This window comes from Molossus molossus, unplaced genomic scaffold, assembly GCF_014108415.1.
Source record: "Molossus molossus isolate mMolMol1 unplaced genomic scaffold, mMolMol1.p scaffold_m16_p_12, whole genome shotgun sequence".
Lineage (NCBI taxonomy): Eukaryota > Metazoa > Chordata > Mammalia > Chiroptera > Molossidae > Molossus > Molossus molossus.
Window position 1 is genome coordinate 97,149,764 of NW_023425347.1, and position 138,545 is coordinate 97,288,308.

Consider the following 138,545-nt stretch of genomic DNA (forward strand, 5'->3'; position numbering starts at 1 on the left):
TAAAACAAAAAGAAACTCAAGATCAACAAGATGTGTCTTATTCTTGGAACTTGCGCATAATTTGGAAAGTAGTTTGAGATGAAAAGCAGCTGCCCCTACAAAGCCTTCAGTGTCCTGGGTGTGTGGGTGCCACCGAGTGTGATGTGCCCTCTGTATGCACTGGTCCCCACAGTTCCTACGCCACCCTGCAGGGCAGACACTGACCTTACACCATCTCACAGTTGAGTCCCGGGTAGGGACCTTTATCTCTCCTGGCCTCTGTCTTCCCAGAGTCTATTCAGCGCTTAACCCTTGACATTTGCTCTGCCCAATGGAGTGGAACCCTGTCCCCAGCCGAAGGTGACTCTGCAGGGCAGCATCCCATCTTCCAGGAGCTGAGTGTCTGCGGAAAAGCCAGCTCCGCCCTGACTCGATGCCAGGCAGAGGGGTGCCAAGAGCAAAGCAGCAACTCAGCCAGTTGACTACAAAACTTTCAGATGGCCGCGTGCTAAAGGGGCCCCCCAGGGACAAGGGCCAACCATCCGTGGCACAAGTTCATCTAACAAGTATCTGATGGTGAAAACGTCAGGCCCTGATGTGGAAGCTCTCCGGGGAAAATCCCATTGACCTTCTGGAAAGGTCGGGACGGAGGCTCCAAGTCCCATCATCCAAGAATCCGGGGCGGAGAAGTAAGAGGAACGTCAAGATTTCCAAGAGCGCAGTACCTGCCAGGCGCTGTTCCAAACACTTTCATTTGACAGCTGGGAAAACAGCAGCACAGAGAGGTTCAGTGACTTGCTCCAGGAGGCACAGCTAGGAGCTCTTGGCACCACCAAGAGAGGGTTGGTGCTGAGAACCTTGCCCCTTCCTGGCCCTCCAGCCACCTGCTTGCCTGCTCGGGTGGAGGCTGGGGTGGGCAGTATTGAGGGCACAGGGCATGAGCTTGCACAGAGCTGGGAGCTCAGTGACGGAGGTGGGGCTGGGACCCGATGTTTGGCTGAGAGCCTGGCTCTTTCGTCTGATATGAAAGGAGGACCTGGGGTGGGGGTGGGGGGCTGCAGAGCAATGATGTGGTGGGGTGGGGGTGTGCATGCAGACCAGGGTGGCTCCAGCTGTGGTTGTCCCCAGGTTGGGGGTCGGCGCCACCAGGTGCAACACTTTCTACCAAGGGCCACGCTGCAGCTGCAGGGGGATGGTTAGATGGCAGGGCCCTCGAAGGTGGCAGGGGATTGGCACCGAATCAGTCTCCACGGTCATGGGGGATGGGGGCTGCCATTGTATCTGTTTTTCTTCCTACACTGTGTGCTCCTCAAAGGTGGAGTTTGCCTGGTCCTGCCTGAGTTTTCCCCTTCAGCAGAAGGCTTAGTTTTTGTGTGTGGTTATTTTTGTGATGGCTGTTGTCATTTTTTCATTTGACAATCTAAGGGAAAAGAGATCAGTGTTCCTAACTACTCAGGTATTGCATTTTTTTAAAAAAATGTTTTTATTGATTTTTTAGAGAGAGAGGGAGATGGAGAGAAACATTAGCTGCCTCCTGCACGCCCCCTACTGGGGATCAAGCCAGAAACCCGGGCATGTGCCCTGACGGGGAATCCAACTGGGACTCTCAGCCCACGGTACAAGGCTCAATCCACTGACCACGCCAGCCCGGGGTATTTCATGTTTTAAACGTTCTTGCCACACCCTAGTTGAAATCACTGCTGCGCCCTCACTCTGACTTAAACAGCGCTGAGCTGAAATCGTCATTGAGAGATGATGTGGGTAGGAGCCTATCATTACTATTATACGGTTATCATTTCAGAGTCCCATTCACTGTATCTTTACAGACTGACCCCACATGGGATGGGCTGCCCACTGCTCCATGCGGGTGGTTGTCACCATTCCGAGCTGCGGCCGTCCTCCCCGGGTCCTGGGCTTCCAAAGGCAGGGCCTCCACCCAAGGCCCACGGGTGCCCTCGCACACGGGCGGAGGGGCAGAGAGCTTTGTTTCTTTTTTGCCTTTTTTCTTTTTTAAAGAGAGAGAGGCAGGGAGAGAGAGAAACATCAATGTGAGAGAGAAACTGATTGTCTTCCTCCTGCACACCCCCAGTCACACCCCCTACTGGGGATCGAGCCCGCAACCCGGGCTTGTGCCCTGACCAGGAATTGAACCTGGATCTCAAAGTCCACAGGGCGGTGCTCAATCCGCTGAGCCACACTGGCTGGGCCCAGAAAGCTGAGTTTCATCGGCACAGTTCCATCTCATCCTCCCAGCGACCCTGTGAGGTGGACATGAAGAAACCGAGGAGAGATGAAGCCACCCGAGGTCAGAAGCAGCAGAGGTCGAGCTGGTGTCGTGTCCAGAGTCAGGACTGCAGACCGCTGGACGGAAGGCCCTGCAGTGCGTACTCCGTCTGTGTCGCCTCTAAAGTCTCCTCGCTCGTCCGTCTGCTGGGGAAGGTCTGTCATAGCGTCTAGCTCTTTGCTGTTCCCCCTGGGGTGACTGTTCTCCTGGAGGCGAAGACAAAGTCACACGCGTTCTGAACTCCGGCTCTGTCCCACTGCCTCGGGCTTCTGCTGCCATCGTTTTCTTTCTCCTCGTGCCTGCAAGGAGGGGCCATCTTACAGAGGAGCTCAGTGAGGCACAGGCCAGACGCGGTCAGCTCTCGACGGGTGCTGGTGAAGTTCTCTGTCTTGCTCTCAATCCTCCACCTCGTGACACCCAGCACGAGGGGCTCTGCGTCCTCGGCGGCCCCCAAGCCCGACTCAGATCGCACTTGGCTGGGTCTTCTTGTGTTGTGGCACAGCAGTCAAAGAAAGCCCACTGGAGAACTGAAGTCCAAATAAGAGCCGTTTATTAGCCGGCCGGCGTCTGATTCCGAACACCCCTGTGACAGAGTCTTTGGCGATCAGCCCCGACCGCCTTACACATACGCCTTTTAAAGCTTAAAACCACATTCCCGTATGCGCTGGGGCATAGCAAGCAAGCACGTACAGAAGCGAAAATACGCAGTTAGGTTGTTGGCTAACCTGGCTAACCTGGGAACCTGACATTTCTTGGTCCCCTGCTTGGGGACCTGACATTTCTTGGTCCAGTGCCTGGGGATCTGACATTTCTTGGTCCAGTGTCTGGGAACCTGACATTTCTTGGTCCAGTGTCTGGGAACATGACATTTCTTGGACAGGGAGTATTCCAATTTACTAAGGTTATTGTGATCTCTATCCTGTGAATTAAATTCCTTACAAAACAGGTTCAGCTAGAGAGCACACAGTGATTTTACCAATCATCAATTATGGGGTTATAAACACATCAGCACATTCCCCACCGGTTTTTTATTTATTTTTATTTATTTTTTATTTTATTTTATTTTTTTTTATCCTCACCTGAGGACATTTTTTCCATTTTTTACTCAGATAGAGCGGGAAGGAGAGAGAGAGAGAGAGAAACATCGATGTAAAAGGGACACATCGAGTGGCCACCACCCGCACGACCAACCAGGGCCGGGGACACACTGCAACCAAGGTACATGCCCTTAGCGGGAACCGAGCCCGGGTCTCTCCGGACCGCAGGCAGACGCTCTAACCGCTGAGCCAAACCGGCCAGGGCCCCCACCGGTTTTTAGAAGGAATCAAATCATTGTTTCCTCGTCATTTCCAGTACAGATGTGTTGATAATGGGTCCGTAAGGCCGTAAGTTTCACAGCCTGGATTCTCTTTCTAAGCAATTTATGATGCAGGGTCTGAAAAACAGCCCCAGGACGGTTAGTATTAGGGGACCTGGGGCAGCAGATACGAGAGTAGTTAACCATGGGGACCAGTTACATAGTCCCTCAAACCAGTTGTCACGGTTTTCTCCTTGTTCCTCCCTCTCCCGGCCTTTGTCTCACAGAGAGGCTGTCTGTGATAATGCAGAGTGGTTGGCACAGAAACTGCAGTTTCCCCAGAGCCAGGCATAGCGCCCCTTGTTTTAGAAAGAGGAGGGCGAGTCCTGGCCGGTCCTGGAGGACCACCTCTGCCAAGGAGTTTAACGCATTTTCTAAATGGAAGACTGACTTGTCCAGATCTGGTAGATCTAGATCTATTCGGGGACAGAGCTTTGAAGTGTTTGTCTCCAGTTATAAGGGCAGCAGTTCCCACCGCAGTGGAGCCTGCCAACCCCATGCCCACTAGGAGGGGCACGAGGAGAGGGGCCCTTATGGCCTGCTGCATCCGTAATCCAAAATGTGCCCGCCCCCCTTCTTCGGAGTAGAAATAAACCTGTGGAAGAACATGGGTTAGTATACAGAGGCCCACTTCTTTAGTCATAACGCAAGCGTTGATGTAGGGGTGAGACCGCTAGTACAAGCAAACCAAGTGCCTTCGGGGGCTGCTAGGAAAAGGGGCCCTCGTCGGAGTCGGGGTCCTCGGGTTCTTCAATAGGTATTATTCCTAGACAAGAGTCTCAATACGCTGAGTTATGCACCTGGTAGCTCTTGGATATGAGACAAAGTCCCCGTCCTTGTAAGTCTCCCAAAGTTAGTTTTGGTTCCTGTCCCCAGCGACAGATATTCGTGTCCCGCGTGATATTTTTGATGGGAATATTTCTGATCTGATCCATGAGGAGCCTACGGATCCATTGGCCCCAATCCCCACATAATGTGGAGGGGATGGATTCAGACAGAACCAGCAGCCTGAGGGGGCATTGGGGTCGGTCTGGGTTACGAAGCTGTAGACCGCTTCAGGGGTGTCTGGGAGAGGCCTCTTGGGAGGTACCGGCTGAGCACTGTGGGGCTCTGGAGTAGAATGGGGGAGTGTCTCTGAGGTCGAGGGTAGGAGATTAGGTCAAGGAGCATCAGGTCCCTTGTCCAAAATAGGGTTAAGAACCAAGTTAAGACCTATTGGCTTGGTAACCTGCCTGATGGGAGTCTTTTGAAAATAAAAGTAGTGCCGGGATCTCTACCTGTTACATGCAGGCACAGGCCACAAGTCTTTCCTGTCAGCCAAATGGGGTGGTCCCAAGTTTTTACAGTTATTATGACAGGGTTGCAAGCTCCTAGTATTGTACATCTTTCTGGTGGGGGCTGGATTTGACGTAGGAACTGAATATCTGGGTCCCGGGAGGTCCAGGGAGCCAAGGTTTCACAACCCCAAGAAGCGCAGTGATATTCATCTGGCCCCTGGCAGTCTGGGCCCCTCAGCAGGGCAAACACAGTGCTGAGAGTGTCACAGCCCTTTCTCTAAGGAGACGGTACACAGCCGTAGGCTGGAACCCCTACGTGTCACCACGTCTAGGTGGGGGCATATTCCATTTTAGTCCAAAGAGGTTACACATATCGAATCAGGATCGGGGAGCCCCAAAGCAGGGTAGGTAGAGATGTTTTGTCCATCAGTGGTTCGGGTGAGGGTCCAAATATGTTGGGTTGGCTGATGAGGATCTCCTTGAATTACAGTGGTCCTGATAAAGATAATCAGGATCGAGAGAGTTTCACCATTAAGGGATCCCCCGTAGGATGAATGGGCCATTGTTTCGGTATCTGGTCAGGTGTGCCTTCTTTACCTGAGTATGGTGAATCCAAAATCGGCGGCCTGCCACCGTAAGGGCCGTTGGGGTGGCGAGGATCACAGGCAATGGTCCAGTCCATCGGGGTTTGAGAGAAGCAGGTTGAGTTTTCTTGACCTAGACCCAATCTCCTGGTTGGATGTTGTGGGGGTCTGATTTATCTGGAAGAGAATGCTTTATTATCTGATGATTTCTATGTTGGACAAATTGTAGAGCCCGTAAGGACTTAAGAGAATGATTATTCAACTCAGCTAATGTCTCCTCCCCTGTCTTGGGGAGGAGAAGTGGAGGTCTCCCATACGTAATTTCATAGGGAGACAGACCTGAATATAAGGAGAACATCTCGTCCTTAGTAAGGCAAAGGGAAGGAGACTCACCTGGTCTTCGCCTGTCTCTAGTTTTAATTTAGTGAGGGTTTCTTTTAGTGTTCGATTCATCTTTCCTACTTGTCCTGAGCTCCGGGGTCTGTATATACAGTGGAGTTTTCAAGTTACGTTTAAGGTTTTAGCTACTGTTTGGGTAATTTGGGCAATAAATGCCGGGCCATTGTCGAACCCCATTTTTCAGGGAAGGCTGAATCGGGGAACTATTTTCGAAACTAATTTTCTAGCAACTGTCTGAGCTGTCTCTGATTTGGTGGGGAAGGCTTCAGTCCATCCTGAAAAGGTGTCTATGAAAACTAGAAAGTACTTGAATCTGAATTTTCCTGAGATCACCTTGGTGAAGTCGACTTCCCATTGTCCCCCAGGCCCTTGTCCTCTGGTCCGTGTCCCGGGTGTCAGTTTTTCCTCCTGGGCTTGGCTCACTGGTGCACAGGTAGGGCATCGGGCTGCAATCCGTTTGGCATAGCTGTGGAGCTTAGGTATATAGTCCCTCCGGAGAAGTTCAGTTAGTTTAGTTCCCCTAGGTGGGTACTCTGTTGTGTCTGGTGGATGAGGTCCCATTCCAGGGCCTCCGGCAGCAATATTCTGTGGTCGGGGAGTATGTACCATCCGGTGGTGTCCAGTGTCCTGCCTAAAACACTATTTAATTTTATTTATCTTCAGAGTAGTTGGGGGCATTCGCGAGATGCCTCAGGGGTAATACAGGTAAAATCTGAAGAGGCCCCACTGGTTTTAGGGCCACTTCTTCGGCATTCTGGTCTGCAGATGCGTTACCCTGGGCTACGTGATCATCCGTAGTCTGATGCCCCTTACGATGTATAATAGCTACTCTCTGGGTAGCCAGATAGCCTCCAATAGGGCTAAGATCTCAGGTTTGTTTTTAATGTCATTTCCTCCTGATGTCAAAAGGCCCCTCTCCTGGTATAGTGCCCCGTGGACATGGGCAGTGGTGAGGGCATACCTGCTCCCAGTGTAGATGTTGATAGCTTTGTTCTTCCCCCACCATAAGGCTTGGGTGAAGGCTATTAGTTCAGCCCTCTGGGCAGAGGTGCCATGGCCTAAGGCATGGGCCCAAAGTACCTCATCGTGGGTGACCACTGCAGCTCCGGCGTACCGCGTTCCACCTGCCGTGAAGCTACTCCCGTCGGCTGCTATAGTTCAGCATCCATATCAGGCCATGGTGTGTCCCTGAGGTCAGTTCTGAGATTGGTCAAAGAGCTGAGGACCTCCAGGCAGTCATGGGTGGGTTCTTCTGGGTCGTCATCAGGGAGTAGTGTGGCAGGATTTAACGCAGCAATTTTCAGGAACCGAATCCTCAAAGGGTGCACGAGCAGTACCTGGTACTGGGCGATCCTGGCATGGGACAGCCAGCGCTCTGGCGGGCTCCGAAGGAGAGCCTCTACTGCACGAGGGGCTACAGTTTGCAAGTCCTGCCCCAAGGTTAGCTTGGACGCTTCTTTAGTTAGTTTAGCCATAGCTGCCTCCACTCTCAAGCAATTTGGCCATCCTGCCGCCACGGGGTCTAGCTGTTTAGAGAGGCAGGCGACAGGGCATTGCCAAGGGCCCAAGGCCTGGGTGACAACTCCCTTGGCAACGCCTTGGCCCTCAGAGACATAGTTGGAAGGGTTGGAGACGTCAGGCAGAGCGAGTGCAGGTGCACTGGCGAGGGCTTGCTTCAGCCCTCTGCTCTATTTCTGTCCAATGTAGGCCGCCCCCCCCCCCCCCCCGGCTGGTATAGAGGGACTTCGCAACCTCAGCAAACCTAGGGATCCAAAGCCGGCAATACCCGACGGCCCCGAGAAATTCGTGGACCTGCGTTTTGTTTTGGGGCCTGGGGATCTTTAAAATAGCTTCTACCCGGCTGGTAGAGAGGGATCGTTTTCCCCCTCAGTTCATACCCTAGGTAGGTCACTTTCTCAGTACATAGTTGGGCCTTTTCCCCCTGGTGTTGTTATTCTGACCCTTTTTCTGGTTCCAATTTCTGGCATTTCTCTCTGGCTTGTTCCCTTCATTCATAGCTGCCACCAAAATCTCTGCCACCTTCTTAGTTTGGGTCACATCTGGGTCGGCGCGGTTGTTGACTACTCGTTGAGCGATTTCGACCAGTTTGCTTGAAACCTTCCCCTCAAATTCCTCTAATCTTTGTAGTTTCTTTCTAATGTCCGGGGCCGACTGAGTGACAAAGGCAATATTAATCACTCTCCTATGCTCAGAGGCCTCCGGGTCTCTGGGGCTACACGACCAGTAAGCTTCCCTGAGACACTCAGGAAGGCGGCAGGTGACTCACGTGGGCGCTGAGCAGTCTCGCTCACCTTAGATAAACAGTCGGCCGCTCTCCAGATGCCCCGTAATAGAGCCAGGGGGTATTGTCCAGATGCCCCGTAATAGAGCCAGGAGGTATTGTCCAGATGCCCCGTAATAGAGCCAGGGGGTATTGTCCAGATGCCCCGTAATAGAGCCAGGGGGTATTGTCCAGATGCCCCGTAATAGAGCCAGGGGGTATTGTCCAGATGCCCCGTAATAGAGCCAGGGGGTATTGTCCAGATGCCCCGTAATAGAGCCAGGGGATATTGTCCAGATGCCCCGTAATAGAGCCAGGGGGTATTGTCCAGATGCCCCGTAATAGAGCCAGGAGGTATTGTCCGAGAGCCTCCCTACCTCGATCGTCATTGGGTTCCAGTCAGGGTCGGAGGTGGGATGCCCGCTGGTCCCGGGGACAGTTTAGGCAGCCTCCTGTAGTCTGTCTCTCTCCTGGAGGTGAGGAGGACCGGGAGGAGCTGCTGGCTATCACCCAGGTGGGCCGCTGGGTGTGGGAAACAGCTTCTAACAGAGAGATCAGACCTGGGGTTTGTCAGAGGAAGAAGGGTTCTGTTGTTTCCACTTGGAGAGATCACTCGTAGAAAAAGGAACATATACCATAAGAGGTCTTTGGGGGTCCCCGCCAGGCAGAGGAGCAACCTGTCGGAGGGCAGAATAGTGGCCGATGGAGAGTCAGGGGTTTCTCCGTGGGTGTGCGGGGGACCGAGAGGCTGAGCTTCCCTGGGGGAATCGGCCGGGCATGGCGGCCTGGGTGCCCCCATATGGGGGAGGCTCAGTGAGCAGAGGGTCCTCAGCTGGAGCTAAAGGACAGGGTGGAGACTCCTCCTGGGTGCAGAGGAACCATCATCCTCCAGGGAAGGCTGGGGGCTTGTCAAGAGAACAGTCCTTTTGGACTTCACAGGACACTGGCATCCTTAAGATGTTTAGGTTTATCATTAGCGATATCAATCCAGGCATCTATGAAGGGGGCCTGATCTGGGTGGCCAGGATCGCCGTATAAGCCAATTGCAAATCGCAGCTGCCTTCGGGCGGCCAATCACCCCCGAAGGTGGGCCAGTCGAGTGGACAGAATTTCTGTAAGTCAAAGGGCGTTACCATGGCCCCGTACCCAGTGGCCCGTTTCTTAAAATCTTCGAAGTTATTAGGTACACATTGCAAAGGAGTTAGAGGCGTTGATGAAGACTGACCCATAACGACAAGTGGAACAATGGACAGACACCAGCAGAGACCAACGAGGACTAAGACACAAACAGTAAAACACAGATACCGGTATGAGCAGAACCCAGGCCTGACTGATTCAATCCGGGTCCAGGGTAACGTGTCGTCCTAGGACCAGGCTGGGGAAGTAATGCTGCGTCCAGCCTTCCTCCAGCCACCGAATGGAGCCAAACAGAACAAATCAAAGGTTTGTACTCACCGGTGAGATTCAATCCAGATGGCTTACAAATCGGTTCGTAGACAAATTTGTGAAGACTGTCTGGGAAGTCAAGGAGCCGTCCGAGTGCGCGGGGCTGAGGACCGTCTCTCAGAGGCCTTCCCCTGGGCGGGACGGATCCCGCCTCCCCGGCCAGTCTAGTGGTCTAGAGATTCCCCAAGAAAGGGGAATCTCGCTGGAGCCTCTAAATGTTGTGGCATGACAGAGTCAACGAAAGACCACTGGAGAACTGAAGACCCAGTAAGAGCGGTTTATGCCCTGGCCAGTTTGGCTCAGCAGTTAGAGTATCAGCCCGTGGACCAGAGAGTCCTGGGTTTGGTTCCTGCTAAGGGCATGTACCTCAGTTGCAGTTTGTCCCCGGCCCCTGTTGGGGTCGTGTGGGTGGCAGCCACTTGGTGTGGGTGGCAGCCACTCGATGTGCCTCTCTCACATTGATGTTATTTCCTCCCCCCCCCCCCCCCTCAGCTCTATCTGAAGATAAATGCAAAAATGTCCTCGGGTGAGGATAAAAAAAAAAGAGCCGTTTATTAGCCGCCCGGCGTCTGATTCCGAACACCCCTGTGACAGAGTCTTTGGAGATCAGCCCTGACCGCCTTACACACACACCTTTTAAAGCTTAAAACCACATTCCCGTATGCGCTGGGGCATAGCAAGCAAGCACGTACAGAAGCGAAAATATGCAGTTAGGCAGTTGGCTAACCTGGCTAACCTGGGAACCTGACATTTCTTGGTCCAGCGTCTGGGAACCTGACATTTCTTGGACAGGGAGTATTCCAATTTACTAAGGTTATTGTGATCTCTATCCCGTTAATTAAGTTCCTTACAAAACAGGTTCAGCTAGAGGGCACACAGTGATTTCACCCATCATCAATTATGGAGCTATAAACATGTCGGTACACTTGTTTCTCTCCCCACCACTCAGTCTTGGCATGCTCTCTCTGTGGTGTGTATGTGGGTGTAAATGAACTCTGAGCCTCGTTTCCTCAACCGAAAAGTGAGAAACAGTAGCAGTATTTTTCTGACTCCACATCTGGCAGATGCCTTTTTTTTTTTAAAGGCAAGATCTGCTTAGAAGTCAAAGCTTCTGTCCACTGATGCCCCTCTCTCCACTTCTGTCATAATCCATCTCCCTTCCTGGGCAGCCCTGCCCCTCATCCTGCTGCTTGCTAACAGCTATCTGGATGGGTGGTGACACTGGTCATGCACACTTCCAGGGGGATTGGATCTGCTTTCTCTTCTCAGGGCCGTTTTTCTTTGGAACCTCACTCGTAATCACAGATGAGAGGTCCAGACCAGCTGCTAGTGGGAATTCGATCGTGGATGAATGGACGAAGGAGGCATTAGGGAGGGCATTCCTCACACCTCCAGTATCCCACCAAATGGACAACCATCTCCCAGTTACCCCTGCCTTTTCCGTTATATGTTGGCTTGGTGACAGAGAGGAGGTGTTGGCACCTGCAGGAGATTCGATAGAAGGCATTTCGGGATGACTTCATCTCTTGGTCTTGCCTCTCAAAATTCCAGCCAAATCAGCTCTACCCTTGAAGGGTTAGAAGCAGGGTCAACATTCCAGAAGCTCCTTGTCATCCCCAGCCTTTTAATCAGGTGCCATTGGAGAATTAGCATCCTAGCAACCCCCCTAGCAGGGGGTTGTGGAAGGGTCAGAAGGGGTCTGGCCCCTGACCCACACTTGTCTTTCTGGCTAGACCTACTCGCGTTGATTTTGTTCAGGGAGATCAGAACCACGGACAGCGACCGTGGCGCTTAGGAGACAGAAGGGCAGGTGCGCGGTGAGCGAACAGGTGCCCAGAGGGAAGAGGCCCCGCAGTGGCGGGGCGTTGTCTGGGGCTGTTCTCGCTCTGAGTCACCCGGTGCGCGCGCACTTGCGCACTTGCACTTGCCGAGGGTCTCCATTTGCTGGAATTCTCCCTTCCCTATCTAGGGATGGTTGGGGGTGGGGAGGAAAGGGGAAAGCGTCAAGCTAAGGCCCTGGGATTTTTGCAGGAAAGGAGGAGCTGGGAGGTGAGGGACCTGTCGGTGTCCCCCTTCTCCCCCCACCCTCCCGTCCTCAGTTCAGGCCCATTTATACACAAAGCTTGTTCTCCCCAGCCTCCAGCCCTGGCAAGTACTGGTCTCAGGCGCTGTGGGGTGCATTCCCCTGCCCTGAGCTCAGCGGGTGGAAATGTGGCTGATAAATCAGAGATAACCCTGGAGGGCAGGGTTGGCGGGCACCCACGCTCAGGATAAAAGGCTGTGGATACCTGCGGATCCAGGAGAGCACCTGCAGGCCACAGACCGGGAGGAGGTGCGACCGGAACCCGGACACAGCAGCCGCAGCAGCGACCCCTGCCTGCCTTCCCAGCAGCATGGACCCTCAGATGGGGCTGCCCTGGGCGCTCTTGCTGCTTCTGTTCGTGGGCCTGTTGCCACTGGGTGGCTCTAGCCCAGACCCCGCCTTGGAACTCTCTGGAGCACAGGTGAGCAGTGCAGGACTGGATGCTGGGTAGCAGCAATGAACAGGTTTCCACCTACTGTCACCAGAAGTCGCCTTGAGAATCAGAAAGGGGTGAGACTGGGAGCCAGACCCTACACCCAAGGTGGCCGCTTCACTTGGGTGCCACTGAGGGTGGTTGGGCGCAGGTGACGATTCCTGAGGCTCTGGCTATTCCCACCCATTGCAGGACCTTCTTCCTGGCGAGACTCTGGAGCTGAAGAAGGATCAGATGGCCCTGGAGTCCCTCCAGAAACGCGATCATTTCACAAAAGCCTGGGAGGCCAGACGGGCAGCTTCTGCTGCTGGCCTTGGGTCCCCGAACCCTAAGGGACCAAAACCCCCGAAAAAGAAACCTCCCTCGAGATGCTTTGGGGGGAAGATAGATCCGATCGGCCGCCCCAGTGGCCGGGGCTGCAATGGTGAGCTCCCGCCCTGCCATCCTGCCCACCCCCACTTCACCCCCATACTCATGGGTCCCACCCTAGAGTCACTCTGAGTTTGTTGTCTCTTGGGACCACACTCTGAGAAAGGGACACCTAGATGTTACTCTTGCTGACAGTCCTCAGGGCCAACGTGTGCCTTTCTGGGAATATTCCCTGTGGACACCCTTCATGACCAAGCCCATGAGACCCACCCACCTTCCATCCACCACCTGCATCTGTTGTCAAAAGCACCGAGTTTCTTTGGGGTGGAGTTCAGTCATGTCTGGCAGGCTTTCCTTGGAACAGAAAGAGCCCTAAATACTTTCCTCCAGGTTTCCCCCCAACTGTCTCTAGCTGCAAAGACCAATGGGATCACTGGGGAGGCCGCAGTCCCGTTCACGGAGGAGGCAACTGAGGCTCAGAGAGATGGACTATTCCAAAGCCTCCAATATCCAGACCAGCGAGGATGGGGGTGGCGGGGCAGGGATGGCCACAGGGAGGGGAAGGAAGCTCCATCCTGCCTCGGTCTGCACCCTGACTCCATCATCACCCTCTTTCTTCCCCCACAGTGCTGAAGAAGAAGAAGAAGAAAGGGAAGCCCTGATGGCAGGGATCTACACCTGACTCACCATCAACCCCCCGACCCCCTTGAAGCAAACTCCTGTTTACTTGATTCTTTCATATAATACAGTTCTTGCCTTTGAGCACACATGTCCCGTGATGAGATCAAGTCACCATTAAAGCTTTTCCTTTGGAAACAGATTTGTCTCGGTACATGCAAAATAATTTATCATTAAAAACAAAACAAAAACACCAAACAGCAACAACAAAATGCCCAAACTCTGTTCCCTGGGAGGTCCCAAAGGTGTCTTAATGGTGGGGTTGGGACCCAGCCTCAAGGGCTAGTCAAGCAAGGGTGGGGGAGGAGCTTTCTTTTCTTGAAGGGTTTTCATGCTCTGAAATGTCTAGAAATACCTTATGCACTTGAGACACATCCCAGATACCGCTTTTCAAAGCCCCGCTGTCACCCCCTCCCCCCCGCGAGCGGAATGGGCCCCGTGTTCCTGAGCAGCGTGAGGGTGTGTGTCCAAGTCTGTGCCCTCCTGTCTTTCCTCTGCAATTCCGTTAGAGGCCTCCCCCGGTGTGTGTGGTCCCCACAGGTCCAAGCTAAACTCTCCGATGCTGGAGGCAGAGTGTGCGTGTGTGTGTGCGTGCACACAATTAGCAGGACACGCCAGTTCATTTGCACTCCCAAAGGGGGGTAAGCCCTCCATCCCGCCCCAGACCTTAGCTTCAAGCCTTCAGTTCCTGATGTCATCTGAAAAGAGCTTCAAAGCCCCAGTTTTGGTTTTTTAAATATGTACACAGTTAAAAAATTTTTTTTCCATTTATTGATTTTACAGAGAGAGGAAATGAGAGGGAGAGAGAGACAGAAACATCGATGAGAGAGAACATCGATTGGCCGCCTCCTGCATGCCCCCCACTGGGGATCAGCCCCACAACCTGGGCATGTGCCCTGACCAGGAATCAAACTGGCGACCTCTTGGTGCAGGGGTTGACGCTCAACCACTGAGCCACACTGGCTGGACCAAAGCCCAGTTTTAAAGTTTTCCCATTTCCCAAGCCTAGAAGTGTCAGACAAGAGGCCCAGCATTTCAGGGTGCCCCTTCCCTGGGCCCAGCACCATCACTTCCTCTCTGCCCTAGAGAGAGAAGCCCCTCATTTTAAGTCAGAAAAGGAGACCCTTACTGTGCTGCTCTAGTCAGCAGGGAGTCTTGGTGGGGCGGCAGCCCTGTCTCCCTTGGGCCCCCCTGCATTCCAAGCATCTCAGGCCACACAGCACAACCTGCCCCTGCTTTTCAGGTTCTGGTACCATGCCTTTTACGATCCCACTCAGCACAGGAGACAGCATTATTATGATCCCCACTTTACGGATGCGAAAACCGAGACCCAGAAAAAGGAAGCGTCCTACCGTCAGCATGCAGACTCTCAGTGCCGGTGCTGGGGTCTGAGAGCAGGTCCCAGGGCCTCGGGAGCCTGTGCCTGTCCTGGCCTCGGACTCCCAGACCTCTGCTGTCTCACTGTGAGAGGGAGAGGGGACCAGGAACAGTGGGTCTTTGTGCGGTTTCTCATTTTAACCCAAATCAGAGATCTACTGAGATTTTCCTTTAAATACTTTTTCCTTTTATCGATTTTAGGGAGAGAGAGATGGAAACATCGATGAGAGAGAACATCCATTGGCCGCCTCCTGCATGCCCCCTCGTGGGGCTTTGGCCCACAACCTGGGCCTGTGTCCTGACCGGGAATGGAACCTACGACCTCTTGGTGCCTGGGTCGATGCTCAACCACTGAGCCACACGGACCGGACTCTACTGAGATTTTTAAAATGAAGTTTTAGGAGCAACTTATTTTCCCATAAAACTGTGAGTTATCTTTGCCTCATGTTCCTGACAACAACTCTATGAAGTAAGAAATTCTTACAATCTCTCATTTTACAGATGGGGAAACCGAGCCCCAGAAAGGTGGTGTGGCTTACTCAGAGTCACAGAGTTCTGAGGGGCAGAGACAGGATTCCAGTCCACCCAGCCTCGCCCCGACACCCAGGCCCCTAATCCCTGCGCCACCTGGCCTCTCCCAAGTCCGTGACTCAGGCTGCTGGTGGGATGCAAGTTGCTCCTCCTAAGGGCATCGCTCGGTGGGACAGTTGGTGCCACTGCAACCTTTCCTCTCTGCTCAGGTGATGACGATAAACCCCGCCCAGAACACCCACGCCCCACCCAGCCAGGCCGTGGTTCTTCCAGGTGACTCTGCTCTCCATAAATAGGGCTCAGGTGGTGGCGTCTGTCTGCACAATAAAGATGCACCCTTGCCTGGCCGGTGTGGCTCAGTGGTTGAGCGTCGACCCCTGCACCAAGAGGTCACCGGTTCCATTCCCAGTCAGGGCACATGCCCAGGTTGTGGGCCCGATCCCCAGTGGGGGGCATGCGGGAGGCGGCCAATCGATGTTCTCGCTCATCGATGTTTCTATCTCTCTCCCTCTCTCTAAAATCAATAAAGGAAAAAAAAGGAAAAAAAGATGTATCCTGCCAGTGGGCTTTTCTAGGAAGGAGGACCCTGAAGCTACTGTGAAGGAGCCAGTGACTGCTGGAGGAGGTGGAGTGGGTGGCCTGAGGTGCCCAGGGCACGGACATCTCGGCGGGCTGCCTCTGTTTGGTGCCTGTGGGCAGCACACACATTGCCCGTGGATGCCCCTTAACACCAGCCTCCTTAACCTGTGACCCGGCCCCTTCCAACATGCCCCCTTATAGCTATAGCCAGGGCCCTAGCCCCCACACTTCCCTGGTACCAACCTCGTCCCGCGAAGAAGCTGCCAGATTACGTAGCTCCATGGATGTTTGTCGCTTTAATCGTCCCAGAAAGATGTGTTGGTGGAAACAGACCCAACGAGGCCTAGCCTGCTTCCTTCAGAGCCGGAAGGAGGTTCACTGGAGGGCACACAGGCTTTGCAGGGTCTCCAATGTTAGGGTGACAGAGGTCAGGTCAGCGCCGGGCCTGAGAGCTTCATCTGGGGGAGCGTCACCTGCGACACTCTCAAGGCACAGCTGAGCCTCTTGCCTCCCCTCCGGCAGCTTTGCCCCCCCTGAGAATGATTGGAGGCAAGAAAAAGCAACGCATTTCTCTTCCTGCAGAGCCGGGTCTAAACGCAGCCATGGACTTGGCCGTTTGTCTTTGTCCGGGGTGCGGTTCTAGCCTTCTGTCCTCGTTTGGAGGCTTTTCCATGCACCGACTTAGCCTTCGTGAGCAGCCCGAGTCCACAGTGACCCGTTTCCCCCACGGGCTCGGGGGACAGCCCGGTGTCGCTGGCTGGACGTCCTGACGCACTGCCGAACCCTGGGCATGGGCTCCCAGCCTCGTGCCCAGAGCTCTCCTGGCCCCGTACGCAGTTCCAGCCCTTACTGCCACTTCAGGGCCCCCAGCAGTAATTCCACCCAGCAGTTCCCACTCTCCTCTGGCAGCGGAGCCCTCTGGCTCCCTGGGGTGGGCAGGACGTGCTGGGAGCGCACAACCGGAGCGGCACTCAACCAACCCAGCAGGAGTCCGCGGTTAAAGAGCCCAGCGCCCTGGATTCACAGGTGGGACCCCTCTGACACTGGTTCCCAGAGTTCCCTGCAGGGAGGGCGGGTTAAGCCCCAATTGCCCACGGCAGTCACTGACTTCCTTCTTAACCTGGTCATTTCCCAACCCTCCTGGGCTCCCAGTAGTTCCTGGGCTCCTCTCCAAAATAAACAACTTTTGCTTGAATCCCTGTCTCAGGTTCAGGAGAACCCAACCTAAGACACCCCTGAATGATTGAACCGTCTTCCAGGGTGCCCCCCTCGATGGTTAGAGCCCTGGGGATCTTCCTGGGCTCCCTTCTCCGGCTGGACCACCCAGGCAGGCACCCCGTTCACCCCACCTGCCTTTGCAGCATCTCTTGCACACGGTCCTTCGCTGCCATCACTGGTTTAGACCCTGACCACTCGTGTGGACATCGGCGGACCAGCCTCCTAACTGGCCTCTCCACCCAGGCTCCCCGATCGGTTCTCCCTGCATTGGGGAGAGAGCAGAACCTTCATGCTTCAGCCAGAGGCGACTCCCCCTCCCTGTGAGGGTCCCAGGGAGCGCAAGGGGCAGCCTTGGGCACTCAGGTACCCACTCGTGGGCGGGGCCTGGAGGAGAGGCAGTGAAGGCGAACTCATTGATCCGACCATTCTGACAATATTTTCTAAAGCATCAGTGTGCACCAGCTCTGCGCTGGGAGCTGGGAGCCAGTGGGGTCCTGCAGCGGATCCATGCACCACCTCTTACCTGCTCAGCCTCTGGCTTCCTGGCAAAAGCAGCCTGAGCCATGACTGACCCGGTCCTCATGCCCCATCCAACCTCCTCCCCACCCCCATACACCGCCCCCTCTTCCTCTAAGCAGAATCACCCTGCAAGGAGAGATCGCCAAGCCAGTTCACGAGTGGACTGCGCCAGGGGGTGTTTTCCTGGGAGAGCTAGGGAACAGCCCAGACGTGCAGGAGCTGATGGCCGGGGTGTGGTGGGCCGGGCCTCTTTGACCAGGGACAGACAGGAGGCGAAAAGGAGCCCACAGATAAAGTGCTTGTTACGGGTTGAATGATATCCCCACAAAAGATATGCTGAGGTCCTAAACCCCAGAACAGGACCTGACTTGGAAACAGGATCATTGGGGATGTAATGAGTTAAGACGGGGTCATGCTGAAGTAGCATGCGCTCCTAATTCAATGTGATGGAAGTCCTCATGTAGAGAGAGACGCAGACGGAAAGCCAGCCATGTGGCGATGGGGGCAGAGAGTGGGGGATGCATCTCAAGTCAGGGAGCGCTGAGGAGTCCTGCAGGCCCCAGAGCTGGGCCAGGCAAGGAAGGGTCCTCCCCGCAGGCTGCAGAGGGAGCGGCGCCCTACTGCCTCCTTGACCTCAGAGTCTGGCTTCCGGCTGGGACTGTCCGTTTCTGTTGGTGTAAGTCACCCAGCGTGTGGTGCTCTGCTACATCACCCGAGGGTCCCCTGCAGCCCTCCCCCCCCTTCTCTCCTCACAGACTGTTTCAAGAAGCTCTCTGGAGATGCTCAGCATGACCAAACAGCCACTAAGGTGTGTCTACCAAAACTGTGGCCAGGTTGGTAACATACCCCCTTATATTTGTCCTCGCAGCCTCTGAGACGCCCCCCCGGGGATGCTCACCTCCTGGTACCCACGCCCTTGGCAATCCCCTGCCCGGTGCAGTGTGGGCTGGACCGTGACTCACTTCTAACGAACAAAAATGATGGGATGTCCCTTCTAAGACTAGGCTACAAAGAGACTGTGGTTTACATACTGTCTTTACCTAAAGAAGGTCAGTTGCATCTCTATAAAGAGATCCATATGCCAAGGAACTGGCACCTCCAGGCAACAGCCAGCAAGGACCAGAGGGCTGCCAGGAGACAGGCATGAGTCTGGAAGCAGATCCAGTAGCCACGCCTCGAGATGACCAGTCCCTGCCAACATCTTAATGGCACCCCGAGTGAGGAGTACCCGGCCCAGCAGGGCCACATTCCTGATCCACAGAAACTATCGGCTGATAGATGTGTGCTGGTTTTTTAAATATGTTTTTATTGATTTTAGAGAGGGAGGAAGGGAGAGGGGGAGAGAGAGAGAAACATTGATTGGCTGCTTCCTGAATGCCCCCTACTGGGGATTGAGCCCACAACCCTGGGAATGTGCTCTGATGGGAAATCGAACCTTTTGGAGCAGGAATGACACCCCAACCAACCGAGCCACGCCAGCCAGGTATGCTGCTTTAAGTTGCTAGGGTTTGGGGTAATTTGTTACGCAGCAATAGTTAACTAATACACGACCTCACTTCCCTTCCCCTCGCTCTTGCTTCCCTTGCACCGGAACCCCCATACACCTTTAGTAAATGAATGTTTCCTTTGTTTTCTAGGGAGCCTGCTCCCCCTTCCCATCCCAGTGACCTCTGTGTTGTACCAAAGAAACAGAACATTTTTTCAGAGTCAGAAACACCCATCCTAAATATTCAGCAGCGTTCCACCCACTCACACTCCAGTTTCACTCCGGGAGAGGAAAATGGACTTTAGTAAAAGGAGGTGGGTGAATCCTGAAATTCTCTTTCTGGAGGCTTGGACGGGACTTCCTCTTCCCCTTGGGCCACCTGCAGACTTCGGAAGTGGCTCGGGACGAAGAGGCCACCCGCGTCAGCCCTTCCAGAAGGCGAGTGTTAAAGGGCATCTGTGTGACGCACGCAGCGGAGCCCCCGTTCCTCCCAGCATGGCTGCTCACTGAATCCTCCTGGCTAATAATAACCCGCCAACCAAGCAATTAAGCTCTGAGCGCATTCCAGGGACTCATCAGGAGGCCGTGGTTCTTTGCCCCCAGAGCTCCTACTTAGAACTGCACCCATTTCGATTTGAAGTCGAGTTTGGCTGACCCGAGTCAGTTAGTGCAGAGGGCTCCTTTCTCCTTCTGTCTCAGAGTAAAGTCACCTGGGACCCCCCCCACCCCACCCCCCGTCATGCCTGGCCACGTACCGCCCCCTTGGAATGGAACAGCCTCACTACTTATTAGCCAAGGGGGGGGTCTGGGGAGGGGTCTGGCCGGGATGGAGCTGGTCATCAACACGCATTTCCTGAGCTTTCGTGGAGACACATGGTAAGTGTGTCAACAGGTCATGGAGGTTGGATGTGGTGATTTCCTTGAGACAGTCCACACACTCAGACGTGCCAAGCGCACACAGCTACAGCCCCGGGCAGGGGGAGGGTGAGATACTGCTCGAGGCCACCTGAGGGACTGGGAAGAGGGGCGTATTTCACCAGGGACTGTACCTAAAGGGCTTGCAAGGAACCATCTTGCTGGTAAGCAGCAGTGTCCATGAAATGGCTTGAGAACATGGGCATTGGCGTCAGACCTGGGTCCAAGTCCTAGTTCTGCTGCTGATGACCTTGGCAAGTGACATACGTCCCTAACCTCAGTTCTGTTCCCCTGTAAATGGGAGAAGTACTGCCCACCTCCTGGGGACATTGCCAGCTTCGAACTCAAAGAATCCGAGCTTCTCTACCCAGTGAGACGAGAGCAGGCAATTCTCGGTGCCCGTGTCCCTCCACACCTCCGACGGCCCTGGGGGAGGGGGAGGAGCTCTGCAGAGGAATGACTGTGCTCCCAAAGTTTCCTTGCTGTTCATATTTGGGAGCCAAATTCTTGGGACATTCATCACATTTGGTGCCCGGCTCCTCACCTGACCGCTGAGAGCAGCTGCCAAAAGCGAGGGCCGCCCCGTCGGAGGAGAGGGTCTGCCCTCCGCGGACCAGGGAGGTGTGAGGCCCGCGAGCCTCTGGACTAATTTGTCCCTAGCATCCGGCCCCTGCCATCTCCTCCTCTCCCGCCCTTATTTGGAGCCCCTGACAGCCGAGCTGCACACCAACCAGGCGACTTCCCGGCATGGGCCCCGTTGCCCAGGGGGAAGGAGCCCGAGGCATCACTGGGAGATAACCAAGGACTCTTTTTTGCTCTTCTCACACCTTTGAAGTGGGAACCTCTTGAGGCAAATCAACAAGAATGTGGCTCTCAGCAGCCTAGGTTCCCCGGGTGGGGGTGTCGTTGGGGCTGCTCAAGGTGGAGGGGCTGTGAAGGGCTCTGCTGGACTGATAACTTTAAAAGGGCATCTTCTGCTGGCTCCTCACTCAGCTGCTTTATCGCTGCAAGTGACAGAATGGGGAGGGTTCTGCCCCTCTTGCGCTCTTGGAGAGCCAGGGGGGCTATAAAAAGAGGAGGCGCAGAGCAGCTGGGAGACAGAGACGAACGAAGGTCGGTGGAGGGAAACCAGGAGAAACAGCAGCCAGCAGCAGCCCACCCCTTGACTGACCCCAGCATGGGCTCCTTCTCCACCATCACCGCGAGCTTCCTCCTCTTTCTGGCCGTTCAGCTCCCCGGGCAGACCAGAGCTAACCCCGTGTACAGCTCTGTGTCCAAGACCGATCTGATGGATTTCAAGGTAGGGGCACGGTCCGGGGTCAGGGGGCTTTGTGATACTCTGCCGGTCAGTGAGACCTCTTTCTTTCCCCGTGTTCTCCTTCTGTAAAGAATCTGCTGGACCGTTTGGAGGACAAGATGCCTTTAGAAGATGAGGTCCTGTCCCCACAAGTACTAAGTGAGCAGAATGAAGAAGCTGGAGCAGCTCTCAGCTCCCTCCCTGAGGTGCCTCCCTGGACAGGGGAGGTCAGCCCAGCCCAGAGAGATGGGGGTGCCCTTGGGCAGGGCCCCTGGGACTCCTCCGATAGATCTGCCCTCCTGAAAAACAAGCTGAAGGCGCTGCTTGCTGCCCCCCGGAGCCTGCGGAGGTCTAGCTGCTTCGGGGGAAGGATGGACAGGATTGGATCCCAGAGCGGACTGGGCTGTAACAGCTTCCGGGTAAGAGGGACTGGGCATGGGAAGGGGACCGGGAAGAAGTGGTGGTCTCATGGAGTCTCACACCTCATCCTAGAACACCACCGGGGTGCCTTCAGCAGGAAAGGGACCAGCATAGAAGCTACTCCCTTGGAAATCTCTGCCCCAACTTGGCGGGTGTCCCATGAATCTAGGGACAATGGCCTCATCCTTAGCTACAGCTTGCTGAGAAAATGCTGAGGATAAAAATTACTGCCATGACCACTGGGTCCTTAAATGTTCATGGGGCCAAGTCACCTTCATACTGCTGATTGGCAGGTCACGTTCCTCCCCAGAACTGTCAGGGCCCAAAGGTCAACTGAAATTGATCAGGACTGACCTTATAAGCTTCTAATGAGCAACATGTTTATCAGTTCAGGCAACTCAGAGGGTTGTCAGGCTGACGTGGGGGCTGGTGGGACGTGAGCACAGTCCTATGAGGCTGACTTTTGCAGCTGAGCCAGGTCACCAAGCCAACATGACTTGTGTATTTTTTTTTTTTTGTAGTACCGAAGATAATGGCCAGACCCAGCAGGCTTCAACAGACCCTCATCCCCTGGGGTCTTTCACTCAACTTTGTCCCATCTCATTGCCATCAAGTTGAGTTGTGACGAGTACCCTATACAAGCTGCCTGTCAACATTTCTCACATTTTATGCTCAATGTAGATAAAGTGGCTTAACTGTGGCTTCCCCGCCTCTCCCACCCCGTGCATTAAATTTTAGGGTAAACCCTCACCTGTTACTGAAAGAGATTTGAAAACGAATAAACTTCAGCACCACGGACAGAAGCCCAAAGCAAAGGTGTCGGTGTGTTTTCTTTCTGTTTCGCTGGGAAAAAGAATTCAGCCTGCTATTTCTTATCGTTTTACCTTCTGTCAGAAAGAAGAGTGCTCAGGGGCTTTCTTCCTCCTTTTAAAAATAATTAACAAACTTTGCTTCTGGAGCAATTTTAGGTTCACAGCAAAATTGAGCAGAAAGTGACAGATTTCCCATAGACCCCCTGCTCGCTCACAAGCTCAGCCTCCCCCATTATCAACCTCCCTCACCAGATGGTACATTTGTTAGTTGATGGACCTGCATTGACATGTGATTATCAGCCAAACTCCATAGTTTACACGGAGTTTATTCCTGGTGGTGTACATTCTGTGCATTTGGACAAATTCCTCCTTCTTCCTCCCCTCCCTCTTTATTATTATTTTTGGTGGGGGTTGGGGTTCAATCTGCAGTTCTCAACCTGCTCTCTCACTCCAGCCTCATCACAGACCCCGAAAAAGCCCCAGGAGGTGGAAAGGGCACTTACGTTTTAGATTTGCTCCTATTCAGGGCCCTTGTTTATTTACAAAGAAAACTAAGCTTGTCTTTGGCTGGTTACCCCTAATGCGGCCTGTGTGCAATAGACAACTTTTGCACACCTTGTCCCTTTTGGTTGCAGCTCTTTCCAAAGGCACCTTTATAAAACGAGGGCCCCCGTTTCCTCGCACACATCTGAGGCAGTAGCTGCTGCCGCTGAGTGAGTTCCACGCCTCGTTTTAAGAAGCGTAGACAAGGTTTTGGGTTTAAAAGCTGAGCAAAATGAAGACGTGTTTGCTATGCGGACAAACTGCACGTTCCTGCGCCGTCTGTGTACTGACACGCGTCTGAAAATTAGCCACCATCTTTCCCCGATTCAGGTCCCAGGTGCCCGCACTTGTGGGCTTGACTGAGGGGGGAGCCCCTGGAGAAGAGTTTATCTGCTTCTGAAAAGGCCCCTAAGCAGACATGGTCAGGCGCTAAGGTCACCTGTGACAAGGGGTCACTATTTCCCACCGTTCGGCCCATGCCCCTCTGGATCACCTGCTGTGAAATTCCTCTTCCACCTCTGCGGTCGCGTCTTCCTGCCTCCTTTATGCTGCTCCTTCCAACCCTGTCCACTGTTCCTGAGGACACCTCCTCACTCCTCCCCAAGGCTCACTGTGAATGCCACCCCTTCCCTGGTACCATGTGCCCGGTGTAAACGTCACTGGCAGCCTTGTTGTATAACTTTTAATTGGTACCAATTGTCTGTCCCTGGATTGCAAGCTTTCAGCAACCCCGGCAGCACAGGGCCCAGTGAACTCTCTAGAAACGTCGGTCAAATTGTCCTGGTCTTGTATGGAAACGGGAAAGAGGTGATCAAGGAGCAACTCCCTCCTTGGAGAGGGAGGGGGAGCCGGAAGTGAATCGATGGTTAGGGAGTAGAGACGGGAAAAGAACTTGAACGTAACCCTCGAACATAAACCACTTCCAGTCGAAATGTTCCTCCGGGGGACGTCAGGCGCAGAAGTCCCGAGAGGCAGGGACTGACAAGGACAAAGGCAGAGTGGAAGCAGCATCTGTTCAAATCTGGTCGGGAGGTCAGGCACTGGGGGTGGGGCTGGGAGGCGCTAGGAGGGAACTGGTAGCTGGCCGGACTTCCAGGGCATCACCGTGGCAGTGGGTCGGCAAAATGGGCCACGCACAGACCCCCAGGAACTCAGGAAACGGGATAGGTGGGCGGGGACTGAACGAGACCACTTCCTGTGCTGCTGGAATGGCAACCGGAAGCAGATGAGACAGGAAACGTCACACTTCTGGCCAGACAGGGGTGGACCAAAAGCAAGGACGCACGGCAGCTGCCACAGGGCAGCCGTCTGCAGACCCAGCATGGATTTCATTTCCTCCAGTTGGCTCTCGGGGGAGTCTGTGGGGCAAATTCCCAAACACAGGGCTGCCAGGGATACAGATGGGCTCTCCGCGCCGGCTACGGAACGGCAGCTGGAGGGAGCAGGCGGTTTCTACAGGAGGCGGCTCAGCACACGAGGTCGGCCAGTGCCTACGGGAGGGAAGCAGAGTGGGGACTTCGTGACCTTTGCAGGACCCCAGGGGCCACCTGGCTCCTGTTGAGGTGGTGAGTGATGACTCCTGCTGGGAAACCTATGAGGAGCGGAGACTAAAACTACCTTCTAGCTTTGCGGTTTCTACACATCGGTAAGAGAGGGCACTTTGAAGAAGAATAGAGGCTGAAGGAGACAGACGAAGACATTTTATTCTGACATGGCAAGGTTGTAATGAGAACTTCCAAGTTCCAAAAGTTCAAATAAAAATAGGATTTTACAAATTAAAAAAATACAGTTTATATACGCAGTGGAATTAGCTAATGTTACCGTATAAACATAGAGTGCAAACAGAAGAAAGGAACCTGCTACTGTCGACGCGACCGAGGTCCGCAGGAGCTGCGGGCAATACTGTCCGTGGACCGCCGCCCGGACAGCCCCGGCCTCTCCAGAGGCTTCGTAGTGGCCCGGGGCTGCGGCCCTGTGCAATCTTACATCAGAAATGGCCTGTGGGTGGCTGGGTCAAGCCAGCATCCATTCCGGCCAGCAGCCGCTAGTTAAACACGGCCACAGGCGAACCACCCCTCAGAGTGCACAAGTCCCACCGCCGTGGGCACCCGACCCCCGGCCCCCCATCTACCTCAGCCGGGACCACGAAACACCAGGCTGCAGACAACCCAGCCACCTCTAGCCAAGCCTGGGGCCTCCGGGGAGCTTTCTCTACGGACGGGCCCTGTCGCCGGGAGGCCGTGCGGCTGCTGGTACCAGGTGAACGTGGAAAACGCAGGTTTCCAACAGAAATCAAAGGAGCGAGGCGTAGCTTCATTCCCAGTGGGCAGTGGTCGTCTTCGGGCTCATCGGGAAAGGGCAGCCTTCCCGGAGGGGCCCGGGCTGGTCCTCCCTGGCAGCCATCCAGTCAGCTCGGAAGAGGGCACTCATGTTCTGCAATCTCTCTGGGCCACACGGACGGGACAAGTATCTGGTGACTTACACGCAGCACGACGTGCACGAGGGTAAATCCTGACGACGTCACTGGCTCGGCTGAGGCAGCGCCTGGTGACAGGCTGGGATGCGAGGTCCCCCTGTGGGACGCAGCCCACCAACCTCAGGGGCTGGGGAGAGGGGCTGAGTCCCTGTGAGGGGCAGGCGCGCACTCCGGACTTGTGCGACTGGTCCCTCTTCATGAAGGGAAGACGTGATGTTGCCGGCTCTGGACTGCTTTAAAGTGGCAGCGGGTCGAACGCGATCACCTTCAGACGGGCCAGCCTTCTCGGCCCTTGTGGTTTCCTGAATGACGTACCGGGGACTCATCCATCTCACAGGTCGGGTGCATCCGGGGAAGCTGAAAACTTGGACCCCAGAGTACTGTTGGTCAGAGGTAAGAAGACGGGAAGGAGGGGCCAGTCTTTCGGAAAAGGCCTCAGCGGCCCCTCAACTTGCGTGGATTCTTCACTGTAGTGCGCTGAGCACAAGACCTGGGCCGGCAGCGCCAGGCTGACACCCACCCCGGCTACAAGGGTCTTGGCATCAAAGTCGGCTCGAGGCGGAGGGGGAGAACCGTGTTGCCAGGGCCTGGCCCTGATGCCCTCAGGCAACTTCCATAATTAAAACACAAGAAAACGAAATGCAAACGAATGCCAACTTGAGCCCCAAAGCACACCTGCCACAGGGCCGCCCGATGGGCACAGGGGGCTGATACACGTGGAGAGCGCGGAGGCCAGTGACAGCAGATGCCCAGCACTCAAATGTCCACTTCAGGGGCCTGTCGGAGGACCAGCCAGCCTGGGGAGCAGCAATCACTGAAAGGCGGGGGGAGGCTCCCTAGGTTTGATGCTAAAACCCGGGGCACACCCAGGCAGACCCTCCCGTTTCCATTTCTGAGCCCTCAGCAGACAGCAGACGGGGTGGCGGTAGCAAGGAAGTGACGGGTGTGAAGGGCAGACAACCCGTCCTCGAACACGCCCTCTGCTTCATCACCCCGCCGGGGCTCCCGAAGGCTCCCGAAGCCTCTCACGCACCTCGTGGCGGTCGGCTCAGGCCTCGCTCCGTCCCCCCGGGAACGACAGCACCACTGTCCAGAGCCGAGCGGTTTTATCTAGGGGTGCCCTGCTTTCAGTCAACATGGGGGGCTGGGGGGAAACCAGGACCCTCTGGGCTTTACCAGGAAGATGCAGCAGAAACTAAGAACGGTTTGGAAATTTGGTGGTGGTGGAAGGGAGCAAGGATGAGTTGGGTAAAATGCGTCACTAGGGGACCAAGTAGCGTGGGAAAAGAAGAGAAAGCTGCAAAGGTGAAAACCAGGCGGATGTAAACCTGACCCCACTGTCGGATTATGCAGACACCGGCCGTCAGGGCTTAACGCTCTGGCTTCTGGAGCGCGGAGGTTCCACGGTGCCGGAGACCACGGGGCCAGACCAGAGCCTGCGCGCGCCCCGGAGGCAGACCACCCCCAGCGAACTGCTGTGGCCCAGCGGGGAGGCCAACCTCTCGGTGCCCAACTGCTGAACCAGAAACTCACTTCATTTTGTAACTGCCGTCCCCCCAGTGTTTGCCGGGGCCACAGTCCCTCCAGTCACGGTTTAAGGCAACAGCTGGGTCCCCTAGGAAAGCAGCAGAGGGGGTGGGAACTGCTCTGGGTGTCACCCTCCATCTGGGGTTAGTGGGGTGGACAGGCTGAGCCAGTGCCCAGAGGGAAGGGGCTCGGGAAGCAGGGACCGGGAAGATGCTTGCTGAGAAGGTCAGGCAAGTCCAAACTGAAGGGTCTTGACTGGCAGAGTGCTCGATGACAGGACTCGGGCTTCCCGAGCGGAGGGCGGCGGGGACCTGCGGGCCCTGGAGCAGCCTGCGGTGGCAGAGCGCAGCGAGCTGCCTCCCGGACTCCGGCGAGGAGCCAGGCCCTCAGTTGGTCTGGTAGTGCTGCCGCAGTCGGGCCTGCAGAAATTCGAACGTCAGGTTGTGTCGGGTGATGATCCCAACAATCTAGGAGGAGAAGAGACCGGGTCACCTGCCGAGTCCGACCCAGCAGGGCAAGACCGGGTCCCACAGGGATGACAGACACATCATCGGGACACTCCCTTCAAAGGCTGCCTGATCTCCAGATGGAACAAGACTACAGACAAGTAGGGTTCATAACAGGAGGCGAGTGGGGGCAGCCGGGCCAGCTACATCTGAGTGTGCCTGTCTGAAACGGGGCGCATGCTCTCCAGTTCCCGCCACCCCCGCTCCATGTGCGTGCACGAGGCAGAGCCCAGCCAAGGCTTCTGATGGGCTCTGAGCCCACGGCCCGTAAAGCCACCTTCAGAACAGCCTGTCGCTGTCTGGTTGACTTATGAGAAGAAATGCACATTTGGTCTTCGTCCAAAAGGCCCCTAAAACCCTTGGAATTGCCTCAGTGGTAAGAGTAACAGGGCGTCTTTCACTTTTCATAATGCGTCCCTTCCAACCATACTTGAGTTTATGTTGACGATGTGACTTCTAGAAAGATCCTAAGGATGGAGGCTGGTTGCCAGGGGAACCTACCATGTGAGAAGAGGATGAGAACTTTCAGCCCAACCCCTATTTAAGTGGGGGAGCTAGAGGTTGAATCAATCACCAATGGCCAATGAAGTAATCAATCAAGTATGTAATGAAGTCTTCATTAAAATCCCTGAGCTACAGGGTTCAGAGAACTTCCAGGCTGGCGAACGTGGAAGGTGCTGGGCGGACGGCACGCGGGGCACAGAAGCTCCGCCCTCGTCCCACCACCTGCCCTGCGCACCTCTTCTACCAGGCTGTTCCCGAGTGGATTCTTTCATCACAGACCAGCAATCTACTCGGCAGAGCCTTCCTGGGTTCTGTGATCAGGGGCTGTGGCAACCCGACTGACTGCCAGGTCAGAAGCACAGGGGACAACGGGGACTGTCGACTGCCATCTGAAGCGGGGTGGAGGGACAGTCCCATGGGACTGAGCCCTAACCTTTGGAGTGGACGCTCTCGGACAGACAGTGGAGGCTATCCAGAGAATCAGAGAAGTGCCGGGTGTGGGGGTCGCACATCTGGGACAAGTGTGCGGCAGGGGTGAGGGCGGAGGACAGCGCTTTCCCCAGATGGCCACTTTCCAGTCGTCGCAGTGACTCCCCTGTCCCCGATGCGCATGCCCCACAACGTAAACTGCCGGAGCGGCCGGTACAGTTGTTTCGAGGCACACAGTCTGACCCGCAGCATCCACCTGCCTCAGGGAGCTGTGCTGTGCACTCTGACCTCAGAGACGGGTCATTTCTGGGGGGCGAGCTGGCACACGTATGGAAAGCCTCAAAGAGGGGGTCACTGCAGTGAAATGGAACTGAATACCCCCCAGGACGATGAGGAAGTGAGTGGAAGCCACAGAGTGATGCTGTCAGGCCACTAAAGAGCACCAGTGAATGCTTCCGCCGCGGGAAGTCATCTTCTCTAGATTAAGCAAAATATTAGGGCATTACACAGTATAAATAGTGACAACATTTTCAATAAAATGTGGTATATAAAATCTCTTTCTAGATGCAGAGAAAAGATAAAGGATATACCTAAAAATTAATGTGGCTGCCCTGGCCAGTTTGGCTCAGCGGTTAGGGCGTCGGCCTGCGGTCCAGAGAGACCCGGGTTCGGTTCCCGCTAAGGGCTGTACCTCAGGTGTAGTTTGTCCCCGGCCCTGGTTGGGTCGTGTGGGTGGCAGCCACTCGATGTGTCCCTTTCACGTCGATGTTTCTCTCTCTCTCCCCCTCCCACTCTATCTGAACAAAAAATGGAAAAATGTCCTTGGGTGAGGATAAAAAAAAATTAAGGTGGCTAAGGGTTTGGTATTTGTTTTTTTTTTTTTTTTTTGGCTTATCTCTATTTTCTTACTTTTCTACAATCAAATAACAGTATCACGTGATAGGAAAATAAGAGTTCTGAGGAAAAAAATGAAAGTCGTAATGATCACTAGGTGTTGTCTTTTAAAACTCTCCCAGTATTTGCTTGAAATTCGCTAATGTTACAAATGCCCAGAACAGGCGGGGAACTGACACCCCAGGCGCTGTCAGGTCCAGGGAAGAGGTGGCCCGACAGGGCTCCAGTCCCCGGCACCACTGGCGACACCTGCTGGCCACGCTGGACACAGCATGTAAGAAGCAAGGCAAAGGGGGGAAAGGTGCGGGAAGCCACCCCAGCCCGCCTGCCCACTCCCTCCTCACTCCTGGCGGGTGTTTCAGAGGACATTTTAGTCTAGAACCTCCCTGCCGGGTCCTGATGTGTCCTCAGGACGGAGAAGCCCTGACTCGCAGAGCGCTGTGGCTAGAGGGTCCTTTCCGGAAGGCGGTGGACGGATGAGGCCGGCACAGCTGCAGGCCTTGGGTTCTCCTTCCTCCCTCGGGACTCACTCACCTCTCCCACGGCGTTCACCACCGGCAAGTGCCGCAGCCCCATTGTCCTGAACAGGTTGAAAACCTGGGAGACGTTGGTGTTGGGTGACACGGTGAAGGGTGATGGGTTCATGTAGGGGGTGACATCCTACAGAGGAAAGAGAACTCAAGTGACCTGTGGCCGGTTCCACCCTAACCAGGATGAGACGCAGACCAGCACGAACCGGCAGGGTCAGCCCTCCTCACCACAATCATCCGTGGGTTCAGCAGGGTCAGGTCCAGGTCATGGATGTCAGGGTAGCGCGGGTAATCCTCGGCCATCTCCGCGTAGGACAGGCGCGGCTGGCTGGCGCTCTGCAATCCCAACCGAGACACTGTCCTTGCAGCCCGCGCAGCAGCCCAGGCCACACGTGGAGCCCCGCCCTCTGTGTCATCTCCGCCCAGCTCACCCCCTCCCCAGAGCAGGGGGCGCAGGGCAGCGGCCAGAACAGGCGCTTCGAGGTGAGACCATGCTCTGGAGCTCAGCCTGTTCCTAGCTGTGTCACCTGGACAAGTTTCCTTGACCCTCTGAACCTCCCTTTCTTCATCTGTAAGAGACACTGGTCATTCGCAAGTTTACATGGGAAAAGTGCTAATACTAGCTGCGTGGACTGACTTGTGTCCCCCAAAAGAGACGCCCAAGTCTTCACCGCTGGTGCCTGCGAATGTGGCTGTATTGGAAATCAATTCCCTGCAGATGTGATCAAGTTAAGATGAGGTCATATTGGACTGGGGAGGACCTTAAATCCAATGACTGGTGTCCGTATGAAAAGAGAAGACACACGGGGAGACCGTGTGACGAGGAGGCAGAGATGAGGAGATGAGTCTGCAGTCAGGAGACACCAAGGACTGCCGGCAGCCACGCGGGGAGGGCGGGGAAGGACCCTCCCCGGAGCCTCCAGAGCGAGCAAGGCCCTGCCGACACCTGGACTCTGGCCTCGAAGACGATGAAGAGTAAAGTGCTGTTTGAAGCCATCTGTCACTGGCAACGGGATACAGTAGCCTCGGGAAACCCAGACACAGCTCCGTCACTGCTCCTCCATCCTGAGTCCCGCTGCTGCTGTCACGGGCACCTGGGCCACATGTGACCATGGTGACAAGTGCTAGTCACTGCTCTGCCTGGCCTCACTCCCCTTAACTCCACTCTGCACACCGCTCTCTCCGCCACCACCCGAGTCCAGTGCGGGCAGGCCGGCTCTGCTGGGTTCCGCATGCAGGCAAGGCCTCTGTGCTCTGGCTCCCTTCACACCTCCAGCTTCCTGTGCCCTGTGCTCCGCTCATGCCTCTGCCCCACTTCCAGCCGGGCTGGTCCTCCCCACAGACACACCCTCAAGGCCCAGCCTCTCCACCCCTGGCCGTCCCAGCCGCTCCTGGTTAGCTGCTCTCCACAGGCCAGCTGGACCGCCAGCGAACTCAGGCTGACCTCCAGTGGACAAGACCCCAACCAGGAGCGTCGGCTTAAAAAATAGGTCTCTAAGAAGCTTTTCAGTCTCCACCTAGAGGGATGGAGCATGTGAGGGTGAGGGGGTCTAGGTGGCTAGGGACCACTCTGAACAACACACCCCACCCACCTCTGCTGATCTCTACAAAAACTAAACAAAAGAGAAAAAACTACAGGGGGTTCACAGGAAGAACGGTATTTTTTTTTTTTTTAATCCTCATCCAAGGACATTTTTCCATTTTTTGTACAGAGTGAGAGGGAGAGAGAGGAAGAGAGAGAGAGAGAAACATCGATGTGAAAGGGACACATCGAGTGGCTGACACCCGCACGACCAACCAGGGCCGGGGACAAACTGCAACCGAGGTACATGCCCTTAGCGGGAACCGAACCCGGGTCTCTCCGGACCGCAGGCGGACGCTCTAACCGCTGAGCCAAACCGGCCAGGACAAGAATGGTATTTTTTTTGATAACACATGTACGGGAGTCCACGCCAACCAGAAACAAAAACGCAGAAGCTGCAGAAAGCCCTGGAGGCGGCAGGACACCCGACAGCAGGTGCGCAGAATGACCCGAGGCCGCGGACTGCGGCGGGGGGAGCCACGCCCAGCAGCCCGCTGGCCGGCACACCACCCCGGGCCCCTCTGCTCTCCCCGCGGTGGAGGGCGATGCTCCGGCCCCGAGCCTTCCAGAATCCCGGTGCAGACAAGAAGAGACACTTACCGACTGACTTTCGGAATAGCAAACTCCTCGGACGAGCAGGGTGACAAGCTGCGACCGAAGGATCAGGCCGTGGAAGGTCAGAGGGCGGAAGCGTTCCTCCATGGTCCAGTCTTCACTTGGGGACTGGTCAGGGTATAGGTTGGGGTAGGGAGTGTATCTGTTATATAAAAACCAGACGCTGCCTAGCACACCCTCAGCAGGATCGCGTCTCGCCCACATCCCCACCCGCTCCCCGAACTCCCGGCACTCAGGGGCTCCCTTGCTGAGCCTGCAGGCCCCGGCAGCCGTGCGGGGAGCTGCGCTCACCTCCGCTCCAGCATCTGCTGCAGCAGGTCCTCCTTCTCGGCTGGCTCCTCCGGGGCGACGTGCTCGTCGCACATGTTGCGCAGCTCACTGGACGGGTAGGACTTCATGGACTGGCTGCGTCTGCGCTGCTCGCCCGCGCGGGTGAGGATGCTGGATTTCTGTGGGGGGAGGGGCGCGAGGCGGAGGTTCTGCAGGAAGGCCGGGCCTGCGGCACGTGGGCAGGCACCCAGTGTCTACTCGGCGCAAGGATCTGGGCGCAGTGGGGGCGAAAGCACACGCCGACGGGCATGGCAGACGTCTTCAAGTGGCTCGGGCCCTGGATTCGCAGGAGCCTCTTGGAGCCGCAGGGCTCGCTGCAGACCCCGAGGCTTCTGCTGGCCCGACGTCCCTGGCTCCTTTGATTCTGGAACAGCACCTCCATTCTCCAGAGGGCAACAATCCCCTCTCACGGCATGTCTTGGTGGGACTGTCGGTCTCTCTGCCCTCCAGCCCCCAAAGCCAAGGGGTGGGCACACGACCCAGGGGAGGCAATGGGACCCTCCCTTTGCCTGGATTTCAGACCGGGAGCACCCAGGGACAGAGAATGGCCAGTCCAGGCTCCTGGCCTCCCAGGGTCCACTAGCGCCTGCACCCCAGAGCACACACCACTCTGGCCCTTCCACCTTCTGCTGGTCCTGCAGCTTCCAATCGATGTTTCTTTCTTAAGGTGGCCAAAGTCCACTTCTGTGGTTGGCAACTCCAGAACCCTACCTGATACAACCTGCATGAATCCTGAAGCCGGCTGACTAAAAACAAACCTGCCCACGAGCCTGCCGGGGAACAGACACGTCCTGACAGCCTAACGGAGTCCACATCGCTGTCGCTGCAGTGCTGATTCCCCCAAGGGCCACCCAGAGCCACCCACCTGCAGGGGGTGGCAAGCACCAGAGTGAGCATGAAGGAACCACTTGCCATCTGTCACCCGCCTCTCCTCCCGGGCTGTTCTCTTACCTTGAATTTGATGTTGTTACTGATGAGCTGGTTGCCCTTCATGAACTCCTTCTCGTTGCCCCGGTTCTCGGTGACCACCGGGAAAGCGTGGTGGACGGTGGTGCGCAGGATGCTGACCAGGGACTGGATGCGGGTGTGCGGGTAGACGTAGGTCAGGTTGGGCTCCATGATGTCACTGGCTCGCAGTCTGGGGAGGGAGGAAAGCCGTCCAGCCTCTCGCCTGAGCCCAGGGCACAGGAACAGACCGTGATGGGCTGCCTGGTTCCCTCGCCGCCTGGACCACCAGGGCGCCTCTCCCGAACCGTCTCCTCTGCACCCGCCCTTCCCATGCCTGGCACGCCCTCCCCTGCTTGTTAAACTGGGGGGCCTCAACTCATCCCTCGGTTCAATATGAAAAATCCCCCCACCACGAACCCCATCCTCTTGGGCTGATTGGCCATCCCCTCCCCCATGGCACATTCCCTGTATTGCTAATGAATTGCTATACTATTGGAATTACAAAATGCTGGGCCCTGGCTGGTGTTGCTCGATGGTTAGAGCACCAGCCCATGTACCAAAGGGTTGAGGGTTTGATCCCTAGCCCCGGTCAAGACACGTGCAACAAACACCGATCAATGTGTCTCTCTCCAATCGCCCCCACCCCTCCACCTTCTATTTTCTCTAAAAATTGATGGAAAAATATCCTTGAGTGAGGATTAACAAAAAAACAACAAAAAAAGTTTGGTGTCCCTTTAGGCCAGAGATGGCAGGTATAGCCCACAGGTGAAGTCTCTAACGTCTCGTCCACACTGTGTGGCTGCTTCTGCACTTCGAGGGCTGACGTCTATGGCCTGCCCCTTTACAGAAGCTTGCTGACCCCTACATCACACTGCCAGGGCCTTCTGTGGGCTGATGGGTGATGTGGTGATTATGCCCGAATAATCACTGCTCATAGCACGAGGTTTCGTCAGGCACAGGAGTTGGCTGGTTCTCAAACAGAGCTAAACCCTTGGTTTACGCATTCAACCCTAACAGACTTCACGTAGAGCCCTCACTTCCTGCCTGACCAGACCACCGCAGGGACCACACCAACCAGGCATCGGCCCTGCCCGTCCCCTGCCCCTGCCCCCGGCCCCGCCCCAGCTCCCAGCCACGCTCAGTGCTGCTTGGGGACAAACGTGCTTGCTATCTGGATGACCCTCCTGTTATTTACCATTTCACTTAATTCCAACCCAGGAATCTAAAGAACCGTTTCCCACACTAATACAAACATCGCTTGGACCCTCGAGTTTATGGGTTCTGAAGCTGGGACATGAAGAGACACCACGGCCTCACTTGTCCATCTCCACGTCCGTCTCCCAGCCCAGAAGCGGTGCTCCTCGCAGGCCCACGTGGATGTCGTAAATGCCATGATTGAAAAAGTCCCCTGTCCACTTGGCCACCTGAAACACAAAGTCAAGGCTTGGAAAGAGGCTGCTGTGGGGTGACCTTGCCCCTGAACCTGCAAAGGGCCTGGGAGGGGAGTGCTCACCATCAGAGTGATCATGATGGGAAGCCCGTAAGTGATCTCATTGGTAGACTCGATCAGGATGACCGTGAGACTAATGGTCATTCGAACGACCCCGCCCAAGAAAGCCGCGGCACCAATCAGGGCAAAGGTCCCCGAATAGATGTGGCCCAGTCCGATGTAGCTGTGCAGGAAGAAAACGAGAACGTGGCTTAGAGTCACGCCGAGGGGAGAGGCGGGGGCGATGGTCCATGCACATGCACACGCGTGCACGCTCAGGCACACATACACACTGTACCTTTTGAGGACATTGGCCACCAAACGTCCAAAAGCAGCGCCACACAGCAGAGAAGGCACGAAGAGGCCACTTGGAACAGAAATGCCGTAAGTCCAACATGCAAGCAAGAAATAGAGGACGAAGAACAAAGCCAAAGTGATGGGGCTAAAGGTACCTGCAAGGCAAGGACAGACCTGAGTCCCACTCCCAGGTGCCTGCCAAGGCCCATCGGGCTGCCCCTGGTTCCTACAAGATCCTTCTGTATCCCAGCCAGTTCACCTCCGACACTAGAGGCAGAAACGCCAACCTTGTCTGGGTTGGAATTACAAAGGAAAAGTTCTGGTTTTGCTCAGAATTAAGGGCAAGCCTGGCTGTGTCTGAGGGCCAACAGAGGAGCACGGGAATTATTATTATTGTTCTCTGTACAAAACCCACTGACTCAGGAATGGGCAGGCGCACAGGAACTCACCGTCCTGGTGGAAGAGCTGAAGGATGGCAGCCTCCTGGGGGTTGAAGAAAAGTGTGGCCATGTCATTGTAGGTCTCATTGGGACAAAAAAAGGTCTTGATACTTGAATTCACATCATCTGATGTGACCTAAGAAACAGAAATCAAAGCCAGTACAAGGTCAGTACACCTGGCCAGGACATTTGAATCTTCAAGTGGGAGGTCCCCAGATAGGTTGGAAAAACCTGGCATCCTTGCTTTTCCCGTAAGTTAAACAAGCAGCAAAAAAACAGACCTATACTCAAGAGCAGCCAACTGATACTGTATTCCTGGCATTTTGAGAATGAATGAATCAGGACGGGGGCCCTCGTTCGTCCACGTCCACAATGAAAATGTGAGTATAATTAGGAATCACTGTGGATTTGGCCCTGTCTCTTCTCCCAGTGCTAGTTTTGTACGTGATGCTCCTGGAAGCCTGGCCTGAGACCCTGTGGACTGGGGGATGAGGCAGGTGACGGACCAGTGACTGGGAATTGACAGGTTTAGAGGAGCATCCAGGGTGTGGCTTGACCTAATCCTCCCACTCTGGTTCCAAATGGAGAAAGCTCCCACCCTGAATTTGCTGTGGACCTCGAGCTCCTGGCTGCCTCTCCCCAGGCTCCATCTGGCCGAACTAAACACCGACTGGGCAAAGAGATTACTGCTCCACATTTCAGACCTCTCCTCGCCATCACTTTGTGCAGGAAGATGGAAATCTGGTCCTGCCTAACTCACCAGGGGGAAGGAAATCTGGATCATGAAGGTCCTTGTTCTGTTTGATGGTACCACAGCCCTTCACACCTATCGCCGGGTGTACGAAGCGTGTTATTACAAAGCTCACTGAAGACAGAACTTTCCCTGGACTCAGTTCTACAGATAACACTGTAGAGATGCCCTTACGTGGACACTGTAACAACACTAGGTGATGGGTTTGTACAATCCTACCATATTGGTCCTTTATTTGTCACATGTGTCCTTTTCGGCTCTTTAAAACTGTGAAAACCACTCTTAGCTTAGGGACAACACCGAAACCAGCAGCTGGCCGGTGGGGGGGGGGGCCCACATGTGGGCGTAGCTGCTCATCCCTGGCCTGACACACTCCAGCTGCTCATGGACCAGTCCTGGGGCACCGAAGCAGCAAAACGAAGGCCCACAGGGACGCCGAGGACTGAGTGCCCACTCAGGGGCTGTAAGACAGTACTCGGCACTCCCCTGCCGGCAGAGCCACACAGCTGACCAACCACAGCCCAGCTCTCAGCCCCAACGCCAGTAGACCCCAAAACGCAGGGTAGAGTAAGCTCCAATTCCTACCTCACCAACCCTGCTCTTTCAGGAACAGGTTCTGAAAATACCACCCACTGCTAAGAAGGGAAGAGGAGAAACGCAAGCAGGACGTGTGCCAGCAAGTGACCTCGACGCCGGAAGAGCCAGGACTGCCGCCCGCCCCGAGGCACAGTCCTTTCTCCCCAGCCTGGGTGGCTTTCACCACCACGGGGCGGGGGAGATAAGGCTGCTGGCTCGCTCCAGGTGTGCAGAGCTGGAAGAGGAACTTGGGGCTGGAGGAGAAGCAGATGGTCCACTTCCTGAGCCTCTGTTTCCAATCAGTTTTGTTCCACAGAGATAGACAGACAGACAGGAGATAGACAGACTAACAGGAGTTCCCCGCAGTGATGACCAGGATTATTCGCAAGCGTGGAAAAGGCAGAGGTGCACATCCTCTTACGTAAAAGGCTTCCACACATTCCTCTCTCAGCACCCTGACCAGGCGTGGAGCAATGAACCCACACACGCATGAGCTCTGGACGAGGCCTGCCACCCTCCCTGGACCCTCCCCGAGACGCGGGCAGAGGCGGCAGGGGCGCGGGGCTCACCTGCAGCAGGAACGAGTCGTTCCCGACTGGGCTGGAGGACATCTGTCGGCATTCTCCTAACACCATCGAGGCCACAAACACCACCACGGTGGTTACCAGAGACACCAAGAGGCTCTCTAAGACTCTAGGAAGCAAAGGACAGCTGTCATTAGCGACAAAAACACCCCGGTCTTGGGAACTGAAACACAGCCCCTCCTATCTGAACTTTCATTTCCCCAAAGAGCATGCTCATAGCCCTGTCGGTCACATGTGTGCAGAATGTCAGTGACCTGCTGTGTTCCAGAAATTTTTATGTAAAAAGTGGGCAGCCAGGAACATGGCTGCTGCGTCCACATCTCTCTCTGAGGGACAGAATGGCCTTTCGTGTTAGGTCCTGGAGTGCACCTCACTGACCCTCGGGCTGTGTCACGCATCCTCGGTGTGAACCAGGAGAGGCTGGGCCCCTGGACGGAGCTGACTCAGCCTTCTGGCCTGCGACAAAACAGCAGGTCACGGCCTGTCTCCATTCTCATTCTTCGACGCGAAATCTAAGCTGGCGTGGGAAGCAGGGTCTGTTCACGTAACCACCTCCCCGGGGAGCGGGGGCCCAGCCCACTCAAAGCTCGGGGAGCCACACAGCCTGGGGGAGCGACCGCTCAAGTACCTGACGAGCTTAGGTTTCGGGTGCACGTTCCGCATACGGTACTTTGCAAGCCTCTTGTTCAGACAGTTGAATGTGGCTCCCAGGAGGCCCCCAATGACCCCCATCACGACGAAGAAACCCAAATCCACAGCTGTCCAGAGATGACATTTTTTATCCGAGTCAGAGCACTGAGAAGGGAAAGAAAGGGAGAGGGACACACCACAGTGCCCATGAGAACAGGGAGGGAGGGAAGCGGAGAGAGGACAGCCGGGCAGGGCGCACACGCAGGGGGCCAGAGGGCAGAGCCCACAGGCCAGAGGTCACTTCTCTCTGGTGCTCAGAGTGATTATCATGGTCAAGCAAGAAATTCTGGGGATAGAGAACAAAGCATACCTTAAACTCGCCAAAGTTCAGCAGCCCAGGGAGCTGGAAGGAACCCCAACTTCCAAACTGAATCCCAGAGCGAAAGAAGTTGAGGGTGAAGGTGGCAGACATGGAACAGAAGAGCTAGAGACAGGTGACAAAGACAAGGACATTCAACAGTGGCAAGTCCAACTTTCTCCCTGACCCTCCTTGTGAAACCTACTGCTCCACAGAGGCCGCCAGCTCCAGGGGACCCAGCACCCCCGCAGGAAAGGCACCGTGTGGGCGGCGTACCACCGCCCTGCTGCGCGAACCTAGCCGCTCACCCACCGCGCACAGGCGGTGCCGAAGGGAGCAGTAACACGAGAGGAAGGCGCCGCTCCATCTAAGGCAGGAGATGGGGGTTCAAGCCCGGCTCTGCGGCCGCCTCCCAATGACCGGCACTTTGATGTGGGGAATGCAAGGGCTCGGGTACGAAGAGGACAGGGAAGTCTGCGGAGGGCAGCTACGGTGTCTGAAGCAAAGGAACTTCCAGTCTAGGCAACCATGCTGATCTCAGAACTACGGCTTAGATCGGGGTGTGGTCACATGGAGAAGGTTTCTCTGAAGGTCCTGCTCACCACTTTCCACGTGAGCCCTTGGTTCCAGAAGGACGAGCCCTCCTCCAGACTGAACAAGGTCCCCCCGATGGGAGCCCCGAAAGCTGCAGCGACGCCGGCAGCCGCCCCTGCTGACACGAAGTCCCGCTTGTCTCTGAGGAGAGACGACACAGCGGGTCTCTTGGACGAAGCCTCGGCCGCAGAAGCTTCCCCTTCCTTATCTAACGTTTGCTCTCAGGACCCAGACGTCAGGGCTTGAGGGCAGGTCTCCGGTGAGGCCGACTGGGCCACAAACAGGTTCACCCGAGAGCCTGATGCTCTCCCCGCCCGAGTGCCTCCAGGGGGAGGCCCCTCATGTCAGAGTCCTCTGAACGTGGGATCCCAGCCCCAGCTCAGTCCCTGCTGAGCCTCACTCGTCCCAGAGCTTCCTTCCAGAAGGCCACGGCATCATGGGACTGTCAAAGTGCCGGTGACCGCAGGGGGGCAGGTAACAATGAGTGACCTGCAGGAATACCAAGGCAGGACGGTGGACCAGAGCTCTCACCGGGGGCCGATTCCAAGGGCCTTGTGTGCTGGACAGTTAAACACACACAAACCCCATAGGGCAAAAAACTACCAAGAAGAGCACCTTCCAACCCAGAAAGGCAGCGATCCAGTACACTGCTTTGGAATACGAAATACACTCTTGATAGTATGCCTGTGGACTGTCTCAGTTGTGTTGTCTTTTTTTTTATTTTTGGTTAATCCTCACCTGAGGATATTTCTCCATTGATTTTTAGATAAAGTGGAAGGGATGGAGAAAGAGAGAAACATCAATGTGAGAAAGAGACATGGGTTGGTTGCCTCCCGCATGACTCCAACCAGGGCTGGGGATCGAACCTACAACCCAGGTATGTGCCCATGACCAGGAATCAAACCCACCACCCTTCAGTCCACGGGCTGACACTCTTAACCACTGAGCCAAACTGGCCAGGGCTCGGTCGCGTATTTCATTGCCCGAGACGCGTCCAGGCCTTAGGTCAGGACAAAACAGAAGCCGTGAGACCAGCCAGGCCCTTGTTGCTTATTTTCAGGGCAGTAGCTCAAAGGCCACCTCCTTCCTGGCACCGGGTTTCAAGCAGCCTGCCCAGCAGGGGAGACAGTGAGCCGGCAGAGCGAGCATCGGGTCTGAGGAGCAGTAAATGCAGTTTATCTTTTCATGAAAATCCAAGTCCTATTGTCAACAAGGCAAGGAATAGCAAGTGTTGGAGAGAGCATGGGGGAAAAGGAGCCCTCATCACTGCTGGTGGGAATGCAGACTGGGAAAGCCACTGGGAAAGCGGTCTGGGGGCTCCTCAAACCTTACAGGCGTTATCGTTGACCCAGCAACCCCGCTTTTGGGTATCTACCCCCAAAATTTGAAAACATTTATTCACAAATATATATGCATCCCATCCCTATGCTCACTGCAGCATTATTCACGGTCACCAAGACATGGAAACAACCTAAGTGTCCTTCAGTAGATAACTGGATAAAGGTTATACACACACACACACATGCACACACATACATATACACGTATGTATACGTGTATATATACAGGAATACTACTTAGCTACAAGGAAAGATGAAACACTACCATCTGCGACAACGTGGATGGACCTTGAGGACACTATGCTAAGTGAAATACGTCAGTCAGGAAAAGCTGAGAACCATATGATGTCACTCATATGTGGGATATAAAACTGAAAAGTCACAGACACAGAACGGTATGGTGCTTACCAGAGGGAGGGGGGTAGGGGGAGCAAAGGGAGCCAAACATATGGTGACAAAGATGATCTGACTTTGGGTGGTGGGCACACAGTGCAATAGACAGACCATGTGTCATAGAAATCTACTTGAAACCTAAGTAATCTTATTAATCAATGTCACCCCAATAAATTTAACTTAAAGAGAGGAAAAGAAAGGAAAATCCAATTCCTAACCTTTCCATACCTGTCACTTCGGAAATAGGGGAAGTTCACCTGGATCTTCCGGAAGGAGATGCTCTGGAACTACAACAAGAGGAAAGCAAGTCAGAGAGGGGCCCCGGGGCCAGGTCTGCAGGACCCCTGCCTTGAACACACCTGGGCAGATGTGCTGCAAGAAGGAAGAGTCCACAGTAGCAGCCCGGGGAAAAGAACTTCCTTTCTTTCCCGCCCCGAAATCTCTACGCTCTTCAGAAATTGCATTTCGTACACAGTCAACCAGTCGGAAGGAAGAAGGGGAAGGAAACAGCTGAGCGCAGGGCTGGGGGAATGAAAGCTGCTGCAGAAGACACGGGAGCCCTGCTCAGGGGACGAGGGCAGGGAAGGGCCCGAGCGCCACCTTCACCTGCACCAGTGCCCAGGCCGCGCCCAGGCCCCAGCTTCCGGAGGCAGGGGCTGCATGCACGCGCAGGGAGGCGGCACGGAGATCAGAAGGCGGGCCCTGGACGGTCTTCTCTGCTTTGCTTCCACCGCTCACTCCCTGCCACTCCCTCCCCTCGGGCTGAGAGAGGGCTGTGTCCACAAGTGACCCTGAGCCCGAATCGGGAGCAGCCCGTGAGGACGGCAGCCTCGGCGTCCTGAGCTAGCGCCTACCCTGCGCTGTCATGGGTCCTGTGCTACCTCGGGCGCACTCAGCACAGCCCTGCGCCCGGAACCCCCCCAGCTGTGCTCCCAGCATCTTGGATTCGGCAGCGCTGGGCTGACCCGCTGAGCCGCCTTCTGCAGAGGGGCTGGCCAGTGGCTGTGGGGCACCAGGTGACTTTCATTTACATTTCTTTTTTCTTTATTGATTTTTAGAGAGAGAGAGAGGGAGAGATAGAAGCATCGATGAGAGAGAACATCAATTGGTCACCTCCTGCATGCCCCCCACTGGGGATCTAGACCACAACCTGGGCATGTGCCCTGACCAGAAATCGAACCGGCGACCTCTTGGTGCATGGGTCGATGCTCAACCACTGAGCCACACCGGCCAGGCCAGGTGACTTTCACTGAAACAGACTTTCTCTATGTCCCATTTCTGCTCCTAGGCCCTCATTAAAGCTCTGAGGTACCAGTTACCCACTCTCCCAGCGACAGGCCACATAGTTTTCACATTACTGACTTCAGATTTCAAAGCCATGTTAGGGTATTCCCAATGGATGTTTTTCCAGAATGAAGCACAGAATGCCCCTCCCCTGGAGACCACTGCAAGGGTCTCGCCCTCCCATCAACCCTTACCTGAGGTAGGCCAGCTCCCACCACGGCCCCACTGTGGATCATGGGGCCTTCCTTCCCCACAAAGAGCCCTGGGAACAGGTGAAGAAGGGGAGACCATCATCAGCACAGGACACCTCTGCTGTGTGAACCTTCCACTTGAAAATATAAACGAGATGTCTGTGCAACTGTCTATCCAAAAGTGAGTCAAATTCCCATTAAATAAGAGAAAATACTCTTTAAACTCTAAACTGGGCATCAGTCAACCACAGTCTGCGGACCAAACAGGCTTGCTATTTTTGTACAGCTGGAGAGCTAAGAATGTTTTAAATGGTTACGTAAGTGTAAGGACCAAGTAACATTTCCCATCTGGCCTCTTGGCCCACAAGGCCTGGAATGTTGACTATCTGGCTTTTTACCCAAAAAACTCACTGACTTTGCAAAGAGCCAACTCCATAAACCAACTAGATGGTGGTCTACTTCCAAACTGAACGGTGAGTTAATCAGAGAGCTCTGAACGGTAATTCACTAACAGTGCCTGCATTTTATATCTTTTTTATTTTTATTTTTTGTTAATCCTCACCTGAGGATATAATTTTCCAATGCCTTTTAGATAGAGTGGAAGGGAGGGAGGAAGAAAGAGAAACATGGACGTAAGACACATCGACTGGTTGCTTACCACACAACCCCAAGTGGGGTCAGGGATAGAACCTGCAACCCAGGTACGTGCCTTTGACTGGGAATTGAACCTGCGACCCAGAGGCCGATGCTCTAACCACTGAGCAAAACTGACCAGGGCCAGAGCCTGCATTTTATAAACTAAGCTATCTGGCCCAACTGGTGTGGCTCAGGGTTGAGCATCGACCCATGAACCAGGAGGTCACTGGTTCAATTCCCAGGCAGGGCACATGTTTGGGTTGTGGGCCAGATCTCTGGTGGGGGGCATGCGGGAGGCAACCGATTGATGTTCTCTCATGGATGTTTTTCTCTCTAAGATTAATCAATCAATCAATCAATCAATTAATTAAAAAATAAAAACAAAGCTGTCCAGCTGGTGTGGCTCAGGGTTGAGTGTTATCTCAGGTGCCAGCAGGTCATCGGTTTGATTTTTAATCAGGGCACATGCTCAGGTTCAGGTCTGATCCCTAGTAGGGGGCCTGCAGGAGGCAGTGGATCAATGTTTTTCTCTCATTGATGTTTCTACCTCTCTCTCCCTCTCCCTTCCTCTCCCTCTAAAATCAACAAAAACATACTTTAGAAAATTAAATAAATGAAAATAAAAATAAAAAACAAAACCATCAACAGAAAGCGCAGGTCTTCCTATCCAAATCGACTTCATTTACATACACAAAGCTTCCTGTCACCTTTCCCCTTGAAGATGTGAAGGTGGAAGTCAGAAAGCCCCTCCTCACCTCCAGCCACACTGAACAGCACTCCGAAGGCTTTGCAGAGCAGGGTCCGCAGACGGACGATTCCGGGCACCTTCACTCCGTTCAGATAGCATTTGATCTCGGGTATCCCAGAACCTGCTGCCACAGGCTGGCGGGAGAGCAGCACACCCACACTCAAATCCACGGGCTCCGTGGCCCACCCTCATCAACCTCACTACAAAGGGACAACTGACTCCATCAGCATCGCCTGGTGGGCCTGGGTTTCTGACTCCCTAGGTCTGGGAGGGGATGGGAGGATGTGCATTTCTAACAAGTGCTTGGTGATTCGGCATCGCCAGGAGCCTTTCCTCCAACGACGCACGCAGGCACCAGTCCAGACGTTCTGATCGCACTCACCTGAGCTGGGGCCCAGGTAAGAGTCATTTTTAACGTTCCCCAGGGGATCCTAACATGCTCCCCAAGGTGGAGAACCATCCTAATCCAGATGTTTGCTCTTTAATCTCTCTAGAGGCTAAAACCTTTACTTTCAGAAACATTTCTGAGTAAGAGGCCACTTTCTGCAGGAATCTCGATTCCAAGTCTAATTCAGTTCTCTGACCTTCCAGTAATGGCGATGAAGATAAGGAGGGCAGGACCCCAAACCCTGAAAGCGAAAGGGCAGCACCCACACCCCCTCACCTCAATTAGGACGAGAAGACTCCCCAAGAAGACAAAAATCAAGTTGAAACCCAAGAGTTCAAGAAGGGACAGGGCGAGGCACCCTTTCTGGCTGCATTCCTCCACCGCTGCAGAAAGTGGGTTAAGGAAAATGTGCTCCAGCCGACGGCTTTCCTGCGAACACCTGGACTGGTGCAGCTTCTTCTCTGAGACATGCTGGCTGCTCACTGCACTGCTTCCCGTTTGCCACGTCTCCACTAGGAACCATTTTTCATTATGAAATGCTTCAATCAACACAAAAAGTAACATCGCCCTGGCTGGTTTGGTTCAGCCATTAGAGCATCAGGCCACAGACTGAAGAGTCTCAGGTTTGATTCCCGGTCAAGGGCATGTACCCGGGTTGCAGATTCCCGCCCTGGCCCTGGCTGAGGTCACGCAGGAGGCAACCAATTGATGTGTCTCTCTCACAATGATGTTTCTCTCTCTCTTCTAAAAAACAAAAAGCCCTGGCTGGTGTACTCAGTGGTTAGAGCATCACCCTGCACACCGAAGAGTCATGGGTTCAAATCCCAGTCAAGGTCACATACCTAGGTTGCAGGTTAGATCTCCAGCCGCTGGTTAGGTATGTTTGGGAGGCAACCAATCCACATCTCTCTCTCACATCGATGTTTCTCACTCTCTCTTTCTCTGTCCCCCCTCCCTCCCTTCTACTCCTCAGGTGAGGATTAACAAAAAGTAACCATCACTCATAAATTGCAATGTGATGCCACATTTGCTCCAGATATTTTTTAAAAAATGAAAACATTAAGTCCTGGCCAGTGTCGCTCAGTGGTTGAGTGTCGTCCATGCACCAAGAGGTCGCTGGTTCTATTCCCCCGATGGGTTTGTGGGCTTCTATCCCCAGTGAGAGGCATGCGGGAGGCAGCCAATCAATGTTCCTCTCTATTCCTCTCTCTCTAAAAAAAAATTAAGTGTCATTAATAAAAAATCTTTACGTTTCTGTCCATCTCTCCTCTGGGAAAAACCACTAACCTGGAGCTACTGTGAAACATAATATAAATGGAGTCACTTTAAAGTGGAGTCAGAGCTGCCATCCCAGAGAAACTAACTACCTGTTTGCCTGACTCCCCGAACCTTTGGAATGTTAGCACTGGGAAAATTAACCTTTGGACTGGGCCTAAAGCAGCAGTTTTCAAACAGCTGTTTGCAAAGATAACAAGGAAACAGAGAGTAAGACTAATATTGCAAAGATAACAAGGAAACAGAGAGTAAGACTAATATTAGCATCACTTAGGATAGCTTATCCGCACCTGTAGGAATTCCTTCCATAGCTTAGTAACACCCAAAGAAATTTCTTCCTCCTGTTCATTAGCTGTTCCCTTCTCCTTCTCATAAGCACCCCCTGCTTTCACCTCCTAATAGCAACACTTGGATTTCTGCCTGAACCAGAGCTTCCCAAATAGCTGTCTGTGAATCTGGAATACATACTCGTTGCCTGTCACTTTGGCCTTTTAGTCTTAGGTTAGCACATGTATGTTTCCAGATGTATCCATATTGTTCTATGTTTTTAAAATTAAAATAATGGCATTGTATTCCACGCACATATTCCAACTTCCTTTTCTAACTTTTGAGAATTAGCCAAGTTGATACACAGTCCTGGTTTGTTCATTTTAACTTCTGCACAAAATCGTATCATATGAACATACCATACTTGTTTCATTTCCCCATTTGGTGATTCCAATTTTTCGCAATCATGAAGCTGCAAGGAACATCTTCGTATGTGTCTCAGGTCTACAGCGGGAGAATTCATGAGTCATGCGAAGGTGCAGCTTCCTAGTTATTAAATTTCCATTCCCCTGAGCAGTGGTGGGGTGAGCACTTTTCCACAGGTTTATTTACTATTTAATTTTCCTCTACTGAGAATGTCCTATTTGTACACTTTACTAATTTTTCTACTGGGCTGCTTTTCTTAGTGTTGTAGTTCTTCCTACATTATGGATACAAATCATGCCTCTTATTTTGTTTTTGTTTTAAATATTCACCTGAGGATATTTTTCTATTTATTATGAGATAGAGTGGGAGGGAGGAAGAGAGAGAGAGAGAGAGAGAGAGAGAGAGAGAGAGAGAGGGAGGGAGGGAGATTGATATGACAGAGACACACTGACTGGTTGCCTCCTGCACGACCCGACCAGGGCTGGGGACGAACTGCAACTCAGATACATGCCCTTGAACTGAATCGAACCCGAGACTCATTGGTCCGAGGGCTGGTGCTCTAACCGTTGAGCAAAACTGGCCAGGGCTTCAAGTTTTGTTTTGCCTATTTACATCTTCGTACTTCTGAAATTAATTTCTAGTACAAAGAAGGAATCTATTTCTCTATTTTTCCATATGGATATCCAATGTTCCGGCATCTTTTATTAAATAACCCATTTTATCCTCACCGATTTATCGCTGACTGTCATTCACACAGGCCAGCGTCTGCATCCCCATTACCTTCCATTCACTAACTGGGTGTTCCTGCGCCAGTGTGACACTGTCCCAATGACTGTATCTTGAATTATAAGTCTTGACATCTAGTAGGGCAAGTCCTCCTGCATGTTGTTCAAAACTATCTCAACTACTTCTGGCCCTTTACTCTTCCACACAAATTTAGGAAGAGAACTGTCAAGTTCCATGAAAAATCCTATTGGCATTTTCATTGGAACTACATTGAATTTATAGACCGACTGGGAAAAGCAGGCATCTTGGTGGTTTGTGTCTCACCAACCATGAATGTATCTCTATTTATTAACACGTTCCTTTTGTGTCCTTCAATGTTAATCACAAACCTTAAAGCTGAACAGCTAATGAATAGCTCTTCACAGGTCGTATCTACTGTTAAACTCATTTCTAGACAAGAAAGTAAAAGCAGAAACTGCTGGCATCCACGACCACCAGGAACCGTGACAAGGATACATGTCTGTACCACTCCAAACTTGAGCTGGGTGAAGAGGCGCACAAAGAAGTCCACAAAGAGACCCACCTGTGAAGAGCAAGGGAGCGTCAGTCACGCAGCTTTCCCGAAGGTGTGACGGCACTGCCCCGAGAGCAGACTCCCCCACTGCGCTGACGGCCCCGGGACGCACACCGGCGTTACCAGCAGCAGTGGGGGAGTGGCTTCCATTCTCCAGAGGCCCTGCTCCAGCCTGGCCTCACTGCCCCCCAAGAACAAAAGGACATGTACAGCTATGTTGAGAGGAGGAGAATAAAACAAAGAGGGAAAAGAATGCAGAAAAAGATATGAGACCAAGGAAGACCACTGTGTCTTCAGTGATGCTTAGCTGAATAAGCACATAGCTTAGATTACTTTGAAAAAATTTTTTTAATTGATTTGAGAGAGACAGAGAGAGAAACATTGATGTGAGAGAGAAACATCGATCGGCTGCCTCCCATACTTGTCCCCACCGGGGATCAAACCCACAATCTGATTGGAAGTCAAACCTACCATCTTTCAGTGTATGGACACGGTCCAACCAACTGAGCTGCTCTGGGCTGGGCTAGCTCAGAGTACTTTGAATGGTGACACTCACTTAGCTGTGCATGGGTTTTGCATGTTGGCTATTTCTATTTTACTAAGTCCCTATTTTCACTTAGAACTGTCTTATGTAGTCAGTGGTTACCCTGGTAAGTAAGAGAAAACCGCTCATGTTCCACTCTCCACTCTCATAAGTCCCTGCTCTGGGCTTAAAGGGGAACTGAAAAGACTTCTGACTTCATAGGTTCAGGATCGGAAGCTTCATGCCTTTAACTCCAGATTCCCCTCAAGCCAATGTCAGGGGCTTTTAAATATCAACGCAGTAGGTGGTGACAGACAAAGGACAAGAGAGCCAGTAGCAAGAGGAACAGGTAGCTACATTATAAAGGCAGGTCTGCCTTCCTATTACATGAGGGTGGGAGGTAAAGGTGTTAGTATTGATAAATGCAGTTCAAAGGAGTTTGACGTGAAAGTGGCAGAAAGACTAACAACCAGATGGAAATCTGTTACAGGGAAATGTGCTGTCAGAACCATATGCAGCCAAGTTCACACTCCGAAATTTCAATAAAACAATGAAATCAACCCAAGTTGCCCCACACCAGCGTTCACCAGAATGTTACCAAAGAGGCCTCTAAATGCCATTAGTCTTAACTAGTAAGATGTTCCCTGACCTCTAATTTGCTACAGTAAAAAGCTGACAAGTGCTATGAAGACAAAACTGTGACTATCCCTTGTGGCTGTATTATATTAAACACGTCTATGTTTTATGGGTCTATCATGTAGACGTAAGTATGAGGCCTGTGGTCAATTCTAGAAAAAGGTGATAAATAGGATGGAATATCTATAATCACTATTATGGACTAAACGTCTGTTTGTGTGTCCCCCCCCCCGCCCCCAATTCATATTGAAATTCTAACCCCTCCAAAAGGATGGTATTTGGAGGTGGGGCTTTTGGGAGCTGATAAGGTCTTGAGGGTGGAGCACTCATGAATAGGATTAGTGCCCTTATAAAGAGACCCCGAAAGGGAAAGGGGATTGGGGAGGGCAAAATAGGTGAAGGGGATCAATTGTATAGTGATAGATGGTAACTAGACCTATGATAATGATCACCATGTAGTACATACAATATTGAATTATACTGCAGTATACCTAAAATATATATTATATTATCTAATATACCAAGTCAGGATTAAAAAGAGAGGCCCTGCCAGAGAGCTCTGTTACTCCCTTCTGCCACGTGAGGACAGAGCAAAAGGGTGGTCTTCTATGAACCAGGAAGTGGGTCCTCCCCAGACACTAGTCTGTTGGCCCTTGATCATGAACTTCTAGCCTCCAGACCTGTGAGAAATAAATGTCTGTTGTTTAAGCCCCCCAGACTACGGTAATTTTGTTACGTAGCCCGAATGGACCAAGACAACCCCCTATTCTAACACTGTATTGAAGGAGAACCAGAATGGACATGTATCATTTGGACTGACTGCTGGCTTTTCTTCTCCAGGTTCAGCAGCTATGGTTCCAGACCTTGCCCTACTATCATCTTTGGCGATGTCTCATAATCTTTTCTTGTTGGTCATTCACCTGTGAATGTGCTGACCCCACAACCCTGTGTGACCAGGTGTATTCCTCTGCCCCTAACCGCCAGTTCCACCTTCTAGGAAAAGTGAGCAATGTGCAGGGAAGAAGCCCAGGACAGCACAAAAAATTCACCGAGCCTGACTGGTTTGGCTCAACGGTTAGAGCATCGGCCCACAGACCAGAGATTCCCAGGTTCAGTTCCTGCTAAGGGTCCGTACCTCAGTTGCAGTTTGTCCCCGGCCTCAGTTGGGGTCGTGTGGGTGGCAACCAGTCGATGTGTCTCTCTCACATCGATGTTTCTCTTTCCTTTCCTTCCTCTCTCCCTCCCACTCTATCTGAAGATAAATGCAAAAAAGTGTCCTCGGGTAAGGATTAAAAAAAAAAATTCACCGAGATCTACAGTGTCCTGTTGCCTGGCACACTGTGCTAAAGGCAAGGCCATGTTTCCAGTTTAGTTCCCACTACTTTGCTTTTACCTACAGAGTGACCTCAACATCCTCTGGGTACTGTGCCCCCCATGTTATCTACCTGATTGGACCACACCCCTTATCATAAGAGATAGGGCAAGACCAAATAAATTACTGAGTGCTTTCAAGAACACCAGAGTTGGTTGCATGGCTCACTTTCATTCCAAAAAGTGAAAGCAAAAGAGAAATATGAAAAAGTGTCAGGTGATTCATTAAAAAAAGAAAAAGATGACTACGCAGTCCCTATTATAACAAACAACTTATTTGTCAGGCTGGAGCTTGACCTCTGACCCTTCCACCTTGCCGCCCCTCCCCCCCATTCCCCACCTGCTCACCAGACCCGTGCAGACTCCAATGGCAAACACCATCATCCACTTCACCGCCTCATACCTGCGACCTTTCTGTTCACACAGGAAAAGAATGACTGTTTGTCAACAGGAATATGTTTGCAGCAGGGAAGGAACATAGCTTGGCCAACCAGGTTTAGAGTAAATTTCACATGGACAGCAAAAATGGCAAAGATGATGTCTGATGTGGAGGATGCTTTATAATGTAAGAATGATGAACTCTAAGAGGCTGGACCAGGGAGTACTCTGGTCAGCAGGATGAAGGACTAAGAAATAAATGCTGGTATTTCATGAAAAGGGTTAAAAGGGCAAGGGGTAAAGGTCAAGAGCTATCATAAGACCTCCTTAGTCCCACGAGATCAATATGGGACTTACCTTATTATCCATGGTCTCCAAAACTTCCAGGTAAGGGTCATTGATACATCGATCATAATCCAAACTCTGAAAGAGGGACATGCGAGTAAAAAGTCACAATGTGGTACAATATGATCCCATTCTGAATAAACAAAATTAAGATTATTTGTATGTCAGCACACATAAAGCAAAAATATCTGGGAAAACTGTTAACAGTGCTATCTCTGAGGAGATATTTTAGGAGGTGTTCACATCTGGGTATTGGTTGAAATTTTCACAGCAAACACGGTGTACTTTTTATTTATTTTTTATTTTTATTTTTTTAATCCTCACCCGAGAACATTTTTGCATTTATCTTCAGATAGAGCGGGAGGGAGAGAGGGAGGAAGAGAGAGATAGAAAAACATCGACGTGAGAGAGACACATCGAATGGTTGCCACCCACATGACCCCAACTGGGGCCAGGGACAAACTGCAACCGAGGTACCTGCCCTTAGCGGGAACCGAACCCGGGTCTCTCTGATCCGTGGGCTGATGCTCTAACCGCTGAGCCAAACTGGCCAGGGCCACCATGTACTTTTTTTTTTTTTTTCAAATCCTCATCGGAGGACACTCTTTTGCACTTATCCTCAGATAGAGCAGGAGGGAGAAAGGGATGAAGAGAGGGAGAGAGAAACATCGACGCGACCGTGTACTTTTCATATCTGAAAAAAAGTATTTGTTTTTTTCTGACTACAAAACAAAAAAATTCTGCTGAGAAACTAGACTCATCCATGAGTGATTAAGTGTGTGTGTGTGTTTTGTAATCAAGTGAGTGACATCACACCCTAGGAACAAACAGGGAGAAAAATTAAAATGTTGAAAAATATGAATAACCTTCATACCAAGTATTTATAGAAATGACTGGCCAATTAAGTATTTGCTTGATGATTTTTTCTAATAATGCTATGCCTCTAAGAATATTTAGAAGGTTTTCAGGCCTGGCCAGTTCTGCCCAGTGGTAAGCGCCAGTCTGAGGACCAATGAGTCGCAGCTTTGATTCCAGTCAAGGGCACATACCTCAATTTCGGTTCATCCCCAACCCTGGTTGGGGTTGTGCAGGAGGCAACCAGTGGATGTGTGTCTCTCTCTCTCCCTCTCTCCCACTATATCCGAAGATAAACAGAAAAATATTCTCAGGTAAGGATTAAAAAATAAATAAATAAAATAAAAGGCTTTCAGATGTCCAGAACAGGCACCTCTACAGACAGAAAGCAGACGAGTGACATGCCTAGAAGCAGGGACAAGGGAACAGGCAGTGACTCCGCTAATGGGTGCAGGGTTTCTCTCTGAGGTGACGAACATGTTCTAAAATTGACTGGTGGGGGCTGCACAGTTCTGAACATACTGAACACACCACTGAAGCATATACTTAAATAGGTCAACTGTAGAGCATGTGAATTATAAACTAACCCCAACCCTGAATAAAGCTGATCAAAGGGGCATTTACGAACAAATGCAACGCCAGAACATCAATCTTCCCCCTTTAAACAAAACAATCAGTCAATGTAAATATGTACCAATGAACTGCATGACCTGTTATTAAAATCAGACATTGTTACTTCTCCTTTGCCATGTCTAACTTTATTTTATTTCTGCTGTTTGGTTTGGGGGACTAACAACTTATTTTTTTACAGCTATCTTGTAGGGCTGCTGCTTCTGGTTATGAGCAAAATGGTACCTGGCCAGGGGGACAAGTGGGGACTAAAATGCAGCCCAAAAAAAGGGCACTGAGTGCTCACCGAAAAAGCACCTTCAGTGGGCCTCGAACTAGGGAAGTTGCTATGGCCCAGAGGGGCAGCTTTTTATCCCGAGTCCTCTGCTCTGAGGGGTGCCTTTTTCTAACTCAAAAGAGCCTGTGACCCTGGCTGGTGTTGCTTAGTGGTTGGAGTGTAGTCCCCTGCACTGAAGGGGAAGGGTCGCAGGTTCGATCCCGGGTCGGGGTCCTGGTGGCAACCCATCAGATTGATGTTTCTCTCTCACACTGATGTTTGCCCCACCTTCCCCTCTCTCTAGAAAAACAAAAAAAAGCCTGTGTCCTGCACAAAAACATTACTGTTTGGTAATGGCACCATCCAAGTCCCAATGGGACAGATAGGGGGTTATTATTCTTCAAACCATCTATGGGAATGAATGTCAAAAAGGGGATTCTAACATCTCATAAGACCCCTGACTTATCAAAGAAAGAGTCAAGTATGTGTGATGAGCTCTTACTAAGACAAGGAGCACATTGTAGACAGATTTTCAACAGAAGGGTTTTCTAGGTGAGTGTTAATACTACAATCCAGCCCTGGCCGGTTTGGCTCAGTGGTTAAAGCATCGGCCTGCAGTCCAGAGAGGCCTGGGTTCGTTTCCTGCTAAGGGCGTGTACCTCGGTTGCAGTTTGTTCCCGGCCCTGGTTGGTCGTGTGGGTGGCAGCCACTTGATGTGCCCCTTTCACATCAATGTTTCTCTCTCTCTCTTCCTCTCTCTCCTTCCCACTCTACCTGAACAAAAAATAGAAAAATGTCCTCGGGTGAGGATAAAAAAAAAAAAAAAATACACTCCAGCCCTGGCCGATTTGGCTCAGCGGTTAGAGCATTAGCCTGCGGTCCAGAGAGTCCTGGGTTCAGTTCCCGCTAAGGGCACATACCTCGGTTGCAGTTTGTCCCCGGCCCTGTTGGGGTCATGTGGGTGGCAGCCACTCGATATGTCTCTCTCACAACGATGTTTCTCTCTCTCTCTTCCCCTCTTCGCTCCTGCTCTATCTGGAGATAAATGCAAAAATGTTCTCGGGTGAGGATTTAAAAAAAAAAAGAATGCAATCTGAGCAGACTGTTCTGAGTAAGTGCCTGGCTAAATCTGCTCTAATACAAAGCAAACTCTCTCAAGAAGCTCTCACTCAAAAGATGGCTAATTGAGAAATATTAATGACTCACATGAAAGAACATTCACCTATAACATTTATATAAATATGCACATTGACTGAAAGTAAACGCTTTATAAATGCCAGTGCAATTCAGTGAAAGGAGTGGAGGGGGCTAGGGAACAGCAGGGTCCATGGTGCAGGGACGTTGTGGTGAATTCCCAGGAGTAGGATGAGGGCAGACAGTTTCAGTCATGGTAACAGTCAGGATGATATCACCAGTTTCAATGATGAGACGATACAATATAGAGCATCTTATATTAATTCTTGTTAATCTCTCAAGTACAGTAAACAGATATTTTTTAAATATTTGAAAATATATCAGTGGATACCATGCTTTCTGACTCATTACAAGAAGCCCCATCAGAGTAGCACATTAAACTATACCATAATGGGCAAGTTCCGGATTCCTAAAATTATTTTGTCAAGTCAATTTCAAGAGGAAAAAAGATGGAGAGACCTAAAGATAAAAGAGTTTTAAAATATATATCAAACAAATGCAATGTGAGGATCTTATCTGGAACCTGACTCAAACTATTAAAAAATACATATGGCTCCTACAACCACATCAAAATTACAACTAAACTACAGAACAAACATCCTTTGGAATCACCTGAAATCAAGCTGAATGGAAGGCCTACAACTACAAAACTGAAGAAGAGGCCACTTGGAGATTGTACGAGGGGCAGAGGTGTAGACGAGCTGGTCCCACACCCACATGTAACACATAAAAATCAGGAGGACACCTTGGCTGGGAAGATCCTCCCTGAGGAGTGAGGGGTCCCCATCCCACACCAGGCGCCCAGCTCAGGGTTCCAGTACCAGGAAAAGAATCCCCATAACTTCTGGCTGTAAAACCAGCAGGAACTGAGGCTAAGGGAGGCTGAGGCTGCGGGAGCCCCTCCCCCCCAGCTCCTCTTAAAGGGCCAGTGCACAGACTTACTCAGACTTGCTCCCTCTGAGCTCCAGCAAGGGGGAGGCAGCTCGAAAGGCACCAGAGACATACAGGAAGAACTGTGTTGTTTGGCATTGGGGCGAGGACTGGAGAGAAAGCTTTCTCCTGGACAGAAGTGCTGGTGGAGGCCTTTGTTCCTTGTTCCTTTGGTGAGCCCTTCCCCCACGAGGACAGCAGACAGGCGCCATATCTGGGACTCCAGCAACCTGGCTCATACAGTTTGGCCCGCCCTGGTGATTCCCTGAGGCCCTGCCCCACCCAACCTTCGGGCCCACCCAAGCTGTTTCCAGTGGCTTTACCATAGGATTGGCCTGTCTTGGATCCTGCTTCAGATTTTCCTAAATTCTCTCAAACAAGCAGCATCTGGCCTCAGCGAGCCCCATACCTCTTGTTAAGTGGCCCCAGGCCTGGCACTAGGTGCAGTTAGCCTTGGTTCACAATTTGGCTTTGCCTGGGTACCCCCAAGCCCAGCATAAGAAGCAGCCATCTGCAGATCACTTTGTAGCTTATGCCTGGCCCCGGGTAGAACACAGGCAGTGGCTGACCTGGCCCCAGAGCCAGCACACCCAGTGGACAGCTTCAGATCATGTCAAAGCACCACCACCCAACCACCTCCACAAGTGACACACTCAAGGAGTGGACTCAGTGGGTACCACAGCCCTGCTGAAGTAAGTCTTGCTCTATGTGGGGGGCCCCTGCACAGCTGATCCTCTAAGGTAGTCAGAGGTCGGTGGACAGTGGGCACAGCCAGTCCTTGCAGCTGATCAGAGTAAAACTCTCTCATTGACATGCCAACAGCAATCAAGACTCAATTACAACAGAAGGGTGTACAGTCTGCACGAGAGGTACACCTTGAGGGCCCAGCTGGGAGACCAGGGAGGCTGTGCCACTGGACCCTACAGGACACCTACTACAATAGGCCACCCTAGGAAGCCCAGGAGACATAGCAACTCTACCTAATACATAGAAACAAACAGGGAGACAGCCAAAATGAGGAGACAAAGAAACATGTCCCAAAAGAAAGAACAGAACAAAACTTTAGGAAAAGAACTAAACAAAATGGAGATAAGCAACCTAACAGATGCAGAGTTTAAAACACTGCTTATAAGGATGATTAATAAACTTAGTGAGAACTTCGACGAACTTAGTGAGGGCCTCAAGAGCATAGAAACGGACCAGTCAGAAATGAAGGAGGCGCTAACTGAAATAAAGAATAATTTACAGAGATTGAATACTAGAGTAGGTAAAGCCAAGAAGCAAACCATTGATTTGGAATATAAGGAAGCAAAAAACACCCAAACAGAACAGCGAAAAGGAAAAAGAATCCAAAAAATGAGGATAGGGTAAGGAGCCTCTGGGACAGTTTCAAGCATACCAACATTCACATTATGGGGATGCCAGAAAGAGAAGAGAGAAAAAAAGAAATTGAAAACCTATTTGAAACAATAATGACAGAAAACTTCCAATCGATGGACATATAAAGTTTCCCAGACAAGAAAAAGCTAAAGGAGTTTACTACCACCAAACCAGTAATATATAAAATGTTGAAGGGTCTCCTTGAAAAAAAAGACGATCAAAAATATGAACAAACGCCCTGGCCGGTTTGGCTCAGCGGTTAGAGCGTTGGCCTGCAGTCCAAAGAGACCCGGGTTCAGTTCTGCTAAGGGCACGTACCTCGGTTGCAGTTTTTCCCTGGCCCTGGTTGGGTCGTGTGGGAGGCAGCCACTCGATGTGTCCCTTTTACGTCAATGTTTCTCTCTCTCTCTTCCAATCTCTCCCTCCCACTCTATCTGAACAAAAAATGCAAAAATGTCCTCAGATGAGGATAAAAAAATATATATATGAATAAACAAAATGGCAATAAATACACCTCTATCGACAGTTGAATCTACAAACAAAATAAACAAGCAGAACAGAAACATTCGCACAGATACAGAAAATATTTTGTTGGTTGCCAGATAGGAGGGATTGAGGGAATGGGTGAAAAAGGTGAAGGGATTAAGAAGTACAAACTGATTATTAGGCTGACAAACCTCAAAGGGAAGGGGGGTAAGGGGGGGCGGGAAGAAATAAACCAAAGAACTTAATATGCATATATGCATAACCAACGAACACAGACAACAGTGTGGGGAAAGGCAGGAAGAGGGTGGTAGAGGGGAGGAGAGGGTCAGTAGGGGAAAAAGGAGGGATATCTGTAATACATTCAACAATAAAGATAAGTTTAAAAACATAAAACAAAAAAAATACATATGACATTTATAAGACACCTGGAAAATTTGAACACTGGGTATCTGATATCAAGGAATTATTGTGTATTTCATAGGTGTGAAAATGGTATGTTGTTATGCTTTTAAAAAGTCCTTGTTGTCTAGAGATGCACATTAAATTATTTATGGGTGAAACGCTGTGATGTACAGAATTTCCTTCAAAATAATATGGAAGGGGGTTGACAAAAGAGTGATTGTAGTCAAGTTAACAAAATTATTTTAATCAGAAGGGGCTGAAACACGAGAAAAAGATCTCATTTTACTTTAATGAGCCTGAGGACTTAAACTTTTGAACTTTTCAGGTGTGCATCAGTGGAGATATATGTAAGTCCTGTAGATAAGCCTCTGAAGAATTTAGGAAGGAATGCTCAAGTATCCAGACTGCCCGACATCTGGAAAATCACCATCTCAGACCAATCCATGAGCTGAAAATGCAGGACTCATTTTTCTCAAAAATGTACTTTTCACTTGTAAAAACCCTCACCTTTTCTCTTTTCTTCAGAACACTCTGGGTGTTTGTGATTTGCAAATCTTAAGACCCTTTAATAAAATGTTGCCATTTAATTCTAATAAAGCTTCCTGATTCATCTTCTCCAGGTGAACAGGGAAGTGGATGGGAGCATGGATGTCACAAGGTCAGGCAGGAGCTGAATGACTGCTAAGGCGAAGTCCAGGGGGTTTCAATATACTGTTCTGTCCATTTCGGTACATGTTTGAAATGGTCTGTAATAGAAGGTTTTTGTTTTTGTTTTTTTTAATCCTCACCTGAGGATATTTTTTCCATTTATGTTCAGATAGAGTGGGAGGGGGAAAGAGAGAGAGAAACATCGATGTGAGAGAGACACATCAACTGGCTGCCTCTCACACAACCCTGACCAGGGCTGGGGACCGAACCACAGTTGAGGCACGTGCCCTTGACCAGGATCGAACCTGCGACTCTTTGGTCCGAGGACCGATGCTCAAACTGGACCCAAACCGGCCAGGGCTATAATAAAAGTATTTTTAAAATTTCATGCTACATGACAAATAATAATAGTTACACCAACTTCTACAGCAATAGAAAGATAAAATATTAAGGACATTAGTCTGAGTATACTATTTCCCTAGATTATTGAATTTTTAAAGTGTACATGACAGTTTTTTAAAATGCATTAAAGATATACATGATTAATTCCACTTCTTGGAATTAATCCTAAGGAAACAATTAGGGATGAACAAGAAAGGATGGTCACCACCATGCAATTCATTAAAACGGAAAAATCAGATTAAATAAACTGTAGCACATAAAATAATACTTCCCTATTTAAAAAGATATTGTAGAAAAGTATCAAGTGATACAAAAATTGTTATCAAGTGGGAAGAAGAGGTTAAAATATTTAGAATTTCACTTTTGTTCCTTAATAAAAGTATGTATGTAAACAAAAAAAGGATATTTAACAAAGTAGTAATTACCATCTTTTTATGAGCAGGATTATGGGTTTTTCTCTAGCTTCTTTTTGTAAATAGGTTAAGAATTCTCTATCACAACCTTGGCTTTTTTGTCATTTCAAAAGTCATCATGGCCCTGGCCAGTGTGGCTAAATGGTTAGAGCATCGGCTCATGCACTGGAGGGTTGAGGGTTTGATTCCAGGTCAAAGGCACGTACTTCAGTTGCAGGTTCGATCCCTGGCCCTGGTTGGGGCTCAAGCAGGAGGCAACCAACTGATGTGTCCCTCTCTCTCTCTCTCTCTCTCTCTCTCTCTCCCCTGCTACCTAACTCTCTTTCACCCTCTCTAAAAATCAATGAAAAAAAATATCCTCAAGTGAGGATTAATTTAAAAAATGTCATCATGAACCGATTACATTATGTTTTACTCCAGTGATGTTGGAATGCAACACATACACACTCTATGAGTCACACGTTCAAATCAGGAACTACAGTCAAGACATTTCAGAGAGAAGTTGCCTGAGCAGAGGAAAAAAATCTTCTGAAAACTAAGCTCTCTCAGAAGAGAAGCAAGGTCTACTGGCCCACACCTGCTACACTGTCAGTGCCTTTGACTTTGGATCTCTCTGAGTTGTAACAGTAAACCGTTTAATGGCAAACACATACTCTACCCAGGCTAAGGGGCCACAGATCCATGAAAGCATGGAGACACCCAGACCTTGTTTTTCGTTTGAGGTGAGAAAAGGGCTTGGTACACAGCCCCTTTCCCAGAGGGAAGTTACTTCTCACCCTCTTACTCCCTTGGATAGGAGATCAAAGAGCACCTCTAGTTGGAATCCCAATGCCTCCATCTTAAGGGACCATGTCATTTACTGCTTTTGTTACTCAAGACAGCACCTAAGAATCTCACCTCATAGTCTTTCCTTGGAAGGATCTCATCTTCCTCCTCCTGTGTTTCTCCAAGGATGGTCTAGAAAAACAGATCCACAGAAGACCATTTTAGTGGTTAAAAGTAGAAGGAGGCAGTACTGTTTCTTGAAATCAGTTGTTTGTTTCTAAATCATCTGGAACCTTTATCATCAATGGGAACAGGACCTCCAAAAGAAAAATCCTTTTGGGATAGGGGGTGATGTGGGTGGAGATCCAACTGAGCTCTTCATTTCTATTGATACATTCTCCAAATTACTACTCCTGTCTTCAGGACACATCAAAGATGTTCACTGCCAGCTTAAGGGGAAAAAATTCAGATTCCATCTGACAATGTGCCGAATCTGGAAATCTGAGGGGTCCTGTCAACTCTGGGGACGCAGCAACTCAAGTTTTCCCAGGGTGCTTTGCAGGGAAAATACGGATCGTCAATGACCCAGAAGGGGTTAGGGATAGAGTGAGAAAGGTCTGGAGAAACCAAGCTAGCTGCATGATAAGCACAAAGTCCAGTGAAAGGGCTCATTCTGAAAATGCCTGAAACATTTAACTCCTTTCAGATGGAAATTAAAAAAAAAAATGTATGGGATTCATTGAAGCTGGCCTGGATTCTCTCTTAGATTCAGGGCAAGAGTTATGAGAAAAAGACTCCAGACTCCGGCACGTGAAGCAGGGCAGATGCTACGGAAGCCCAGGATGCGGTCCCCAGGCCGCACACGCTGCCACCTGCGGGCCCAGCACGGCCCAGCCCCACCTCCGGCAACGCCTCTCACCGTCCCTTAGCAACTGCCCCTGCCCGAGCCCGATTCTCCCCGCTCCTTACCAGCTCCTCGGGGGTACGGGTCTCACGCTCACCGCAGCAGCAGCACCACCTGCAGCAGCAGCACAAGGACCCCCTGCATCCCGCCATCTTCTTCTTTCACTGACACGCCAGACCCCCTATGCCAACCCCCTCCCACCCGGGATCTGAGCCTCACGTGACTGGCCCCTGGAGGGTCACGTGTTCCTCGGGAGCTTGGCGATCGAGACAGGGAGTGGCTGCAGATGGGTGGGGCGAGGGCTCACGTCATTGGACCGCGGTGGAACAGCTTCAAACCAGACCGCTGGGTGCGGCCATGTTGGGGGCGGGGTTTCCGGTCGCCCGTAAACCCCGCCCCCTGGTCCCGCCCCCTGGTCCCGCCTCCCTTAGCAACAGACTCCTGAGCCGCGCCTCCGCCGCGCGGGTCCCGCCCCCTTCGCTGATGCCGCCGCGGCCGTCACTCAGCGGCAACTGGAGCGCGTGCTCTGAGTCACCCGCGACGGGAGGGTGAGTGACGGCGTAGCCCCGGGTCTTCGGGTAGAGAGACCCGGCATCCCAGCCCACCACCTGGCGCGGGGACTCACCTGTGTGCGGGGAGCAAAGGAGGCCGGCCTGCCCCTCTAGCTGGGGGCTCCCGCCCCCTCTGCGGGCTTCATTCGCTGGACTAGTGTAACCCCAATGGCTGTCACCCCCAGGAATCCCCAATCCTGAAATGAAGACTCTCATTTGGTCCTCGGCCTGGACAGAGGCCAGGAGATGAGGCAGCCCTGAGATGGAGGTGGTGACCCAGCCTCCCGGAACCGGGCCTCGGCCCGCGTCTGCGCCCCCTCTCGTGCGGGACTCATTGACCGGGTGACTCGATTCACGACCCTCAAGCCACCTGGGCGCGGAAGGTGTTTTTCCGGCTACAGCCATTTAAACCTGCTTCCCCGCCAAGCGCCTGGAGAAGAAGAGCCTTGGACCCCAGACACTGCTGCCCCAGGTGCTCATGGCTTCGGACTGCGCAGTCGTGGGCTCCATATACACCCACCACTCCGTGCTTTGCACCGATTAAGTAAGTGCTCAGTAAACGGCAGAGGGTTACTTTGACATCAGAGTGACAGCGCTTGGCCCGTTGGCACTCAGTGCTGGCTGTCACGTTACCCTGTGCCAGTCACAGGAACACCAGAATACCAGTCAAAGGTTTTCTGCCCTGGTCTTGGAACTCTGTGGAAAGGAAGGGAGACAAACCTGTGAACCCACAATTACAACGCAAGGTGCTGTGGGAGCTCCGCTTAAAATGGTAAGTAGTGGCACGAGAAAGAAGGTTGAAAGGATGCGTGTGCCTGGCACGTGCTAGGAAGACAATCGGTCTTTATTGAACAAATGACAGAGCAGATCATTTGTAGGCGGTTCCATCTCCTCCCCCTCTATTGATTTTGTCTCAGCAGATAGTTAATAGGCACTGTCTTGAATGTGTGAGAAAGGCCAGCTAGGCTGATCATTTTATTTATGTAAACAAAATTTTGTTTTCTTTATTCATTTTACAGAGAGAGGAAGTGAGAGGGGGAGAGAGAGAGAAACATCGATGAGAGAGAACATCGACTGGCCACCTCCTGCACGCCCCCCACTGGGGATCGAGCCCACAACCTGGACATGTGTCCTGACCAGGAATTGAACCGGTGACCTCTTGGTGCATGGGTCAACACTCAACCACTGAGCCACACTGGCCGGACTAGGCTGATCTTGATTGACACCCACCCCTTGCTCACCTCCAATGGCCATCCTCATTGAGAAGCTGGAGTTTTATGTCAGAATCAAAATGGGCATCCCTAGGGCAAGCAAACGTTGGCACAAGTGCTCGAAGTCTGGTCTTGACTCCTTGACTTTGGCTGTGTCACTGTGTGTTTTGTGCACTCGTGTGTGTTTTAGGTGAGAGGAGCTTTGGATTGTTTTAGATTCTCATGACTCTAAGACCCCAGAGTGGTTAAGAACACCAGCCTAACAGTGGACGCTCCCTGCAAGGAATGAACGTGGCCTGGTTGTTCCTCTCATTTCCATGTCACCACACACCAGATTTTCAGGACTGTGTATTTGCACCTAGTTGTGCAAGAATAGTGTTTTGTTTTGTTTTGTTTTGTTTTGAAGCATCTGTCTTATTTTTCTGACTAACCTGCCCGATAGCACTGTGCCCTTTGTTGGCCTGCCTGTGGTTGCCATGGTTCAGGGCTTGGGATGTGGTGGCTGTGCAGTCACTATGATTACTTTGACTTCAGTGGTGTGTGTGTAAGTGGTGGTGTTCCTGGAAGGCCGCCTTTGCTTTTCTTTTTCTTTTTTTAAGTTCACTTTTTTTTCTCATCGATTTTTAGACAGAGTGGAAGGGAGGGAGGGGGGAGAGAAAGAGAGATAGAGAAACATCAATGTGAGAGAGACACATCGACCAGTTGCCTCCCAAAAGACCCACACCAGGGCCCGGAATCTAACCTGCAACCTAGGTATGGGCCCTTGATGGGGAATCGAACCCACAACCCTTAGGTCCAAGGGCCAACACTCTAACTGCTGAGCCAAACTGATCAGGGAAGCTCTTTTTTCTTTTTTGTTGACTTCATCGGGGTGACAGTTAATAAAATTGTATAGGTTTCAGGTATACAGTGTTGTGATACATCATTTGTACATTGTCCTGTGTGTTCATCACCCCAAGTCAAGTCTCCTTCTAGCAGGCAGCCTTTGTTTTGAGTTGGCCATAAATTCATTCCCTTACTGAACTTGGGTCTGGCTACTTTTGGAACCCAGCCAATGTCAAGTTCTAACGCGTGACCTGGTCTTTTTGGAGTAGCACAAACTCAGGGGAAATCCAGCTGCTTTGTCAAGCCCTCGCCCATGTCGTCCTGCACACAAACTGTTCCAAGCAATAGGAAGTGTTCCAGGCAGGACCAGGACCAGCTGTTTCTTCTTTGTGGAGTGATCCAGTGACCCTGAATGTCTGTTGGCCTCATCTCCACCAACCGCTGCAGTCTCTGGCCTCCCTCCTTCCATCTGCCTGCTACAGCTGGAGCCTCAGCCCTCCCTTCGCCAGGAAGCCTTGCCCCCGCCTCTCTCTCCCCTAAGCAGGCCCCAGCTCTAGCTCTAAGTTCTTCCTCTGTCACTGCTCCGCCCATGAGGGAAACACCCGCTGGGGAAGTTTCTGTTTCTGCCTAGCTCATTCTGGGTCTAAGCTGGCAGAGATGGACCAGCTAGTACCCGAGGTTCCCCCGGCCGGGCACAGCTGTTCCTCCCTAGGAATTTGGGCTTTGAAGGCTGGCATCGTGAGTTTGTCAGTGCCACCCTCCATCAGGTAGGTGTCACTGAGGATCCATGGGCTGGAGGGGCATGTTTCTGCACCGGTGGGGGCTGTCAGGCTTGGAGCCAGGCAGCAGCAGAGGGAAACGCTTTGGGTGAGGCAGTGCCATCGGTCGTAGCTGTGGCGTGTGGAGCCAGCCGGTAGGGGCATTGTCACCTCACCGTTAGCGGCCTTCATCCTGCGTGGAAATGCAGCAACTGTCACTTGACCCTGACACTCTGGGGCTCAGCTGCCTGCCGGCTTCTGACGCCCCCTGCCTCCACCCTGTGCAGCAGGAACGCGGCCATGGTGAACGAACCCAGAGGGAATGGCGGCCCTAACCCCCGCTCGGAGGGCATCGGGAGCTCCAAGGGTATTTCGGGATGTTCCTCACCAGGGCTGGACCCCAAGCGGCATGAGAGACTCAGGGAGAAAATGAAGCGGAGGATGGAATCTGGTGACAAGTGGTTCTCTCTAGAATTCTTCCCTCCTCGGAATACTCAGGGCGCTGGCAGTCTCATCTCAGAGTGAGTTATGTTAAGGAGTGGGGCCGGATCAGGAGGTGGGGTGGGAAGAGAAGATGAACATTCAGCCCTGCTGCAGGGCCGCTTTGACCCGGCAGGAAAAGGCAGCCAGAGGGTGCGGAAAAGAGAAAACACAGGGTCGGTCATTTGATCTACAGCTTCTCAGTTGTCAGTAAAAGTCCCCCAAGCCTCTGGGTTTTTAGACATACTCTTCAGTGGGTTAGAAACGTTGATTCTCACCCTGGCCAGTTTGACTCAGTGGTTAGTGCATCGGCCTGTGGACCAGAGGGTCTCGGGTTCGATTCTGGTCAAGGGTAGGTACCTCGGTTGCGGTTCAATCCTTGTCCCTGGTTGAGGTCGTGCGGGAGGCAACTGATCAATATGTCTCTCTCACATCGATGCCCCCCCCCACACATACACTGTATCTGAAAATCAATGTAAAAATATCCTCAGGTGAGGATTAAAAAACAAATGTTGATTCTCTCAGCATTCTTTGGCAGAACCTCAGTCTGGATTGTGAGCGTAGTTTAGAAAGTCACAAAGCAGCAGCTTGGAGAACACTGTCAGCCAGTGAGGCTTTTGGATTATGGCTCTTGAAATCTAGAAATGCCAACTGAACTACGTTAGCACCTTATGAATCACAGTTCCTTTTTTAAAGTTTATGCTTTTCACCATTTGCACTCCGCATGTTTCGCTCTTCAGGCTTGAAGTTTAAGGCACAAGGATGTTTAAATACACTGTTAAACAGCTTGTAACACAGCCACGCGCCCGTGCCTCTTGAGTCCAGTTCTTGAACTGTGGCCTGGCTCTGCAGGACTGTTGGCTGCTGCTCCAGGACTGTGGGGAGGGGCCGCATGCTGGAAACTTGTGTCTGCTAACCCTCTCTATTCCTGTTCCTAGAGCGAGGCTGTGCTTGCCATGCGGAGAGTTCTCCAACCCTTGGCCGTTAAACTTAACTCACCCAAGATAATAAATATGCAAGCACTCGGAAAAGTCTCCAGTGCGGCTCTCAAATAGAATGGTTTTATTGTTGATATGTATTATCTCCACAGTAGTAGTAATCATCTAAATAGCAGCTCACTGTGTACCGGGCACTGTTCTAAGAGCTGTGGGGCCATCTATTATAATAGTCTCAGAGTTACTATGAAGTAGGCACTGTTCTCTGTCACACTGTAGAAATGAGGAAACTGAGGTTCAGAGATATTAAGTAATTTTCCCAAGATCACACTGCTAATGGCAGCAAAGCCAGGGTATGAAGCAGGTCAGTCAGATTCGAACCTGCTGTGATGCTTCTCTAACTCCCGGACCCCATGGGAAGTTGGTGAAGGGTGGTGTGCCCGAGGGAGCCCTCTTCAGAAAGACATTCCCTACAGGTTTGACCAGATGGGGGCAGGCGGCCCCCTCTTTATAGATGTGACCTGGCGCCCAACAGGAGACCCTGGCTCAGACAAGGAGACCTCGTCCATGACCATCGCCAGCACCGCTGTGCACTACTGCGGCCTGGAGACCATGCTGCACATGACCTGCTGCTGTCAGAGCCAGGAGGAGATCACGGGCCACCTGCGCAAGGCCAAGCAGCTGGGCCTGAAGAACATCTTGGCGCTAAGAGGAGGTGCGGGGCCAGCCCTGCCCTCTGGGTATCGCTTTCCCGAGGCCTCTTCTGTCCCTGAAATGGTCCTTTACTTCCCTCCGCGTCCCGCACTGGGCGCACTCAGGGTCCCATCCCTGCTGCGGGCATCAAAAGGCACTGCCCAGACGGAGCCGCCTCTTGACCCTGACGTGGTTCAGTCAGGAGTGTGTCTGGTGCCCGATAGCCCTCTGCCCTGGCTCCCTAGCTGCATCGATCACTGGTCGCACCCAGCTCTGGCCCGATCAAGAGTAGAGTTGTGGCATTTGTCCCTGGAATGAAAGTAGCTGCTTGTGCCTCTGGCCACAAGTGTGGGAAGAGGGCGCCCGATGGGCGGGGTCATGTGGCCTTGCGCTCCCCACCACGAGACTTCTCACTGGAGGAGAAAATTCTCACGGGTGGCGGGAGGCGAGAGCTCCAAGAGGGGGATGGTGAGCGGCGGTGTTGGCTGAGGGCAGGCACCCAGGTTGGGGCGGGCGGTGGGGAGGGCGGGGTGGGGTCTCAGATGCTCCAAGCTAGGCCAGCCCAGTGCCCGCAGAGTCAGCGCTTGGTACGAGTCTGACAGGCGGGGTGCTCTCTTCCCTCCAAGTGCTGTGCCAGGAAGAGGAGACACCAGCTCGAGTAACATGAGGGCTCTGCCTCCGAGGAGCTCATGGGCCTGGGGTGGGGGTGGGGAGAGGAACGGACAGGCTAGCTGGAGATCAGGGAGCCCCGGCGACTAACCTTCACCCTGCAGACCCCCTGGGTGACCACTGGGAGGAGGAGGAAGGAGGCTTCCACTACGCTGTAGACCTGGTGAAGCATATCCGCAAGGAGTTTGGTGACTACTTTGACATCTGTGTGGCAGGTGAGTGGCTGGAGTGTCCCAGTGGGTGGGGACTGAGGGAAGGAATGAAACGCTCAGAGAGGCACAAAGAGCTCCCTGCATTCAGTTCAGGGCCTGGTAGCCCAGTGCACTGAGGGCCTGAGCCTGTGCCGGAGGAGGGCGGGGCAGAGGTGGATTAAACAATGTCCTGGCTCACTCGCTGTCATCCGCTACCCGCCCAAGCTACCACCACCCCTGAAGTTTCTGTTTTTCTGCCTTTTCATGCTTTCAGCCTGTTTCCAGCCTGTTCTTCTTCTTTCAAACAAAAGAGGAATATTTATTAAGGGGCAGGGAATCTCAGAACCCAAGGTTAGGAAACAGAAACCAAGGCCCTCCCTGGCCAGTGTGGCTCAGTTGGTTGAGTGTCATCCTGTACAAGGAAAGGTCACCGGTTCGAATTCCGGTCAGGGCACATGCCCAGGTTGGGGTTCAATCCCCAATCGGGGTGCCTAAGGGAGGCAACCTATCAATGTTTCTCTCTCACATAGATGTTTCTCTGTTCCTCTTTCCCTTCCTCTAAATGGGTGTATATATATGTTTTTGTTTTTTTTTGAAAAATTTTGTAATCAAGGCCCTCATTCTCCCAGGGCCACAGAACCCCCACCTGTGTTTCCTGCTGCACATCTGCTCCTGAGGGCACCTAGTTGGTTCCAGCTAATAGCCCAGACTGATTGACAGGCCTCAATGTCAATTCCAAATCCTCAGGAGAGAGAATCAGAAAAGCTGAACTCTGGTTCCATTGGTAGAGCCAGGAGACAAGGTTTACCTGCTGGAAACGGATGGGGTGGCCTTCCCCCCTACCCCCAGTACCGAGGTTGGGCCACCAGCTTCTCCAGTGGGGGCTTGTATGGTGAGGCAGAGTGCCAGGGACACAGGAAGTCTGGGGAGTCATTGGCACATCATCTTGGCCTGACATTTTTTTCTCAAATATTTTGGGGGAAATCTTTTTTTTCCCCATTTATCTTCAGACAGAGCAGGAGGGAGAGAAGGAGGGAGAGAGAGAGAAACATTGACATGAGAGACACACATTGAATGGTTGCCACCCACATGACCCCAACCAGGGCCGGGGACAAACTGCAACCGAGGTACGTGCCCTTAGTGGGAACTGAACCTGGGACTCTCCAGTCCGCGGGCTGATGCTCTAACTGCTGAGCCAAACCGGCCAGGGCTGGGGAAAATCATCTTTTATATTCAAACCAACAAAGCCCCATTATGGCATAGTGTATCAAAGTGATCTGAACTTTAAAATAAGCCATGTAGCTTCAAGAAAATTACTTGTTGCAGGTGACTTCGGGCTTCACCTCAGGCCCCTTGTCCAAAGCAGCTTGGCTTCCCACCAGCCGGTCTCAGGCAGGGGAAGCCAGCGTCCTGCCTGCAGTTTCACTGAGGCCTGCAGTCTGCCCGTGCAGGCCGGGCCAGCAGTGAGTTCGGTCGTTTAGGAAGTGGTCATAGAGTTCCTGGAGCGAGAGGAGCCCAGGGGACCTCTGCCTCCACTCCCAGGCAATCCCGGAATCCGTCTTGGTGCCGCTGGAATGTGGGCATGCTGGATGCCCCGATGTTTTCATGCCCCAGGAGCTCGTTTTCTGTGGGGCTGCTTGGTCCGTTGTCAAAGAAACTTGAAGATGAATCTTTTTCTCCCCACGACGGACCTTTGGCCATTTAGCAACAGTTACCGTGTTCTCTTCCCTCTTTCCTTCAAGCAGGACACCTTCGCTTTCTTCCGTCTTCCTCACGTACCACGGCGTCTAGTTTTTCACGTCTTGGGCCGCTGAGCAGGTTTCATGTTGAAAGCGCTGCTTTGGCCTGTGTCTGGAGCCCAGCGCGGTGCCACACGTGCTGCCTGACTGGGCAGAGCGATGCCTTCTCCGTGGCTACGAAGCACAGGCCTGGTCTCCTGGCTGCTTGCAGGGGACACGGGGCAGCTCAGTGTGGGGAGTTTGGAGCAATTCTCCCCTCGTCTTGGGAGGGTGGCTCAAAGCCACCGCTCACCCAGGCCATCTCCAAGGCAAGGGGGCACATCAGTTGTGAGCCTAGCCAATCGCTGTTCCAGCCTGTCCATGCCGTGATGTTGGAAGGTAGGGGACCGAGTCCGGGACCATGGAGGTGGAGAACTCTGCTGAAGCTCTCTGATTTATTTTTAAAAAATTTTTTTCTTTATTGATTTTAGAGAGAGAGGAAAAGATAGAAAGAAACACTGATGAGTGAGAACATTGATTGGCTGCCTCCTGCATGCTCTCCACTGGGGGTTTGGCCCACAACCTGGGCATGTGCCCTGACTGGGAATCGAGCCGGTGACCTCTTGGTGCAGGGGTCAACGCTCAACCACTGAGCCACACCAGCCAGGCTGGTTTCTTCATGACTCACCTTGAGCAGGTGAAGCCAGCCTCTCCCTACTGTCATCCCTATTGCAGGTTACCCCGCAGGCCACCCTGACGCAGAGAGCTTTGCGGCCGACCTGAAGTACCTGAAGGAGAAGGTGTTGGCAGGAGCTGACTTCATCATCACCCAGCTGTTCTTCGAGGCTGACACATTCTTCCGCTTCCTTAAGGCTTGTTCCGAGATAGGCATTACCTGCCCCATCCTCCCCGGAATCTTCCCCATTCAGGTGAGGACCAGGGTTGATGGACCCCTCCCACCCCGTCCTCGAACAGGCGGGGGCCCTTGGTGAGGTGCTCAGTTCACGGTTAGGTTCTTTTTTTCTGCTCATCGAATTTCCTGTCAGATGTTCCTTGCAAAATGTTCTCACCACCCCATTTTGGTTACTTCTAACTTCCCCCCCAAAACAGCAACAGAACCTGACGGAGGGGCCTGTACTGTGGCTGACTGACAAGTGTCACTACACGGGAGTATTATAACTCTCACTCTAATTGTTCATTACGTCAGTGTTCCTCAAACCCAGATGTCATCAGAATCATTTGATAAGCTTTTTCAAAAGATGAGCTTCCAGATCCCATGTCTAGAAGTTCTGATTTAGTAGATCCGAGCTGGAGCCTGGGAATTTGTCCATTACGTCTTAAGTTTTGCAGGTGATTCTGATGACCCGTAAGGCTCGGGACCCCTGGGACTAGGGCTGGCTCGGACCGGCGCAGGAATGCTCTGGGCCGCTGCGGTCCCTGCAGCCTGGAAAGAGCAAGACCAGGCAGGGCCCTTGGACAGTGTGGCCTGCCTTTCCTGAGACTCTGTGTCGCACTGCCGCTGGCCAGGAGACCTGGTGGGGGGCAGAAGGGGGAGAAGTAGGGTGCGAGACGGAGTGGGACAGGGCTCCACAGCCCCTGTGTCTCGGACAGGGCTACCACTCCCTGCAACAGCTCGTGAAGCTGTCCAAGCTGGAGGTGCCGCAGAGGATCAAGGACGTGATCGAGCCGATCAAGGGCGACGACGAGGCCATCTGCAACTACGGCATCGAGCTGGCTGTGGGCCTGTGCCGGGAGCTGCTGGCAAGCGGCTTGGTGCCGGGCCTGCACTTCTACACCCTCAACCGCAGGATGGCCACCACCGAGGTGCTGAAGCGCCTGGGCATGTGGGCCGAGGGCCCCAGGTGAGGCCAGTGGCCCGAATTCAGGCCCAGGAGCCACAGAGGAGTCAGCGGGCAGGGACGTCAGAGAGAAGTCAGGAAGAGTGCACCCCAGCAGTGCTGGCCCCCACAGAAGTGCAGGGGGCTGTCTGTACCATGGCCAGTAGCACACAGGACTGCAGTCCCAGCGGGAAGTCCAGTGTTTGCAAATCAGATGGAAGAACCGAGGCTCAGTGGGTTCCTCGTCCCTGCTCCCTCTAGCCAGTCCCTTGCTCTTTCTGTCCCCATTCTCACCCAGGCGCCCCCTGCCCTGGGCGGTCAGTGCCCACCCCAAGCGCTGGGAGGAATCTGTGCGTCCGATCTTCTGGGCCTCCAGACCGAAGAGTTACATCTACCGCACCCAGGAGTGGGATGAGTTCCCCAGCGGCCGCTGGTGAGACCCAGGCGGTCCTTTGCATGCTTATCCGATCCTTGAGGGACGAGTCACGAAGGGCCCCTCGGTGGTGTGCGGGAGAGCTGTCCTGCACAGAGCCCGAGGTCAGGAGTATGTCTTGACCTCTGGGTACGTCTGCCAGGGGCAGTTCCTCCTCTCCAGCCTTCGGGGAGCTGAAGGACTACCACCTCTTCTACCTGAGGAGCAAGGCCCCGAGGGGGCAGCTGCTGAAGATGTGGGGGGAGGAGCTGACCAGCGAAGAAAGTGTCTTTGACGTCTTTGTCCACTACCTCTCAGGAGAGCCGAACCAGAATGGCTGTCGAGTGAGTGGTGCTGGGCTGGGGTCTCTGGTTACAGCCTCCACCCCGTCTCCCTGTGGACCCCCCCCCAGACTCCTCTCTCTGGTCTGGACATGGCTCCTCAGCCAAAGGAGAAGGGTGAGCTGGGAAGTCGCCCCTGGGGGCCCTGGAAGGGGCTCATGGAGGCAGAGCCAGACTGGGTCTCATGGGGCCCACGGGAGGGAGGGATCCAGGGTGCCAGATCCGACTGTCGCCCCAGCCCGGCTCACCCTCTCCCAGGTCACTTGCCTGCCCTGGAATGATGAGCCGCTGGCGGCCGAGACCAGCCTGATGAAGGAGGAGCTGCTGCGAGCGAACCGCCGGGGCATCCTCACCATCAACTCGCAGCCCAACGTCAACGGGAAGCCATCCTCAGACCCGGTTGTGGGCTGGGGCCCCAGCGGGGGCTACGTCTTCCAGAAGGTGTGCAGGGACACACCGGGCCACCCCACCTTGCGGCGCCACAGAGATGGGGACAGGGACCCCTCCTCCCGGGGGCCCCTTCGTTCCGAGTGGCAGTGGCCCAGAGCCCCGCACAGGTCAGACCTGGGGCAGGCCCTTTGACTGCTAGAGCTTCACCTTTCTCAGGTGGGGCACCATGTGCGGGGCCGAAACGTGGCAAGGCATGTGCAGCTTGGCACGTGGGAGAGCACGGGAGGCGTTCTCCAGTGGGAGGCTGCTCTCCCTGCTGGGCCGAGCCTGTCCGGGCTGCCGCCGCGGGAATGACATGCCGAAGCCCGGGCTCTGAGTCGGACCCGCTGTGCTGAGACCGGCCCGCTGGCCGTCACCAGCCCGGCCCGTCACTCACCTTCCCTGAGCTCTCTCATCAGGGAAGAGGGATCACAGGGCCCGTGTTACAGGCATCGTAGCAAATGAATTTAAATAAACTCCGCTTAATCTCCGAGACACAGCTGGTGCCCGAGAGGCCCTCAGTGTCAGTGAGTGGGGAGGGAGGCTGGGGGCAGGCCTGCCTCACCAGCCTTCCCTTGCCGAAGCGGGCTCTTCTACGGGCCTTCCCTGACGGAGCAGGTCCCTCAGACCTGCCCACCTGGGAAATGGCACTTACCTGCTCCAGCACGCCACCTTGTGGCCACCTCTAGTGCCGATGCCTTAAGTGTCCTGCCACACCTGTGTGCGTGGGTCCTTCCCTGGGGCGGTCATGGCCAGGCATCTGACTGGTGCCACTGAGTGCCCAGGAGGCGGCCAGCAGGGACCTGGGGTGTGACAGGTGCCTGCCCCCCCACAGGCCTACTTGGAGTTCTTCACCTCCAGAAAGACGGTGGAGGCGCTCCTGCAGGTGCTGAAGAAGTACGAGTCCCGGGTCACCTACCACATCGTGGACGTGAAGGTAGGCCAGCTCTGGGCAGATGGCACTCAGCAGGCAGCGTGCCAGCCCTAGGGCACCCACGGCGACTCTCCACTCAGCCAGCCCTGGCTGGGCCGGTGCAGGACACGCCTGCAGGTGGGGCCAGGCCCTGACTCGAGCTCCGAGCCTAGTGAGAGGGGCCCGTCCGTGGATAATTAGGACAGTCCAGTCCAGTAGGATGCTGGGGACCCAGAGCAGCACCCGCGCTGTAGGTCACAGGCGGCTTCCTGGAGGGTCCCCTGGCCTGAATCTTCACGGACAAGGAAGGGCGCTCCTGGGAGAGGGCGGGGCGTGCAGAGGCGTGGCCTGCAGGCTTGTGGGGGCTCTGCTGACGGGGGGCAGGGTGGGGCTGAAGTGTGAAGCAGGGGCCAGGTCCTCAGGGTCTCCATGGTGCTGCTTGGAATTTGGGCCTTCCCCCGAAGGCAGGAGGGGCTTCCCAGCAGTGCGGTGACTGGGCTCCTGGTTTTATTTTAGACAGGTCACAGTGGACAGCTGACGACTAAAGGGCCCCGGGAACACTAGAGTCAGAGGCCCTTGGGGTCATCTGAGTAGCAGAGAGAGGCCTGGCTGGGCTGGACCCGAGGGAACAGATTGGAGAGGAAGCAGGCGGAACCCGGAACCACTGGGTGTGGAGCCAAGTGAAGCCGAGAGGAGGAGGGAAATGCCAGAGAGAGAGAGAGAGAGAGAGAGAGAGACACACACGGCCTCTGGGTTTCAGGTTCACAGCAGGAGGAGCAGGTGCAGGGTGTGGAGCAGAGGGCTCCCTGGGCAATGAGGGCTCCGGTTGTCTTTGTCTCACCTGCTTTTACCTGCCCCCCCCCCAGGGGGAAAACATCACCAATGCCCCCGAGCTGCAGCCCAACGCTGTCACTTGGGGCATCTTCCCTGGGCGAGAGATTATCCAGCCTACAGTGGTGGATCCTGTCAGCTTTATGTTCTGGAAGGTAAGGGGGCCGGGAGCAGGCCTGGCCTGCCCACTTGGAACACCTTGGACAGGCCGTGTCGCTGGGTCCCCATTGTGTGGCTGGCAGCCTAGGTCCTCCGGGCTGCACCCTGACTCTGAGTCAGTTTATTTCTGGGCTGCGGGGTGGAAGGTGGCACTGGCAGTGGCCTTATTCTGTTCCTGGAGATGTCCTGTTGGGCTGTGGCAGAGCCTCTTGTGGCACTAACCTTGCCTGTGTCTGTGTGTGTGTGTGTCTGCGCCTGTGTGTCTGTGTCTGGACCTGTGTCTGTGACTACATCTGCATCTGTCTGTGCCTGTGTGTGTGACTGCGTCTGCATCTGTCCGCGTCTCTGTGTCTGTGTTCGTGTGCACGTGCAGGATGAAGCCTTCACCCTGTGGGCCGAGCAGTGGGGCAAGCTGTATGACGAGGAGTCCCCGTCCCGTATGATCATTCAGGACATCCACGACAACTATTTTCTCATCAACCTGGTGGACAATGAGTTTCCGCTGGACAACTGCTTGTGGCAGGTGGTAGAAGACACATTTGAGCTTCTCAACAGACCCACTTCACAATGAGAGGGAGACAGGCTTCACCACCCTGCACCCTGACATCCTTAGCCTCGGCCAGCTGTGTCCCGCCTTCCTCTTCCCCAGGACTGGTTCTCCTGGGGACCCGTCTCCATCTGTCTCCATGCGCTGGCCTCCGTTCCCCCACATACAATGACAGCTAGGCTGGTGTGATGCTTCCGGGCTCTGGCTGGACCTGTCAGCCCCATGCGGGAGGGAGCCTGGTGCTCCCTGCTCAGCTGGGAGATTTTGCTCTTTTGTGGGAAGCACCTCCATCCTGAAGGGGACCACGGTGGGTGGAACACTGTCCTCTCTGAGAAGGGGAGGAGACGTTACTGCTGACTGAGCCCTCGCACCAGGCAGCCGCTAGGAGCCCGCATGAGACTGCCAAGGGGACCCCCGGAAGATGGGCAAAGCAAACACTGACGGCGGGCCCTGGCGGCACTGCCGGGTAGCTGGGCACGGTGAGGGCGGCGCTCCCTCCTGCCTCCAAGGCACGGGCGGCTGGGCACTTCCTACTTGTAGCTGAAGGGCAGACACTACCCTGGCACCAGGCCCCTGGATGGGTCTGGGGCTGGAACCCCCTAATAAGCATTTCTTGCCACCGTCGACCAGAGCTCAGCTGGGTTTCCGCCTTTCTGCAATGCTGCTCTTTGAAACACTTGTCTCTGTTCTGGTGGCTCCAGGGATAAAGTAACTTAAGCGTTCAGGGTGTCTGAACCTGTGTGATGGTGGAACCCTCCACCTTCCCTTCCCCCTGCCTGTTGCCATCGAGGGCAAAGATGAGGTTCGCTTGAGCAGGGCTTATTTCTTCCCGGCTGATTTTCCAGGCAGGACCTCTCCCTGCCGGCTGCTCCTGTCCTGTGTCCCCCGGGATCTGCCTGCCTGCCACTGCTCCTCAGGAATCAGCCCTCCAGCCCCCCGCCCAGGGTGGAGACTGGCAGGTGCACACAGGCTGTTCTGTTCCCTGTCCCCATCCCTGCCTGCTGGCGTAGTGGAAGGAGGGGTGGGCATCCGAAGAGCAGCCTGTCAGCACGTGGCCCCCGCTTCCTGCCAGGCTGGCTGGCTGGCGAGCCAGAGCAGCAGTGAGGACTACAGCGGGCGTTTGTTTTATTGTCATCCAGAGCTCGTCCCTCCGTCACCAGGCTGTGGGGTGCGCGTCCGTGGCCTGACAGCCTGTACTCTCTGGACGCGGGGGCATGGTTTCTCCCTGGGAGGGCTGGCTCAGCTCTGATTTCGTCTCCATGGCAACAAATCGCAGCTGCCCTGGGCCCTTACTCCAGCTCAAGTCCACCACGCGGGCGTGGGCAGCTTCCAGCCTGCTCCCAGGCTCCTAATCCCACCTTACTCAGGGGTCTCAGGCCGCTGGTGGCTCCTCCTCAGGCTCCTGGCCGCCAGGTTCTGGTGCCTCTTCTCAAAGGCCTGGAAGCAGGGAGTGGAGAGGAAGGGTGTTTTTTTATCTTCACCTGAGGACATTTTTGCATTTACAGTGATACCTCGGTTCTCGAACATAATTCGTTCCAGGAGGATGGTCGAGAACCGAATTGTTTGAGAACCGAAGCAATGAAACCAATAGGAAAGCGGGACTCCACAAAGCGTGACTCTCTCTCTGCACTCACACTGATGACGCAAGCAAGGCGCGCTGGGCCGAATGAACGCCATTCGGCTCATCTCGGAAGTTCGAGTTCCAAATATTTGTTCGGATTCCGAGACAAAAGTTTCTCGAATCTCCATTTGGTCGAAAACCGAGGCGTTCGAGAACCGAGGTTTCACTGTATCTTGAGATAGAGCAGGAGGGAGAGAGGGAGGAAGAGAGAAACATCTACGTGAGAGAGACACATCGAGTGGTCGCCACCCATACGACCCCGGGACGACGCTCTGACGCTCTAACCGCTGAGCCAAACCGGCCAGGGCGGGAGGAAAGGTTCGTTAGCTCCCTCCTGGGCCTGTGCTGTTTGTGCCCAGCTCCTCCTGTCCCTGGGGGAACAAGAGGCCCCTCCCTCTGCCCCAGGCCCACGTGCCAAGGTTCAGAATAGATCTGACTTGTGAGCTGGGAAGCTGTGCTCAGAGCAAATTCGGGAAGGGACACGCAGGGACCATACCCTACAAGGGCTGTGTGAGTGGCAGCTGGGCCCCAGGCCAGGCTTGTTCCCAGCTGGGTGACGGGCAGGCCTGGGCTGGGAAGGAGGCTACCAGCTATATCAAGGGCTCCAGAATCCAAGCTGTTTAACCAAACTGACCCTCCCTGAAAATGAAGGGGTCCTGGGTGGCAAGCAGGGAGGGCCTGTGGCTCAGAAATGTCCAGGTGTGGCGCTGGTTTTGGAAGGACCTGCTGGAGTTTGGGGGTGCCCCACAGTCCCTGAGAAAGGACCCAGCCCTCGTCTGTTGCTGTAGCTGCCGGGCCACCTGCAGCTGCACCACCCGCCGCCACGTTCGCCAGGCCCATCTCAGGTGTCTGAGCCTTGGGGACAGTGGTGAGAAGGCCCCTAAGCGGGCCGACCGCTGCCAGGGCACTGTGCTCCCCGTAGCCCCCGTCCCCCTGGGGCACTGAAGGGCATGTGGCCAGGAGGGTGTCATCTGAGGTGTGTGTACAGTACAGGTTGCAGACTGAGTAGCTCCAAAGACCGCACTTTGAGAGCCTTAGTTCTAGGAGTCAGGATTGAAACAGGATGAGATGGGAAACCGATGTGACACCCCACTCACTAGCAACCATGCCAGCTCCTCTGCCCCTTGGGCATCTACCCAGCGCTGCCATGTTGCTGCCAGGCGCCTGGCCTGCTGGGAGCCCTGGAGCCGGCGGAGCAGTGCCTCAGGTGCCACCGCCGCAGGTGTTTCCTCCTGGGGGTGGGGGAAGAGGCCCTGTGCGCATCCTGATGGTCAAGAGCATCGCGACCCCTTCATGGCCAGGAAAAGGGGTAGAGCCAGGGGCCTGAGTCAGCTCCTCCGGGGTCCTGCTGGGACGAGCACTGGCCAGGGAGGCCCAGCCCTGGCCACGGCTCAGGCAAGCCCCTCCGCCCAAGTCCCCCAACCCCACCCGCTCCACGCATTGCTTACCCAGCCACCTGCTATCCACCTGGCCCTGGCCCTTGGGGGCACTGGTCTCAGAGCTGCAGTCCCCTCCTGGTCCTGGAGGGGCCGGGCCCGGGCCAGCAGGCCAGTCCAGGCCACTGCATCCGGAGCTGGACGGCACTGTCGCCTGGAGAGGGGATCGAGTCAGAGAGGTTAACACGCTCGTTCAGGAGGGCAAACCCCCTGGTCTGCTCCTAGAAGTTGAGCACTCCTGGAGGGCTGAGCTACCAGTGGGCTGAGTGAGCACTGTGCCCCGCCCCCCCACACCTGCCCAAGCCCCCGGCCCTGGGCTGCTGCAGCAGAGAAATGACAGGTGGGGCAGGGCGGAAGGTGCTGTTTCCGGGAGTGGCTGAGAGGCTCCGGAAGAGAAAAGGGAATGCAGCTAAATGCAGAGGACGAATTTGCCAGGGAGCGGGAAGCTCACTTCCAGGCTCTTGAGGGCTGCTGACCGGTCACCCCTGTACTCCAGACATCGTCCTTCCCGGGGGCAGATCTTACCCGGAGCCTCCTACTTGTGTGGGCACATGTGGAATAGTTCACGTGCTCCCACACGGGGTGGATCAAAGACAGCTACCACGCGGAGAGAGCTTACCTGTGCCAGGCTCAGTCTGTAAGGTGGGTGTTACTCTCCCACGAAAACTCGACAAAGTTAAATCACTTGCCTGAGGCCACACCTCTCAGGAGTGGTCTGACGCTGGGATCTCACAGGGACTCGGCCATCACGGGATGGCACTACACCTGCTCATGGTGTTGGGTGAGGGCAGAAACCAGGGGTCTGGGATTCAGCGCCCTAGTTACCATTCTCAGCACTGACTTTCAGTTTCTACAAGCCTCAGTTTCTCCATCAGGATTGGGTTCCTTGCCTGCCTTTGCTGACAGGAACGGAATGCAAGTGTTTACATACATACTCTGGAAATAAAATTGTCTGGCAGCACAGATCTAGAAATAAAATACCCTGCCCAGCTGGCTCAGTGGACTGAGCATCATCCCATGGACTGAGAGGTCTGGGTTGGATTCCCGGTCAGGGCACATGCCCGGGTTGCGGGCTTGATCCCCAGTAGGGGGCGTGCAGGAGGCAGCCCATCAATGTTTCTCTCTCTCTCCCTTCTTCTCTCTAAAAAAAAATCAATAAAAACATATTTTAAAAAATACCCTGAGCCCCCAGAATCTGCTGTAGCCACAGCCCAAATCAAATAAGTGGATTCTGCGAATAGCCAGTCAGTCCCTCTCCATTCCACTAAAAACAAAGCCAAACACTTCATCTTTTGTCTTAGACTCTTAGTCCATTAGCCAGCTACTTCCTGGCACTCTGAAACAGGATTCTTGATGATGTCAGTTCATCTTCAGGAACAGTGTGCTCTTGCCAGTACCTTGGGCTACGTGCCCCACAGGGACACATCCCTGGCCAAGCAGGGCCACCTCTTGTGCCTGACTTTCACTGAGGTCTCCTCCCTCCTGCGGGGCCGTCCAGCTTTTGCCACCATTTGTTAGTCTCAGAACTAACTGCTTCTGGTCTAGAAGTTATCTTTGGGTAGAGAGTGTTATGCAAGAGAAATTTTTTCATTCATATTTTCCGGTTTTTCTGTAATGAGCATGTTTTATTTTCCATTTTTAAAAAAACCCTGGCCGGTTTGGCTCAATGGTTAAAGTGTTGGCCTGTGGACCAATGAGTCTCAGGTTTGATACTGGTCAAGGGCACGTACCTCGGTTGGGGTTCATCCCCGGCCCTGGTTGGGTTGTGCAGGAGGCAACCAGTCGATGTGTCCCTTCCATGTTGATGTTTCTTTCTCTCTCTCTCCCTCCCTCCCTCCCACTCTCTCATGATAAATCCTTGGCTGAGGATTAAAATAAAAAACATGAGCCCAGCTGGTGTGGCTCAGTGGTTGAGCATCGACCCATGCAGCAAGAGGTCGCCGGTTTGATTCCCCGTCGGGGCACATGCCTGGGTTGTGGGCCTGATCCCCAGTGGGGGGCATGCAGGAGGCAGCCAATCGACATTCTCTCTCATCGATGTTTCTATCTTTCCTTCTCCTTCTTCTCTCTCAAAAATCAATAAAGAAAGAAAAAAAAACTTGACAAAAAATTGCTACTGTGCCCATATCCCTATCTTGATGCTAGACTGCACCACGACAGAGAATGACTTCAGGGGCCTAACAGACGGTGACCCAGCATTGGTCCTTGCAGCAGACCTGAGCTGGGTTGGCACTTGGTAAATGTTTGCTGACGGACAGGAGTGGTCTGTTTTCCAGAGCCAGGAGGCCCAGAACTAGGGAGGGGTGTTGTCCCCAAGGCTGCTGGGCCCCTGGGGAAGCATCCAGCCATGCCTGCCACCGTGGGCCGAAATAAGATGCTTCTGAGGCCCCTGGCCCTCTGGTCATTTTTGGATCTCCTATTCCACCTGGACCCCACCTCACCTGCTTCCAGGGGGCTACAGTGTCCATCAGCACCAGGAGGCGCCCTCTGCTGGCCAGCCTGGGCCACTGCCTGAGATCGGCGCTGGGCCAGGGGTGGGCTGTGCCCGTCTCCGGGGCCTCCTTCTGCGACTCCAGCCACACTCTGAGCAGCGCTGTCCGCCACTGGGCCCAGTGGGTCCGCAGCAGGTGCCTGTGCCCAGTCTGCTGGAACTGGGTGATGGCGACCCGCTGGACACGGCCCTGGGCGGTTGACTGGGCCCAGGCCTCCAGGACCCTGGGGGACAGGGAGGAGCCCACACCCAAGGCCGTCAGGGCCAGGGCTCTCTGCAGCTGTAGGGAGCCCTCCCCAGCCCTGGCCAGGGCCTGACGAAGGGGATCTCCAGTCAAAGGCCAGAGCCCTGCTCCCACCCCCCACTGCTCTGCTGGAGAACACGGGGTTTAAATGGGCATCGAGGACAGCAGAATGTCACACAACAGGGACAAGTATCCCATTCCTAGGAAGGACAGTCCTGCCAGCTACACTTTGCCTCTCCCGTCCTCACAAGAACCCCATTTACTGAGCACCTGCTGTGTCTGTGTCTGGCCCTGTTGACGTTCGTTATCTCTAATCTCTGGGCCACCCTGCACAGCAGGCCTGTTACTCCTTCGGCCTTTACAGTTCGATTTCCCCAAGCGGGTCACACGGCTGGGAGAGCAGAGCCGGCATCTGGCCCGAGGACTGCAATGCCAGGACCACCTCTCCCTATCACCCCAAGCCTCCAGAGCCCTGGCCGTAGCCACCAGATACCCCCGACCCCTGCCCCAAACCAGCTCCAGGCCCAGGCTGGAAGCACAGTGAGGGGCTGCCCTCAGGCCACGGGCACCCACCTGGCGCTCAGCTTCCGGGCAGCATGGGCTCGGCTGAGCCGGTGTAGGCGGGACTCATGCTCCCACAGCGTCCAGCACAGGGCCACCTGGGCCTGGGTCCGAGCTCTCTCTTCTGCCGGCTGGCGGGCCTCACAGCACTGGCCTAGGGCCACTCGCCACGCTACAAAGGCCTGCTGGGCCTGGGCCCCCGGCACGTGGCTTCTCCAGCGAGCGACGGAAGCCTGGGCCACGCGACGCTCGTGTGTCTGGGCTGCGGTCACTTGGGCTTCGCACCACACGGCGCAGGCGGCCCCCAGCACCCGTCTCCTCGGGACATCCTGGAAGGCTCGATGCCAGACGGGGAGCATCCCTGCGTCTCTCGCAGATCTAGCCCAGGCCTGGGAATGGCTGCAAAAGGGGGGCAGCGGAGGGGCCCAGCTGCCGTCACAGTGAAAAGTCAGTTATTCAAAAGTACACCCGCAGCCCACCCCCAGAGTCCTACAGGTTACACAGTTTCACACACAACCAGGCCTGCGCCTTATAAACCAAGGGGCTGATGCGTAACCGGGAAAGTGCGGGCTTTCGTTTGGGGCCCGGTGCCCGCACCAGCTCAGGGCAGCTGCTGCCCAGGCCAGACCCACTGATGGACGGCCCCTGCCTCCCCTCACGAGCCCGCTGTGGGCACAGTCCCCCACTCCTGAGGGGCCAAAAACTGCCCACGGCTTCAGATGCGGAAGCACAGGGTCGGCGCTTCGAGGCCTCTGTTCGCTGGCTGTGGGGTCACTAAATGCCTGCGAGTTTGTTTTTTATTTTTTATTTGTTATACTTCTTCCTAAATGTGTTTTTGGAAGGAAGAGACAGAAGCATCGATGCGAGGCCCGATGCGCGGAGCACCGGCTGCGGGTCTGATCTGCGTGGCGGGAGGAAGGAAGCGCCACCCGCGCCCGTGCTCGCAAGCGTAATGGGCTGTGTGTGTCACTAGCACACCTCGGTTCTTAAGACTCAGCCTCCTTGGGCTGCTGCATACGGAGTTCCCCTGCGCTGACTCCCCAAACAGCACGTGTGCTGGGACGCAGGCTACGGTGGATATCGGAGGGGTTCATTTCGGCGTCTTAATTGTACCCTCTGAAATCAAAGGACTGACCTGGCCAGGAGGAAGCTGAGGTGGGATGAGGGGCTGAGCCACCCCCACCTCCCCCACGAGCCCGTGGAAGGTTGTGGTCATGGTTGTAAGCTCCAGGCTGCGGTCCCCCTGCACGTCCCACGTTTCCCAGGCCGCAGGCCTCCAGCCTGGACTCCCCTGGAGCTGCAGAGCCACCCCCTGCTTTTTCCAGGGTGGGGGCGACCCTCAGCCTCCACTGCCAGGCCCACCCACCTGCGCAGCAGGAGCTGCTCTGGCCTGGCCGCCCTCTGCCTCCTCCGCCTCCGGTGAGCCGCCGCCTGCCGCCAGCTCTGGAACAGGGCCCCCTGCAGGCCCTGGCGGTGAGCCCGCAGCCACCGCTGGCACTGTTCCCGCAGGAACTGCTGCCCTGTGGCCAGAGAGGCGCTGCAGTCCCACTGGGTGCTCCTCCTGGCCTCCCCCTGGCCCCGGTGACTATGGGCCCTGCTCAGCCAGACCTCTGCCCTTACCCAGGTGGAACCAGAGGAGGCTACTCTAACTGTCTTGGTTAAAATGCTTTGGTTAACCCTGGCTGGTTTGGCTCAGAGGTGGGAGCATCGGCCTGCGGACCAAAGAGGCACATACCTCGGCTGCAGTTTGGTCCCCAGCCCTGGTTGGGGTCACGTGGGAGGCAACCAATCGATGTGTCTCTCTCACATCGATCTCTCTCTCTCTCTCTTCCCCCTCCTCCCTCCCTCCCTCCCTCCCACTCTACTTGAAAATCAATGGAAAAAATAATAATAAATTCATAAAATGCTTGGGTTACAGGTGTCCTACTGGTGACCAGGCCACCCAACTCATAGAGTTGTTTGGTTTTTTAAATTTTCTTGGTGATGTTTAGGAACCCTGAGGATTTCATAAAAATCTAGATTTCCAGCCTTTCTTCAGAAAAGTAGGTCTGGCAACACTGGGCCGGCCTTCCTGGGCAACTGGACACTTGGGCGGAGGAGCAACGGCCTCCCGTGGGGAGCACAGCTTTCCAGAACCGCCACGTCCCCACCCGGAGCCCACTGAGCTAGGCGTCGGGGCAGTGGGACACCTCTGAAATGTGCCCAGGGGTCCCTGCCTTCTGTGCTGGGCTCTGAGGGTGCTCTGACTCCCGACAGCCAGGTGATGATGACGAGGATGAAGATGAACAAAAACCCTGCTAGGAGCTGGGTTCTGAGCCCAGCATGTTGGTGGATTTTCTCACAGGATCCCCACAATCCCCGTGAGGTGGTACTGCTGTTATCCCCGTTTTACAGGTAAGCAAGCTGAGACTCAGGTTAAGTAGCTTGTTGTTTCAAGTCCACATAGCCAGGGAATGGAAGTGGGGACATGAACCTGGGACCTGTGCCCCCAGATCCTGTCCTGCCACCCCGGTCCGGGACGTGCCCTGTGGGGGTCCCACTGCTGGGCTCTGTGCTGGCGGATATGGACTCCAGGGTGTCCCCGATGGACCCTGCCCTTCACCCTTGGGGCCCGTCCCAGTCCCCCACTCACTCTGCCAGCAGGACGGCCAGCGCTGCAGGGCATCTCGCACGGGTCTCGGGCCTTGCTCCCCGGCCCGCTGCTCTGCCTCCCGCCTCTGCTCCAGCCGCCGCCGCCACAGGCCCAGCGCAGCCCTGCGGCTCCCATCGCAGGCCCAGAGGGCAGCCAGCTCTCTCTGAGCCCCTTGGGCCACTGCCCAGTGGCTCCAGCTGAGGAGGACGCTGGGAAAGGGAGTGTCCACCCTGAGGATGGTCACTGCCATGGGGGGCCAGACCGGCCCACCCCTCCCACAGCAGCAGCGAGGGGGGTGGGGCGACTCTTCTCCCTGTTTGCACCTTGAGGGAGAGTCGTTGCTGGGGGCTGGAGGACTGGAACACTACTCAGAGGGTCGCGGCGCCAGGTGATGGGGAAAGCTGGGGCCCCGGACCTCCAACGCCAGTTGTGTACTCAGCCTCAGTGCTGCACGTCGCTATGGATGGACTGCGTGCCACGTGCCAGGCGCTGTGCTGGGGGATGCACGTGTCCCCGCTGAAGTGAGTACTGTTATTACCCCCACAGACAGGCTGATGGAGGCACAGAGAGGTTAAGCAACTTGCCCAAGATCGACAGCCAGGGAGGGGCAAAGCTGGGATTAGAACCCAGGCAGACTGACTCTGAAGCTCTGTGCTGTGAGGGACTCCATGAATGAACCACAGCTGTGACATCTCTGAGCGAGAACAGCCCTGCTGAATGCCGCGCCACCATCTCCCTGCATACTCCTCTCAGGAGGGCTGGGGGTAGGAGGGCAGAAGGTGAGAGGACCTGAGTCTGGCGGCCAACTGACTGGGACATGAGAGAGGAGCCCTCTGGGGTGCAGACCTCAAGGGGATGCTGCTGTGAAGGTCACGGATTGAGGGGAGCAGAGCCGGGGGCAGCACGGCTCGCCCGTCCTGGGCAAGGGTCCCTACCGCCTCCGAAGGGTGTGCTGCTGCCACCTGGCCACACGCTGGGACCGCTGAGCCCGAGCCTGCCCGAGCAGAAGGCACCGCGCCCCCTGCTGCCGCCCTGCTGCCCACAGAAAGCTCCGCCGAAGGGTGTCCAGGAGGGCGGGGGCCCTGGAAGCCTGGGGAAGCGAAGTGGAGTCCTGGGTGCCCAGCCCTGCCTCCCCTTACCCCCTCCTCCCACCTGTCCCCTACCCACCCTGACCTATCCCAGCCCTGCCCCTCACCTTGTCCAGTGAGCTGCGGGGTGTGTTGCAGCCCAGCGAGCCCTCTCCTCCAGGTATGCTGCCCAGCGGTTCTAGGGCCCAGATGGTCCTGGTACTGTCTGATGGGGTACCCCGATCCCATACCCTCGAGTGCCACGCCTGCAGGATGCGCCTTAGCATCCGATGCTGCATGCCCTGGCAGAAGGAGCTATAGGAAGGGGGCAGGTGAGTCCCTGGGCCCCAGCCCCAGCCCCTGGTTAGAATGACTGCCAAGCAGGGGCTACTCCTAGCCAGGCCCCTGGGAAAAAGCCGAGCTGGAAGGTGCTGCCATGTGCCAAACACCTGGCCAGAGCTCTGCCGGCCGCACACCAGGGGCTCTAAGAATATCGATGCCCACCAGGTCCCACCCTCAGATTCCCATCTAACGGTCTGGGTGTGGCCCGGGTTTCCTGACTTTTCCAAAGTTCCCAGGGTGACTCTCCTGAGCAGCTAAAACCAAGACCACCACCCCACCTGTGCCGATCACCTGGATGACCCTTGACAGACTCCCGGGGCGGGTGGGGGCCATGCAATTGAAGAGGGATGGAACTGGGCCCCAGGTCCAGGGCCCCCAGCCTCAAGAGGCCACATGCATAACCACACTAGTACTTCCGCCTCACTCAGTAATAAAGATAGGGAAACTGAGGCCCAGGGGAAGGCATTTCCTCAAATTCCAAACAGCAGCAGACCTGGGATCCAAACACTCATCTCGGGTCACACGGCAGCAAAGATATGCCACAGGGAGATACCGACTGTGCCCTGATGCCCAGAGGATGGACGGGGGGTGGGGGGCTTCGTTCTGAAGGATCACAGTGAACTGAGTTTCCCTGGAGTTCCAGGGGTGCATTAGAAGAGACTGAGGGTCCAAGTGGACCACATACGTGTGGGACTGACGGATGTCAGGTGTATGGCTTTCAAGGACAGATTTCTTAACCCTGCAACTGCTGGCTTACATTCTTTCTAATGTCCCGTGAGGGAAGCTGGCCCCTCCGGACCTCGCCACTCCCCTCGCACAAAACCATCAGCCTGGGCTCTGAGCCCCACTTTCTTGCTCGTGATTCACAGTGTGATCTAGAGCAGGCTGCTCGACCACTCAGCTTCAGGTTCTCTAGCTGCACAGTGAGGCAAACGGGGGCAGGGGGGTAAGAGGCTCCTTCACCTATTCAGTTACAGTGTTTATTCCGCGCCGGCCACAGGCTGGGCACCTGCAAGGTGCTGGGAGACAGAGGCAAGGAGACAGATACAATTCCTACCACCAGCAGGCTCCCACCTAGCCGGGAGATGGGAGAGAGGTGCCGGAGATGCTGGGGAGGGGGAGGAGCATTAACCCAGCCTCCCCATCAAGTTCAGCCATCTCGGTAGGAGCGTGTCTTCCCATACCTCTGCTTGCTCACTATCTCAGTGCCCCTGGCTGCCTCTCCTGGTCCCCCCACCATGCTGTTACAGGCCCCAAGCTGGAGCCCCTGGGAGGTGTGGGATGTGGCCCATTCCCCCGGGACACCCCTCCCGGTGCTGAGCACTGCCATGTGCGCCCCGTCCCCCAGGCCCAGCCCGGCCACCAGCCCCTGGACACCTACTTGGCCCGCTGGCGCTGGGCGAGCCTCGCCTTCCAGAGCAGCGGCACCGGGTGGAAGGCCAGCCTCGGGCCTTGCCCCTGGGGCAGCCCCTGGGCCTGCGCCACCCACCCCAGGCCATGGGAGGTGGCCCCTCCAGGGGCTGAGCTGCAGAGGGCCATGTTCCCTGAGAAGCAGTCAGGAGACAAATCAGCCATGTCCCCAGTGACCTCCCTCTGCCCAGAGCCACTGGAGACTGCTGCCTCAGGCCCCCTTATGAAGGCTGCCCTCACGGGCGCTTCACCCTCCCACCACCCCCAAACCCTCCCCTCCAGAGCACCTCAAAGATCCATCTTCCCCTGGCAGGGTTTGGTGGGGGCAGAGGCCATGTGTGCCACTCACCCCAGGAGCTTCCCGGGAGCAGGGACCACATCCCTTCCTGGAGGAAGATCAACAAAGTCTCCTGCTTAGAGGAGCTCATGATGGGAACAGGTCCAGCTGAGGCAGCCCATTCCAGTGACCCGTTCTGGACCCTCCCAGGTCCACCAGGCTGCACCCCAAAGAAAGGTCCCACTTCCATTGCCTCCCATTTCAACAATCCATAATTCAACGTGGCCCCCTGCAGGAGCTTAAGGGACACTGTGTGCTGGGCTGGGAGAAAGAGGGCCCCCCAGTCTGATACTTGCTCACCCACCTTCTGCGGGCAGAGGGACAGCTGAGTCAGCTTTGCCCCACCCGCTGCCCGGAGCTGCTTCATCCACATCCACTGTCTCAGGCACATCCTCGGGGCTCCCATCTGGTCAGCCCTGCGCTCCTGATACTGGGCCCCGCTTCTCCCCAGCTGCTGCCAGGCCCCGAAGCACCTGGGAGAGCCCAGAGAAAGGGCAGGCGCTAAACTCCGAGACTGCGGCTACAGCAGCCTGCCACGTGCCGGACTCACTCCTTGGGGAAGCCACGTCACCTCTCTGGGCCTCAGCGTTCTCATCTGTGAAATGGGGCTGCTGCAAGGACTTGACACCATCACCTCCGGGAGCCTGGATGGCCTCAGCAGCCTCCTGCCTGGCCGCCCCATTCACTCTTGGCCCCTCCAGTCAGTTCCTACTCGGTAACCAGTGGTTTCTTTCGAATCTCAAATCAAATCATCTTACTCCCCTGCTAAAATCCTCCAGTGGCAGCCTCCTTGCCTGTATGATAGTTTCAACTCCTTCCCAAACCTGCAAGGTCCCCCACACACCTTACCAACTTCATCTCAAACCACCCCCGGCGCCCTCCGCCCATACTAGCAGGGCTGCAACTTGACTGCTCTTCTTGGAGTTTTCTGAGCTTTGCTGCCCCGGGCCTTTGCACATGCTGTTCCCTCTGCCTGGCGCTCTCATCTGCTCTCCCTCCACTAGCCAACTGCTCATCCTTCACGCCTCCGCTGAACTCTGACCGAGGTCAGCCCCTCTGTTACAAGTTCTCATAGAAAACTCTATCGGGCCTGGCCGGTGTGGCTCAGTGGTTGAGCGTCCATCCATGCACCAGGAGGTCGCTGGTTCAATTCCCAGTCAGGGCACATGTCCAGGTTGTGGGCCCAACCCCAGTGGGGGGCATGCAGGAGGCAGCCAATCCATGTTCTCTCTCATCAGTGTTTCTCTCTCTCTCTCCCTCTCCCTTCCTCTCTAAAATCAATAAAGAAAAAAATTATTATTATTATTATTTTATCCTTACCCGAGGACATTTTTCCATTTTTTGTTCAGATAGAGTGGGAGGGAAAGAGAGGAAGAGAGTGAGAGAGAGAGAGAGAGAGAGAGAGAGAGACATCGACGTGAAAGGGACACATCGAGTGGCTGCCACCTGCATGACCAACCAGGGCTGGGGACAAACTGCAACCGAGGTACATGCCCTCAGTGGGAACTGAACCCGGGGCCTCTCTGGACCGCAGGCCAATGCTCTGACCGCTGAGCCAAACCGGCCAGGGCAAGAAAAAAATTATTTAAAAAAAACACACAACAAAATTCTATCGGGGGATGCAATCAGAAAAATGCAGACAGCAGGCAACTACGGGACAAGCTACCCTGGTTTCTTCAACAGATAAACTGCAGGGAAAAAAATTCAGGGGGGGGCCATCGCTTACACAGACCTTAACGACTTGCCAACCAATCCAGCAGATGGACCTTATTTAGATCCCAATTCAAACAAACTGTAACAAGATGCATGCTTGTGAAACAATCGGCAATGTGAATGCCGACCAGATACTTGCTGGTGTTAAGGAATTATTGTTCATCTTCCAGGTGTGGGCGTGGCCTTGTGGGCAAGTCGTGCAAAAGAGGACCTATCTTTCAGAGATGCTACAGAAATATTTATGGATGAAATGCTATGCCTGGGTTCACAATAATGTAGAGGGGGAAGTAGATGGGGTACATTTGAAAGAAGATTTCTCAGGAGGTGATTTTCTGGAAGTTGGGTGATACACAGGTGTATTAACCATTTTCTTTCCTTTTGTGGAAGATAAAAATGTCCCATAATTAAAAAGTTAACAACAAGGAAAAAAAACTCTTATAGATCTGTGTTCCTTCCCTTCACAAAACTGAACTCAGGTGGTCTTCACATACACCCCTTGTGACCACTAATTTCCTGTCTGTCCCCCACCTGGTCGCGGGTTCTATATGGGGCAGGTGCCGGGCGGCACTCGGCTTTAGTTATACTAAACGCCAGCTCCTGGGGGGTGTCTAGCAGGTCTCAGGCTCTCAGTAAATGGTCGCTGTTTTCATTTCTTAGTTCATCTTTGTCTCTCAAGACTAGAAGGAGTCACGAACTCAAAGGGCATCTCCCAGCTGCATCCCACCGGCCGCCTCAGGGAAGGGGACCCCCACTCCCAGCCCTCCCACTTCCACCTACCTGCGGAGGCAGGCTCTCTGGGGCTGGGGGGCCAGTGGGGCCACCAAGGCTGCATCTGCAGCGGGAGAGCAGCGGGCCTGGGGGGGCCTCCCCATGCTCTGAGTCAGCGTGGCCCCGGAGGCCTCTCTCCGGACCCCCTTCTCCCGCCTGGCCCATTCCTTCTGGTAGCACCACAGGAGGAAGGCTGTAAAAGGGGATGAGAGAGGGAGTCGGGGGGAGTCAGGGTCAGGAGGGCCACCGACGCCTGGGACGCCAGCTGTGTGACCTCCAGCCGGTCGCTCCTCATCTTTGGGCTTGTTTCCCCACGAGTGAATGCCGTCTAAGGGGCTTTCCCGGTCTAACACTCAAGTTTTGGCTGAGCCTGTACCAGCATCAATGGCATACAAATCTCATACTGTGCATCTTTGAGCTGGTCACTTAATTTCTTTTTTTCCTTTTTCTTTCTTTATTGATTTTAGAGAGAGAAGAAGAGAAAGGAAGAGAGAGAGATAGAAACATCGATGAGAAAGAACATCAATTGGCCACCTCCTGCATGCCCCCCACTGGGGATTTGGCCCACAACCTGGGCATGTGCCCTGACTGGGGATCAAACTGGCGACTTCTTGGTGCATGGGTCGATGCTCAACCACTGAGCCACACTGGCGGGGCAGGTCACTTAATTTCTTTGTGCCTCGGTCCTTCTCAGTAAAATGGGCACAATGCCCTGCCGGGGTCACCATGAGGCTCAAATGAGATGGTGCCTGGGAAGTTGCCAGAGTAGGTGCTCAGTAAACACTTATACACTCAGGTCCCCCTGCCCTGCCCTGTCGGGGGGCTCAGCCCTGCCCACCTCCGTCTGCTCCACTTTCCCAGGGCCCCACATCTCACCAGCCAGACGTTGCAGGGCCTGCAGGATCTGAACTCTCCTGTCTCCTCCATCTGGTCTCGGCCCAGAACACAGTGGGATCGGCCGAGGTCCTGCCTCTTCCCTCAGACTCCCTGGACTGAGAGGGAAGTTGCCCAGAGAGAAACTGATGCCCAGGGCTAAGGAAGGGCACACGACCCAACCTGTCCCCCTCAGCCTGGGCCAGATGCTGCCTGCCCGCAGGAGCCAAGGGCCCTGGGCCACCCGGCCTCTTCCAGGAAGTTCACGCGTACCTTCCCTGACCACACAGTGATGTGGGAGGGGATTCTGCTTTTGCTTCATTCTCTTCCTTACTACTTGGATTTTTAATACAAACATGTACTAGATAGATATTATTTTTTAAAGTATTTTAAAAATTAAAACTAAGAACAAAAACAATATATCACGGCAGTGGAAAATTGAGGAAGTAAAAAAATAGCCAACTTTAACTCCAGTTTTACAGAGATAACCACTAAGCACTATTTGCATTTTAGTGTTTTGGGGGTTGGGGAATAAAATATTTATTTTTAAGAGTTGTAAGATACACATAAAATAAACTTACCATTTTTTTTTATAAAAAAATACTTTTTCTTTATTGATTTTAGAGAGAGAAGAAGGGAGAGAGAGAGGGATTGGGCCCACAACCTGGGCATGTGCCTGACCGGGAATCGAACCGGCGACCTCTTGGTGCATGGGTCAATGCTCAACCACTGAGCCATAAAGGCCAGGCTAAATTGACCATCTTAACCATTTTGAAGTGGACAGTTAAGTAGTGTTAAGCCCTTCATATTACTGTGCAACATTTTAGTATTTTTCTTTCTGGTCTATTTTTAATGCACTGTTTTAGGTGCATAGAAAAAATATCTTAGATACTATTCTTTTTTCTTTTCATTTAACATTGTCACAACCATTTCTCCTTGTCATCAAAAATTCTACACAAATATCCATAAAAGTGCTTCCAGGAAGGGGGCTACATGGGGAAGGGATGAAATCTCCCACTACATTGGATGTTTTTTCCAATCAAGAGTGCATGACTGCCGTGATTAGGAACAAAAATGAAAGGTATTGAAATGAAAAATAAAGGAAAAGAGAGAGGGGAGAATATTTTCAAGTTTTCATAAATATCATGCTGAGCCGTTGTCAAATATTCATCATGTGGTTAAACTCGAATTTTCTCACTCACTGCGCACTTAGGCTGTTTCAAAGTTTTCACGAGGATGAGTGATGTTGCGAGGGACATCTTTCTGCACAAACCTCTGTCCACACCTGCTGCTTATATCCTCATTCTCTTGCTGGGAGGAGTAACGGGGGACCAGGAGGGAAGGCTACCGGCACTGCCCAGGCCACAAAGACCACTCTGGGGTGTTCCCAAGCACCTGCTTCTCTGGGCAGGGTCCACCGCTGGCTTCGTTCCTGAGGCGCGTTGGCCCTGGCCTCCCACAGAGGGTGCGGGTCCTGCCCCAGCCTGGATGTGGGGCTGCCCTTGTTTCTGCTGCCGAGTCAGGCTTCTCCACTGGATCGAGACAGAAAGGAAAGAGGGACATTGGCTGCAGCCTCAAATGTGCCCTGAGAGGGGGCACCAGGGAGGGGCAGGGTCGGAGCTGAACATTTCTATCAGACGCCAAAGCCTGTGTTCTTAAACCAGGAGACCACCTTGCCTCTTTGGAAGTGCATGAATGAGAGCAGAGATGGAGCCCAAGAGGTAGGGCTTTCCTTGGGAGACCACACCTGGAGCTGGGTCCTCCCAGAGCACCCATTTCCCAAGGGGGGAAGAACACGGAAGTGCCCTCCTACTCCTGGCCCACGAACCACTAGTGAAAACCAGCAACCACGTATGTGGTAGAGTGCCAGCTACGTGCGAGGCAGGCTTCTGGGTCCCTTTATCTATTCATTTATTTTTAAAAAAACATTAGATAGAAAGATCGACGTGAGAGAGAAACATCATCGGCTGCCTCCTGCACGCCCCCTACTGGGGACCGAGCCTGCAACCCAAGCTTGTGCCCTGACGGGGAATCAAACTGGGACCTCTCAGTCTATGGGGCGACGCTCAATCTACTGAGCCACATCAGCTGGCTGAGTCCCTTTATTTAACCTCACAACCGCCCTCAGAAGTATGTACAACTATCATCCCATTTTAGAGATACAAGGCTAAGGCACAGAGAGGTTAAGTAACTGGCCTACTGTCACACAGCCAGAAAGTGTGAAAGAAAGTAGTGGAGGCAGGACATGAATTGAGGCAGAGCTGGTTCAGCCGTCTGGGCTGACAGCCACCTGCTCTGCTGGTGGTCACGCAGAAGGTATAACCTGTGCCCCAGAAGAACCTCCTCCAGAGACACACCAGCACTTTACCTTCCCATGACCCAACCCGAAGGTCCCTGACCTTTTGGAAGCTCCGGGCCAGAAGGGCCCTCGTGTGTCGGCGCCACGCCACCTCTAGCTGGGCCTCCCGGAGCCACAGTGCCCAGCGGAATGCCTGCAGACCCCTGCGCAACAGCCGCCGGTGGCCCAGGGCCACTGCCATCGCCACCGCCTGCCGCCTCCGCGCCAAGTGCTGCCAGGCTCCGAAACATCTGGACAGCAGCTGCCGGCTGCGGGTGGACCAGGGCTGATCAGGGAATGGGCCTGCCCCAGCCCGAGGGAGCAGCTGGGGCCTCGGCAGCACCCCATCACCCTTCCAGCCCTGACAGGGGGGATGCCCCAGGCTGCAGCGAAAGGACCTCCCTCTACTGGCGGCCTGGAAATCTCAGCCTGGAGGTGGGGGAGGTGGGGGCATGCCTTAGCAGTGACAATCCCAGAAGCAGAAGTTCCATCCCTGCCCCCGGGGCCCAGAGGCCCTGTCATCCCTAGCAGGGACAGTGGAGGAAGTCCCTCCCCCTGAAACCCTGTGTGGATTGGCTGTCAGGGCCTTATCTCTATCGGGCCCTGCTGTCCATTGGCCCAGGCCAGTGGGAGACGCGCTGTCCCAGCCCATGCCGTGGCCTCACCAGGCTGTCTGGGACTCCAGGGTCACGATGTTTCTGGCTTTGTTCTTGGAAAACAAAAGGACAAGGCAGCTCTCAGGCCAAGAAGGACAGGAGTCCCCTGCCAAGCCTGGAGAAGCAGGTGGCAAGGTGGTGACGAGTCTGCTAGTTTGGAGTGAGAATCCCTGGGGGAGGCAGCAGTCCCTGGAACACCCCCAAATCCCTCTCCCAGACTCCTCTGGCCTCTCCCTGCAGGGCACGTCTGGCTGGGGCCGCGGCAGGTGGACGGGAAGCTGTGCTCTCTTCCTCCCTGCTGGCCGGCTCCCGGGGGCCTTCTCCCCGCCTTCCTGCCCGGGCAGGAGACCCTGGCCTGCTGTGCAGAACGTGGAGGCGCAGAGTCTGGCCTCTCTGCGGCCCACCCCTTGAGGGAGCAGGGGGTCCCCCCTCTGCCTCCTGCTGCATGCAGGCCTCTCTCTCTGCCTTAGGGCACAGGCAGGAAGGACCTCCTGCTCGGGGTCCAGGAATTCCCCAGTTGGCACCCCCAGAGTGGTCTCCGGTGGCTGCGATGCGGGCTTGGTGCTTGCCTGCCAGTCTGCGAGGCCAACCTGGAGCCCTGGTGTCTCTGGGAAATCCACAGCGCCCCTGAGACCTCGGGGGTGTATCTTCTTCTCGTCCCAGGAAACGAGGCCAGGCTGGCTGGGCTGGGGGCAAGCAGGGAGGGCCTGGCCATTGCTGGTCCGGGGCTCCTGCTGAGACGGGCCTGGGGGTCGCTGGGGCTCCTGGCGCGCGCGGCGGGCTGCCTCGTGCTCCAGGCGTTGCACGGAGGCCAGGAGCTGGGAGATGGAGGCCTGGGATGGGGCCCCAGCCTGGCTCTTGACGGGGACAGCCAAGTCCTCCAGGGTGAGGGACTCCCCCAGGAGCCTAGAGGTCCAGTTCTCCAGGCCACTCCAGGATCTGGAGCCTGGCTGTGCGTGCCCACGGACACGGGCATAGCGTGCAGTGGGCCTGAAGCCCAGGCAGGGGGTGTCTGTGGCCAGCGGCCGGGGCTGCTTCAGGGTGGAGGGCGGGCGAGCCTGTGGCTCTCCAGGTAGGGGGCTTCCCGGGGGCATCCTGTGAGGCCAGTGGCTTTCCTGAGGCTCCGACCAGAGGCGGTGGCTGCCGCGACTTCCACACTCAGCCAAGAGGGCCTCCCTTGTGCCCAGGTTACTCTGCTGGACGGCAAACGTGCGCGCTGCCCCCCGGCGGGGGACACCCAGGGGCTGTAGGTTACTCTGCTGCTGGAATCTTGGGCTGATCAGCCGGCCAGTCGTGTCCTTCAGGGCAGGGCCCAGGCGGGGTATAGGCCTGGCCAGGTTGGTCTGGACTCGGCAGGGCTCCTGGAGAAACACTACCCTCGGGGAGGGTGTGGTGGCAGGTTCTCTTCTCCCAGCCTGGCCCGCGGGCACCCACCGGCCACGTCCACTGCTCAGGACGACACCTGGGCTCTTCAGGAGTCTCCGTTGCTCTAAAGAAAATATACACAGTCATGCCTGGGGGTGGGGGTGGGGCACTCAGCATTCAGTGCTCAGCGGGGACAGGTGGGGCTGGTCAGGCCGCAGAGCCGGGAGGGACAGGGTCCCAGGCAGGAGAGAGCCTGGACTTCAGAGGTCGGTGTCAGCGCGAGAGGAATGACACAGTCTGACTCTGCCTGGCTGCTCAGAGCAGGGATGAGGCAGGGTCAGAGGCAGGGAAGACGGCAGAGGGAGGCTGGGGCACAGGACGCTGTTGAGGAGTCCCAGGCAAGAGACTGGCATCGGGGGTGGCAAGGAGGGCAGAGAGGAGACAGATTCCGATCTGCAGTGGAGATGGAGGCTGAGAAGAGGGGCAAAGGGAGGGAAGGGAGGAGACAAGGAGGAATCCCTGATTTCCCCCTTGAGCTCAGAAGCCCTGGGCGGAGGCAGCAGCCGGAGATGAAAGCAAGCCCCAGTGTGTCAGACAGCTAAAAGTAAGCTGCTCTCGGGCTGTGAGGTGGGGCTCAGAGCCCTCCCTCTGATTGCCCCCAGCCCCTGAGACCATCCCACAGGAGAGGGGGCCTTCTGGGGGCTCGTGCTATGCCTGGGAAGGCCTAGTATAGTGTGGGCCATAAAAGTTTGTAGATAGAAACTAGAGCTCAGAGAGGTCAAGCAACTTGCCCACCGTCACACAGCTAGAACACAGAGAAACTGGCGTGTGAATGAGACTCTAAGTTTGGTCTTGGGCTGCACCGGCTCTGTGGCCTTGAACTCTGAGGCTCCCCAGCCCACCATCCTGGCACAGACGGACCTGTGGGAGCACCTTCTCAGCCAGGGCCCCCAGCCAGGCCTACTCCCGGTCCACCCTCTTCCTGACCTCCCTTCAGAACTTCCTGCCCCTCCCTGAGCCCCAGGCGGGGAGGACTCAGTCCTGGCCCAGCTGTTCCTATCCAGCCAATGTCTGGAATTAGTGAGGCTCTGGGCTGGCCTGTCTGGCCTGTAGGGGGCTCCGGGCCACTACCTAGAGGGGACCCTACTCCTGCCTCCTCCGACCCAGACCCACTAAGCCTCTTGCCTGGCTTCAGGGGGGTCGGAGGCCGGGGAGGCACATTCTCCTTGTGGCCGGTGTCAGGTCTCTGCTCCATGGGCTCCAGGGCAAAGCCAGGGTGGCAGCAGTGTCCCTGGTCCACACAGCCAGCAGCCTGTTTGATCAGACGAGATATGAGGGGCGAGGACAGGGTGCCCTGGCTCCCACCAGGCCATACCCCAGCCCTGGCCCTCACCCCCCCTTCACCAGACCCCCTTGGGGCCTCCTCGCTCTGCCCCTCATACGACCCCCTTTCCCTCTCATTTTCTCCTGTGGTCCAGCATCCCTGCCCAGCCCCAGGAGGGGGTGAGGCTCTCTGGACCCTGTCCCCACCCTCCCCCATCCTCCCTCCCTCCGCTCTAAAACACTCAGTTCCAAGCCCCAGGCACTCAGTGAAGGAAGTCATGCCTCCCATTCCTTAAAGATTTCGGCTCCTGGCTCACGGACGCTTTCTTCAACACATACCTGTCTAAGTCCTTGGTGATTTCACCACCCACGTGGACTAGCCCTCCTACTCCTGGCCTACGGGGTTGATCCTCTCTCCTCCCACCTTCACCCCCTCCCCCCGCTTCAGCGTCCAGCTCCCACGATTCCCCCAGACTTTGTCATCCTAAATAACTGCACCCCTCCATAATTTCTGAGTCAGAGCCCACCCACAATCTTTCCAGCCCATTCCCTGAGCACCCCATCCCAACAGTCTTTCCCTCCAGTGACCCCCCCCCCCAGCCACCCACACCCTTGGTCTCTTTTTGCCCGGTGATGTCTCTCTGCCCTCCTGCTGCGCTTTAACCATCCGGGATTGTAATCGTCCCTCTTGCACACCCTCGGCCCGCTCTCTCCGCCCGCTCGCTCAGTAAGATCACCGCGCGGGTTAGAGTGGCTAAAGAAATCCCTACAGCTGCACTGTGGCCCGGTTCCGAAATCATGACCTGAAGGCTGCTGGAGAATCAGTTTCTACTCCCCTCTGCCCCACCCTCCTAGACACCGATTCACACCTTCCCCGTCCTCAAACCTCTGCCACCTCTTCTCCCCACACCCCCTTCAGCAGACCTTGTTTCCTACTGCACCGCAAAGTAGGACCATCAGAAGAGATGCTACCAGCTCCCCCACCAGCTTCATGCTCACTGCCTCTCCTGCTCCTCCGCCATCCGGTGTGGTCCCATCCCAGCCAGACCTTCCTCGAAGCTCTGGGCACCATTCTGTCTCCCCTGCCCAAGTGCAGCTCCCAGGGCCATCACCAGCCGCCAAGATGCCCTTCTCTGAATCAGGAAAAGGACCCGTAATGCCCACACCCCACAGCTGACTCAGCCACACACCAGGGCACAGAACTTGGGGGGCAGGACACAGGCTATGATGATGTGTCTGTCAGAGTCCTGTCCCTGCTCCCAAAGTCCCCTCCCCCCATCATTTATACTTCTCCCTTCTTTACTGACTCATTCCCATCAGTCATTAAACAATAAGCAAAAACACCAAAAACCTGCCCTCTCGAGCCTCCAGGGCCCGGACCACTTGTCCCCTTCTCATCGCATCCAAATCCTAATTCCTCTCCCAACTCCCCTCTGCTGACCTCCTTGCAATCAGCCAAGCCCTAACCCAAAGCTGCTTTCCTCCAGGTGACCTCTGAGCTGCCAGGTCCCTGGCCTGTTCTCAGGCAGCAGCAGGACAGTGGTCACGCGTCCTCCTTGGAGCCCTCCAGGACGCCACTTCTCAGCTTCTGTCCCTCCTGCCGGCGACTCTTTCCCAGTCTCCTCTCCTGGTTCCTCCTCTCCTGAGCTCTTAGAATTGGAGGTGCCTCCCTCCCCTGATGCATGCACCCCATGTGATCTCTGCCTCGGACAGTTCTAAGGCGGACTCCCATCACCCCCTTCTCTGAGAATGGCAGCTTCAGGCTCCTGCTGGCTCAGGGGACAATCCCACACCCTGACTTCTTCCCTCACACCACCTGCAATCCATCAGCTAATCCCATCTGCTCTACCTTCCAAAGATATCCAGAATCCAGCCCCTGCTCACCACCTCCGTCCTCACCTCCTTAGGTCACGTCCTCAGCTCCTTAGGTCACGTCCTCACCTCCTTAGGTCACGTCCTCACCTCCTTAGGTCACGCAACCATCACCTCTTGCCTCCTGACTGCTCTCCCCCTCTGCTCTCAGCCCCACACCCTGCAGTCTACTCCCCACAGTGGCCAGAGTGATCCTGTGACCTTCCATCAGCGCATGTTCTGACTCAACTCAAACAGCCCGAAAGGCTCCCCAGCCCACTCAGTCCTCACTGAAGGCTTTCAAGGCCCTACTGAGGGAGCCGGCTTGTTATGTAAATAAAGGGATGCTGGGACACAGCCAGGCTATTGATTTAAGGCTCATCTGTGGCTATTTTCTCACTACATGGCAGAGTGGTTTCCATAGACACCTTGCGGCCCACAAAGCCTGAAACATTTAGTTTCTGGATTTTAAGGAAGTTTGCTTAAGAAGGGAGAGGGGGTTGGGAAATGGGTGAAAAGGGGAATATAGTCAATAATATTGTGATAAGTTTACATGTTGACAAATGGTTACTAGAATTAGTGGGGTGACCACACTGGAAGGTATAAAAATGTTGAATTACTACACTGTACACCTGAAACTAATATAACCAATATAAGAATGTATACCAAGGATCTTAAATTTTAAAAATGTCTGCTGACCCCTGCCCCAGTTACCAGGCCCCCAGTTACCTTACCAACCTCATCCCTATTCCTCTTCCCTTGCTCTCTCTCTTTCAAACACACAAGCCTCCTTATTGTTCTTCCAAAATGCCCTGCATGTTCTGACCTCAGGGCCTTTGCACTTGCTGTTCCCTCTGCCTGGAACTATCTTTCCCTCTCTCCTCTCCTTCAAGTCCTGCCTCAAACAGTGAGCTCTTTGCTGACCACTCTCTCCCACCACAGCACCCTCCCCATTCCCTCCTCTCTTTACCCTGCAAGATGTTTCTCCATGATTTAGCACCACCTGAAGGACAAGAAATTCGTGTTTGCCTTTCTCCCTCCAGTGGACTATGGAATGCTCAGGGCGCCCCATGCCCCTAGAGGCCGCTGTCTCTTTTTTTCCATCTGTATTCACAGCATATGAAATAGTATCTGGCACACAACAGAAGCTCGAACACTGTACTAATGAATGAGCCATGCTGAGCACCATGCTGCCTTTAGGAGGCATCCTATCATCGCATCTGGACCGAAGCCCGAGGAACTAGGTCCTTTGCTTTAGCAGAGAGAAAAGTGGAACTTAACGAGTTTACCTGCCCAGCCCAAGCTCAGCGGCTGCAGGGGGCCATCTGGGCAACCTGACTCCACAGCCACGCTTCCTCACCAGGACAACCCCGCTCCCCACCTCTTCCCAAAGAATATTTGAGACAGCTCAATCCACATATCCCTTTCTACACTGCCCTCCAATTCCCTCCTATCCCACCCCATGCCTGGGCTCTCTATCTGCCCGGTACCACTCCACCTCCATCTCTGTCCAATTAAGGACAGCAGAGCCTCCGTCCTCTTCCCACCAAAGGAACTTGCAGTCTGTCTTCCTGTCCTCCTGACCTTGCCCTCCAGTGTGTCTGCCTTCCTCGGGCCCTCTTTCACCCCGTTGGGTTCGAGCCTGGAGGAGACCTCGGGTAGGACGGCTAACGATCCAAGTAGGTGGTGGCGGTGGGGCAACGTCAGAGAGCGTGCAGCCCAGCGTCCAGTGGCTGCCTCGAGAATGCTCAGGGCGCCCCACGCCCCTAGGTGTGTGTCTGCGCATGCGTGGCCCCGAGGGCGTGGCCAGGAGGCATCCGTGGGCGTGCGCAGTCCTTCCCTCCAGGGTTCTGCCCCGCCCCCACCTTGCGCTGTGCCTCGAGTGGCCAAGCATGTGGCCTCGTGCAAACTCTTGCACGCGCAAGACGTGTGGGTCTGCCGGCCTCCCGGTTCCTCGGAAACTGGTTGGAATCCCTCCTACCCACTCCTCAGCCTGTGTGCTTGGCCAAATCACACTTCCCGCTGGGTCACGCTCTTGTCCCTGCGGTTTGGCACAGCAGCCTGCCCTGCCCTTCCTCTGTCTAGACCGTGTTTCTCCTTTCTGAACGCCCGCTGGAAGAGGAAAGAGCACTGAGCCCGCAGTCGGGAGACCTGGTCGAGGTCGGTTCTGCCTCTGTGTGACTTTGGGCAAGTCCCTAACTGCTCTGAGCCTCAGGCTCCTTATCTGTAAAAGAGGAGTTGTAACATCCACTCTGCTACCCTCCTGCTCCATGTGAGTCAGATGTTTAACAAATGCTAGGCAGCCTTTAAAAAAAATGTTTTTATTGATTTTTTAGAGAGAGAGGAAGGGAGAGATAGAAACATTGATGAGAGAGAAACATCAATTGGCTGCCTCCTGCACTGAGCCTGCAGTTGGGGCATGTACCCTGACCCGGAATCAAACTGGGACTGCTCAGTCCATGGCACAGCGCTCAATCCACTGAGCCACACCAGGCGACCCTTTAAACTCTACAGCAATTCTTGAAGGAGAGGGTGATTATTACTTCCTTCGTAAGTCTATGCATCTAGTATCTCCTCCTAAACCTGACTTTTGCATCTCTTCACTTTCCGCCTTGCTGTGTCCATCTATTTTAGGTGTCTCTTATGAACACAACATGGTTGGAATTTTTTAAAAAATCGTTTACAAGTGTATGATTATGACATATTTATACAAACCGTCTTATTTTTGTGCTTGCTAATGGCCAAACTTCATGTTTCTTATTTTTCCTCCTTTCTTGTTTGTTTTTTTCTCCTACAACTGGCTTGGAACTTACGCATTTCTATTCTTTCAGTGGTTATCCAAGACATTTTAGTATGTGTATTTAATTTGGCAAAGTCTAAAGTTAATCCAATATTCACTCTCCTTCTAGACACCCCCTTCCTCCCACAAAAGGCTTTACAACACGGTGTCTGATCAACTCCTCCTGAAATATATTATTATTGTGAACACCAAACCATGTTTACTATTTCCTTCATGCTTGTCAGATCTTCCTTATGGAAGAATGTTCTTCTTCCACAAAAAGATTCTTTAGACGTTTCCACCTTAAAGATCTGTTGGTGATAAACGCTATTGTCATTTCTCTGAATGTCTTTATTTCACTCTCATCCCTGAAAGATAATTCACTAGTGCACAACTTCACGTGGACAGTTATTTTAATCACCACTTTGAAGATAACAGTTCTGTCTTCTGATGTCTATTATGACTGCTGTTGTCATCAGTTGCTGTTGTCATAATTGTCATTCCTTTTAGGATATATTTTCTACCTGGCTGCTTTGGGGATCTTAATGTTTCTGTTCCTGTTCTGCAGTTTTCCTCCACCCGTTTATCTACAGCTGGCACTGTTCCAGGTGCTGAAACTACAGCAGTGAGTGAACGAAGTTCCATTATGACTATAAGCAGTTTCTTCTGATTTATTTTGTTGGCCAATTATCTGGCTTCCAGAATCTGAGGTTTGGTGTCATTCTAGTTGGCAGAATTATCCTCCATTTTTCTTTTGAATGTCGCCCATCTCCCAATATCTCCTGCAGGAACTCTATATTGATATCAGACCTTCTGGCAATATTCTTTGCTTCTTAACCTCTCATATTTTCTGTCTCTGGTGCATTCTGGGTAATGCCTTTAAATCTACCTTCAAGGCTACTGATTCTCTCTTCTGGTGTCCTTGTCTGAGTCTCTTCTTTATGGATCTGTGTCCCCAGCTGTGAAATAAGGAGGACCTAGGGAATTGATTTTCATCAGTTTGTGCTTTGGGGATCCTACGTTAGAGTGTTGGTGGTGATGGGGAGACATGCTCCATTCAGCTAGCTATTTTATATACTGGCTAAGATTTCTTTTGAACAGAGTTTGAAATAAGATAGACTTTTCAAGCCACTGGGCTTGGGAAACTCTAAGCTACCTTCAAGTTCAAATTTGTGATTCTGCATTTAGATCTGAGATGATCATGTTTCATAACAACCTGTTGACTCTGTTGACAGTCTCCAGGCTGACAGGTGTGCATACAAGCCTGGAGAACTGGATCCTCAGGGTCCTGCTGTTGCCAGTGAAGAAGGTCTATTATACTTCCTGACAATTTTTTTCAGTGTTTTGAACAGGCGTAGAAAACACTTAATATTTATAAAATTAATAATAAATGAATATGTGAATGGATGGTCAGACAGACTAGTGTTGCGATTCAGGACATGCTACCCCAAAATATGGCAGTGGCATATTGGTGTCTTAAGCTGAAGGAATTTAAGAAATGAGAGAAGCAGCAAGATCAATTACCTCTCCCCCACTTCACCCTCCTTCCCTGAAACAGGTCATAAATCTCTCATGAGACGTCCCCTCTCCTACCAGGAAGAAAGAAGACATTATCACCAGAGATAGGGCATTTATGGCCTAGAAATCTGTATAAACAAGCCTTGTTAAACTAACCCTTATCTTGCTAGTTCTTCACCAGTTACTACCCCTAACCTGAATCCCTTTGTCTTGTCATCTCATCCCAGGTTGTTTTTTGTTTGTTTGTTTGTTATTGTCTAAAAGGTACAAAAGCTTCCTGTTCTAATCGCTTCTTCAGGTCTTCTTTCCCATGTGAAGGCTTCCGTGTACACATAAAAAGTCAGAATTTGTAGACTTTCCTCCTGTTAACCTGTCAGTTTCATTTTCAGACCCAGTCAGGGACCGTAAGAGGGTCGAGGAAAACTTTTTCCTCCCCACCTCTCTGAATGCAGTAATGAGATCTAACATTTATTAAATATGTCCTAATGTTCAATCCTCACTAATCCCTCTTAGGCACTGTTATTATCCCCACTTGTCAGATGAGGAAACTGAGGCTCAGTGAAGTTGAGAGACTGTCCAGTGTCTTACACAGCTAGTCCCAGAGGGCAGTTTGCATTTAAACCAAGGCTTGTTGGCTCCAGGGTTGGCTTAGAGGGAGGCTGTGGCAGCTAGAATTTCCAGACTGTTTTGGAGACTCTGAGGACTGGCCTAAGGCGGGAGTGGTGGTGTCTGTAGGTGCCACTGGCTCTGATCTGGGTTTGGCCAACAGAGGACAGTGACCGCCCTGGGCAATTCCTCTGGCTTCCTCCTCTGGAAGACTCAGCTTTGTGAAAACAAGAAATACAGTCCTTGAAACAGGACAAGTGACTTGAGCTCTCTCCAGCAGACCAGAGGCACGGCCAAGCAATCTTCACCCCGTGCCCCGGGCAAGAGGCCCTGCCCAGGTGCACGTTCCCTTCCGTTGGGGCTCTGGCCTCCCGAGCACAGACAGCGAGTTCACCGCTGCAGCTCCTGCACAGCCAGATGCTCAGCTTCCTTGCCGGATGCAGACAGGATGGTGGGGCTGTGAGCTAGGCCTTGACCTCTTTGTCCTGGGGACAAGCCAGGATGCGCCAGACACCGGGGGCCCTGTGGTCAATGCCCATCCCAATGTGGGGCGGGGCCCTGGCTAAGGGACCTCAGAGCTTCTGGACAGATATCTGTTCCAGTCAGTTCTGAGGCCAAGACCCAGGGTCTGCCGGGAAATGGCCACCTGTCGCCTCCTGATCCAGTATCATCACGGGCTCGAGGAACAACCCCACTGACAATTTAGCTGTCACCTCGGGACTGGGAAGCCCCTCCGCAGGCCAGGCACTTCATTTCGTGGGCGTCATCACCCCCTGGCAGGCCAGTCCTCGTCCCGGAGACGGAGGTCAGAGAGGCTAAGCGGCCCAAGGGCCCAGAGCCAGTCACTGGCAGAGCGAGCCTCAAACCAGTACCTGCGTCATCTGGTTCAGAGAAACATCCATTTGCCACACCGAACACAGGCCCGGCTGTCATGAGCCCCTGCCTCCTCCTGCCGCACAGAACAGGCAGCTTGGCCCAGGCGCCCTGAGGATTCGAAGGAGAAACCTTTCCAGGATCAGCGGGTCCAGGTGCCAGTCCAGCTGGGATATTGAACATGGCTGAACATACCCAGCTCAGAATTCCCCAAACTTTAATGCCATGGCCGAGAAGGGCGGCTGGGGGCTGTGGTGGGTCTCCAGTGTAGCAGACACTTCCTGCTTCTAGTCCCGGGGCTCCCACGACCAAGCGACCAGGTAGGGAGAAGCACAAGGACCTCGCCCCCCTGCCACAGACCTTCTGCGGGAGGGCTCGGCAAAGCGCCGGAGGCCCGGGGTGGGCATCGCTGGCACTGAGAGGCTGGACTCTGCTGGCCCCGGAGTGGCTGGGCCTGGGGCCTGCATAGAGCAGCTGAGGGTAGAGGGGAGAAAAGTGACCATGGCTCCCAGCCTGGGACCAGGAGATGCTTAGAAGGGAGGGGAGGCCTCAGGGAGCTTGGGACAGGTGTGTACACAGGGGCATTCAGGCAGCCTCTGAGCTGGGGAACGGGAGGACACATTCCACGTTCAGTCCAAGAAAGGGGCTCAGGTGCAGCCCTAGAACAGCATCCAGGACACAGGGATGGCCCTGCAGACCAGACCTCCCCTACAGTTTGTCATTCTGGCCCCTGAGCTGGGGCCAGGCACAGTGGGGCTGGCTTCAGCACCCTTGGGGGGTGTGACCCTTGCCCTCTGGGCCCGAATAAAAGTCTGTGGGTGCCTCTGGTGAGTCAATCGTCTGGTAGGCGCTGTGCTCCTGTGAAGGTCCAAGGAAACCTAGGGAGCAGGGGGAGGGGAGAGAAAGCAAAACCAAGGGTGAGGGCTCAGGAGTCAGCCTCGACCCACTCCACCCCCACCAGGCAGCCAGAGCTGGCGTCCTGCACTCGGGGCAGTGGTGGCGGCCACAGCCCCGGGCATCGAGCCTTTCACACATATTGTGCATTCAGTCCTCCCTTAACCCTACGGAGCAGGTACTTTGATTGTCCCCACTTTAGAGATGAGGAAACTGAGGGTCAAAGAAGAACTGAGGTGACACAGTTCAAAAGCTGAGGACTAGGATTCAGACTGGGTCTGAATTCAGGTCACTGGGTGTGACCCCAAGGCCAGGGCTCTTGGCCACTGTGCCCCTGTGCCTCCCAAGGAAGCGCGCTCAGGAATCTGGGCTGAGGCGCATCCCGCCCTGGGCTCCCGCTCCCCTCCAGTGCCCGGCCCAGGCAGGATGGACCCTGTGACTCCAGCCCAGTGATTTCCAACCTTGTTCATCTCAGGGCACACGCAAACGAACTACCATTCTGTGGCACACCAAAAATATATTCTTTTGCTGGTCTGACAAAAGAGCTAGTTCTGGTTCATTCACACCAGATGGCTATTGTGTTGGCTGCTGTCACTTCCTTGCTTGAGCAGCTAAGAGAAAAGAGGTCAGTGCCCCTGACTAAATAGGCAGGTACTGCAATGTCTTAAAAATTCTTGCAGCTCACCGGTTGAAAATCGCTGCTCTTCCCAGAAGGCCCAGAGCCTGGCAGATGCAGAGCCCAGAGAACTGGGGCTGGGGGTGCGAGGCAGGTGGTAGGGCCCCCAGTGCGCACACTCCACTCTCCCATCCCTACTCTGCTCATCTGTCCTATGATCCTGAACAAGTCCCAAGGGCCCTGAGCCTCGGTTTCCCCATCTGTGCAGGGCAGGCCCAGGCAGTATTGAGGTTGGCCAAGGTGGATGTCCCCACCATTCCTGCCCTGGGCCCCACTGCTCCCCCTGGTGGGTCACAGGTCACCCTTGGCCTCGTCTCAGGAGTGAAAGGTAGAAGCCCACACCCACCTCCCCCCACTTCTTTCTGAAACAGAGGAGCAATGAGAAGGTGTCGGGGAGAGCAGGAAAGCGGCTAGGCCAGAGAAGGGGTACGACTCCGAGAGGGCGCACAGCAGGGTGGTGAGGGGCTGAGCTACGGCGCGAGGGCCAGTTGGCAGATAAGCCCCTGCAGTTCAGAGCCGTCTTCGGCTGAGGCTGCCTGGCCCATGCTGGCCCCTCTTGCCCTTGGCCGCCCAGATCCCAGGAGGCAGGAGAAGGGGCTCTAGGGCTGGGGTTGGTGGGCGCTGAGAGGAAAGGGTGGCCCTGCAGGTGTCTTCAAGTAGAACTGGGTCACACCCCCAGCTGCATCCAGTGCTTGAGCTCAGAGGGGGTCCTGGCTGCAGCCCCCAACTCTGCTTATAGCCTGATGCCAGGGAAAGGTCACACCAGCTGGGACAGCTGGGGGACCACGGAGCTCCTGCAGCAGAGACCAGGAGCTGGCACTCAGTGCTCATGCCAAGCCCCTCCCTGCACCTTGAGCCCTCATTTCTTGGTGCAAGGTCAGCTCCCTAGGGCCGGGGCTGTGGGGGAGGCAGGGTGGAGACGGGGGACACGTGGGGAGATGGCAGTGCGGTCACCGGCCAGCAAGGGGGGGGTTGGGAGCTAGCTGCAGGGGCGGCCTCACCGGTGTGGAGCAGGAGCCCGCCCCCACGCTCCCGGTACATGGGGTAGACCAGGCAGCAGGAAAACGGCTTGAGGAGCAGGCTGAGGATGGCCATGCCGGCGCCGAAGCGCCCTGTGTCCGTGAGGTCGTCCCGTGGGTAGAAGATGCCGATGTGGATGATGTCCAGGAGGATGGTGGCCGCCAAGCCACCCAGAAACTGCAAGACAGGCCAGCACAGGGCCCAGGCAGGACCATGTGTCACCAGAGTTCATGAGCACACTGACTCCCTGTCACAGCCCACCGCTCCCCACCCTATGTCCAGGCCGGAAGCTGCATTTGAGTCCCACTGTGTCCTTGGGGTTTGCTGGAAACAGATCCAGCAGGCAGGCGGGACCCTGTGGATGACCCCCCAGGGGACTGCGGGGCTAGGGCAGGGACTCCGGGCTCCCCGAGGGCTAGACCCGGCCTGCCAGCTCCACCAGAGCCCCGCCCGTCTCCTGTCACCCTTGAGGCCATGACAAGGCACAAGACTTGGTTCTAGAACCTCCAAGATGGAAGGTACCTCAGAGTTCACCCACTCTGTCTCCACCACCAAGGAAATCCCTTTTCTGTCATCCTGAGAGGCCCTGGCCACCACCCTTTGGGGCTTAGTGGGTGTGGGGAAGCCTCCCACCCCCACTACCGCCGAGGGATTGCTTAGCAGGCTGTACCCACTCTGCCCTCACAAAGTAGTGGAGTTCCCTCTACAAGGGTCTCCCAGCCAAATCCCTCCCTCTAAGAGAGGGTCCTGGTAGGGGGTTATTGAGTACGTGGTCAACCACTCCCTTGAGGAGTGGCCGATCTGGGGCGTGGTGGGACCCCCCCCATGCCTCCCTGGGGAAGGACCGTGGGCAGACTCCAGGCTCTCTGAGCCAGGCCAGCGACCACGCCGTGGGCTGCTGCCAGGGTGGGCTCATCCGAAAGCCTTTAGAAAGTGGAAAACAGGAGCACCAGGAACAGACAGAAGGTTGGGACGGGGGAGGGGAAAACAGAGCAGGGGCCACAGATCATGAAGCCGGCCCGCGCTGCTTCCCCGCTCACCATGCTTATGGCGTCGACGGAATCCCGCTGAGCGACGGCCCACACGCCCAAGGCCAGGATGGTGAAGTTGGCCCAGGCATAGGGGCCCCCGAACAGGAGGCAGCCCCTGTGGGAAGACGCACCCAAGTGAGGTTAGCAGGTGACTGCCCACTGATGCCCACACCTCCCATAGGTCACCTTCCTTGAGCCCCAGGGTCTCAGGGACCCTCTGAGAAGAGGCCACTGTTCCCAGGCTATGAGCCAGGGATGTCAGCAATCCCACTGGCTCTGCTCCCCAAATAGATCCCCTCAGGTCCAAACCACCATCCTCTCCTGCCAGGACCTGCCAGCCTCCCCAGTGGTCTCCTTCCTCCCACCCCTGCCCCCTCCAGGCCATTCTCTGAATAGCAACCAGCAATGTTCATCGGGTGATAGGGCTCCTAGAAGTCCTCCAACAGCTTTCGGTCCCACTTGAAATAAAATTGACTTTCCCGTGGCCTACGGGCCCCCGTGGGAGCCGCCGGTGACACGCTCCCCTTTACCTCCCTCTGCCCCGCACACCTGGCCCCTTTTTGTCATTTTAGTCTCAGCTCAAATGTTAATGCCGAGACTCCTTCCCTGACCACCCACTTCTAAATGCCACCTTGTCACGAATACAAGTCCCACCCTATTTTATTTTGTAGGGCATTGCCACTCACTGACACGTTTACTTATTTGTCAACCCAATGAGAATAACAGTGAACACAGGGCCCTCGTTAGTATCCGGCACGTTTCAAATGCTTTAAATCAATTACGTTATGTGCACTTGTGTTAACAGCTCTAGGACGGAGGCACTATTATCAGCCTCATTTTACAGGTGAGGAAACTGAGGCCCAGAGAGGTCCCGCGGCTGCTAAGTGGCAGAGCTGGGGTTTGAACCCAGGCAACCTGGCTCAAGAGGCCGTGCTCTTAGTCACCATTGTCACCGCCCAGCACTCAGCGAGGTGCTTCACTAACTTAAGTAACAGTCACTGAAGTGTGCCCATCCGGAAACACGTGCAGAGCAGTGAAACGCAGTCTGCAGCTCGGCTGGCTCAGTGGTCTGAGTGAGTCATCTCATTTGGGGGTTTGAAGGAAGGAAGTGCTGGGGCCGCAGCCCAGACTCACCACCTCGGAAGCTAGAGGGGTGTTGCTGAGAAATCTGTATTTGACCTTGATACCCTGGACGAGGGCTCGCAGAACCCAGGAGGCAGGATGGCAAAGGCCTCTGGGAACTGCCTGCCCCTCCAACATTCTTGGGACGTGGGGAGCTTGCTGATGATCTTCCTGACAGAGGTGCTATTGAGTCTTGGAACTGGCTGGGACACGGGGGGGACAAGACCCCAGGAGACAGTGGACCCATATCCCAGGAGGCAGGTGGACACCGGAGCAGACACCTGTGGAGTCACTTACCAGGTCGTCAGCAGCCAGTGAACCAGGATGATCATCTGTGGCACAAAACGGGGGATGGGGGAGATCTGTGAATGTGACCACCATGGGGGCAGGAGGCTAGGGGCAGGGGTGGGGAAGCTTCTGGAGCCAAAAAACACAGGAGACCCCCTGCCTAGCACCTCAGAGGGCTACACAGATGTCTGCTGAAAAGAAACCCAGCAATGGCGAGTGAACGGGGTGGAGGAGGAACAGGCCAGGCTGGGGGACACTGCCACATCGCCCCTCCCCATCCCCTCGGGGCAGCTGACATGCACACCCCTCCTGCTTCCAGAGGCTGGAGGCTCCTTCTGGGAACGGGAATCAGCTCAGGAATGGAGGAGACCTTGATGTTAAATGGCCAGCAGTGGCGGTGGGGGGACCTCAAAGAGGCTGATTTCCCGGGACACTGGAGCTAGGGTGTTGTGCCGGGCAGGAGTGGGGGCGCAGCTGGGTGGCAGGGCCTTAGGGCCTAGGTAAGAAGCATGGATTTTATCCTAGGTGCGCGGAGAGGAAGTCACGGGGGCTCTTCTGTAAGGAGGCAACTCGGTATGATTTACGGTAAGAGGAAAAAAGAACCCTCTGGCTTTTTTCTAGATTTCTGTAATATTCCCACCGTTTTATTGCCCCGTATGTCCTTAAGGTATCAGCCCCCTGGACTGGAACTGCTGGTCATCAAAAGGGGACTGAGAAGAAGCCAATGTGACTGGCGGAGAAGGAGGGGGAGGGACAGGAAGCTGGGGTTGGGAGAGGTCTGATCTTTATCTTAAGTGCTGACCACTGTCCCCTCTGTCCAACAGGAACCCCCGTCCACCGAGGGGAGGGATCTGCCAAAGGCCACACGGTGTGACCAGCCACAGTGGTCTGGGTATCTGGCTTTCAGACTGAGAGAAGGCGCGGAGGAGACACGGGGGAGGACAGACACGTCAGCCACGTCAGCCTGAAAGTCAACACCTGACCCTTCCCACTGTTGGCTTCTGTTTCAGAACCGGTTTTCATTGCCCAGTGCTCTGGCTCCTACATCTAGACTCTGCACACCGCAGGGCTTCAGCAAATGGGCCTGCAGAGCCCGGTTTTTCCATGGTGAGGGGAAAGGCTGAGACACGGGTGGGCACTGTCTGCAGGGAACCTGGGGGAAGTGGCTCTGTGTACCTGTGAGATAAAGACTTTCCCCTCGAGACGGAAAGGCCAGCAAGGCGCAGTGAGACCCTGGCTAAGGTTCAGAACTATGCCATCTCTTTGGGGAAGAAGAGAGCATAACCTGGAACTATTGCAGGGCCTCAGTCCCCTCCGTGTGATGTCACTTTGGTTTTATAAATATTTAAGAAACTTAGCATTATATGATCACTTCTCTTAAGTCGCTGGGCAAAGAAACCCACTGAAGGCTCAGCCTCCTCTTCCTCAGTTTACCCATCTTTGTAATGGGTGGCACAAACACCCAGGCCTAGGTCCAGGTCTCTGTCCAGGAAAGCTCCAACAGGAAACCTGGCCAAACTGGCCCTGCCCTCCCCCAGAGCCCTGCAGAACAGTGACTCATCTCAGCACAAAAGAACTATCTGCTGGCTCCGGGGGGGGGGGGGGGGGGGGGGGGGGGGTTTTCCAGTAACCAAGGAGACCCCTGGGGTTTTGAGCACTTTGAGCACTGCCACAGGGAATGCAGGAGGGGAGGGAAGGGCCAGGGTCTGAGAAGGTGCCTGGGCCTCCTGACCTTTCCTGGTTGGGCAAGAGGGAAAAAGGACCTGAACTCCTGACCCTTCGCATAGTGCTTGGCCTAGGGCGGCTGCCCAGCTCTTCCGGAGACAGGCATCTGGCCGGTCCTTGGATGTATCCGCTCAATAAGCATAAGTTCCTGTGTGGGACAGGCATCCTGTAACAGCATTAACAAGAGCAGCTCCTGCTACCGAGGACGATCTGACGGCCATGTGTCTACATGGCCTTGAACTCTTCACCCGTGTCATCCTTGCAACTACAGGAGGGAGAGCAGTAATCTCGTTTTACTTAGGGAGAAACTGAGGCTGTGAGAGAGGAACTGGCTGAAAACAACACTTATCAACAAGAGAGTTTTTATGCCAATAAAAATATAATGCTACACCGCTTCCTGGCCCACTGGATCCTCCTCTTATCACCTTAGAGGATAAGGTTTATTTATATCCTCTTTTTACAGTGAGGGAACTGATATTCAGAGAGGTTAAGAAACCTGTTCAAGGTCACACAGCTAATAAGTAGCAAAGTCTTAGCCCCAGGGCCTGTGCTACACTGGCAGGATCTGGAAGAGCAAAGGAATGGCGGAAGGAAATGAGGTTTAACCTGGGGAACAGAAGGCTAAGGGGCAACCCAGGGGTCACGTAGACCTGGACTTAGACCCTCTGTTTGCCACTAGAGTCCATGGGGGATTGGAGTGGTGTGGAGAACTTCCCAGACAGGTAGATGACAGACCTCAGATCAACATACATATCAATACGTGGAATATATTCCAACCGGTCCCGTGCAAACAGCCTGTTATGTGAGGTACGGTGACCCCTGAGGATGACTGAGGCTAAGGGACACCAGTCAGGGCTGCCCTAGAGGGGAGACAGAACCAGGCAGTGGTGAACTGTATGAGGACTGGAGCCGAATAAACAGGCATGATCCTGGCTCCATGACAGAAGCTGTGTGACCTTGGGCGTGTCACCTGCCCTCTCAGAACTGCTGCGTGCTCTTCGTATATTAGGGCCAATCTGCCTGTTCATGGGGTTGCTGTGTGGATCTAGCGGCACAGGGAAGTGAAGAGTTTGTGAAACACGCAACACAGTGCCTGCCCGGTAGTCAGCCCTTGACACCCAGCTGTCCTCCTGAGTTCTTAACCCTAATGCTACACCACCACCCCCTTCCCAAGGGCCTCTTCCAACAAGGCCTCGTGAACCCAAGTCCAGTCCTTTCTAAGCCTGTCACAAAGTCACTGCTCCAGCTCAGGACTTGCCTTATGATAGGGCTCGGTTAGGGACTGTCCTTTGTGCAAATGGCCTGGGGCAGCTGTTTCTTCTCATCTGGCACCACTGCCCACTCTGGCTGGGCACAAGCAGGCATTCGGCCAATGAAGTGGGGAGGGAGTGCAGGGGCACAGGGCTGCATTTCCCCAGCTCCCTCGAGGCCTGATCTCAGAACATCTAAGTGCCTGTGAACGAGGCATCAACAGCTGCCCTCCACAGGGTGGCCAGATTTAACAACAAAAACACAGAACACCTAGTTAATTTTTAATTTCAGATCATGAATATTTTGTTAGCATGTCCCGAATATTGCCTGAAATATACTCATGCTAAAAAATTACTCATTGTCCATCTGAAATTCAAAGTCAGCTTGATGTCCTGTATGTTACCTGGTAACCCTAGTCCCTCAGGGCCTCCCAGCACTTACTTGTCTCTGACTAGGAGCAGCTCAGACCCTTAGAGACAGGGGTCCTGTTTCCTAAGTGAAGGGAAGGACCAGCCGTTTCATCCTGGGCTCCGAGAGCTAACACAGCCCACACCTGTGGCCACACTTGGCCCCACAGGTATGAGCCCCAAACAGACTCAGTCCTTCCTCCTGATGGACAGACTGTCAAGGCAGAAGTCAGCCCTAACTAACTGATGGCCAAGAAAGGACACAGCTTTGAAGTCTGACCCTGTGGGTCCAATTCCCGACTCCGCCACCTAATCCCTGTGGGACCCTGGCAAGTTATTTACTTGACCCGAGCCAGTTTGTTCATCCGTAAAAAGATGCCAGTATCAGCCTTCTCAGAAGGTTGCTGTGATTAAATAAGTAACCTGGCATACCACAGATGCCCCTTTCCATTCCTGCACCCCTGTCCATCACCTGATTCTCTCTTGGCATTATTTTAGGCAAATCTCTAATCAGAGAAAAGGCAGTTGGCATTAACCCCACACTGCCGGACACAGAATGAGTATGGATACCGACAAACCCCGGGTGTCCCCATGTACATTTCCTCCTGGCTAATCTGTCACCCCAAGCCCATTCATTCCCTTGATCCAGCCATTTCTCCACGCAGCTCCAGACTGGAAACTTCAGGGAGGTTTGCCCAAGTGAGTGAGATTCTGAAGTCTGCCTGTGTCAAGCCATAGCACAGACCTCTCTCATAAGCCTACAATGGACGGTGTGTTTATTCTGTAGTCATTTATCACTTGGGTTCCTTTAGTACTAGACGCCTCTGGCTGCTAAATGCTTTGTCACTTGCGAGTATTCGTGAACACAGTCTCAAAGGAGACTGCACAGAGATCCAAAACAGCAGCTTTGGTCCAAGGTTCACAGCCTCCCGACCAAAGCCAAAGGCTCCGGCCCCTCTGTGGCCAGAAGCGCACCCGGCTGGGGTTGGGGCCTGGGGGCTGGGGGCTGGGGGCAGGGGCTGGGGGCTGGGGGCCGGGGGCCGGGGCCTGGAGGCCAGGACTGGGGCCGGGCCCGGGGCCAGGGCTGGGCGGGGAGAGAACAGCTAAGCGCATCCAGAGGAGCTGGGGAGGAGGCTCAGGAAATGAAGACACCCAGGAAGCCCGGCAGTGTTTTCCTAAGTGCACTGCTTTTGAGCAACTTCTACTGGAGTTCGTGTTTCTTAGGAAGTAAGGTCGCTGGGTTTTGATATTTTGGAAAAACGACTTGTCTGGGAAATCTAATTTTCTTAACCCGATTTAGCAAGTAAACGAGGCTACCAGGCGGTGCTGGGAGGCCAGGTAAAGGGTCGGGCCCCTCTCTCTCGATGGAGTGGGGTGTCCCGCCCCAAGCTCGCCCCAAGCTCCCCCCACCCCCACCGGCTCCGAGTCCCTCCCCGCGCTGAACCGGTTCTCCGGGAGGTTCTGGGCCCGTAGGCCAAAGCGATCCTCTGGGGCTGGGCGCTCCCAGCTGCCCGGGGCGGACTCCGGGAAGGGGCGGCCCTTCCCCGCCCCTACCGCCCCTCGGTCAGCCCTGGGGGCCTCTTCTGAACCCCGCTCCCGGCCACGATCTGTGTGCCCGCCCCCTTCTCACCTGAGGTCGGTGCACTCTTTCTCCCTACGCCTCCTCTTTTCCAAACTCTCGCCCTCCCACTTCTCACACCCTACTTCGCAGAAGCAGACGCCCCCGCCCTCGGGACACCCGCCCCGCGCCACGCCCGTCGCCACCTTCAGGTTCACGGCCGGCAGCTCCATCCCGACCGAGGCTGGCGGCACCTGCGCGACCGCCGCGGAGGCTCCGAGCCTGCGAACTCCGAATGAAAACGTGCCAGTTCCGCCCGGCCCGCCGGCCCGGCTCCAACCCCAGCCCCACTCCCGGCCACGTGACTCGGGGCACGTGACCGCCGCTCGGTTGCTAGGAGATGGCGTCGGGCTGCCCGCGGGTCGTCCAGGTCTGGACTCCCAGCTCCCCCACTCGCTGCTCAGGCCGGGAAGGGCTGGAGGACGCCAGGATTTCTGCCACAGAGGGCGCGGTATCTATTCACTATCCCAGCAGGTGGGCTGATAGGACTACCTGCAGCCGGCAGAACTTGGGGGGATGTCCAGGTGCAAACTGCAGAGGTGGCAACAGCTGGTGTCTCATTTCTTAGAGCATCCTCTCTCCTCCCTACCTCCCAGTGTTAAAGTGGAGACATTTACAGGACCTACCTCATAGGATCCTTGTGAGGATAAAGGAACGAGTTAATGCTGTTAAAGAAGTGATTTTTTTTTTAAATCCTCACTCGAGGACATTTTTCCATTTTTTGCACAGATAGAGTGGGAGGGAGAGAGAGGAAGAGAGAGAGAGGGAAACATCGATGTGAAAGGGACACATCGAGTGGCCGCCACCCGCACGACCAACCAGGGCCGGGGACAAACTGCAACCGAGGTACATGCCCTTAGCGGGAACCGAACCCGGGCCTCTCCGGACCGCAGGCGGATGCTTTAACCGCTGAGCCAAACCGGCCAGGGCTAAAGAAGTGATTTTGACACTTGTTAAAATGCTAAGGAAGACTTGTAATCGGGATATTGCAAGAGAAGAGAAAAATCCAGCTCAGTTATGAACACAACAAGGATAAATGGGGTGTTATAGCCAAGCAGCACAGTGAGGGGTCAGTGAATGGAAAATTACTAAGAGGAGATGTCAAGGGTAGGTTGGATTATGCTAAACTCACCTAGCAGTATTCCTGCTAAAGGTAGGCCAAGGGCTTAGACATCAAAAGTGCCGGGGTGGTCCAGTAGTTGAACATTGACCCATGCACCTACAGGTTGTTGGTTCAATTCCCAGTCAGGGCACATGCCCAGGTTGTGGGCTAAATCCCCAGTGGGGGGCATGCAGGAGGCAGCCAATCAATGTTCTCTCTCATTGATGTTTCTATTTCAGTCTCCCTCTCCCTTCATCTCTCTCTCTCTAAAATCAATAAAGAAAAAAAGATTTTTTTTAAGTGTCGGGGTGGGGAGGAGTTGGGGGGATGGACTTAATCAGATACAATACTGAGGACGAGCAGATACCAAGATCAGGATTCTTGCTAAAACGGGGCTATGCAGACCCAGCAAGAACAGGAGGACACAGGGGCCAGTTGAGGGCTACCTAGTCTAGGAGGGAGCTCAGAGGAGCCTAACTAAAATTTGGTCAAGGACAGAGTGTTTGTCAGGGTGAAATGCCTGGCACTTAGTAAATGAACACCACATATAAGATATTGTTATTATATTACACAATGGTTGTCGCCCACTTGAGCCATGATACTAAAAGCTTTAGAAAAATCTGGCTTGCCCAGCTGGTGTGGCTCAGTGGACTGAGTGTTGTCCCGTGGACTGAGAGGTCTGGGTTCGATTCCTGATCAGGTCACATGCCTGGGTTTTGGGCTCGATTCCCAGTAGGGAGCGTGCAGGAGGCAGCCCATCGATGTTTGGCTCTCACATCGATGTTTCTCTCTCTCTCTGCCTTCCTCTCTCTCAAAAAACAAACAAACAAAAAAAACCCCCCCACACACAAAATACATATTTAGAAAAATTTAGGAAGATTGGCGGAAAACCTATAGGATACATCTATCCCCGAAGGAAGAAGACTGGAGAAGACAGATTCTCTCAACATCCTGTTTGTCCCTTAACTGGGAGTGGAAGACAGTGAGGAAGGAAAAGGCTGTCTTACCTGGCATCTCAAAAACCATTGACCACCCCCTAACAGAACATCAATTCTCACTGCCTCCACCCTCCTCCCTACTCCATCCTTCACCCATGACCAGAGAAGACTTCCATTCGCAGAACACCAGCTTTCATTTAGAGTCACCTGGGGTGCAGGTCCCCTGGGGTCCTTCTGAGAACTTGTTCTTCCTTCCAGGAGGGGAGAATCCATGTGGGACCCTGGGAAAAGGCCTGGGTGGGTCCTGAGATCATATCAAGACACGTACTCTCTCCAGATACAGAGAGGATTTTTCTGAATCGGAGTGGGGACTTTCCCAGGGCCCACTGACCTAATCTAATGCCCCCTGCGGAGATGCAGCCCTCCAGCCCAGGGGCAGAGCGGCACAGCACCCCCCATTGTAACTGAGGGCCTGTGCACTGTACAGACCAGCCAAATGGCTACATCGGCTTGGTTTCTCAGGATTCAGAGTACAAGGGAACAGCTCTAGACCAGAGCAACAAGTGTGGGTCCCGGCTTTGTTCACTTACTGTTTGAACTTGGGCAAGTTGTTTGCCTCTCTGTACATCAGTTTTCTCATCTGTAAAATGAGGACAATAACAGTATCTTCCCCAAAGGTTTGTTAGGATTTGTTAATACATGAAAAACAAGTAGAACAGTGCCTGGCAGACTAAGTCAGGATTGGCTATATTTTTTATCATAAATGATTAGTTCATTATTGTTATTGGCAGAGTACCTAGAAAAGAGTAATTCCTCAATAAGTGGTGGGCATTATAACATTGTTATGAGATTATCAGTTTCCTTCTAAGAAATGTTCCCCATGGACTCCAGTTCCTAGAAGTGTTTAACCCAAGCCTGTATGTCTGTAACAAGACCATGATCACCTTGTATAGAGAAACTGCAAACCAAGCAATCCCTAGGATTAGAACTGACTTTTATTAAGGACTGATTTTGTGTCAGGCAGTGTGCAAAGCGCTCAGAGTCAACAGTCACAGCTACCCCATGCTGTAGGTGCTATTCATGTCCAGAGTTACCATAAGGTGAGTGAGGTGAAGAGAAGGTAAGAGGTTTGCCCAAAGGCAGGTCACTAGTTGTGTGAAAACTGGGCTGGGACCCAAGAGGTCTGGCTCTAGGACCCTGACATTCAGCCACTCTGCTCAGCTGCCCACATCCAAAAAAAATACTGCCCAGGCTGCGATGCAAAGGATGGAGGCAAGGAGCAGAAGACAGAGTGGAGTCAGATGAAGCACAAGGCTGGGTCTGTGGAATGTCCCTGCAGCTCACCCAGTGAAAGTGCATTCATCTGGACCAGCTGGGGTTAGAGGCACGGGAGAAGGCGGGGGGCAGACACAGCTGTCTGGGGTGGGGAGGGAGCCCAGAGGAACAAAGGAAAGTGAAACTATTCTCAAAGTAGCCAGAGTTCCTGCTATGACCCAGTCCTAAGGAAGGACAAATGGACCCCCACAAAGCACATTCCACAAGGCTTTGGGAGGCGTGTGTGTCATACTTTTTGAGTACACTTTTGGAAGTCAAATTTAAGTTTTTCTTTTTTAAATATTTTTTCTTTATTGATTTTTTAGACATAGGAAGGGAGAGAGAGATAGAAACATCAAAGAGATAGAACATCGATTGGTCACCTCTTGCATGCCCTGCACTGATGATGTGCCCTGACCAGGAATCGAACTGGCGACCTCTTGGTGCATGGGTCGACTCTCAACCAGTGAGCCACACCTGCCGGGCTCAAGTTTAAGTTTTTTCATGTCCCTGATCAATCCCATCTGTCTCAGCCAAGTTTTATCTTTGTACCTTCAACAAACAAACTGACATGCAGAACAGATTCGTCCATTTGTTCGTTCGCTCATTCATTCATCCATTCATTGAACACCTACTTGGGTAAATATCTTGGAGAGGAATGGCTGGATCATATGGTGGGTGTACATGTAGCTTTTTCCCTGGACTGCAGGCCGACGCTCTAACCACTGAGCAAAACCAGCCAGGGCAGTACATGTAGTACAAACTGTTTTCCAAGTTGGTTGTACCAAGTTGGACGAGTTTTTTTTTTTTGTATTACTTACCAATATCTGAAGGTATTGTCCTATCAATTTATGTGTTTCCTTGTTAATTGTTTATCCCCCCCAACTAGACCGCAAGTCCTAGGAGGGTCTTGCAACCTCAACAAACCTCATAATAGGTGTTCAGGGAATGAACCGACGTGCACCAACGGAACACACTGTGTGCACCACTTCCTCCTGTCATAGGCACCCAGAAGACCTGCCACTCGGCTCCCTGCTTGTCCTCAGGTGCCACTAATAGTCCAGGCTCTGTCCAGGAAGTCACTTGGTCAATGCTCCTGGTTATGGAAACGGCTGATAAAGCAACCACAGCCGTTTCCTTCCTGTGGTTGCTGGTAGCCTTTAGGTAAAGGTATTTTTTTTAGATCCCTGCCTTGCCCCCTCCTAGTCCTGTAGAGTGATCTTGGGCAAGTTATTTAGCCTCAGGGTGATTGTGGGGATCACGGGAGATCAGTTACACAGCATGCCTGGCCCAGCTCCTGGAACTTCGTAAATGTTCACTAAGCAAATAGCTGCCCTGTTGCTGTGGAAACAACGCAGCATCTTTCAGCGTCTCTCAGCATCTCCTGGCCCACGATAAATGCCAGGCTGGGAGTGGCAGGAAAAGGCCCCTGTGATGGAGAGACGACTCCACCCAGATCCCTTCCTGAGAGCCGGGCCTCAGCATTTGAGCGTGCTGTGCCCTCCCAACCCTGACCCACCCCAGCGCTGCCACTTCACACCTAAGTGACCTTGCATCTAAAAAATGGGGACAGTCAAGCCTGGAGCTGTGTGAGGCGTAAAGGAGGCATGGACTATGAAAGGCTCTGAAAGGGTTCCAGCTGTCCTTCGGTCCCCAGCAGTTCTGATGTGGCTTGGCCGCTTCCTGTCCCAAGTAGGTAAATCCAACTGGAACAGGGAGAGAAGATAACCAAGACCCTCTCTGCAGGGCGCATGCGTCTGTGAGGACACAGGGCCCCGTGCGTGAGAGAAGGGTCTGGAGGGCAGTGTGGCCATTGGTGGCCGAGGGTGTGGCACTGGGATTTGATCTGCAGACCTGTCCTCCAGCGCTTCTGCTCAGCTTGTCACACACACGTGGGCGCTGTGTTCCTCGGCCTAAGTTCCCGCAGGGGTGGGGAAGGCAGGCCTGGCGTTCTGTTGGTCGGTGCTGTTCTTTGTATCTGCGGCCTTGACTGTCTCTCGCTCTGAGGCCGGCTGCTGGGAACAGACAGCGACAAATGCGGCAGAAGTGAAGGGACAGAGAGAAGAGAACCCTGTGGATTGGAGTCGGGTGGCTCTCCTGGGCTCCCAGACTTCATCCCCTATCCTTTGACCCAGGCCGATGCCAAGATTCTGAAAGTGTCAGACGTCATTCTGACTGGTCAGTCCAAGCACCACCACTTGCTCAAAGCGGGAAGGGGAAGGATCCTGGGAGCGGCACGTGCCCGGAGGGTGTCAACATGGGCCAGTCGGCTGCTCCCCTTGTCCTGGGTTTTCTGGAGGAGCCCGGACATTCCCGGGAGGTGCGAGAGCCCCCTTCTCCAGAGGAGACACTTGTTCTTTTTTTTTTGACTAGCCAAAATGAAGAGGGGCCGATTCAGAACTATTTGTCCCAATGTCATAGATTTCAAACTTACAGCAGCATCCATTGCTGACTTTTCTAGGCCCAGCCAGGCTCCTTGGGCCTTAAAAGGCAGCCAGTGATCCCTAACGTTCCTATTGCTGCGCCGTCTCATCAGGGGCCTGTCAGAGTACTACTGGGTGAGCCCCTTCCTATCTCACCAAACACTTGGTGATAGGACCCCGTGTGCTCAAGCCAGGCATCAGAGAGCCCGTCAGAATGCTCCCTGGCGCCCGTGGAGTGTGGAACGAGCAGACAAGGACACTGCCTGTGACGTTTTGTATTCCAGGAACTGGGTGTTAGACACGGGCCAGAGGCAGCGGGGATTTCAGAGGTCGTTACCCAAGACAAAGGCAGCTCCTCCCCCAGGCTCTGGCTGTGCTTCGGCAGTTCTTCATTCCTGCTCCTGCTCCCGCGCCCTCTTTATGTCATCACGTGTGCGTGTGCGTGTGCGTGTGCGGGGACACACTTAGGCGCTCACTAACCGGGTGCTGACTGCCTTCCGCCGCTCGCTGCCGTCCTGGTGCAGGCCCTCGGTCCCACCTCTGTCCGAGTTCAAGCTGCCTCCTCCCTTCCTCTGCCCGGCCTCGCATCCCTCCACGTGGACGGGGCTGGGATTCCCGGGAGGCATCCGAGGGCTCAGACACACAGACAGGCCAGCTATGGCCCCGCGCCCCGAGATGCCTGTCTGCGCTGGGCTCTCTCCCGGTGCCTGCTCTCACCCTCTGCTGCTGCGCTGGCTCCCGGCAGATGGCTTCCTGTCGGCCTTCCACAGACAGTCAGGGCGCCTGTGCCCAGGCAGGAGGAGATAAGAGAAGAATGAGGAAGCAGGTGGTTCCACCAGCTGGGAAGCCCCGGGGAGGAAACCCGAGGGGCTGTCCAGGAGGCAGCGTGGAAGTGAGTGACCTTTGGTTCTGGTGGCCCAGGGCGGCGGCCTGCCCCGCGGAGCTCCTGTCCCCTGCAGGCCCTGACAGCAGCTTGGTGGTCCCGGATGAGCTGGGGAGCGAGTGGGGACAAGTTTGAGGATAGGTGACTGACTACCAGTTGGTGCTCAGTAAACTTGAGGCATTTGAGAGGCAACATGGGATTGGTGAACAAAATCAGGTTTCGAAGTCAGAGAGGCTTGGGTGGAGCCTCTGGCACTGGCACTACAGCGGTACTTTGACAAGTGGCCTTCATTCCTGAGGCCTTAGTTTTTGTCCTCTGCAAAATGGATCCAACAATGTCCAGCTGTCCAAGAGGACAGGTGTCTTGTGCAGTGGACACAGCTCTAAACAGGGGTCAGGGTGGTATTTGGATGGATGCATCTCCTCTCTAAACATGTCCAGTCCCTTCTTATCCATCCCTCCTTCTCCCCCTTGGACATTCCAAGACCCCCAGTGGATGCCAGAAACTGCAGACAGTACCACACCCAGGCCCGGCTTCAGATGGCATTTCTTTGTTCTTCTCATTCTGCCAAATTTGGCATCTGAATTTATCTGCACTCGGCCACCCAGACCTGAATTGAAGTTGCTGGGGACAGTCTGCTGTGACCAGCCTCGTAATCTCTTTGGGACCTTAGCTGCCTCAATACTAAAATGGGGAGGGAGATAAAAATATAAAACTCCCTCTCTGGCCGGTTTAGCTCAGCGGTTAGAGCGTCGGCCTGCGGTCCGGAGAGACCCGGGTTCGGTTCCCGCTAAGGGTGTGTACCTTGGTTGCAGTTTGTCCCCAGCCCCGGCTGGGGTCGTGTGGGTGGCAATCAGTCGATGTGTCTCTCTCACATAGATGTTTCTCTCTCTCTCTCTCTCTCTCCCTCCCACTCTATCTGAAGATGAATGCAAAAATGTCCTTGGGTGGGGATAAATATATATATATATGAAACTCCCACCCAAGGGGTCTGGTTAAAGGACCCTGATGAGGTCCCCGTGAGGGCAGAGACATAGTCTACCTTGTTTACTGCTTGGCTCAGAGCAAATGCTCAGTCAAAGGAGTAAGTGAATGAATGGCGGGGGAAATGCTAAGCATAGAGTCCCCTCCAACTGCCCTGACGGTGCTCACTGCCTGCACAGACAGACCACCTCCCGGAGGGCAGAGAGAGACAAGTCAGCGCATTAACCAGCATCTCTTTATTTACAGCTCAAGAAAATACATGCAACACAGGACTACAAGGGCTTAGCACCTCCCCCCTCCCACACTTTAAAGGGGAACCAAAGACCCCCCAGGGAAGTCCTTAGACTCAGAATACCCAACATCTGAGGGCCCCAGGCCCCGGTGCCCCATTTGATTTTCTTGAAAAATAAAGACCAGTTCCAGCCCAGGAGGCAGAGCCTCGAGCCCTGGAGTTCATCATTATTAACTGGGCAAACTGGACTGCCAACTCACACCTGACTGTCAATTTCCCTGAATCATCCAAATGTCCCTGTCCCAAGTTCTGCATCCTAGACCTGACTTTCACTTTATGGTGCATAAGAATGCCTCGGAGAACTTTCGAGAAAACACATGGCCGGGCCCCACCCCCAGAGATCAGATTCAGCAGGTGGGGCCTGGAGCCCTGCATTTCTACCTAGCTCCCAGGTGATGCCACACTGCCGGTCCCGGAGCCCACTGGGAGCAAGGAAGGACTAGGAAGCCTCTTGTACCCAGAAGAGGCCACGGACCCGAAATCACACCCCCCGTCCTGACACAGGGTGCAGAAAACACACTCCCTGCAACGGAAGCCCCCAGTTCTGCACACTGCTGTATCCTGCCACCCTGTCCCCAGCACACACACACTCGCACACCCTCCTCACCATCTCCCACGAGAGTGAAGGTCATCATAGAGGTGATGGTGCCCCTTCCAGCCTGTGAGACCCTAAGGAGGAGCCTAATGGATTGCTTTTTGGCCCCTTCCACCCACCATCTCTCCCAGCACCCATCTTTCCTTGCTGTTCTGTTTTATGAACAATGTTCCTTGCAGGTTGCATGTATCCTCACCGCCTCTCTAGCTGCTAAGGGAATCCCATCCGAGGGAGCTGTGTGCCCACCGCTCAACATTCAGTCTTACTGGGTGTGTGGAACACGGCTCGAAGGAAAGATTCACTGCAGCATCTCCTCGGTGCAGGGGGCCACGGCTCTGTGATCAGACTGTGTCTGTTACTCCCCAAAGGGTGAGTGAAGCTGTCACTTTCCCATGAGGCTTGGCCCTCGTGTCCTCTGACCTTCAGGGCATTCCCAGCAGCCTTGGGAGCCACTTGAGGCATCACCAGATAAATAATGGAAAGGCAGCCCCGTGGGAAGGGTGACTATCTCCAGGGAACGGCCCCAAGACTCCACAGGAGGAATGCAGGAGGGCAGAGGTGACTGTCCCAGCAGCTATTGGTTTCCACTTGGCCCCTCGCTCAGCTCTCCCCACTGGGGGTGCATTTTTATTTTATTAAATTTTTTTTTCCTTTATTGATTTTAGAGAGAGAGGAAATGAGAAGAAGAGAGAGATAGAAACATCAATAAGAGAGAACATCGATTGGCCGCCTCCTGCATGCCCCCCACTGGGGATCAGGCCCACAACCTGGGCATGTGTCCTGACCGGGAATCGAACCAGCGACCTCTTGGTGCAGGGGTCGACGCTCAACCGCTGAGCCACACCAGCCAGACTGGGGGTGCATGTTTAAACACTCATGAACCTGTTATCTCAAAGCCATGAGACTATGCATGCTACCTCAGGCCGAGTCCACAGCAGTTTTCCAAACCTCTCTGACCACAGAACCTCTTCTCTAACGGAGCATCTCATGGCCCCAGTGTTCCAGGGGACACACTTTGGGAAAGGAGCCTGAATGGTAACTTAAAAAACGATCTTTGAATATACGATGGATCATTAGCAAAGAATAGAACACCTACTACAATTATTCTAGAATACAAATCAGCTAACACTGGAGGTTCATTATGTGCCTGGCACATAGAAGCACGCATTAAGGATTTGCAGATACTTCTCACAATACCCCTATGAAGGAAGAGTTATTGTCCCCATTATACAGATGAAGAAATCAAGGCACAGAGACCTTAGGGAACTTTTCTAAGGTCACGAAGGTGGTGAGAGGTGGAGCTGGCCCTTGGTCATCAGCTGCGCTCCCACAGTCGGTAGGACAAGAGCCCGGCTCCACCTCGGTCACCTGCAAAGCTTTGAAAACACAGGGAACCCAGATACAACCCTGACCAATTAAACCAGAATCTCTGCAGGTGGGCCCTGGACACCAGTGCCTTCGAAAGCTCCCCAGACTCTTCTAATGCACAGCCCAGGTTGAGATGAGCAGGCTGGAGCAGGGCTCTGCAACCGTGGCCTGTGGGCCACGTCCAACCCACTGGCTATTTTTGTGCAGCCCACAAGTTAAGAGAGGTTTTCACATGTTTAAATGTGCTTTAGGAAACCAAGAGAAGAACAGTACTTGTGACATGTGAAAATTATATGAAATTCAAATCTCAGTGTCCAGAAATGGCTTTATTGGAACGCAGCCTAAAGTATGTACTTGGCCCTTTATGGCAAAGTTTGCTGAGCCCTGGATGAGAGGAAACTGGCTTCTCTACCAGCAGAAGAAATTTAAGATAGACCCAAGGAAGAACTTCCCGGCAGAGAAGTTTGTTAACCATGGAGGGGCCTTTGGGAATCTCCTGGAAATGAGAGGATTCCACCCCGCCCCGTCCCCACTTTGCAAATGCCAAATGGAGAGAGCTAGGGCAAACAGGTAGCAAGGCCCCTGGTGGGCAGCGGTAGTTCTGCGGGGACTTCCAGCTTTGCCCTGACGCTCTGTTTTCCATTGCTGAGGTCCAGGCCCCTCTAGCCGCTGCCCCCAGACTTAGCGCTGGATTTCCTGCCTGCAGCCACCCTCTTAGGGCTGGCTCTATCACAGTCTCCAATCAGCACCCCATGTGAAGCACACACAGCAGAGGCGTTGCCTGCTCTCTAACTGACAAAACTGCCGGCAGATGCAGGATTCTATTTCCAAAGAGCTGGCTTTGATCTCTTTCAGCTCCCCTGCCCCTCCCGCAGGAGCCCCATGCCCATCGGACTTGAGTAGGAGAACAGAGAAAGCATATTTGGTTTCTGCTAGATGAGCCTGCTTTCCTCGGTGCCAGACCCCTGACCCCACCTGATTTTTCCCAGGGGAATAAACAACCCTGGCATCCTGTGGGCGTGGCCCCTCCCTCCGTCCAGGCCTGCAAGGAATTTGGATGGGTAGGGCTTTTGTCATTGGCAACCTGTTTTGCCCTGGACCGGAGAGTTGGCCAGGAATGAGATGCCAGGTGGGGGGATTCAGGTGGCCCCTAGAACCAGCTCTGCATGGAGAGACGGTCTGGGTGCACATCATGGGTCTGGCCTGTGGGGGGCAGTTAGCTTCCAAGCACCTTGACCTCAGAGGTGCCCCAACTCCCCAGTGGGCTCTGCAGCAGAAGGTGTGGGGTAGGAGTCCTGGCATGGTCTCCGGGGAGACTTAGCACAGCGGGTGTACGTGGGCCATGTGTGTGGTTCTTGAGTCCATGTTTGCGTTAGATCCTCAAGGGGTATGAACTACAAAAGCTAAAGAACCCCTGAGGTGGAAGGCGTCAGGGAAACTGTGAAGCGCATGTCCCAGGACTGGGTGGGCAGGGCCTGGGATCTAAGGGACCTGTCATACCTCAGAATGCCAGCTCCCAGAGGGCGGGGGCCCATCTGCCCAAATCATGCCTTACAAGCAAGCAGGTGCTTGGTGTGGATGTGGCTGTTTTAAAGATGAGGCCCACTTGTCCAGGGAAGGAAGAGAGCACTCAGTCGTAGCTTCACCCCAGTGTCAGGACTACCGGGGACCGCGTCTCTTTCACGGAAAGCCCTGGAGAGCCTGGAAGAAGTCCTGAGTCCTTAGGAGCAAGAACACGGGCTGTGGGGCCGGACAACCTTGGGTCAGGTTCTGAGCACAACTCCACAGCGCCATGGGGGGGCGCTCTCAGTGGGGTCCTGGGGCCAGCAGCCTGGGCGGGCCCTGGAAAGGCAGAATCGACTGAATGGGGATCTGCATTTCACCAGACCCCAGGGAATTTACACAGGAGCACAGGCTGGAAAACGCAACTGTGCCTCAGTTTCCTCACCTGTAAAATGGTGATAAGATCATGGGATAACGTAAGCTGCGCGTTTAGCACAGTGCCTGGTACATAAGAGGTGTTTCGTATTCATCTCCTGTCCTTGAGTTTCCTATCTTACTTCTTTTCCTTGGAAAAACCTCTTGCTTTTTAAAACTTGAAGCTGTCGCAGTGCTGCGGTCGGACAGTAGAGGGCACTCTGGACATTGTCATCGCGGAGAACAGGGCACCCGGTTGGATTGCGCGGGACAGCGGGTGCCCCGGCGGTGGTGGGTGCTGATGTGCTGCTGCTCAGCTCCTGGGCACAGGCTGTTCCCCAGAGCTCCCTTCCCGGGGTTGCGGGTTCTGGGCTGGAGCCTGCAGCCTCAGACATCTAGTCCCCCGTTTGCTCTCCCACTGCTAGTTATAAACAAATTGCCCGCTTCTCCAAACCTCCCGCGCTCAGTCCCCAGGCCTGCGGGGAGGCGCCTCAGTCTGGGCCACTAGACGTTGATGAAGGATCCCTGGTCGCCATTGGCCGTCTCAGGCTCCACGCAGCGCCCCTTCCTCCGAGTGACCCTGCGGTTCCGGTGGAACTTGGCGTAGCAGCGCAGCCCTGAGCAAAGAGAGGCACGGGGCTCAGGGGTGCACCCCGCCAGTCTCCTCCCCATCCTCCCCTACACACACCTCCTGGGATCCAGCACCCTCTCACCCCCACCCCTTCTTCATTCTGCCCTACAACCAATCCATCCGCCACACAGCAGCCTGAAGGTGGAGGATAGGAAGGGTGAACAGATGGGGCATGGGCGATATTTGGGTCCACGAAACTGTTCTGCGTGACACTAATGGTAAGTGCATGTTATTATGCATGTATCAAAGACCACAGAACGTGCAACACGCAGAGCGAACCCTAAGGTATACTGTGGACTTTAGTTAATAGTAACAATGATGCATCGCCCTGGCCCGGTAGCTCCATTGATTAGAGCATCATCCCTGGACACCAAGGTTTTGGGTTCAGTCCCTGGTCAGGGCACATACAAGAATCAACCAATGGATGCATAAGTGGAACAAATCAATGTTTCTCTCTCCTTCTCCCTCTCAAGAAGCAATAAATAAAATAATTTTAAACTGCTCTTATTTATTTATTTTTTAATCCTCACCCAAGGATATTTTTCCATTTATCATCAGAAAGAGTGGGTAGGAGGAAGGGAGAGAGAGAGAGAAACATCAATGTGAGAGAGACACATCTACTGGTTGCCTCCTGCGCGACCCAACCAGGGCTGGGGACAAACCGCAACTGAGGTGCATGCCCTTGACCAGAATCAAACCGAGACTCATTGGTCCGCAGGCCGATGTACTACTGCTGAGCCAAACCGGCCAGGGCAACTGCTCCTATTTAAAATACTACTATGGCCCTGGCTGGTCTGGCTCAGCAGTTAGAGTGTTGGCCCATGGATCAGAAAGACCCGGGTTCAGTTCCCACTAAGGGCATATACCTCGATTACAGTTTGTCCCTGGCCCCGACTGGGGTCATGTGGGTGGCAACCACTTGATGTGTGTCTCACGTCGATGTTTCTCTCTCTCTCTTCCTCCCTCTCTCTCTGAAGATAAATGCAAAAATGTCCTCAGATGAGGATAAAAAATAATAATAATAAAATACTACTACTAATGTATCAAGATTAGTTCATCAGTTATAAAAATTGTACTATACTAATGAGAGACAATTGAAACGGCAGGAGAACTCTGTATTTTCTGCACAATTTTTTTTGTAAACCTAAATGTGCTCTAAAAAAATCTATTAAGCCCTGGCCGGGTGGCTCAGTTGGTTGGAGCATCACCCCATATACCAAAAGGTTGCTGGTTTTTTTGTTTGTTTGTTTTTTAACTGCTCTTATTTATATTATTTATTTATTAACTGCGGTTTAAAAATCCTCACCCGAGGATATTTTTCCATTTTTTGTTCAGGTAGAGTGGGAGGGAGAGAGAGGAACAGAGAGAGAGAGAGAAACATCGATGTGAAAGGAACACATCGAGTGGCTGCCACCTGCACAACCGACCAGGGCCGGGGACAAACTGCAACCGAGGTACGTGCCCTTAGCGGGAACCGAACCCGGGTCTCTCAGGACCGCAGGCCGACGCTCTAACCGCTGAGCCAAACCGGCCAGGGCAGGTTGCTGGTTTTGATTACTAGTCAGGGCACGTAGGGGAGGCAATGATTCATGTTTCTCTCTCATATCAATGTTTCTCTTCTTCTCTCTCTCTTTCTCAAATCAATAAACATATCCTCAAGTGAGGATTTTAAAAAGAGTCTATTTTTTTTTAAGGAACACAGAGTCTACCCTCCCCTATAAAACCTCCCAACCTCCCCACTGTACTAAAAAAAAATTAACTTCAGTCTTCTTGCTTTTCCTCATATATCCAGTCATTTCCTGCCTCAGGACCTTTGCACTTGCTGGTCTCTCAGCCAGAAATCCCTTCCCCAAGCCCTTTGCATAGCTGGCTCCTTCATGGCCTTTAGGTCTCAAAGGACCCTCCCTGACCACCCTAATTAAAGGAGGTGTGGCCCTCTCCACACTGCCACAGGCACCCCCCGAGATACATGGGTGTCTATATACTTTTCATTTAAGATGGTGAGTGAAAGAGATGTCAGTGTGGCCTGAGCAATCCCTACATTTCAGGCTAGGAGTGACCACGGAGAGAGAGCATCGCTACTTTAGGACCCACTATGTCACTGTCGGAATAAAGGGACTGCTATGAAGTTTGTGCTTAGTGGGTCACTGGAGGTTTAGACCTGTGACCCCACAAATGACACTTGGGAGTGGGCAGGGGATTTGTGAGCAGGAGTGGTCAGTAGCCACAGCCCTTCTGGAACCTTCCAGAACGGAGGCTGGCCCTGACTGAAGAACTTTAGCTCTGAGCCCTGTGTTCAATGTTTTGGCATCTCTCTTGAGTCCTCAGGGCTCCGTGTCCTCATGAGGGTTCCTGGCATTCCTAGATCACTGGTGTGTCATCTTGTTGACAACCTCCTCCTGGGCCGTCGTTACTGCCCAGACTGTCACTTCCACTCTTCTTCTTCTTTCGGGGCCTGAGCCCCAGGGAGGAAGCAGGAGTTTTGATGAAACCAACCAGTGTGCGGGATCTCAGAAATGAGCTCTGTTTGCAGACATAAATTTTGGACACCTGGAAAGCTGTCCCCTCCCACCTGAGGCCCAGTGAGGAAGGAAGGAAGGAAGGAAGGAAGGAAGAAAGGAAGGGAGGGAGGGAGGGAGGGAGGGAGGGAGGGAGGGAGGGAGGAAAAGTTGATTGATTCTTGGGCAGAGGGGCCACCATTGAGTGTCCAGCTGGGCACCACTGGGCATGTGCAGCTCTGTAGGGCCAAGTCCCCCTCACTCAGTTGGGCTGGACCTGGACGCCAAGGACTCAGGTTTGGCCCCAACTCTGTCTATTCTCCCTGGACAGGAGTGCCTCCTGCGCACTCTGAACCTCAGCCTTCCCCTCTGGGAAATGGGGCCCCGGCCCTGCACACAGAAGGCAGCTCCCCAGCATCCCCCCGCCTCCCACTCCTGCTGCCTCCATCCCCTCTCACCTCCCAGCCGGTCCTTCCTGTCTGCATTCCTGCTCCCCACAGCCCTACAGCCACAGTGAGCTTTCACCCACGAAGCCAGATCATGTCACTGCTGAAAACCTACCTACAGCGTCCAGCAACAAATCAAACAAGGCCAACAAGGTCCTGTGGGATCCTCCCCACCAGCTTCTCCCACCTTCCCGCATGCCACCTTGCCCGTGGCCACTGTGCGCCAGGCCCACTCAACACACCAGCCTCGTTCCTGTTGGAGCTCCTGCCTTTTCCCTGCCTCTCTCCTGGGACTCTGCCCCCACACCCTGCCACGATCGCCAGGTGGCTGGCTCACTGTCCATGCCTGCCCGTCCTTTCTAAAACAACCCGGACTTTTGATCAGACCTCCAGACTATTTTCTTTACAGCCCTTATTACTTTCTAAAGATCTGATCTACTTCTTCACTTACTGTCTGCTCATCTCACTAGAATGGACTCTGGGTGCAGAATTTGCTGGTTCTTTTATCTGCTGAATCCCCCAGTGTCCAGAACAGTACCAGGTATATAGTAGGTGCTCAGTAAATATGTCTTGACTGAATGGATGAATGAATAATTGGACCTATGTAGTGTTATTGCTTTTACAGCAGATTATTTTTAGACTAATGTGAGCAAAAATGGGGCATGTATCTCAGGATGCTTAGCAGAGGAACTGAGACCAAATTCCCCCACTCAGGAGATATGAGCACTAATTGGATATTGAATGATACTGAGTAATTACTGTTCATTTTTGGTATTTTGTTTTTAAAAGAGTACTTATCACCCGGTCGGTGTGGCTCAGCGGTTGAATGTTGACCCATGCACCAAGAGGCCGCTGGTTCAATTCCCGGTCAGGGCACATGCCCAGGTTGTGGGCCAAATCCCCAGTGGGGGGCATGCAGGAGGCAGCCAGTCGATGTTCTCTCTCATCGATGTTTCTATCTCTCCCTCTCCCTTCCTCTCTCTCTAAAAATAAATAAAGGAAAAAAATAAAAGAGTACTTATTATATTTCAGAGATATAGACTGAAATAGTCACAGATAAAATATCTCTAAACTTCCAGGAGTTGTTTCAAAATCATATTGGAATGAGGGAACTTGGTAGGGGAGAGACGACAGATTGGCAGTGAGTTGGCAACTATTGAAGCTGGGTGATGGAAAATGGGGTTCATTATATTGACTGCTATTCTGACTACTTAATCTATGTTTGAAAATTTTCAGAACACAAAATTAAAAATATTCCCCTACTTTTCTAGCTGTGTGAATTTGGGCAAATCACTCAACCTCTCTGTGCCTCCATTTGCTGATGTGTAAAATGCGGATCATAGCAGCTCCCTTCTGGATGGCTGTGAAGCTTAAGGAGACATAGGCTTAAGAAGGATAAGGAGGATAATGTGAGTAAAGTGCTTAGCACAGAGCCTGGCACACCTGGGCCCACCTGGGCAGGAGGGCACCTGCTGCTCTGGGTGGGAGCTCAAAGGAGTTAAAGAGGTAGCTGACCGAGTGCCTCCTGCCCTGGGACATGCTGGGAAATCCACCGCCAGCCCTGTTATCACACTCGGGATGCCCCCCCCGGGATCGAATTCTGGCCCGAAAGCACCAGACGTCTCAGGTTTGATCTCATGTAGAAAGGCAGGCTCCTCTCTCCTCCCTTCTCCCGCCTCAGATCATGGGAGATCATGCCAACTTGTATTTCAAGAGGCGAGAAAAGCAAATCTGAGAAACGATACCAGGAATGGAGACTAAATGAGTTCACAGATTGGGAAGGCACCGAGCAAAGCTTTGCTTGCTCACAGCTTCGGTTCCCAAGGGATTCTCCCACCCCCCCCTTCGCCACAGACCCCTCAGCCCACCCTCTGCCATGAAACCATGTCCCCGCTCAGTGCAGAACCAGCTCAAAGAGAAAGGGAGGTTTGGTGAATCTCAGAGCACGAGGGACCCCCTCGGGGAGGCCAGGCTCACCTTCCACGCACATGCAGTCGTCGAAACATTTGTTGTTGAGACCCCGGTTGTGGGGCGTGCAGAGATGCCCCCGCAGGTCACAGCAGGTCCCTGTGGACACAGCAAACACATGTGGTCAGCCAAGCCGAGCGGGCCCTCCCCACCACCCGGCACACGGTCCCACTGGACGGGAGATCCATCATCTCGTGGCAGGGCCGTGCCCTGGCAGGGTGGGGCCATCTGGTGTGCAAGGCGTCCAGCCGGAACCACTGATAGATGTCATGGCTGAGGCCCCTGCGGGCGGGTGGCAGAGACCCCAGCTGCCCCAGATGGGCAACCGACTGATCATGGGAGGAGCAGAGGCGGGGTGGGATCACCTCTCCGGAAGAGCGGGTGGAACAGCTGGGTTGCCAGGGGTAGAGTCGGCTTGGAGCTGGGGTGCCTCAAGGATCATTGACACCAAGTCCTCTTTTGACAGATGGGGAAACTGAAGCCCGCCAGGAAGCAGCGAGACCTCCCAGGGCAGGCCCGGGGCACGGCCTCGCCACCGCGGAGCCAGCTCTCAGAGGACTGTCCGGTTGGCCCCAGCTCCAGCCTTTTCTGTCTGCTCAGGGTGAAAACAATGGTTTGGAAAGAAAACAGCCTGTCAGGGAGCTGGTGGTCTGGCTCACACAAGGCCAAATGCTGGTTCGGTTGCTGTTTGGTAGACGATTCTGGCCACTGAATGAACCATGTGGCACCATGGGGGGCACCACTCGGATCTCCCTCTGGGTGGCATTTGCTGGCCAGCAGTTAGCTGTTACCACCTTCAGGATATCACACTGGGCCCATGTCATGTTGTCCCTTGAGTAGTCCCAGCCAATGACTGGCTGGACCATTTCTGTCCACCGTGGGCCTCCTGTAGCAGGCAGTCTTTGCTCTGTAGCGCCCCCATCGGCCGGGAGACTGTATCACAGGTTGCCCTGTCCATTCCTGCCCCTCCCCCTTTTATTACCCATAGGCCTTACCCTCCACCTCCTAACCTCCTACACATCTAACCCCACCTCAACAGGTGCTCCCTGCAGATCCAGATTGACCTAACCAGGGCCAGCCGTTTCGGGCATCGTCCAAACATCCTCTTCTTGCTGTTAGACTGTCTTGAAGGACGCAGCTGCTGAACAGGTGAGGATGTCATGGAAACCTCCAGAAAAAGCCTGGCAGTGTTGTGATGGGCCGAGGGCAGGACTGAGCCCGACCAGATTCTAGGAGGGGTCGTCCTGACTTAAGGCAGCGCGTGGGGCAGCGGTTAACCAGGCAGAATCAGGTTCGAGCCCCTTCCTAGCTGTGTGACCTTGGCTGAGACAGCCCCTCTGGGGTTTCTTTGCCTGCAAGTTGGGGATGACGGGGTCTGTTTCCTGGGTTGCTATGAGGATTAAATAAAGTGTCACAGCAACTCCCAGTAAAGTGGCAGCTGGAGTTGTTCCTACTTCTTATCCCTAGAGGTCATGAACCCAAAGCCCTCCTCATGTGCGTGGGAAGGTCCCTCCACTCCCCGCCCAGGTCCCCCAGCACCCAGCCGAGCGCCTTGAACGCGATGTGGGTGGGTACCTGGCAGGCAGTCTTGGTGATGGTCGCACGGTTCCCCTTCGGCCGGTGACGTTTCGTTGCCATCACTGGAGAGTTTACCCCGGTTTTTCTCTGGGGACAAGAAGACGTGTGGTCAGAAGCTGAGGCCCAGCAGAGCAGAGACTAGGCACAAGGACGCCGGTGTGAGGGTGTCATACTGCCCCTCCCAGGGAGGCTGGGACACTCGGCCTCAAGGTATCCCTTTCTAAAACGAGATCATCAGCAGTACAGACTTAGCTTTTTTTTTTCCAGGGGAAAATGAGTTGATACACGGAAAGCGTCTGGCATGTAGTGAGTTCTCGATGGTGGTATATCCGCTTGGGGCGTCGGTTCAAGTGTGGACTCCACGCCCCACCCAGCCCCCACTGTGGACAGCTGCAGGTCAGGCTGAGCTAACCAACAGATGGTGGGGGAGGGGAGGGAGCTAGGCATGGAGTGGCAGGAAGGTGGACGTACCTTTCTTTTTTAAAAAGTATTTTGTATTGATTTTTTTAGAGAGAGAGGAAGGGAGAGGAAGAGAAAGATAGAAACATCGAGGAGAGAGAACATCGACTGGCCGCCTCCCGCATGCCCCCCACTGGGGATTGGGCCCACAACCCGGGCCTGTGCCCTGACCGGGAATCACACTAGCGACCTCTTGGTGCAGGGTCAACACTCAACCACTGAGCCACGCTGGCCGGACTGGACGTACCTTTCTTTTTAGTAGAGGGCCAGATCTCAGGTTTTAAGTCTTCATAATCGGTCCAGTCGAACAAGGCCATGTCCAGCGTGGGCATCACCTCCCCATCAGGCCTGGGCTGAGCCTGCAGAAGGTGGGTGCAGAGGAGGGAACGTGGAATCCCCAACAGGTGGAGGCAGAAATGTGGGGCCTCAGGGCCCGAGGGCAAAAGAGGGGTTCCTCAGAGTCCAGCTCATCCTCTGTTAGAACCCCAGCCCCTCTATAGAGTCACCTGAGCTTCCTGCTCTAACCGTCACTCAGATACTGTCCTCACTTACATCCAAGTGTAACGGTGCCTACAGGCGACCGATGCAGACAGAGGAGCCGTCCACCCGGCCCTCTGAGGAAGGCGATCGGTCCTGCTCAGTGTCCCGACAACCATGCGGAGGGAGTTGGACGAGGCCAGCTGCTCACTCCCCTGTCCCTTCTTTCTCCTGCAGAAGTTATCAGCTCTCCATGGCACCAGTGAAGCCATGGCCACGTCTCGCCACCCACAGCCCCGGCCAGCCGTCTCCGGGCTGGATCTGCCCACAGTAGGAGTGGGCAATAAAGCCACCTTCCGGGGCTGGGTGCTCAATGGATGGACTTCAGGGGGACTGTGACGGCAGGGATACCGTGTATTCTCTAGGGGTGGCCCAAAGCTTTTATCAGAATCTCAACGGTGCAAGACCCAAAAAGAGAATAAGATCTGCTGCTCAAAAGTAAAGTTTTTTTCCCTTCTACATATTTGTAATCGATCATTTAAAATGATGTTGTTTTGAAAAATGTTTCAAAGCTCCAGAAGAGGTGCCATGAGGTACATCTTGTTAATTGCAAGAATGATGCAATGAACTCCCATGTTGCCTTCATCTATTTGCTAGTGGTAGCACACTGGCCACACATGCTCGCCTGCTCGCTCTCCATACGTCTTTTTTAAAGGTCTGAAGCTGATGTTAAGTGTTAACTAATGCTTGTTAATTCTGGGTCACGGGGACGTAGGTTTTCAGTCTTGTTATCCTCTACCTTTCGGTGTGTATAAAATTCTTTGCCAAGGGCCTTGCTCTTCTCCTTGCAGAGACCCGTGTGCTGAGGGCCCTGGCTTCCCTGGCTGTCCCTCGAGGGAGCCCGGGACCATTTTCTCCTGGACAGCGGCAGCCCTTGCAGGACAGATGCCCACGCTCTCTAGCTGGGTGGGACAGGCCCCAGCAGCCTCCACCAAATCCCTCCCACCCCTGTACCTTAGTCTCCCTAAATGTACGAAGAGGGGTTTGCATGATGGGGTCTCAAGGACTCTTCTGGCTCCAAGGCTGTTCTGAGACCCCTTACCTGGGGCCACAGGGGTGTGACAGGCAGGATCAGGGACTCTTCCGTGGCAGGCACTGCCTCGAAGGTGGTGAGGTAGAGTATGGTGGGGGCCAGGCTGGTGGAGGACTCTTCCATTACAGCATCCGGTGCCTGGTCTTCGGAGAGCTCCACCTTCTTCATTAGGGAGCTGGGACCTCGGACCAAGGCTCGGCCTGAGACACGAAGTGGGAAACACGGGGCCTTTATCTGCTCACCACCCTGCGTCAGCCCCGAGCAGAACCCACACATCCTGCTGCGAACAAGGGGGCGGCAGGCATCAGGTGACAAGCCTGACAGCCTGTCAAGCGGTTGGCTCAGCAAACATCCCTGCTGCCCCCTGTCCTGGGGAGGTGGAAACCTGGGACTGGGGGTGGGGGAACATCTTAGATGAGCTTGCCGTGTTGCTGGGGAGACCGTCCAAGGAGTCTCAATCTAACACAACATTTCAGCAAGTCCAAACCTGGGTTGGCTGGGTGCAGCCAAAGGGGTAAGTACAACAAATGGGAACTAAAGCACAGAGAAGTTAAGAGACCTGCCTGAGGGCACACAGCAGGTAAGCATTGAAGTCTGAATCCAAACCCAACTCCACTTGAGTATAAAATCAATACTTTTAACTACCAATGCCGCCTCCTAAGACACATGGGCATGAGGGAGGGTGAGTGAGCCCGGCAGGTTTGGGGTGGAGAACAACGGGGCTTTGAGAGAAGCTGGAGGGCCCGGACTCTTTCCTGCCTGTTTTTCAGGCCAGATCTGACTTTAAGGTTGTTGGGGTCCGCTGGGATCATTCCACTCTCTAGAAATGAACTCCAGACAGTAGAAAGTAGACAGGCCGCTTAGGGACCGCCGAAGCCACTGCATTCATTCTCCAGGCTTCACAGCCGGTCAGCGGGCTGGGCCGGGCCTCCAGACCTCCGAGGTCCCCTCCTCCTCTTGCCCACTCTGAGGATGGCTCGCTGGTCCACTGGCCTGGGGGCGGGGCTGTGCTAGGTGGATCCACACCCCCTGTGTGCCCTCTGGCTTGTCCAGGAGAGGCTGAGCAGCTAGGCTGCACCCCCCGCGGGGCCCACTGTGTTTGGCCCTCTTGTGGGGGGGGCTCTCAGTAGGCCTGGCAGGGGAGCAAGGCCAGCTATTTGCAGGGGAAGGCGGGGTGAGGCTTCACCACCCCCCTCCTGCAGCACCCCTGCCCCATCCACGTTCGCAGCGCTGGAGCTGCCTCTAGAGGCAGTCTTGTCACAGGAAGACTTGGAAGTGGAGGTGTGGGCAAGGGCTGGAGGCCCGGTGAGCCTGGGAGGAGCCAGGTGGGTGGAGCTGCTGGGAAATGTTTGTTCAGAGACTTAATGGGCCAAGGGAGGGGGCTGCTGGGGCCAGCGGGCCGCTGGACGCTCACATGGGTTGGGAAGGTGAAGGAAGGTGAGCAGGGCTGCGGGGTAGGGAGCACCGCATGAAGCAGGGCAGAGGCAGGAGGGATGAGGGTGCGATGCCTCTCCGGGGACATCTGCATCGAGAAAGAGCGGAGGATGAACTAGTAACAACTGCTCGTTGTCCCTGCCACTTGCCAGGCACACTGCCAAGCACACTTCATATCAGTTGTCTCTGAATCTACACTGAGGCTGGATGAGGCCACTGTCCTCATTTTGCAGAGGGGACAACCGAGGCCCAGACTGGTGACAGGCCATGCAGCTAGTAAACAGTGGAGCCAGGATCTGAACTTGGGCAGATCTGGCTTCAGGATCTAAGCTCTTAGCCCCTGCTCTACACCGCAGAGTCGATGAAGTGATCCTCTTGGAGGGTGTGGAACTGGTGCATCTCTACTCCGTAGGATAGACTCAGGTCAGATACAAAGTAGAACCTCTGACTCGGGAGGACTATCTACTAATAAGACGGAGTTTCTGTTGTCACACATGTCCCTCTCCTCCTCCTGTGCCCCAGCCCCAGGCCTCTCCCAGCCTCCTCCCCTCACCAGACCCCTCTGACTTCAGTGAGACCCTCCCCTCCTCTGGGTGTCCACTGCCTGCCTCCTTTGGGGCCTCTGGATATCCTTCCAGGGACCTCACACCATTGACCCTCCCTCCTGGGCCTGAAGCCCTCTCCTCTCCCCCACTCTGCCCCTCCCTTCCATCAAAGGACCCCACCCCAGCCCAGGCGTCCAGCTACCTCTGTGAAGTTTCAACCTCTCCCTGCGTCTCCTGTGCTCCCTGCCACGCTTCTTCCCTGGAGACCGGTTCTCTGGGTAGGGCAGTGCCAGTCCCAGGAGCAGATCTTTGTCCTGCAGCAGACCTGCGGGGCTTTGCCTAGGCAGTAGCCCCCCTGCCCCTGGCAGCCTGGAGGCCTGCTTGGTGGAGGTGACCACAGCGCCATCCTGGGCCCATCCGGGCATGCCTGGGCCCCGCTCCTTCTTGCCCAGGCCCCGCCGGCGGTGGTGGCTGGCCTGCGGTGTCCACAGTGCTGGGCCTGGGAGGTTGATGTGATTCTCAGGGAGGTTTCGAGCCGGGGTTCCAGGTCCCAGGGAGCCTGCCAGGCTCAGCTCCAGCAACACCAGGAGGGCAAGGAACAGCATGGGGGCAACGTGGGTGGTGGGCCCAGCCATGGGTTCCTCCCTGCAAGAAACACAGTATGTGAGGGGGCAGTTTGGCAGCTCCCCTCCTCCATGTCCCCACTCCCAAATCCCCTCACTGCATCATTACTCACACCCAGAGTTCCTCAACAGGGATAGGGGGGACCTAGTCCCTCAGGGGGCATTTGGCAATGTCTAGAGACCCTTTTGGTGGTCAGAACTGGGCTGTGCTACTGACTCTACAGGGTGGAGGCCAGGAACGCTGCCAATCACCCCGTGCAGCTCAGGACAGTCCCCCACAACAGAGGCTCACGGGCCCAGAAAGGTCAGTGTTGAGGCTGAGACCCTGGCATAAATAGCGTAAGGAGCCTCCAGGTCCCAGATTAGCCTGGGATCCCTTTCTCTGCCCAAAGCTCTCGGCCGAGTCCCCGGCATGCGCTGGGAGTTACCCTCTATCCCCAGGACCGACTCAAGCACGCGGGAGGAGCAGCGCTTGAGCGAGCGCCCGGGCAGGGATCGGCTGGGCGCTTCGTGTGCGTTACATCCCTTGGTCCTTTCGACAGCTCTCCACGCGGCTCTTGCTATTTTCTGAAGTGGGCGTTAAGGCTCAGAGAGGTTCCGGAGAGGTTCCGTCACACCAAAGAAGCGGCCTTTGTGTGGTTCTCATGCCTGTGCGCGTACTGCCACGTGGCTGTCTCCGGGCATCCTGTCCCTGTCAACACCCTTCTTCCCTCGGGGTCAGGACAGTTCTGACCGCTGGACTCTGAACCCTGCTGGGGGTGGTGAGCTGAATGGCCACGTCCCCCACCCGAAGGAGGCTCTTTTGGGGGACCCAGTGGCTGGGGGATGGCGGGGTGTCTGCTGATGCTGGAGGCCACCCCTGCAGCACCTCCCTCACAGCGCCCTCCCCGCCCGCCCGGCTCACTGCATCCGACAAGTTCCGCACCAGGGTAGCTGATTGAATTTTTATGGACTCCCGCGCCCCCTGAGTGCTCCATTAGGCTCACAAAGGTGCTTACACTCCCGTTTCCTGTGATTTGTGGCCCTATAATAGCCCAGGGCTGCTGGGCCTGTGACAGTTCCTGTGGCCCCACACAGCCCCCCCATCCCCCCACCCGGGCTCACCTTTAGCCAACCCTGCCTGAGGGGCCCTTGAAATGAGCAGGGAGGGCAGGAGGGACAGGGAGGCTGGGGCTGGACCAGGCTGACCCACTCTGAGAGGGCTGGGTGCTGAAGGGGGTGAAACGCTCCTCCCTGCCCCACCCAGTCACCTGCTGCCCTTCATCCCGCCTGCTGTGTCCTCGTCCCCCACGGCCCTCGGTTCTGCTCTTCCTAGAACCATGGACTTAGGGGAAGAGGCTGTCCTGTCCCATCACTCATCCCTGTCCCTGGAGCCCCCTGCGTGTCCTGGGTGAACCTTAATGAGCTGTGTGGGACCCTGGGATGGGCTTGTTGTGACAACCCCAGTCTCATCACACATCTTTCCTTTTCTAAGCCTATTAACTGTGCAGCCTGGTCTGACTTCCCGTCCACCAGGCATGGTAAGGAGGCTTCTGCCCCCTCGGCCTCACCTCCGGCCTTCCCATAATGAGGGTCCCCGAGGCTGGGGCTCATTTCAAAGGGCTGTCAGTCAAGCATTGTTTCCTCCCAGGGTCCCCCGGAACCCTGTTTCCAGGACTGAGGCGGATGCTGGCATTTGGCAGGCGTCCCCTCTGCTCCCTGAGACTGAGAAAGGCTGAGTCTCTGTCCTTGCTGTCCCTGGCCCGGCCCTGCCCTCCTGTCTTGCAGGGACATCCATAGCCTGGCGGAAGCCCACAGAGTGTCCCCATCAACAGGGAACCTTCAAGGTGTTGGCCAGTGAGTGGAATCCCCATCCTAGGGTGGGAGAAGCAAGGCAGGGCACCCAAAAAGTGTAGGCAAGGGTCTAGATGAGGCTGGGCCGAGGGGTGTGGGTTGGGAAGACCCACAGGCATGTATGGGCAGCTTGCTGTCCCTGTGGCACACACAAGCCAGCCTCTGAACTCGGTGACCAGCCTGGGGACTGGTCTCAGAAGACAGTGAATCCCCTGTAGAGCCAGGAGATGAGGCCCAGCCCCCCTGCCCCCCTTGCACCATGACCTGTACTTGCCTTCTCTCTCCTACTGAAGTCCTCTTGCCAAGACCCTGCCAATGGCCATGGATCCATTCATTGTACCCAGGAACCCCAATTTCAGGGCCATCTTTGTTGCCTCCTGCCCTTTGTAGCCCACAAATCATGCATGCAGCCTGCCTGGGGCAGGGGAGAGGGGATCTCAGCGTGCAGTTCTGGTGTACCCCTGGGGGGCCATCCCTCTCCCCAGACCTTATCAGCAGTCCTGCAGCCAGACCCAGCCTGTACTGCTGCCAGATTACTCTGATCATGCCTCCACTCAATACTATCCATGGCTCCCTATTGCCTTCCCTTTTAATCACAACATCCTGGATTTGGCACGTAAGACCTTGTATAATGTCTCCCCAACCTAGCTTTGCAGTCCTGACAGATTCTATTTCCTCCCCATCACAGCCAACAGAGACTATTCCCTGGGCCCCAAACATACCCCATCTTTCCTGTTTCTGTTCTCCCTTAGACGCCCATCTGTTTCTGTCCAAACCCTGCCTGTCTTCAGGGCCCCATCCCAAATGTCCTCTTTCAGAAAGCCTTGTCAGTCTCCCGATTAGCTGAGTTTCCTCCTCCAGGCTCCTCCAGGGCTCTGCCCAGCTCTTGAAGACCTCACGTGCCATTCCGTGCTGGGTGATCAGTCTTTCTGAAAGCCCCTGACTAGGCAGGAAGATCCTAGGGGGCTCTGTCCCACTGTCCCTCTGTCCCTCAGAGATCTGTAGGACCCTGCAAATAATAGGCATTGATAACTATGGATAGAAATGGAAGTGGATTGAGCACAATCGAACTGGTACCTGAGCACAAAATCATAAATATATTCTCAGGGTGTGT

The 138,545-nt window shown here is 54.3% G+C and overlaps 6 protein-coding genes across 9 annotated transcripts; 2 read left to right on the forward strand and 4 right to left on the reverse strand.

The window, feature by feature from the left end:
• Positions 1-20,961: 20,961 nt before the first annotated feature.
• On the forward strand, positions 20,962-22,097 carry NPPA (natriuretic peptide A). Its single transcript, XM_036257298.1, has 3 exons — positions 20,962-21,095; positions 21,185-21,511; positions 22,034-22,097. The coding sequence occupies exons 1-3, from the start codon at positions 20,973-20,975 to the stop codon at positions 22,043-22,045; spliced, it is 462 nt and encodes a 153-aa protein (XP_036113191.1). The 5' UTR covers positions 20,962-20,972; the 3' UTR covers positions 22,046-22,097.
• Positions 22,098-26,371: 4,274 nt separating this feature from the next.
• CLCN6 (chloride voltage-gated channel 6) lies at positions 26,372-59,918 on the reverse strand. 3 transcript variants are annotated; one of them, XM_036255580.1, is made up of 23 exons: positions 59,759-59,918; positions 58,922-58,981; positions 50,441-50,506; positions 50,054-50,119; positions 47,118-47,184; positions 44,184-44,290; positions 43,527-43,653; positions 42,139-42,206; positions 40,889-40,947; positions 38,936-39,068; positions 38,346-38,459; positions 37,974-38,140; positions 37,331-37,454; positions 35,444-35,570; positions 34,996-35,149; positions 34,722-34,881; positions 34,526-34,632; positions 33,212-33,398; positions 32,222-32,379; positions 31,916-32,072; positions 29,962-30,069; positions 29,738-29,863; positions 26,372-27,289 (listed from the first exon to the last, which is right to left on the reverse strand). In XM_036255580.1, the coding sequence occupies exons 1-23, from the start codon at positions 59,843-59,845 to the stop codon at positions 27,257-27,259; spliced, it is 2,562 nt and encodes an 853-aa protein (XP_036111473.1). In that variant the 5' UTR covers positions 59,846-59,918; the 3' UTR covers positions 26,372-27,256. The 3 variants fall into 3 exon arrangements, 2 of the variants coding, with proteins under 2 accessions (XP_036111473.1, XP_036111472.1); XM_036255579.1 differs by having other exon boundaries at positions 26,372-27,337; XR_004958874.1 differs by lacking the exon at positions 26,372-27,289 and having other exon boundaries at positions 31,916-32,038; positions 59,759-59,867.
• Positions 59,919-62,881: 2,963 nt separating this feature from the next.
• On the forward strand, positions 62,882-73,678 carry MTHFR (methylenetetrahydrofolate reductase). Of its 2 annotated transcripts, XM_036255581.1 has the most exons (12): positions 62,882-63,047; positions 63,326-63,559; positions 64,930-65,168; positions 65,920-66,030; positions 68,460-68,653; positions 69,336-69,586; positions 69,861-69,995; positions 70,138-70,318; positions 70,574-70,756; positions 71,580-71,681; positions 72,524-72,643; positions 73,021-73,678. In XM_036255581.1, exons 1-12 carry the CDS (start codon positions 62,938-62,940, stop codon positions 73,216-73,218), a joined length of 2,058 nt encoding a protein of 685 aa, XP_036111474.1. In that variant the 5' UTR covers positions 62,882-62,937; the 3' UTR covers positions 73,219-73,678. The 2 variants fall into 2 exon arrangements, with proteins under 2 accessions (XP_036111474.1, XP_036111475.1); XM_036255582.1 differs by lacking the exon at positions 63,326-63,559.
• Positions 73,679-74,553: 875 nt separating this feature from the next.
• On the reverse strand, positions 74,554-94,303 carry CUNH1orf167 (chromosome unknown C1orf167 homolog). The gene is given in 18 exon segments (XM_036256842.1): positions 74,554-74,631; positions 75,581-75,756; positions 75,913-76,020; positions 76,023-76,047; positions 78,693-78,966; positions 79,560-79,946; positions 80,914-81,067; positions 82,180-82,388; positions 83,115-83,269; positions 83,375-83,561; positions 84,970-85,132; positions 85,636-85,808; positions 87,826-88,009; positions 88,693-88,811; positions 90,073-90,221; positions 91,089-91,296; positions 92,149-93,172; positions 94,222-94,303. Coding segments are annotated over 18 exon segments (3,855 nt in total).
• A 7,604-nt stretch (positions 94,304-101,907) lies between these two features.
• LOC118626668 (angiotensin II receptor associated protein) lies at positions 101,908-112,261 on the reverse strand. Its single transcript, XM_036256654.1, has 5 exons — positions 112,177-112,261; positions 107,039-107,073; positions 105,629-105,734; positions 104,570-104,765; positions 101,908-102,876 (listed from the first exon to the last, which is right to left on the reverse strand). The coding sequence occupies exons 1-5, from the start codon at positions 112,201-112,203 to the stop codon at positions 102,761-102,763; spliced, it is 480 nt and encodes a 159-aa protein (XP_036112547.1). The 5' UTR covers positions 112,204-112,261; the 3' UTR covers positions 101,908-102,760.
• A 12,089-nt stretch (positions 112,262-124,350) lies between these two features.
• Positions 124,351-135,610, reverse strand: DRAXIN (dorsal inhibitory axon guidance protein). The gene is made up of 6 exons (XM_036255098.1): positions 135,178-135,610; positions 133,006-133,196; positions 131,674-131,785; positions 130,965-131,054; positions 129,399-129,488; positions 124,351-124,463 (listed from the first exon to the last, which is right to left on the reverse strand). The coding sequence occupies exons 1-6, from the start codon at positions 135,608-135,610 to the stop codon at positions 124,351-124,353; spliced, it is 1,029 nt and encodes a 342-aa protein (XP_036110991.1).
• Between the last annotated feature and the right edge of the window lie 2,935 nt (positions 135,611-138,545).

What these genes read in the sequence shown, in the direction of transcription:
- DRAXIN (XM_036255098.1), bottom strand. Translation starts at nt 135,610, where the DNA reads ATGGCTGGGCCCACCACCCACGTTGCCCCCATGCTGTTCCTTGCCCTC. An exon ending in TCACACCCCTGTGGCCCCAG is followed by an intron (nt 131,786 to 133,005) that starts GTAAGGGGTCTC and finishes CACCTTCTGCAG; the next exon opens with GCTCAGCCCAGGCCTGATGG. An exon ending in GCCCTCTACTAAAAAGAAAG is followed by an intron (nt 131,055 to 131,673) that starts GTACGTCCAGTC and finishes TCTTGTCCCCAG; the next exon opens with AGAAAAACCGGGGTAAACTC.
- CLCN6 (XM_036255579.1), bottom strand. Translation starts at nt 59,845, where the DNA reads ATGGCGGGATGCAGGGGGTCCTTGTGCTGCTGCTGCAGGTGGTGCTGC. An exon ending in TTCCAAGGAAAGACTATGAG is followed by an intron (nt 50,507 to 58,921) that starts GTGAGATTCTTA and finishes TCCCTCTTTCAG; the next exon opens with AGTTTGGATTATGATCGATG. An exon ending in ACGACTCGTTCCTGCTGCAG is followed by an intron (nt 35,571 to 37,330) that starts GTGAGCCCCGCG and finishes TCTGTTTCTTAG; the next exon opens with GTCACATCAGATGATGTGAA.
- LOC118626668 (XM_036256654.1), bottom strand. Translation starts at nt 112,203, where the DNA reads ATGGAGCTGCCGGCCGTGAACCTGAAG. An exon ending in CCGTCGACGCCATAAGCATG is followed by an intron (nt 104,766 to 105,628) that starts GTGAGCGGGGAA and finishes CCTGTCTTGCAG; the next exon opens with TTTCTGGGTGGCTTGGCGGC. An exon ending in CGGGCTCCTGCTCCACACCG is followed by an intron (nt 102,877 to 104,569) that starts GTGAGGCCGCCC and finishes CCTGCTCCCTAG; the next exon opens with GTTTCCTTGGACCTTCACAG.
- MTHFR (XM_036255581.1), top strand. Translation starts at nt 62,938, where the DNA reads ATGGACCAGCTAGTACCCGAGGTTCCCCCGGCCGGGCACAGCTGTTCC. An exon ending in CTTTGACATCTGTGTGGCAG is followed by an intron (nt 66,031 to 68,459) that starts GTGAGTGGCTGG and finishes TCCCTATTGCAG; the next exon opens with GTTACCCCGCAGGCCACCCT. An exon ending in ATGTGGGCCGAGGGCCCCAG is followed by an intron (nt 69,587 to 69,860) that starts GTGAGGCCAGTG and finishes ATTCTCACCCAG; the next exon opens with GCGCCCCCTGCCCTGGGCGG.
- NPPA (XM_036257298.1), top strand. Translation starts at nt 20,973, where the DNA reads ATGGGCTCCTTCTCCACCATCACCGCGAGCTTCCTCCTCTTTCTGGCC. An exon ending in CCGATCTGATGGATTTCAAG is followed by an intron (nt 21,096 to 21,184) that starts GTAGGGGCACGG and finishes CCTTCTGTAAAG; the next exon opens with AATCTGCTGGACCGTTTGGA.